This window comes from Ziziphus jujuba, chromosome 7, assembly GCF_031755915.1.
Source record: "Ziziphus jujuba cultivar Dongzao chromosome 7, ASM3175591v1".
Lineage (NCBI taxonomy): Eukaryota > Viridiplantae > Streptophyta > Magnoliopsida > Rosales > Rhamnaceae > Ziziphus > Ziziphus jujuba.
The window spans coordinates 16,567,922-16,711,794 of NC_083385.1; the positions used below are offsets into that span (position 1 = coordinate 16,567,922).

The 143,873-nt window shown below is 31.5% G+C and overlaps 16 protein-coding genes and 2 long non-coding RNA genes across 36 annotated transcripts in view; 8 read left to right on the forward strand and 10 right to left on the reverse strand.

The window, feature by feature from the left end:
* LOC107425281 (pentatricopeptide repeat-containing protein At4g39952, mitochondrial) overlaps nt 1–1,272 on the reverse strand; it is a 6,860-nt gene extending 5,588 nt beyond the window's left edge. For 3 of the 6 annotated variants that reach the window (XM_016035256.4, XM_025076581.3, XM_025076583.3), the window contains exons 1-2: nt 597–1,272; nt 200–338 (exon numbers count right to left, since the gene is read on the reverse strand). The gene's annotated coding sequence lies outside the window, so the exon portion shown is untranslated. Of the gene's footprint in view, nt 157–199; nt 436–596 lie in introns of those variants that run through there. The other 3 variants (XM_060819142.1, XM_060819144.1, XM_060819143.1) reach the window with 3 other exon arrangements.
* Nucleotides 1,273–9,886: 8,614 nt separating this feature from the next.
* LOC107425299 (uncharacterized) lies at nt 9,887–13,626 on the reverse strand. Its single transcript, XM_016035278.4, has 4 exons — nt 12,834–13,626; nt 10,858–10,950; nt 10,513–10,580; nt 9,887–10,261 (listed from the first exon to the last, which is right to left on the reverse strand). Exons 1-4 carry the CDS (start codon nt 13,458–13,460, stop codon nt 10,093–10,095), a joined length of 957 nt encoding a protein of 318 aa, XP_015890764.2. The 5' UTR covers nt 13,461–13,626; the 3' UTR covers nt 9,887–10,092.
* Nucleotides 13,627–18,280: 4,654 nt separating this feature from the next.
* LOC132804479 (uncharacterized) lies at nt 18,281–18,919 on the reverse strand. The gene is made up of 2 exons (XM_060818885.1): nt 18,817–18,919; nt 18,281–18,735 (listed from the first exon to the last, which is right to left on the reverse strand). Exons 1-2 carry the CDS (start codon nt 18,917–18,919, stop codon nt 18,281–18,283), a joined length of 558 nt encoding a protein of 185 aa, XP_060674868.1.
* Nucleotides 18,920–24,873: 5,954 nt separating this feature from the next.
* On the reverse strand, nt 24,874–26,828 carry LOC107425290 (anthocyanidin 3-O-glucosyltransferase 6). The gene has a single exon (XM_025076883.3). It carries the CDS (start codon nt 26,518–26,520, stop codon nt 25,048–25,050), a length of 1,473 nt encoding a protein of 490 aa, XP_024932651.2. The 5' UTR covers nt 26,521–26,828; the 3' UTR covers nt 24,874–25,047.
* A 9,940-nt stretch (nt 26,829–36,768) lies between these two features.
* Nucleotides 36,769–37,296, forward strand: LOC132804480 (amino-acid permease BAT1 homolog). Its single transcript, XM_060818886.1, has one exon. The coding sequence runs from the start codon at nt 36,769–36,771 to the stop codon at nt 37,294–37,296; it is 528 nt and encodes a 175-aa protein (XP_060674869.1).
* A 515-nt stretch (nt 37,297–37,811) lies between these two features.
* LOC107425298 (lipase-like PAD4) lies at nt 37,812–43,141 on the reverse strand. Its single transcript, XM_048480020.2, has 4 exons — nt 42,645–43,141; nt 42,137–42,473; nt 39,318–40,040; nt 37,812–38,727 (listed from the first exon to the last, which is right to left on the reverse strand). Exons 1-4 carry the CDS (start codon nt 42,662–42,664, stop codon nt 37,957–37,959), a joined length of 1,851 nt encoding a protein of 616 aa, XP_048335977.2. The 5' UTR covers nt 42,665–43,141; the 3' UTR covers nt 37,812–37,956.
* A 4,858-nt stretch (nt 43,142–47,999) lies between these two features.
* On the forward strand, nt 48,000–49,562 carry LOC132804559 (uncharacterized). Its single transcript, XR_009639772.1, has 4 exons — nt 48,000–48,164; nt 48,480–49,191; nt 49,267–49,410; nt 49,516–49,562. It is a non-coding gene; the product is annotated as an uncharacterized LOC132804559 (long non-coding RNA).
* A 966-nt stretch (nt 49,563–50,528) lies between these two features.
* On the forward strand, nt 50,529–51,415 carry LOC132804481 (uncharacterized). Its single transcript, XM_060818887.1, has 5 exons — nt 50,529–50,579; nt 50,691–50,786; nt 50,867–50,995; nt 51,076–51,275; nt 51,406–51,415. The coding sequence occupies exons 2-5, from the start codon at nt 50,745–50,747 to the stop codon at nt 51,413–51,415; spliced, it is 381 nt and encodes a 126-aa protein (XP_060674870.1). The 5' UTR covers nt 50,529–50,579; nt 50,691–50,744.
* Nucleotides 51,416–54,479: 3,064 nt separating this feature from the next.
* Nucleotides 54,480–56,408, reverse strand: LOC107424679 (uncharacterized). Its single transcript, XR_007237723.2, has 4 exons — nt 56,306–56,408; nt 56,126–56,230; nt 55,910–55,960; nt 54,480–55,167 (listed from the first exon to the last, which is right to left on the reverse strand). It is a non-coding gene; the product is annotated as an uncharacterized LOC107424679 (long non-coding RNA).
* Nucleotides 56,409–58,473: 2,065 nt separating this feature from the next.
* LOC125422840 (uncharacterized) lies at nt 58,474–63,065 on the forward strand. Of its 2 annotated transcripts, XR_009639726.1 has the most exons (5): nt 58,475–58,754; nt 58,990–59,030; nt 59,660–59,783; nt 60,659–61,340; nt 62,710–63,057. XR_009639726.1 is itself a non-coding variant. In XM_060819159.1 (4 exons), the coding sequence occupies exons 3-4, from the start codon at nt 60,678–60,680 to the stop codon at nt 62,728–62,730; spliced, it is 684 nt and encodes a 227-aa protein (XP_060675142.1). In that variant the 5' UTR covers nt 58,474–58,754; nt 59,660–59,783; nt 60,659–60,677; the 3' UTR covers nt 62,731–63,065. The 2 variants fall into 2 exon arrangements, 1 of the variants encoding a protein (XP_060675142.1); XM_060819159.1 differs by lacking the exon at nt 58,990–59,030 and having other exon boundaries at nt 58,474–58,754; nt 62,710–63,065.
* A 504-nt stretch (nt 63,066–63,569) lies between these two features.
* Nucleotides 63,570–64,154, reverse strand: LOC112489817 (uncharacterized). The gene has a single exon (XM_060818888.1). It carries the CDS (start codon nt 64,152–64,154, stop codon nt 63,570–63,572), a length of 585 nt encoding a protein of 194 aa, XP_060674871.1.
* A 16,385-nt stretch (nt 64,155–80,539) lies between these two features.
* Nucleotides 80,540–82,350, reverse strand: LOC107425295 (anthocyanidin 3-O-glucosyltransferase 2). The gene is given in 2 exon segments (XM_016035272.4): nt 80,540–81,008; nt 81,010–82,350. Coding segments are annotated over 2 exon segments (1,485 nt in total). The 5' UTR covers nt 82,176–82,350; the 3' UTR covers nt 80,540–80,689.
* A 1,496-nt stretch (nt 82,351–83,846) lies between these two features.
* LOC107404873 (NAD-dependent protein deacylase SRT2) lies at nt 83,847–90,159 on the forward strand. Of its 2 annotated transcripts, none has more exons than XR_003054087.3 (11): nt 83,847–84,036; nt 84,341–84,383; nt 84,485–84,725; nt 84,889–84,954; nt 85,696–85,741; nt 86,627–86,787; nt 86,880–87,009; nt 87,636–87,791; nt 88,866–88,993; nt 89,639–89,760; nt 89,851–90,159. XR_003054087.3 is itself a non-coding variant. In XM_016011868.4 (11 exons), exons 1-11 carry the CDS (start codon nt 83,992–83,994, stop codon nt 89,902–89,904), a joined length of 1,170 nt encoding a protein of 389 aa, XP_015867354.3. In that variant the 5' UTR covers nt 83,848–83,991; the 3' UTR covers nt 89,905–90,159. The 2 variants fall into 2 exon arrangements, 1 of the variants encoding a protein (XP_015867354.3); XM_016011868.4 differs by having other exon boundaries at nt 83,848–84,036; nt 89,661–89,760.
* A 1,375-nt stretch (nt 90,160–91,534) lies between these two features.
* Nucleotides 91,535–94,156, reverse strand: LOC107404875 (RNA polymerase II transcriptional coactivator KIWI). 4 transcript variants are annotated; one of them, XM_048479912.2, is made up of 4 exons: nt 93,834–94,156; nt 93,222–93,292; nt 91,955–91,977; nt 91,535–91,880 (listed from the first exon to the last, which is right to left on the reverse strand). In XM_048479912.2, exons 1-2 carry the CDS (start codon nt 94,066–94,068, stop codon nt 93,237–93,239), a joined length of 291 nt encoding a protein of 96 aa, XP_048335869.1. In that variant the 5' UTR covers nt 94,069–94,156; the 3' UTR covers nt 91,535–91,880; nt 91,955–91,977; nt 93,222–93,236. The 4 variants fall into 4 exon arrangements, 3 of the variants coding, with proteins under 3 accessions (XP_048335869.1, XP_024924615.2, XP_015867356.2); XM_025068847.3 differs by lacking the exon at nt 93,222–93,292 and having other exon boundaries at nt 91,955–92,011; XM_016011870.4 differs by lacking the exon at nt 93,222–93,292 and having other exon boundaries at nt 93,834–94,145.
* Nucleotides 94,157–97,798: 3,642 nt separating this feature from the next.
* Nucleotides 97,799–100,391, forward strand: LOC107404874 (psbP domain-containing protein 2, chloroplastic). The gene is made up of 4 exons (XM_016011869.4): nt 97,799–98,223; nt 98,362–98,517; nt 99,188–99,590; nt 100,047–100,391. The coding sequence occupies exons 1-3, from the start codon at nt 97,912–97,914 to the stop codon at nt 99,446–99,448; spliced, it is 729 nt and encodes a 242-aa protein (XP_015867355.2). The 5' UTR covers nt 97,799–97,911; the 3' UTR covers nt 99,449–99,590; nt 100,047–100,391.
* Nucleotides 100,392–101,103: 712 nt separating this feature from the next.
* On the forward strand, nt 101,104–105,506 carry LOC107404878 (amino-acid permease BAT1 homolog). Its single transcript, XM_016011873.4, has 7 exons — nt 101,104–101,757; nt 101,970–102,152; nt 102,745–102,864; nt 102,963–103,154; nt 103,391–103,696; nt 104,078–104,260; nt 104,816–105,506. The coding sequence occupies exons 1-7, from the start codon at nt 101,656–101,658 to the stop codon at nt 105,305–105,307; spliced, it is 1,578 nt and encodes a 525-aa protein (XP_015867359.2). The 5' UTR covers nt 101,104–101,655; the 3' UTR covers nt 105,308–105,506.
* Nucleotides 105,507–105,902: 396 nt separating this feature from the next.
* On the reverse strand, nt 105,903–114,018 carry LOC107404877 (lipase-like PAD4). Its single transcript, XM_016011872.4, has 4 exons — nt 113,853–114,018; nt 113,329–113,665; nt 107,400–108,122; nt 105,903–106,819 (listed from the first exon to the last, which is right to left on the reverse strand). Exons 1-4 carry the CDS (start codon nt 113,870–113,872, stop codon nt 106,013–106,015), a joined length of 1,887 nt encoding a protein of 628 aa, XP_015867358.2. The 5' UTR covers nt 113,873–114,018; the 3' UTR covers nt 105,903–106,012.
* Nucleotides 114,019–122,761: 8,743 nt separating this feature from the next.
* Nucleotides 122,762–135,659, forward strand: LOC125423810 (uncharacterized). 9 transcript variants are annotated; one of them, XM_048479212.2, is made up of 19 exons: nt 122,763–122,977; nt 123,700–124,057; nt 124,263–124,368; nt 124,871–124,978; nt 125,795–125,976; nt 126,634–126,829; nt 127,022–127,279; nt 128,095–128,241; nt 128,924–129,002; nt 130,226–130,339; nt 130,435–130,601; nt 130,868–130,986; nt 131,280–131,391; nt 131,488–131,559; nt 131,720–131,846; nt 132,087–132,201; nt 133,424–133,614; nt 133,704–133,816; nt 135,177–135,659. In XM_048479212.2, exons 2-19 carry the CDS (start codon nt 123,747–123,749, stop codon nt 135,438–135,440), a joined length of 2,781 nt encoding a protein of 926 aa, XP_048335169.2. In that variant the 5' UTR covers nt 122,763–122,977; nt 123,700–123,746; the 3' UTR covers nt 135,441–135,659. The 9 variants fall into 9 exon arrangements, with proteins under 9 accessions (XP_048335176.2, XP_048335178.2, XP_048335169.2 ...); XM_048479215.2 differs by having other exon boundaries at nt 124,268–124,368; XM_048479211.2 differs by having other exon boundaries at nt 123,722–124,057.
* The last annotated feature ends 8,214 nt before the right edge of the window (nt 135,660–143,873 follow it).

The window sequence follows — 143,873 nt, forward strand, 5'->3', positions numbered from 1 at the left end:
CTTAATATTATCCCACCAAGAATATGCATCCCTCATTCATAGTGGACCTGCTTGCAGCTAAACCAAACAAGCACAACCATGAAGGCATACAGAAAGCAATAGCAACAAATATTCAATATTTCTTTCGTTTAGCTACAATAATGTCTTTTTTTAACTCCCATTTATACAAATACGGCAGTAAATCGATAAAAATGCTCACCAGCATTGGGAGGTCAACAACTTATTAGTGGTACGGAACTTGATCATAGGCTGAGGACAAATGCCCCATTGATTAAACACCGCACTTCTGGTAGGTAACATTGCCATTAAATATATCTTCAGCGACGAGCTTTCTGCAACTAGAGATACATACAATAATCACCACCGACAAAGGGGAAAATGACATTTATCCGGAATACCTCCCAAATATTGTTGCATTCCCGGAAAATTTCAAAAAATAAAAATAAAAATTTTCTCAATATCCACGAATTCAGGCCAAAAATTTATTGACCAAAAACTTCGGAGATAAAATGGGCGATAATTTCCCCAAAGACCCCAAAAAAAAAAAAAAAAAAAAGGAAAAAAAAAAGATAGAGAGAGAGTGAATTAAAGCTTACAGTGAGAGCCTTACTGGATGAAGAATGGGCTGCCTGGTTGAGAGAATAGACAAAAGCAAGCTTTGAAGAAGAAGAAGAAGAAGAAGCTAAGGATTTAGCTTTGGCGCTGGTTCAGCTTAGTGCTGGGGAGGGTTGAGGGGTCTGAGAGCGCTCCGATTCCATACATACGCTAGTAACGTTACGTGGCCTTTCACCGTTTGATTTGAGAGGGACCATTGCCATCTCGAATGTGGGAGCACCAGTGTCAACTTTGTCAAATCAATGTATATCTATGTTCATGGTACCGTATAAATACACAAGCTTCATTTCCAAAAAAAACAAAACACGAGCTTCGGTGGGACTCAATCCGAAGCCGAACCTAATTCAGAAATCAGGAGCTTGATGGTAACGACCATTGGAGAAGATGGGAATTGATTATGGAGTTCCAAAGAAATGTATCCGCGTGGTGGACTGAAGAAAAACACTTGAGTTGAGGTTTGATTAGAGAGAAAGAGATCGAGGTGACAGTTAAAAGTAGTTAGAATCTGAATATGTGTAAAATGGAATAGAAGACGGAAATCTATTGAAGAGTTATGAGGTATTGATCGACAAGAACATGAACCTTCTCTATTGGCTGTAATTCTGCATCCGTGGCCTTCTCCTATAAAACCAGCAGAACAAAATTATAATTCAAATGATCAAAATAATTTTTATCCCCAAAAAAAAAAAAAAGAAGGCAAAATTATGAAAGGTCTTCAATCATATAAATCAGATTTTAATCCCATTCACTTTTTCTTACAGACTTGCAGTTACTAAAGGCCTACCAAATTGACTTTTTAAATTTAACTGTAAAAAGATAAACACATTCCAGTTAATCAAATTCAAGGAAATTTAACGGTTGTGGTAAGAAATATTAGTTTTGGTTGCAAAAAATAAATGGAAAAATACATTTGTGTATATATGTAGAATAACAATTGTAAACAAATACAGAAAAATATATAAAAATAAATTAAAAACCTGTATTTTAGTTTTGATATGCTCATTAAACAACTTGGTCCAAGTTTGTGGGACCACAATATTTTTAAGATTATTTTTATCTCATCAATCTAAATATAGATGTTTTCCAAAGATCATTTCCAAAATACAACGGATTCTCCAAAATACAACGGATTCTCAAGCTCTTGTACTCTGCACTTTTAAAGTTTTTTCTTCAAACTTTCAAAATATCTTTGTTTTACCACACTGCTGATAAAAAATGCAAGAAAAACTATTTTCTCTCTATTTCTCCAAACGCACCTGAGGGACTGGAAAAACTTACTCTATTTTCTTAATTCCACCTGTTGACACTTCTTTCAAAAATCCTAAATGGAAACAATTAAAGCAAGCCATTAATACCATTTACAGCCCACTAAAGCACTTTATGGCAAATTCTTTCAAAATCAATTAAGGAAAAACGTTATAAGTTTAGCATGATATTTTGGTCCTACGTATATATATATAGGATAATTTTATGATGTAAACTTTCTACATGCAAACCATATAAAAAATCGATATTTTTTAAAAAAACGTAAACCTTTCACATACGGACTACCCGAATCATATAATATCCTTTTATATATATATATATATATATATATATTTTTTTTTTTTCATTTTTCTTTTTTTCTTACGGGATGGGGACAGTTGATTTCAGTTAAACACAATACACGGTCCAAAGCTAAGATGGCTTTTACCAATTACTGCCATCTATATTGTTCCTCAATAACCACAATATTTTCAGTTTATTATCGTTTACAAATAATTACGGTAATACTACTATTGCAAACGCAACCTCAATTATGAACAACTACAAGAAATGTTCCACAGAGCAAGGTCAAGCTGTGATTCCACCAAAAAAAAAAAAAGGCAAGGTCAAGCTGCTGCTAAACTGGATTTTTCTGAAGATTTACCCTCCTTCTAAGGCCATGTAGTAAATATAATTAGAAAGGTTTCTTTCTCTAAGTCTATTTTATTTACTGGGATAAGGAGCGACGGAAAATGGCGGAGCCACCCTATGGCCAAGGGGACCGTGGCCCCCCAGCTTTTTGATTTTTTTTTTTTTATATATTTTTTAGTTTATTTATTGATTTTTAAAAGAATAAGTTAAAAATAACTAATTTAATTTATTTAAATGGACCCCTAACTTATCTACAGATATTTATATTTTTTGTAAAATTATAATTTAAATTTGAAATTTTATCAATTTAAATATATATATATATATATATATATATTAATTCATATTTGTAGTTTAATAATGTATTTAAATGACAATTATTCAAAAAAAAATGATAACTATTTCATGCTTAATATTTATATTAATTAGTATTTAAATTTTTTAAATTTTTTAAATTTAAATTTGTTTGTTTTAGATTTTTTTATTAGTTCATTTTTTTTAAAATTTGATTCGTATTTTTCTTTTGATATTTAACTTTGTTGGTACCTTCCATTTTCTAATACGCTAAATACATTTTTTTAAAATATTGCTTCTATTTGTATAATCAATCAAAAAATAAAAAGGCTTTCAACTAAGAATTTCACAAAATTATTTTAAAACTCAATCAACTTCTTGTATAATTATTATGCCATTAACTATGGTTATATAATGTTTTATAAGGTGCTAAAAATGGTTTGAACCTAAAATATTTTATGATGTGCATGTAATGACTTGCCCATTAACATACCTTTCTGGCTCCGCCCTTGGATGGAAGTGCCCTTCTATCTTATATTTATCCTAATCCACCCGATAAATCTTTCACACTAATGAAGTGACAAATTTAAATAGCTTATCAGTTAATGTAATGCCTCATACAGTTAAGAGGAATAGATCAAGGCTCCAGTTCCTGATACATGCAATAACAAGTTCCTGTAGTTTTGGTTTGCTCCAAAGTAGTTTTTAATTTGGAAATTTAGGACAGTTTGTGAATCATGAAAGATTAGTTTCTATCAAAACTGTTTAGCTTCAGCTTAGTTTTCTCATAATGTCGTCAATATGTACTGGTATTTTCAATAATCGGTACAATATTGGAAAATATTAGCCTAATGTTGCGTATGCCCAGAATAGCAATTAGTTGCTGGCTTTGGAAATGTTTTCTGGTAACAATTTTGTTACTCAGTAATAATCTCCTTCACTATTAGCATTTTATTCAATCAAGTAGTTTGCACAATTATCATTATAATTAGCTAAAAATCATAGTTGTCAAAATGTATACCATATTGTGCATCATTTTGTTTAAAATGTGTATTATGTTGTAACGTATTGTGTATCATAAAATAGGGTCATATTTTTATATAATATAATATACAAAGAGGCTAGCTTGAGGACCGACCGCATGGGTTATATGCGGACCAAACATGTGATGAAATTTCCTGCCCTTCGATTTGCACTGTTGGCATCTACGGCCCAACTTCAAAGCAACTCTCACATGAGAATGGCTGGCCAAATTTCCCCTGAGCCCTTCCCGCTCACATTCCCACTCTCACCAGCTCGAAAGGACTTTCCCAAAATTCCCAATCGCACCAGTAGCAACCAGCATTGCCATCATTGCAAACCCACCAGATCGCACCACCATTGCCACAGCATTGCCATCTTGCAAACGCACCAGCTTGCACCACGATTGCCGCCCTTCTCTGTACCCACCAGCTCATAATCTTCTACTCTGCATGTCTGTATTCTGGCTCTTCGTATCTGTGAGTGAGTAAGTTTATGTTTTGTAATTTTTTTTTTTCATTCTGTTTTTTATGTTGATGATTTTATGTAGTCTTACATAGTTGAAATTGTTAAATGTGGGATTGTGATTTGGGTTGAGAAATAAATTGAACGAAGGCCAATCTTCATGATCATTTTCGAAAATTTAGAAAATGATACTTTTCGCAGAAAAAGCATGAATGTATGCATATTGTTTTTCTTTCCTGGTGTATAAATACCACTATTCATACATACTGTTCACGTGTACTGTTCATTGTGTAATAATCAATTCACGTAGTCTATCATAATACTAACACGAAAGAGATATTTACACCACTTGTTTTTGGAGTATACGAATGGCCAATCCATGCATGCTATACAAGAGAAAATAAGTTTGTTATAATTAGAACATAAAGTAATTCTATTTTGTAATTCCTATATCTACACACACACACACACATAAAGACATATGTATATATATCCTATTGTGTTCCGTTCCAAAACTGCTTAGTTTAGTTTTGAATAAGAACTTTGAATAATTATAATCCCCTTAATATGCATGAAGCATAGAGTTAATAGATTAAATTGATATCATTGCTTTTTATTTTTATTCTTTTAATAGCCTTTGCGTAGATTGGTTAACCTCTCATTGATTAAAGAGTTATGTATCAATATATTTTTTTTTCCCTTTATCTAGCAAAGATGATATTATTTCATTGTTTTGCAACTTATATTTTTCATTTTTATATGTACTATTAACCTTTTTGAACCCCATGATTCAGATTTATTTATTTATTTATTTTTTCTGTTGATGCACGCATATTTGTTTCTTTCATTATATAGTGTGTTGGATCAGCAACCATAATGCAAACTCGACAGATTTTGGCTGAAGTGCCTTTATTTTTGCAACATTTTTCTCTTCTATTTAGAAACTAAACTTTCTTAAAATATATATTTAATGGTTGCTATTGCTATTGCTTTATAGTCATTGGTATTGCTAAGTTAGATTCATTCATTCATGTAGAAAGGTTGCTGGTGGTTTTTTATGTTTTTTATTTTTTATGTCTTTTGGTTTTTTATAGCGTATTAAATCCTGCCTTGTGTTCTTTAGAAGTCATAGCTGGAGATTAGTTGTGTCAGTATGTCAACAAGTACTAGTGATGTTCAACTGATTCGGATGTGCTCATGTGGGCAATATATGCATTTAAAACCATCAAGGACAGATAAGAATCCAAATCATCAATTCTGGAAATGCTTAGATGGAGAACAGGTTGTATAAAATTTTTTATGTGTTGAATTTTTATTTGTTTTTGTTTATAAAATAATTAGATTATATATGTTTACTTGCCACAGGAAAAAGGATGTGGTAAATTCATTTGGACAAAAGAAGGGGAAGCTAAACTAGAAAAAATAGATGTACTTATCGGTGAAGTTCGTCGTTTATCTTTGCAAATGGAGAAATCTAATAATATGCTTGAAGCAATTCAGAAAAATACTAAGAGGAGCGACCAATATGAAATTAAGACTGTCATATTTTTTGTACTTTTATTATTTATTTTCTTTAAAATGTTAGCCTAGTAATGTAGTCAAGCAATATATATGTTTTTTCGGTTGGTAAACTAATTATGTAGCACCATATGTATCCTATTAAGCTCGCTGTATGTTTTGTTTCTATTAAGTTGATATTCAGATTCCTATTTTGGTGAAGCTTTATCTGTACCTTTTGCCGTACAGCCATGCCTCCCTCTCTCTCTCTCTGTCTCTATAATTCATTACAGCTTACATGGATTTGGAAAAAGCAAATAATATTAGTTTAGTTTATTCATTGTTACAGCTTGCATGGCTGTTGCTGGTGCTGCCGAGTTTGTTGTTGCTACTTTTGAGCTTGCTGTATTGCTGCTGGTGCTGTTGCTGGTGCTCCTGTATTGCTACTGGTGCTGTTGCTGGTGCTGCCGAGTTTGTTGTTGCTGCTGCCGAGCTTGCTGTGTTGCTGCTGGTGCTGTTGCTGGTGCTGTTTTATTGCTGCTGCCGAGCTTGCTGTGCTTCTGCTAGTGCTGTTGCCGAGCTACTGTGTTGCTGCTGAGATACTATTCACATGCACTGTTTAGGTGCGCTGTTCACATGCACTGTTCACCAGTGTTTAAACATCCTCTTTTTTTTTAGATTTTTTTTTTGGCTAAAATACCTGTGTATAAACATCAATCTCCAGTTTCTCCTTCCTGCTAACTGAAGTAAACCACATTGGTAAATAAACGGCAAACTAGACTAAAAGCAAACTAGCATACATTTAGTCAAATAATCAAACAAGACTTCATGTTTCCAATACATGGCAATTTAAGGAGTCTATAATCATAACTCAACTCTCTTTTAGTAACTAAGCTGATAGTTATTGCATATGACAAAAAAAAAAAAATGTAAGAAAAAGAGGAATGTTTAAACACAGGTAAATAGTTCATGTGAACAGTACGTGTGAACAGTAATCGTGAAGCTTGCTTTCTTAAGTTTTCTGTACTAGTTTGTACTGTGGCTTTTTTATCCTAGTTAACAAATATACCAACCAATGACAGAATCCCATGAAAATAATCTAGTTTTCTACAAAACCAAAGAACAAAATATCAGCTTTTTTTTCTCTGGAGAATTTACCACAGCATTGAGCATCCTATTCCTTAGAGCACTTTCCTTTTTCGTTTCGATTATTAATGTCCCATAGGATATTTCTGTGTGCTTCATCTAGCTTAAGACTTTTTAGATCTTTTTTTGAGATGCCAATCTATCCATTGACAAACACACCTAAGTAGAGGCCAGAAAATTCCTAATAAGCATAAGTCCAATAAACAGACAGAGAAAAAACATGAGAAAGATGAAATATACAGGCCAAAAGTCTACTAACAAATAAACTAAGGTGGTGAAGTACAATGTGGCATTTTAGAAGTAAATCAATAACATGACAGATTAGAATATTGAAGTAGAGCAAAATGGCAGTGGTATGTGGAAGAACATAATCTGTTGCAAAAATGGCTGCTACGAATACTAAACCCCGCCTCTTTTGCATATTTAATGTAGAACTCATGTGCCCCATCTATCGATTCAAACTCTTGTCCAACCTTTGGTTTGCAGTTTTTGGCCACTTGGGGAATGTAAACATCATCCACGGATTTTGAATGTGATAGCAAGGATATCTCTTCAACTCGTCTACAATCTGAATTTGCTTCCAACTATTCTACACTCAAACCAGCTTCCTATTAATCAATTTGTAACCTGGTAGACGGTAAAAGAAAACCATCATGAGAGGTGGTAATATATTTTATTTTAAGAAAGTTTAGTTTCTAAATAGAAGAGAAAAATGTTGCAAAAATAAAGGGACTTCAGCCAAAATCTGCCGAGTTTGCATTATGGTTGCTAATCTAGCACACTCTATAATGAAAGAAACAACTATGCGTGCATCAACAGAAAAAATAAATAAATAAATAAATATGAATCATGGGGTTCAAAAAGGTTAATAGTACATATAAAAATGAAAAATATAAGTTGCAAAACAATGAAATAATTACATCTTTGCAAGATAAAGGGAAAAAAAAATATTGATACATAACTCTTTAATCAATGAGAGGTTAACCAATCTACGTAAAGGCTATTAAAAGAATAAAAATAAAAAGCAATGATATCAATTTAATCTATTAACTCTATGTTTCATGCATATTAAGGGGATTATAATTATTCAAAGTTCTTATTCAAGAATAAACTTTATGTGTGTGTGTGTGTAGATATAGGAATTACAAAATAGAATTACTTTATGTTCCAATTATAACAAACTTATTTTCTCTTGTATAGCATGCATGGATTGGCCATTTGTATACGCCAAAAACAAGTGGTGTAAATATCTCTTTCGTGTTAGTATTATGATAGACTAAGTGAATTGATTATTACACACTGAACAGTATGCGTGAACAGTGGTATTTATACACCAGGAAAGAAAAACAACATGCATACATTCATGCTTTTTCTGCGAAAAGTATCATTTTCTAAATTTTCGAAAATCATCATGAAGATTGGCCTTCGTTCAAGTTATTTCTCAATCCAAATCACAATCCCACATTTAACAATTTCAACTATGCAAGACTACATAAAATCACCAACATAAAAAACAGAATGAAAAAAAAATTACAAAACATAAACTCACTCATGGATACGAAGAGCCAGAATACAGACATGCAGAGTAGAAGATTATGAGCTGGTAGGTACAGAGAAGGGTGGCAATCGTGGTGCGAGCTGGTGCGTTTGCAAGATGGCAATGCTGTGGCAATGGTGGTGTGATCTGGTTGGTTTGCAAGGATGGCAATGCTGGTTGCTGCTGGTGCGATTGGGAATTTTGGTAAAGTCCTTTTGAGCTGGTGAGAGCGGGAATGTGAGCGGAAAGGGCTCAGGGGAAATTTGGCCAGCCATTCTCATGTGAGAGTTGCTTTGAAGTTGGGCCATAGATGCCAGCAGTGCAAATCGAAGGATAGAAAATTTCATCACATGTTCGTCCTCAGGCTAGCCTCTCTGATAATTTGGCCAGCCATTCTCACGTGAGAGTTGCTTCGAAGTTGGGCTGTAGATGCCAGCAATGCAAATCGAAGGGCAGGAAATTTCATCACATGTTTGGTCCGCATATAACCCATGCGGTCGATCCTTAAGCTAGCCTCTCTGATATAATATATATATATATATATATATTTCCTTACTATTCCACAAAAATCTATCATGAAGATGAAAAAAAGAGTGGAAAAAAAAATGTTAGTGGAGATGTGATAGTATAGTTATTGAACTGTTAAAATAAATGCGTATAATAAATATTAAATAACAATTGTTATTGGGGATGAAAGAGGATGAAAGAGGATAAGTTAAGAGGAATACTACGTAGTTAAATTACTGTCTTTATTTGCTTTTTTTGATAATAGAAATATGAATATGATATAGAGTGTCCCACTATGACAGACTTAATATGAATATGATATAGAGTGTCCCACTATAACAGACTTTGCACAGAAATTGCAAACAGAGAACATGTATACCTCAGGCTCCTATTGTAACACAAACTGCAAATAGAAAACATATGTACGAACTGAATAATAGAACAAGACACAAATACGAAGTTGAAGCGTTGTTTTCTTTTCCTACGACTTTTTCCTCTCTTTCCTTTTTCCTTGGCAAAGAAGAAGCTGTCTTATAATTCGTGTTTTGATCTACTCGTAACACACTCAGATAGTCTTTCTTGCTCAAGTACAGTGATTGAAACTTTTTCTATTTTGAATTAAAACTTCTGTGGGTTCAAAATCAAAAGACAAGAAGATTTTTTTGCAATGATTCTTTCATGGGATGGTCTATTTTAGTTTGCAGATTAATTTTGATCTGCTGAAAACAATTTAAAACTTAATTTCTTGGATCAGAAAGTCTTTTCTACTCTATTATAGATAGCACTCCATTATAGATAGTCTTTTCTATTCAATTATATCGTTTACAAATTATTTATTTTGAGATCAAAAGCTTATGTGGTCCAAAACTAGGATAACTTTAACCAATTATCATCTAAGTTGCTCCTCAATACCATAATATTTCCAGCATTACATGAACATTTTTATTATCCTTTACATGTAAGAACAGCTGTACAAGTATTAGAAAGGCAACCTAAATTACAAACAAAACCACCTAAAATCAAGAACACAAAAACAATAAGTATCCACAGAGCAAGGTGAACTGTAAAACAAGTAACTCATTTATTTTCCTTTAATCATCTTATTGTTAATAATTTCAGTCCATCTTGCGACCATTGCTATGGTTTTCTTGCTTATGAGGAGGTAGCCGAAGAGAATCGATGAGGAACGACTTAAAGTGCTTGTACATCTCCTTTGGCTTCTCTGCATTGATAGCATGCCCTGCGTTCTTAATGATCACTAGTTCAGCATTCTCACCCAAATGCCTGTAAGACACAAAAGATCAGCATAAACTTCAAACCACATATTTGACTCTTCAGGATGATAACATGGAACTAAGAATTCAAATTCTTTGATTTCCCCATCTGCTTAAGGAAATAAGTTTTGCATAACCATCCAGCAGAGCAGGGCCAATATATTTCTTAAAGATCTATTACATAAAATTCATTTTAAGACAAGGAAATACAAAAACTTAAATAAAGTTATTAAACTCATTATGAACTTAATGTGTAATTACCTTTTCAATCGGTGTGCCAGCTCCAGTGGGAATATCTGGTCATATTCTCCCCAAATAAGTAGTGTTGGCTGTAGCAAGAAAGAAATTCCTTAAAGAAAACTCTTTTAAGTACAGCTAGATTTGCGGTTAAATTAACTTGCTTGCTGGTTGAGATGAAGAGGAAAAGACAATTTTAGAACTGAAAAGGATAAATATGGGAGACTAACAAATTTACAAGCAAATTGTACAAGGATCAGGAACCCAAAAAAAGAAAAAGAAAAGAGAGAGAGAGAGAGAGAGAGAGAGAGAGAGAGAGAGAGAGAGAGAGAGAGAGATGCCTATTGTAGAATAAAATAGAAAAATAACCTGGGTTATCTTGGGAAGGTCAGATTGTTTTCTATCCTTATGCAATGCATGGATCAATTCTTTTCTCTCTTGAAGGTATTCTGTACACATCACCTGCCATCACAACCAAATTCATGAGTTTCATAGTTCAAAAATATGAATGATCCTGATTATTATATTTGGGGAAGAGAGATGTGAATATTAACATGTTCATTTCATTTGAAAATTCAAACTAGTAGCACAAATGGATAAAACAATGCTTTTTGTTTACAGCTAATGCTTTTTTATACAACAGCAAAGCAAACATCAGCCAATTAATTTGATTGGTTGAGTCATTCATTAAGTTTCTATCCATCTCAAAAGTTTAAACTGCTGGGAAAAAGACCAAATTGTATAAATCAATCTAACACAACATACATACTAACCTGATGTGCAGCGAATCCAATAGTTAAAAGCAGGGAGTCATAATACAAGAACAAATGAATCGTACAGAGCCATATTATCATGTCAATTTACCATCAATCCAAAAGCTTGTGTTATTAGGAAGCAGAACCAGCCATTTATCCAACATCAGCATAACAGGCGCAGTGGCATAGTCTTATACTTATCACTTCAAATTAGAAAACAAAAAAAAAACAAGAAAAAAAAAAAAAAAAAAAGATTTTGCCATCCTGAGATGATAGGTTTTTCCCCACCAATTCCTTGTATGCACCAGCACCAGCGCTCTCTTTCTTATCTGCATACCACATAGCTAGCCTTACACCAAGGACAACTGCTACACAAGTTTTTTTCAATGTCCTTATATGTAAAAATTCTCCCCGTCAGAATCACTAATACAGCATATTATATCACACAAGGACAGATGCACATGCTCACATTCTTTTCTAGATTCAATTTAATGTTAAGTTACAGGGGTTAGACACTCTATGCTTATGTTTTATGTCTATCTCCAAGCAAAAATGCCACTCAGCCAGTGTAGAGATGATGTTTTGCATATATATTTGATCCTAAAATAAGTTATGGATACTAGTATGAGGAAATTAGTATCCCTTGAAAGTTTGTATTACAGAATTCTGCTTTCTTGTTCTACACTCAAGGCTTTACCACTAAATCTCCATTTCTCCACCTCTTCTCTGTATCTTATTACCAGCTTATTCTTTAATTCCTCATTTTATAATCTGTCCCTTTTGACATCAACGTAAAAGAATTATGCCTCTCCATGAAATTCATGCATATAATTAGGCATTCTTTTGTTTCAAAGTAACAACTGAAGAATAGTCTTTATTCTCTGGTTGGTGAGTATATAGCCTCTTACTCAAATGGCACGCGCGGTTTTATAAAGCAGAAAAGAGGAGGACCCTGGTCTTTTTTATTTTCTTTGCTTTTGGTAAGTCTCGTATTTCTATAGAATTTCCCTATTATCTCCCCTCGCAGCAATCAAAACTACATCACTTTAATTTCAAACGAAGCATTATCAGAATGGGAAATTTCATGCCATCAGAATACACCAACAACAGTTTATTGACCACAAAACCAAAAGAGTGCATCCATAGTTTGCAGTGGAAGGCAAATATAAGATCACAAATATATTTTTACTAAAATGCATTCATTAAGTAAGAAGTAGATCCATAACAAGGCAGTTGCAACCAAAAAGTATCAAATTTCATGAGTAGGACGAACAAAAAAGAAAAAAAGTGACAAAAGATTTAACGACTGTGGTACAAAAAAGCCACACTAGTAAGATATATGTGTGTGTGTGTGTGTGTGTGTGTGTGTGTGTGTGTGAACAGGTACACCAAATGTCATATATATGAACATTGGTTAAACTAAACAAGCAAAAATGTTGAATTTAAACCAACCAACTTGAACCCAATTCCGGAATTGACCAACCACAATCGACCATCCAAACACCCATCCAACAGAGAAAATTTTAATAAATTGTAAATCATTTGGCTGTGGATTAAAAAATAATAATAATAAAAAAAGCACTAACTAACCTCAATAAAATCATTGAGAAAACACGAAGGCAAAACCTTGACGGGCTTGTAAAACGAGATGCGTATCAAATCCTTCATCTTCGCAGGGCTCTGCGGCAACAAAACGCTCGTGGCTTCATCCACGCTTTTCACCTGAAACATCCCTTCCTCCATATCCTTCTCTTCCATACACACCCCGGCGCAGCATAGCACCACCCGCTCCACTTTCTCCTCAAACAGCGCTGCCATACTGTAAGCCACAAACCCGCCGTAGCTGATCCCCACCACATTCATCCTCCGTACAACGCCGTGTGACTCCATCATAGCGACGACGCATCGGGCCTGGAACTCGACAGAGCGCTCCGGCCGGGATGTGTACGAATCGCCGAAGAAGAGCAGGTCCGGTACGTAGAGGTTGAAGTGGGCGACGAGCGGCGAAACGATGTCGTTCCATTGCCACATTGCGTTGGCGCCGAAACCATGTATGAGGACCAGCGTGGGCTTGGACTCCACGTGGGCTTGTGGAACCCAGCAGTGCATGATGGTCCCATCTCCGAGATCCGTGGTCGTGGATTTCAGGCCCGTCTTCCAGAACGAGTACCGTAAGAGCCAGTCCTTTGCCGCGATGAAGCTGAAGCACTTCGCCATTGACGAACAACAGACCAAGAAAATGCTGACAAAATATAAAATCAAATAATTAAATTAACTGAGAGAGGAAAAGAGATTCACAGAGATAAAGAGGTTAGGTATCAAAAATTTATTAGCTTTGACATATAATAAATGATTTTATGCGAAAACTATGTAGCCGGCGTGGACCGACATTCGTTAGAGAAAAGAAGGGTAAGAACCAATCAAATTGTGACTGTAAATTAGAGTCGTTAATGGTGGGCCATAATTTAGCAGATAAAACACACACACACACAAAAAAAAAAAAAAAATCATATTAAAATTATTCCAATTAGGAGTAAAATATGTTAAACTTTTATTTATATATGGTAGTTAATCGTCTTTTAAAATCATGTAAATAGCAAAGGAATACTTATAAGGTAATATAATATATTATTTAAAAAAAAAAGTAATAATATAACATTTTAGATCTTATTATATAAAAAAAACCGTTAATAAGGTAATAAATTAATTTTTATTCTGAAATGGTTCTTTGTTTTCTATAAAAATGGTCATTTTAATTATATATATGTTTAATAAAGATAAAAAGTCTAAATAGCTTTTTATAGAATGCAAATGTCGTTTAATCAGTTCAAACTTATCAAACCCAAACCCTGCATATTTGCGTGGATTATAAGCAAACGTGCCCGAATGGCCTTTATTCAAAAAAGGAAACAAAAAAAAAAAAAAAAATACTATTGAATGATCCAATAATTTTAATTAAATATTATATTTAACTACTAACTTTTACTAAGATAAAATCAAGTGAATCATCGAACATATTTTTTTATATGATTTTTCTACAAACTTTTTAACATCAATCGCATCAATCATTTTAAAATCATATCAATCAATTTTTATTATATATTAAAAACTCATGGGAAGACCATATAAAAAAGACAGGTGGTTCAAGATCTAGATTTTTTTTTGCCCTTTTTGCCAAACATTTAGCACTCAAAATTTTAGGATAAATATACTTAACATAGTGAACTATTACACATTTTGCATTTTAGCATTAAATTGTTACCCAGTAGTTGTTAGTATTTTAATCAGTGACTCACCTATTGTTGAAGAATCTTTCCGAAACCTTTATTTATTTATTTATTATTATTTTGTCATTTTAGACCAATTCTTTATTTTGTCTAACAAATTTGGTAAAAACTAGTCATATACTTTAGTTATAAATGAAATAAGAATAAACAAAATAGTTTTACAATAGAATTAAGTAACATTTGGAATATAAAATGAATATTCCTAACAAAATAGGAATAATTCCTAACAAAAAAAATCCTATTGATATGTTCGATTATAATTTTTAATTAAGTTCAATATTTAGTTTTTCAATTTGATAAAAATTAATTAAATATGTATTTTTAATTTTAATTTTAGTATATTTAAAATATAATAAGAATATTAAAGAATAACAATTTTAATTTTTTTAAAAATAAATAGTTATTTCTTCAAATGAGAGAATAAATATTGTTGTAAAATATATAATAATGTAAGCAAGGGTTTGCTTGGATATTAGAAAGGAAATAAATAAATAAAGGGATTTTAAAATCCCATATTTAGTTCTAAAATAAGTTTGGGAAAAAAAAATAAAAAAATAAAAAGAAAATTGAGACGAAAAGTTATAATTAAAATGTGAAACTTTATTTCCTTAAAAAAAAACATCAAATTAAATCGTGCAAAAAATTAGGTTGCAAGCCCTGACATTAATGGAAAAATCTCTTCTTCTTTTTTCTTCCCTTTTTAATCACTTTATTTGTAGCCAAACATGGAAATTTTCCTTCACTGTTTTTTTTCCTCTCATTTTTCCTCCAACATTATTTTCCTCACCTTTCTTCCAATTCCAAACATAGCCTAATTGTGTATAATCAATTTCATAAAATTTATCTATTGAAAAAGCATAATTAAACCAAAGGGATAAAAATTTAAAAAAAAAAAAAAAAAAACTTCATAGGTAATGTGACCTTTTTATAATTCGAGAGTAAAATGCAAAATGTGTAATAGTTCAAAAGAGTTAATTTTATTTAACCCAAAATTTTATGTATAAATTTGTTGGCCCTTGCTAAACTATTAGAACATTTTCAATAGTTTGTCCATTTTTCTGTCTATTGTTAAAAAAATTTACACGTCAATTGAAATGAACATTCTTTATAAAAAAAAAAAAATTTCAATAAAGATTGTGTAGAAGAACTCTATTAAACTGATATAAAAGAAACGAAAACAGAAATATTAAAATAACAATCTACTTATGGAGGGTTAAACAACTGAGTCAGTTATTTATTTAATTTAATTAATTTTTGTAAATGGAAGTTGGATGCCTTTTTTTGTTAGTGCTCAAATGTTTTCTTCTCCTTTGTTCTTTTGTGTTTCAACTGATTATATGACCTTCAAAATGGAATAAAGGGATACTGAAATAGTGAGAGCATATCAATACCTGACACACATAAGCTCTTGAAGATCTCCATGTCATGCTGATCCATAAGGATGCATTTGGTACGCAGGAAAGGATAGGATCGGACAAGACAGGTCTGAATCGGACAGGATGGAATAATAGAATCCTGTATTTAGTATAGTTTCAAACTAAATGGTAGACTAGATTGGAATATTTTATAATTTTTTTTACTGAAAAATTATAAATTCGATTTATAATTATAATAAAAAATAATGTACTTAATTAATATTGTAAATTGATATATTTGTATTTACATATAAAATTTCAATTTTTATTACATCCACAAACTATATTAATTTATACTTTTAAAAATAAATAAAAATTAAATTATAACATAATATTTTATAAATAATAATTAATAAAAAATAAACATAATTAATGAAATTTTGTAATTGTAATTTTTTATTTACATTGTAATTAAATTGTAATTTTTTTTTACACCCACAAATTACTTTTAATATATGGTTTTAAAAATCAATTAAATTGATATTATAATATGTTAAATCATATGTACAAATAAAAAAACATAACATCATATTTAATTAAAAACTTGTTAATAACTACGATTTCACATACTTGTTTGCATACAAATGTATATATTTGAGTTTACACCGATAACTGGTTATATGCCAAATAAATAAAAACACCTATTAATAATAATCCAAACAAATAGCCGATTATACAACCATTACGCCACTCATTGTTCAAGTTGGCACGTGTATGTGCGGTGATATGTTGTATTGGATATTGCCTCATTTAGATTCCTCATCATTTGTTCTACATATTCAGCATATGCTATTTCAGCTTCTTCGGTTGTATTATAGGCTGGACTTGTTGATGATATTCAGGCCAAAAATTATATATCCCTGGTTGTCTACCTTTAAATATAACATAAATTCTTCTCCTTGTCATTGAATATTCCTGCATATTATATTAAATTATAACATAATATAATAATATAATTAAACAAAATAACAATGCATTAAATCAATCAAGTGCATATTAATACACTAAAACGTAACATATGCTTTATCAAAGTGTCTTTACATGCATAATTAGATATCAACATCTATTACCATACCACATATGTCCATAAACAACCATACAACATATGTCCATAAAGTTCAAATATAAGTGTTCTTAATTATCATCCCCTCGTACATAGGCTTAAATATATGATCCACAACGATACTTAGTAATTTAAAAATTTCCTAGCAAATTCAATCTTGCCTGCATCCGTCCTAATAATCTTAAACACCTCAACGTTCGATGGATCCAATCTCATTACCTTAGAGATTTCGAGATTGTCATCAGCAGAGAAGCCTAATCTGTCAAGCTCCACAGCTAAGTATTGTGGATAATTGGCTTCAGATTTATCTAACTTTGCAGCCAATTTATCAAACAATTTCTCTGCTACATTGCCAAACCCGCTCATAATATCATCATCCTTCAATCCAAATTTTCTCTTACCTTTTGATTTGGGTCGAGTGGATGGTTCACTATGTATTTCATTCATAGACATTGGAAAACACACATCATTAAATTGTTATTTCCACTATCCAAATTAAAATCATTGACCACATCAATTGGAGTTTGTGCTCCATATCCTGTTGCCCGATCCTTTCCAAAAATAGTAGCAAACCTCTCATATATCGGAAACGGTTTACCTCTCCATGCCTTTGCACTTGGATTACTCTAAAATTAAAAAAAAAACAACCTTGTAATTATAAACAATAGAAAAACATACTTCATATATCAAGTTAAAAAATTCAATGAAAGAAGATGTCCAATGTTTCAAAACCTGCACATATGGTTTCCAAACTTCATCACTATCAACTTCCACACATTTAAGAGAGTTATTCCATCCGAACCTACTTTTGTTTAGCATATCGCATATTATACCGTATTACTTCTTCCACTTTTTCAATTTTGACTCAATGTGTGGATTTGCTCGCAACCCCAAATTAGGACATATCTCAGCCAATCGCCTCTCAATCATAGTACTTGTGCCAGGCTTGAATGATCCTATGTCACATCGCTGCCCACTAGCTACAACCTCAACTAAAATAAGCAGCAAAACATCTTCCTCCCTTTTACTCCACATTCGTCTAGATTCAACCCCTCAGATATCATGACTGCTACCTCCAACCTCCATTTCTATTGAAATTCACATTTTTATGATTTCAACAATACAATAATAGCAAGCAAATAAGCAATAAGCATTCACGGTTGACAACAATGGCACAGAATATATATTGGTTTTCATACAAATGATCCAAGATGTTTAACAAACAGTATAAAATAAAACAGTTAGAGAAGCATTAAAGACAACAATCGACCACTAATGACTACGACGACCTCTCCACTCATCAAACATTTGCTTAGCTAAATCATCTCTCCAGTGGGTCCATTGGTCCGATGAAGAAATCGATCCTATAAAGTCATCCTCGATACTAATGTCAACATCATCACTCCTATCAAACTCAACTTCCCCAGGATCAATTATCATTTCTCTTCTAATAAAATTATGTATAAGGCAACATGTGGTAATTATCTTGATTTGTGTTGCAATAAGATAGAAAGATGGACTTTTTAAAATTGCCAACTGCTTTTTAAGAACCCCAAAACATCTTTCAATGACATTCCTAGCAGATGCATGCTTCATGTTGAAATACTCTTCATGATTTATGGGTGCACAACCATTTCTCCACTCAGAAATGTGATATCTTGTTCCTCTATATGGTGCAAGAAACCCTTCATCATTAGTGTAATCAGCATCCACTAAGTAATAACAACCTAAAAAAAAGAAAAAACATATCTCCTATTAGTCTATGCAATGTTGACTACTACAATGTAAAACTTGGGAATTAGTTTTACCGGTTTGTACCCTTAACCCATTTGGCCTACTTAATGCATTTCGGAGTACTTTTGAATCTGCAGCATAACCTTCCCAACCAGGCAATACAAATATAAATTCCATATTTGGATTACATACACCTAAAACATTTGTGGTTATCTCACCCTTTCTTATTCGATATCTTAGTTTATCATTTTTTGAGACATTCACCTCAATATATGTTCCATCTAAAGCTCCCAAACAATTCTACGTCATTAACAAAGTTACTAACATCAGATAATGTTACAAATAATTGAACTATAATATAAATAACCAAACAATTCCACAAATGTACCTTAAATACTTTCCATCCATCATTCAAACAATTATCTGATACAGGTTCTGGTTGTCTCAACAAAGTCTTATGTAAGCACAGTACTCCATGCAACACAAAATTGAAATATCTACTAATCATCCCTCCCAATCTAAAAAATCTAGTGCAAAAAGAATGCAGCGACTTTTCTTCGATCCATATGTACTACAAAAAAAAAAAAAAAAAAAACAAATAAATCGAAAGCACATTATATTTAAGACACATAATTTATTTTGGATGAAATAGAAACAATTATTTCTGGAACTAAGAAAAGATAAAGGAAACATAATCATTCCCAAACTTTTTTGTTTAATTGATTATGGCAATGAGGTAGAGTTAAAGATTAACAAAAAAAAATATGAACTTTATATTTAATATTTATTTATATTTATGTTCTACTAATATTTTTCTTAACATTTGTTCATTTGTAATCAAATAATATATTTCATAATTGTTATATTTAATACGTATTTTATATATTTTTATTTGTTTATAACATGTTTTAAATAAATAAGGCGTCAATTTCATAATCTATTTCAATAAAGTTGATCAGCTCAATAGGGTGTGATTGATTTGTGTCAGAGAAGGGAATTTTTAGGTGACATGGAATTAGTTTTATTAGCCAATATATATAGATAATATATTAATATATAAGGAATTTCATAAGAGTGTTGTACAAGGTACAAATAACTAAATCCAATTTCAAATTAATGGCTCGGGTAGCATGCCAATGGAAAATTTCAACTGTAGCCAAACATCATCAATAGCAATCCAATGGAAAATACCAAATGAGCAAACATGAGAGATTTTTCCAAACATAAATTGTAGCCAAACATCATCAATGAAAAGTATCAAATTGAATTATTTTCCACATCCGAGGAACACGAGATAGATTTTCTTCAACAAAATACAAAGAAAAAAGACTAAGCAGGAAAACCAATGAAGAGAAAATTAAAACATTTGATCAACACCATTTTAAATATGCGCTTTTCGGCTAACCAAGCTTTTTTAGCTGACAGGGACCGAAGTTTCTCAACCACTCGTAAGCTGCACTGCCTTGTTGTCCAATCGATCCAAATCACAAGTTAAGTCTAAACTACAGAAAAAGAAAGGCATTATTAATAACAGATAAGCTCTAAAGTACACAAAAGAGAAATGTCGTATGCATAAAAGATAAGCTCAAAAATAATAACAATAATAAATGTACAAAAAAAAAATAAAAAATTTAAACTACAAAGGAAAAAAATATCCATCCTAGGATGTATATATAAGAATCCCAAAAAATTTCAATGACTATAAGAATCCCAAACACAATCATCTCAACATATCCTAAGCCGCCCACCCACTACAATAACAAATGTCCAGCACTTAAATAAAAGTGCCACCAAACAGTTAACTAAAGCCACTCAGACACCAAGGTAAACCCCAACTTCATCCTGTAATCCACGTGTCAGCTTAAGCATAATTTAGCATGCTAAAACTTAACAATAATGAAATGTCCTATATGTCACAGGCAGCAGTTTTATTTCAAGCATATTGCACATTTGCACTACAGCATATTATAAGTAATAGCTAGAGGCATGAAGTTTATGTGATTGCTCATGCCACGTTGATGTAATCTTAAATATATATATATATATATATATATATATCAACAGGGCAGGGCAAGGAAGTAAGAGAAGAGGATGAGGAGGGACGTTGGGAGAGAGTGTAGAAAAGAAATTAGACTAAAATAAAGATGGACAAATAATTGAAATTACGAACCTACTTAGACAAGTTTTTCCTTACAACATTATGACCAGAAAATTTGCCTAATGCAACAATTAAACTAGTTTTCCCAACACCTAGGCTACCTTCCAATAGAACTGGAATGCATGAGCAAAATTAAGGGAGTCAAATATTGAGATTCAAGAATATATAAGCAGCAAAATTTTGAGCCAATTGAAACCATAGTATATGTTTTATGAACTGAAATAATATAGTAGTTGACATGAACAAAGAAGTAAAATAAAATCAATGGTTTTCTACTTTTTTTTTTTTTTTCTTTTTCCTATCTTCTTTATTTAACTTGAAAATTTGCTCTAAAGGGTAAGAAAATTTGTGGGATCATATAATCTGTAAGGTTGAGATTGGACTTTTTTCTTTTGAGGAATGACCATGATCGGACTACAATGGCCAAAAAACATGTATACAGGTTGAGTAATAATAAACCATAAAGATATCCAAAGTGAACCATACTGCCATATCCATCTTCTAATCAAGATCAGATAATTCTTTTTTTTTTTTTTCCTTTTAAACTTCGGATTATCGGATAAAGTGAATTTAATAAACAAAGATTTTCGAACGAAAGAATTTGCAACCAACTCTATGTTAACAAAGATTAGGCTTGTGTGCAACGACTGCATACTTAAAACAAAATTCAACCCCAAATAAATGCAAAGACAAAAAAAGGAAGTAGAGCAAATGCATAAAAAGAGCAAGCCGATGAGAAATTTGCTTGCGGGAAAGCTCAAGCACGCGAACCCTTTTGGCCAGAGAATCATCAGAGCAACCAATAACGGCTAGTATTCCACACATTTTGGTGGTTCAAAAATGATTCCAATAAAATATGAAAATAATAGTTCCAAGTTGCAGAGCAGTGAGAAAAATAAATGGTTAGAGAAAGAAAGAAGGCATTTTTGAGGGTAATAAAAGAAAAAAAGAAAAAGAGATGGAGAGAAACATGCAGCAGAAAATTTGTTAAAATTTGTTCCATAGTAATACAAACTACAAAAATTGCCCAAACCGAAAGAACTAACATATTGTAAAAGAGCATATCAAACAAATTTTCCCATACCGTAATAAGCAAAAGATCCAAATGTTAGAGAAAAAGGACAGATCTAGTAAGATCATTTTTCATTTCAACAACAAGGACAAGAAGAAAGGTCAAGGAAGAAGAAGAATCTACAGATTCATATATGCAGAGAGGGAGGGTACTCACCGATCGTGTCTCTTTCTCTGAGAGATGCAGATGTTCGGCGAGCTCCTTCAACTTTCCACCGCGTTCCAACGAGGTCCTTCGTCTAGAGAATAGAGTTATTTTCCAGATCTAGTCAGATCTGCTTTCATTTCAACAAATGACAAGAAGAACAGACAAGGAAGAAGAAGACTCAACAAATACAAAGATGCGAGATGGAGGGAACTCACCGACTGTGTTTCTCTCTCCGAGAGATGCAGATGTCTGGGGAGCTCCTTCGATTTTCCACCAAGTTCCAGCGAGCTCCTTCGGGCGAGAGAATAGATTAGGCTTTCGTTTCTGTTTGGGACAAAAATGACCCCGCGGGGGGAGAGGGGACAGGTCAGATAAGTCCCAATCGTTTGGGATTAAATTACTGTTTGGGTTAAGTTGTCCCAAACTCAAAATTGCAAACCAAACACCATACTTGGGATACAATCCCATCCAGTCCTGACCGATCCCATGAACCAAATACACCCTAAAACTCTAGATCTAAAACTGGATTTAAAAATATATATATATATATATGTAAATATAATTTCTCAAGAAAATTTAGGGTTTTTTGAACTAGTGGAAATAAAAAAAGAAAAAAGAAAAAATTGCATTTGTTATTTCTTTTATATCATGAAGGAAATTTTGGCGATCCACCCACGCTACGGTGATTTTTGGTTCTAGAAGAATTAAGGAGAAAACAAAAAGAAGTTGTTTTTCTATCTTCGCATTGTGGAAGTCAATCAAATCAGGGATTTTGGTCCTTTTTAGGTGGGTGTTATTCATATGAAAAGGGTGGTTTTCTTCTTATTACTGTTTGTCGAGATAATTGGAATCTATGGGCAGCGATATGATTGTATTTCAATGGGAAGAGGAAAAACAAAATCCAAAAAATAAGGAATAAAATAAAATAAAAATATACCACTTGAAATATTACACTTCAATATTTAATTTAATTTTATTTTTTTCGATATAGAATCTTGAGAATTTTAAACTTCATTATGTATTAGATAGATATTATGCCACTAAGCATTAATAGCTTTTAAATTTCATAACATAGATTTCAATCGATAAAAACATGGAAGATGCTCTTAATTCCATAATAATTTAGAAAATATTAATTGGTCGCATTCAACATTGTTTATTTTTTAAAAGGGCAAATTTGAGATGGAAAAATGATTAAGTAAATATTTAATGATAATCTATTAAATTAACATGTGGAGCCCTTGGTAATGCCTTACTAGCTAACAGCGATGAATAACATTTTTTTCAAATAAATATATGAACAAATTTAAATTAGATTTTTAATATCAAAACTAACATTATAACTTTTTTTAAATTTTTGAATTATATCAAAAATTAAAATTTCTGGCTCACCTTATAAACCATAGACGTGTAAAAGAAATTTAAGGATGGTGATTAACATATGGAGTTGGAAATTAATGTCTAACTAGTCATCTTGTTCTTACTTACTGGTTTCATGATCGTCTTCTCCATCTTTGTTTTTCGAAGCTTTTATTTTTATTTTTACTTTATTTTATTTTATAATTTTAACAATAAATATATTCCACATGTGTGGTTGGATTTTCATTTACCAATCCGAATATAAAATATATATTGTTTTGACACATCGTGACCAGTCGGGCTTACATATGCTCGTTTCACATTAGATGCATGTTTGGATTGGCTTTGATTTAAGTCTGGAATCTTAAAAAGTGTAATTAAACCGACTTTCTTCATCCATTATTAATATATGAATTATGTTATTTGTGACCATCACACTAAGACATAAGATCATGTCTTACCGTAATGTATATGTTATTTAAGAGTTTATTAATTTCGTATATAGATTTTTTGTTTTTAAAAAAAATAAATTTAGTAAATTATTTAATAAGTGTACCACTAGCAATGGTGAATAACAATACTTGGACAATGCTTCTCTCCACATAACATATTATTTTGGATCAATTCAAATTTTATAACCAATTAAAATTAATTTGTAGATTCACAAATTCAATAACTATATTTAATTATAAATTAATTTGTAGAATACACATATTTAATAACTATATTTAATTATTGATCATTATATTTTATGTAATCCACAATATAATAGATAGACAAATACAACTTTTAACACATTATCAAAATTTGATCATGGTCATTGGGTAGGAATCATTCTATGCCAAGTTTTAATGCTCTCTACCCCTTCCCTTCTATTCAGCTGAATTTGTTCCCATCAAGCCGAGGCTCTCACTCATAGCTTATAATTTACCAATTTCACTTGTTGAAAATAGAAGTCTGTCTCTCTCATCGAAGAAAACAACCTTTTATACAAAGTAAAAAGATTTCTTACTACACCGTTTCAAGTAATGGTCAGTCACGAATAAAACAAAATTAACAAATTTGAATTATTTAATAAAATAAATTATTAAAGAAAATGGTGCGCATCCAGCCATCACAAGAACCTTCTCGGTCCAAATTAATTTGGAAGTAGCTAGGAATACGAGGTTTTAGATTTGATCAAGTTATCTTCTCCACCAATCGTAACTCTGTTCGACTAAAAGTTTGGATCATCCAAGTAAAAAACATTAAACATCATTTATTTTGTAAAGCAGGCTGATTATCAAGCACTTGTAAATAAATTTAATATATATATATATATATTTATATATTATAAAATTAAAATCGAAAAATAAATTATATTAAAAACAAAGCATGGAGTGCATGGCTTGCGTGCAGTTAAATACAAATCCAGCACAGAACCCCAATTCGATTGTTTATTAATTTCATTCTGTTACACAACACCACATGCATCACATACTAAGCAATTTTCAGGCATTTCGATAATAGGACCGCAAGATCATGTTCTCAAATCTCTGGTAGAGTACGGACATAACAGAGGCTTTACTTTTAAGCCAAATTGTCTCTGATGTTATTGATCAAACGCTCCAGAGAAGAGTGTGAAGATCCACCGTCGATCATCGTCTTCCTACACTTTTCACTTATCTCTTTTACTTTCTTTCTTATTATGCTGTCGTTTTCCATCACTTTTCTTATTCCCTTCTCAATCTCTACGCTACTAACTATCATTCCATCTTCATCGCTCATAAAATACTTCGAGTTATTCATTTTAATCTCAACCGCTAATCCCAACTCCTTTACCAACTCAAACGCATTCAACGGTTGATCTCCAAATAATGGCCACGTGGCAATTGGCACACCGAACCATAAGCTCTCCAGTATAGAATTCCACCCGCAATGTGATACGAACCCTCCGATCGCTGGATGGGAGAGGATGGCGATCTGTGGGGCCCACCCTATGATCTTCCCCATCTTAGCCGTCGGATTGGTGGACTTTTGAAGCATGAGGTGCACTGTATCTATAAACGTATTTGCTTCAACGGTCTGATCATGTTCTAAAGATGGCCGTTGACGTAGGGACCACAGGAATTGAATCCCACACTTTTGAAGTGCTTTTGCGATCTCTTTGACTTGATCCTCACTGAAGCCTCCTAAGTTCCCGAAGCACAGGAACACTACCGATGAAGAGGGTTGATCATCAAGCCACTTGATTATCTCGGACTCTGATGAGTCTCCATTGTTGAACCTCGCTTGGCCATGATCATCATCATCGCGTACCAGGTTTAAGATAGGTCCCACCGGATAAACAGGTGGCAATTCACCATTGGATAAAGAATTGAATGCATGGGGCTCTAACTCCGTGAACGTATTGACAATAATACCTTTGGCTTCCCTGAAACTTCTAAACTGATCCAGATACAAGGAGATTCCAACCTTGTCCAGCAACAAATCGGGCAGGATTTGACCCGGTACCGGATTGACAAAGCCGGGAAAGACCAACTCAGCATCCGGGTCAGTTTTTAACCCGGATAGGTCAATGTTACGTTGGTCACCAAGTGTTTGGAGGTGGAAAATAAGGCTAACGTATGCTGCACTTACCGTGCAGAATACGTAAGTGGGAACTTCAAATTCTTGAGCCACATCTATCATGGATGCGCACATCTGGTCGATAAAGAATCCGGCGAGTCGACAATTCTGAGATTGGATGAGTTTGGTGACGGCGTTTTTGACTCGGGGTTTCTGATGCTCCATGAATGAGTTCATGATGAGGTTGAGGTTGACATATGTAACCACATAATCATTTTGAAGGATGATGAAGTTTATACGCTCCAATTTCGGCGGGGATGCTTCAAGAGAATCGATGTAGGCTTCCAACTTGGTGTCTGGAAGAGGTGATTTCATGAGGAACATTGAAATGGAAAGGTTGCGATCAAATTTGACTAGGTTTTTTGCAATCTCTATCGCAGGTTTAAGGTGGCTCAAGAATGGAAGGGGGATGAATACCAACTCTGCTTTCTTCATTTTTGGTTTTACTGGTAATTACAATATAAGAGGTGCTTTATAAATTCAATGAGATGGATATATATGTATGTATATATATATATATATATTTGTATAAGGAATAATATAGTACGATCTGATTGTTAAAACGATGGTATAGTCAAAACCAGCTATATATAAATTGAGTATGGGGGAGGATAGCCTATAGCGTACTCTTTTTAATGGAAGACAATTATTAATAGAGAAAGCTAGTCTTCCGCCTTATGTATCTTGCTCTGCGAATCTCTTGCCAAGCACCAAACACGTTAGTATAAAAAAATGTTGTTACATGTTTTTTTTACGCACAAAATATGATTATATAACATTTTTTTTTTTTTTTTTTGGTAAGATACTAGATGCCGCATCAAATTTGTAATGCGAATCTCTTGATTTTTTGGGGCTTCCTTTTGATCCCTTTCCCATTAATCATTAATTGAGGTGGTAGCGTCCACATCAATTTGCATATAGAATACATTTCCAATACATATCATTATATTTTATTAATCTATTCTGCTCCCAGAATTGATGGAACGTGGGAGTATTTTATTTATTTGTTTTTTCACCAGAGATCTTGATTTATAATTAGGCAGATCTTTACTTACTTCAAAATGTAGATGATTTCCTGCCTCGAAAAATTAAAAGAAATATAAAAACATAATTAACTACAAAAGTCATGAGAATTAGAGTGGTGTATTCACCTAATCGACTGGCCACATGCATGTTTTTTTGTAAAATTATTATTTTTAATTTTTTTTCCCTGCGACGTTTTGTATAATTTTACTCGAGATATGTGCAAAATATTGGGAAAAATCAAAATAATATCTCATAGGATTTATTTATTTATTTATATATTTATTTTAAGAAAACATAGTTGGAGGGTTAGAGGTTCACGTAATCTTTTATATTCTTAGTCAAAGTTGAAACCGCTTACCATTGATGACCTAAATTAACATTGATGTCATAGAATTATTTAACTTGATTACATGTGTCTATGTACCATATGAGCAAGCCCATGAATGAGTTCATGATGAGGTTGCGGTTGATATATGTAACTACGTCATCATTTTGAAGGATGATGAAGCTGATATGCTCCAACATAGAGAGGGATGCTTCAAGAGAACCAATGTAGGCTTCCAACTAGGGGTCTGGAAGTGGTGGTTTTATGAGGAACACTGAAATGGGAAGGTTGTCATCAAATTTGACTAGGTTTTTTGCAATCTCTAAAGCAGGTTTAAGATGGCTCAAGAGTGGAAAGGGGATGAATACCAACTCTGCTTTCTTCATGAATTTTGGTATTAATGAGTGGTGATTATTACAATATAAAAGGTTGCTTTATAAAATCAATGGGATGGATATATATATATATATATATAATCAATTTTAATTAAGATTCATTTTATTTTATTAAATTAGGATCCACCTTAATGATCATTAAATCACATCAAGAGTTAGTATTTAAAATTTAAAAAATAATCAAATATGGATTTTGTGATATAATAAAAATCCTATTTAAGAAAAATAAATACTATCCAGATTGATAATTAATAAATATAATATTAAATTTCAGCTCTTGATATGATAAAAAAAGCTAAAAAATAAAGCCTTATATTAATCCTCATATGGATCATCTTATTTGATCTTAACTATATATATTATATACTTCCAAACTTAAATCAAATCCTTAATATCATGATAAAGTCAAAATTTACTTCTTCTTTTTTATCCTTTGGATTGCATTAAATGTTAAGATTAAGATTTAAAATCAATATCGATATTTAAAATTACATTTATTAATTATTGAGTTTCAACATAATTCATTTTTTTTCTAAGTATCATCAAATCCATATTTGATCAATTTTTAAATTTTAAATTCTAATCTTTAATATCATCGAAAGACTAATTTAAAAAAAAAATTGATATTAAAATCATCACATCATATCATTCTAATATTAACCTAACTATGTGTATATATATATATATATATATATGTAAGGCTCTGGGGAGGATGGCAATTATGGCAATTATTAATAGAGACGTATTTTGCTTTGCGAATCTCTTGCCATGATCCAAACACGTTCATATAAATTTTTTTTTTTGTAAGAGTGTAGTATAAAAAAAATGTTATGATTTTTTTAAGTGCAAAATTTAATTATATAGCTTACTAGCATCGATTTCAATGAGACACACAGCATATCTAACAGTAATAAATAATTTCAAAAATAATTTATAATAATTAATTATATTCAAATCTAATAATGACATGCTGAAAAATATTTTACAAACTATCTTACATTTATATATGATATATACATATATAATATCATAAAAAATAATTAAATAATAATATTTAAGTTTTAATGTTATTATATATTACATGCATTTTTACATATAAAATTTTAAATTATATTATATGTACTATTTGTCATAAAAAATATGTTAAAATAATATGAAACAACAAATTAAAAATAAATAGAAATTAGATAAACTAAAAATCTATATATTATATTATATAATATATAATGTTATATATATATATATACACATGCCGTGCATTTTAAACCCTAAACAAATAATAATAATAATAACAATTAAAAAAAAATATTACTAGTGTGTAATGACAATATTTAAAAAAAAAAAAAACTATTCATTCATTAACACCATTTCAATATTACTAATTTATAATTTATTATCAAAGATTGGGACCTCTCAAAATCTTAAAACTTAAACTTTAAACTTATTTAAAAGTTTATTGTAAATAAGTATATTTAAATTTTTTCTTTTTTCAATGTATATTATAAAAGTATATTAAGAACTAAAAATTTGATCTCTATATATAATACTATTCAATCAGGAAATTCAAATTAAAAAAATATTTACCTATCTAATTTTTTCCATCTATGGAATTTATATTTAAATTCAAATTTATTTATATAATTTAATTTAAATTCAAATATATTTAAATAATTTTTCTATATATGAAATTCAAATTCAAATATTTTTTTATGATTCCTTGTAAATAATTAATTTTTCTATGTTAAATACTCATTATGTAATTTAATTATTTATTATTATTATTATTATTATTATTATAAACACATTTTTATCTTATAAGGTAAATTATTTATGGAATTCAAATTCAAATGTATTTATATAATATTTTTTATTTATGAAATTCAAATTCAAATTTAGATATATTTATATAATTTAATTCAAATTCAAATGTATTTATATAATATTATTCATCTATGAAATTCAAATTCAAATGTATTTCAAAACAAAAACTGATTTATTTATTTATTTATTATTATTAAATATTTTTTTAAAAATATGTTTATTTAAAATTTATTTCAAAATAAAAATTGATTTATTATTGTTATTAAATATTTTTTTAAAAAAAGTATGTTTATTTAAAACTTATTTTAAAACAAAAATTGATTTATATATATATTTGGATACATAAAAATAAAAAATAAAAAATCTCAAATTTTTTTAGTCAATTATCTAAATATATATTTTTGAATATAATCAATAAAGATAAAAAAATTTCATGCTTTTAAATAGATATTCTATTTTATATTGATTAATATTTTAATAAGATCATAAATAATTAAAAAAAATAATCTTTTTTATAAATAAATTTGAAAAAAATTTAGAATAATAATATAATGATACATGGCATGCGAACTTTTTTACTTTTATATATTATATAGATTTTTCTTTTTTGTCACATACGAAATGCTGCATACTAAATAATAGTTCTCTCCGCCCGTCACGTTCGATTTTATATACCAAACTGAATATCTTTATGTCCACATTTTGTAGTATGAATCTCTTGGCGTGAAATCTGTCAAACATGTGAAGAGTTATGAATTGTTTTTTCATCCCTTTTTAATCATTAATTAATTTGCATAGAGAGTTAATATACTTCCAATAAGTCATAAATACTCTTACTAGCCAATTTTTATAGTCGATCAATCTTTTCTGTTCCCAGAACTGGTGGAACGTGGGAGTATATTATTTATTTGATATTTTGATACTAGATATCTTGATTTATAATTAGGTAGATCTTTGATTACTTCAAAATGTAGATGCTTTCCTCCCACTTTTCAGCACCAACCCCCCACCAAAAAAAAAAAAAAAAAAACCAATAAATGTAGATTCTTTCCAACCTCAAAGAATTAAAAGAAATAAATATAAAAACGTAATTAAATACAAAAATCATTGGAAATAGAATGATGTATTCACCTATTTTACTGATCACATGCATGGTTTTTTTTTATCGTTATTCTTTTTATTTTTTCCCTGCAAGTGCATAATTATTCTAGAGATATGTGCAAAATGTTGGAAAATATCAAAATAATATCTCTTGAGATTTACGTGGCTCTTTTCCTTCCATAGTAATTAAGAATACTTCAATAACTCTATTTATTATTAATTTTTTTTATCGGAAAATAAATCGTTTAAAAAAAATAATTTTTAATGAGTCAATGTAAAAATATTTTAAATGATAAAAGTGGATTGTAGCTTATGCATTATAAAAATTGATATTGCGTAAATTTGAATGGTATAATGTAAAATTCATTTTAAAATTGTTTTTCAATAATATTGTGGAAAATACTAATTATGGTTATTAATTAATTATATTTATTTTATGAATTTTTTTTTAAAAAAAATTAATTTTTTAATAAAATTTTACAATGTTTGACAAAATTTTCAGAAGTATAAAATCACTTTGATAGTATTTTTTTTTTTCTTATCACATCAATTTGACAAACTGTTTAAACATATCCATTGAAGAGATGTTTTTTTTTTTTTTTTTAGTACCTTTTAATTTTTTTGATATGGCAAAAGAAAATCTAATCATAGCCAAAGTAATTAGAGATGCTCTAAACATTCCGTAAAGTTGATGTGAAAAAAATAGAAAAAACATCGTTAAGATGACCATTTACTTTTGAAGATTTTGTTAGACAATGTAAAATTTCTTTAAAAACAAATCGTTTTAAAAAAAACTTAATAAAATATATGTGGTTAATTAATATTCATGAATAACCTTCTATACACATTACTATTGAAAACAATTTCGAAATTGACTGTACATTTAAATCATCTATATTTAAATAATATCAATTTCTATATTATATAACAACAAATCACATTTATTATTAAAAAAATCATTTAGATCCAAATAATATCAATTTCTATATCATATAACAGTAAATCACATTTATTATTGAAAATGCTTTGAGCAAAAACCCCTTCAAAATTATTATTTGTTCACAGTTTTCTGTTTTTCGAACTAAAATACCATATGCATAAGCTTGTGTTTAAAAAAAAAAAAAAAAAAAAAAAAAAGGCCGTAGAATATCGTGAACAATATGATCAAAACAAACCAACCCAGTTGATGAGCAGCTTCGTTTCTATCTAAATTGGAAAATGTATACCCTATACACACAGAAATATTCGCTACTTTCGTTACTCCTTTTATTGATAGATATATTAAATTTATTTTTTAATAATTTAAATTTTTATATCAATAATAATTTAATAATTTAATATGATATTGAAATTTAAAATTCTAAAAATCTATGTTCAAATTATATCATTAACATTTCCTACAGGTGATAGGAATTGATAAACTCAGTGCTTCCACTACAAAACTGTCTTCCACCATCGAACAGAGTATTACTTATGAAGTGTTGCAAATTTTTCCGTAACAAGGGTAACAATTGTACTTTTTGTCCAATATCTATGTGAATCCCAACTCATAAACAAACTAAATTGCTTCTAAAATCGCTTTACTTTACACCCAAGAGGGGTCATGTATTCGGCATAATTGGTTTTGGCAAGCATAGTCCACAAAAACTTACCTTCATCATTTTGTTATGGTTCTCTGACCACCATACAGAAGAAATACTCTCTTTGAAATAGAATATAAAAACAAAAACTTCTCTTTTGGATTCTCACGTGGAATCTCTCGCTATTCTATCAAACTTGCTATTCTATCAAACTTTCGCTAGAATTTGATCATTCTTCTTTCAAGCTATCTCTGAAGTCTTAAACACTCTCTTTCGGAGTTTATAAAATACTCTCAACACTCTTCACTTGGGATGATATTGAGATGGATTGGGATTGATGAATGCAAAGAGTAGAGTCTATTTATAAACTCACAAGGTCGGTTGCATGTCTTAGTTTTTCAATCGGTTCTAACATTCAACACCAACGTCTGACAGTTGCCCACAATTATTGAGCAAGTTTTACGCTAGTAATTACAGCAGCTATTTTCAACAATGGTGAGCTGTGGTAGTGCGGTTGGACTTCACACTGTAGGTGGTGTGGCTAGACTTCACACATTTTTCACCACCACTTCAAATACTAGCCTTCCGTTAGTTACCAATCTTCTCATACATAGATTTCGGCATTTCTTCTATTTCCACATACACCATCAACTAGAATTTTGCACTACATAAAAAGAAAACCCTATACGGCTTCCATTAAATCATTGTCCCAAATTACTCCTCTTCTTCTTCACAATTCTTGTTTCTTTCATCTTCTCTCTTTCTTCAGCACCTACCACCAGCAGCATAGGAACCTAAGATGCCATAGGCGTAGAGGTAAACTCAACAACAGCTGCTGTCAATCCTCTAGAAGCGATTACAGTTGGTTTTTCTTTTAGCTTTTTTTTTTTTTTTTTAATAAGAAAAAAGGAACTAAATATCTGTACTTTAAAAAAAAAAAAAAAAAAAAAAAAAACAACAACAACAGCAACTGGCGGCCAATCTACGTATCAAGTATGGGCACGAATATACAATTATGCTTTTACTGGCGGACATATTTTCTATGTGGGGTGGTTTATATACAAGAAAATAAACAAAATAAAATTTGCGAGTTATTTAAAAAAGAAAGCCAATGACTAGACATTAACTGTTGATGGAGGATGTGGCAGAGAACTGAGGTGGATGTTTGATTTCGTCGAAAACTGATGACTGGATATTGACAATTTGTTGCCGTCATAGAGCATTCCCAAAGGATTTTTTAAGATAAAAGAATATATTCTTTATAATAAAGAGTATCTTTTAAAATAACTAATAAATTTTGAAAATGTTTTCCAACAAATTTTCTATTTAGGCTCTTTATTTTTATTTTTTCTATAAATATTTATTGTTTTACTTACAGCATATCTCTTTTATATGAGTTACCTACTTTTTTAAATATTATAATAGTGGCATAGAAAAATATGTTACATTCAATTAAATAAATATAATATTAAAATAAAGAGTATTTTGGCTCTCTACATTTGAAAAGGTAAACGAACTTTTTATATTAAAAAGTCAAAATAAAAAGTTTATTGGAGCTCTTTTTTTAAATATTGTCTTTTTAAAATAATAAAAAAAAATTTCACATTTAAAGAATCCCTTGAGGATGCTTAAGTGGTTGGTAAGGAAGGACAAATAAGGGTTTCAACTTGTAAGTGTAAAATAAAATGGTATTTTGGTAAATATATTTAAATGGGATTGTCAAGCATACAACAATTTTACTGATATCTTTATATTTAACTTTTTGTTTTAGGGATATTGGCACATGTTGGATATTTTATCATTAAAATATCCCTTTATTTTATACAAACTACTTTGCTCAAATAAAATATTTAAAGCTATTTTATTATATCTATTAATTGAATTTAAATCATTTATTTATTTATTTATTATTTTTGGAAAAGTCCTTAAATTCTCACTTCATTTCAAATGAAAAGCGGTTCACTATATTGCTTTTAAGCATTTGAGAGAGCATCTTTAACGGTTTGATTATTATTTACATGGCATAAAGGTTAAAAAGGTTTTTAGTATATGTGACATAAATATATACTTTATAGATATTGAATTCAAAAATCATTTTATAATGATTCTGTTTAAATTTCAATTAATTAACTCTGTATATTTATATATATATTTGTGATAAATATATATACTATGTTGAAATATCATTAATTTTAAAATATTAAATTGATAAAAAATAAATTTTTATTTAATTTATATTTTGCTCAAATAGTCCTTGACGTAGAATTTACAAATGTCGATCATAATCCTCCCTTGAAAGTTCCTGACCTTGACTCTCCGATTCATCTTCTTGTTGTGCTTGTCACTCCCACAGTGCTGCTACGTGCAACGCTAAACACTGCCTCACTCAGAAGCCCAAGGGCCAATCTCAATATTGGGCCATTATTCGTTAGCCCAATGCCACTCTGTACCATATTCACATGATAATCAAATTACTTAAAGGCTTCAATCAAAAACCCCAAAAAAAAAAAAAAAAAAAAAGAAAAAAAAAAAGCGCTAAATGCTAAATAGTTATTTATTCTTTTGTTTTTGTAAAAAAAAATTATAAATTTAGGAGTATATTGACCCTCAGATGAGTCAAGTCGAACAAGCAACAATAGCAAACTGAGCTTGTCACCATTTTCAACTGTCACATCCTGAAAGGACAGGAGTTATTCCTTGTGGAAAGAAACTTTTTGAACCAAATGGAAAAAACCACGTGGCGTGTGTAAATGTCAGGCATCACAAATGCATCTTCTTTCCTCTTCTATAAGAAGGACAAGTTCATTCTTTCTCGGTGTCTTTTGGCTTTTCTCTCTCTCTCAATACTTCTATTTCTCTCCATAAAAACATGCTCGTTCTTTGTTGAATTGAGCGTTAGAGGGTTTGCACAGACACACTGCCTGCACCTTCTGACAGTTTTCTTTGGTTCTTAGCCCGTGGTAATGGCCTCAGCTTGTGTATGGAATTCGATGATGTTAGATCCAAAAATTAGGCTCAAGTCAGATCTGTTGCAAATCAGGTCAAGACAATGGAGCTTAAGGATAGATTAGTCAAGCAGCGTTCCAGCTCGTATCAAAGTTCAGCTACAACAGAAGCCATTGGAGTGGGAATAGGATCAATAGCAGCTCTAGGTGTAGGTTTAGCTTCAACATGTACCTCAGCCGCCTTCTATTCCATGGAATCAACTAGAACAAAAACCTAGAAGAGAGAGAAAGTACAACATAAACCCTTAGAACGAAGAGAGAACAGCCAAAATGAACGCTTTTATCCAAACCTTATGTACAGAACTAATAACGCTAACTTAACCAAAGAAAGAGAGAACCTAAAACCACCACATGAACAAACTAACCAATTTAATAACAGAAATAAATTATATTACCTCTTAATATTGTTAAGTTTTTTGGTTTCTAAAACATATTATAGTTGCGATTAACATGCTAGACAAGTAAAGGATCTGCTTTCTTTTAATCGTTTGCTCTTCTTTGTTCTTCTTTCTCATGCCTAGTAAGAAACTATGTGGTCGATTAGGTTAGAAGGGAAGGGTAGTTAGCATTGTTCTAAATGTAGAATCACTACACCAGCTTGAACTTATATTCTCTGTTCCATTCCCCTGTCTCTTCCTTTCTCTATTGCTTTTATGAAACCTTCACCCAACGACGAATATAGGAACTTGGGAGAAGAAAAGCAAAAAATCCATGTCATAATTGAGTTCGACTCTTTAGTAGTACGGTCTTGCATGCACGTGTGCTTGTATGTTTGTGTTTTCATATATATATATATATATATACAAATCATTTTATAGGAATGAACATATTTAGTCATTTGTAAAGATAAAGCTAACAACTAGTTAGACATATGAAATAAATAGCCATCACAGGATTTAAAGCTAAAGAAATATCTCCCCATCTCTTAAAGTTTGAAACTAAGACTTGATCTGCTGCACTTTGATTTCAGTTCTCTAAGATCTTTTACTTGAATTTTTTGCTACAACATCTCCAGAGACCTCCTTTCTCTCGACCAAATTACTTGCGTATCTTTCGAACTTATTGATATTTCTCCCATAGCAAATCCATCTTCCTAGAATCATTCACACTTTTGAGATTAGCATGCCACTCTCTGGCTTCCTCCACTATTGCCCAAAAGCTCGAGTCCCCAGTCAAACCTTCAAACTTTTGTTTCTCTTTTTATTTTCTTCCCTATTCACCGTTGTTTTCTCATTCCATCATTTATCGGAAATCTGATGCCTCCTTTCTCTTCCATGCTCCAAGTAATGGCCGTTAATTTTGTGCATACCTGACTGATAGTATTATGCAATGTCCAATGGCTCAACCATTGGCTCGTAGAATGGGAAGCATTGACCCATTATGCTCTCTCATGGAAATCATAAGGCAATTCGTTGTTTTCCAGCATGTTGATGACCTTGTTCCAAAAGCCTGCAAGCTTTTGTAATAATAACTCACTGCGATTTGGAATTCTTAAGGTATACGCTCTATCAAGAGACAAAGGCATTCCATTTTCATCTGTATGGCGAAACATGCACCCAAAATACAAAGTTCCAGCCAATGCAGTGTGGCTTTGTGCTGCCATCTGCATCCTTCTTGGACTTCCAATCTTGAAAGTCAATGTAGCCTTCACTGCTATAACTTCCATATGCACGATCGGATGGGTAGGTGGCTATGCAGTTCCAATCTTCGCAAGGCTGATAATGTCTGATGAATACTTCAAGGCTGGACCTTTTTATATGGGGAAAGCAAGAAGGCCAATTTGCTTGGTGGCCGTCCTATGGATTTCTTATACCTGCTCTGTCTTCCTTTTGCCAACTTACTATCCAGTCTCCTGGGATACATTCAATTATGCACCTGTTGCTGTTGGTGTTGGATTGGGTCTGATAATGCTTTGGTGGGTCTTGGATGCAAGGAAATGGTTCAAAGGGACCAGTTAGAAACATTCATATACAAAATGGAAAGGTATAATATTCTTCAACATGGAAAAAAAAATATTCCCATTTATTTGTTTGATTACCCGAGGAAATTTGTTAGAATTTTAATCACCTATTAATATACATAGAAGTTTTGTTAGGTTTCTTATACATATCATATTTGATGAGATTACATGTCAATGCCGCCCACCATGATTAGCACGAAACAATTCGCATTCTTTTACACGTCTTTTCTTCTCTGTCAATGCCTAGTAAGAACCTATGAAGTTGGTCAGAAGGCAAAGGTGATTAGCATTGTTTTAAATTAGAATAATTACAAAAACCCGAACTCAGACACTCTGTCCCACTCCCCTGTCTCCTTTCCTTCGCCTTATTGCTTAGGAACTTGATGGAAAGAAAGCAGAAAATCCATGCCTATATTTGAGTTCAGTTCTTTAGCAGTGCTCTTGCATGGCTTCTTGTGTGAGTGTGCGTGTGCTTGTAAGTTTGCTCTTTATATATATATATATATATATATATACACGCACACAAATTCATTTTCTAGAAATGAACATGTTCAGTCATTTGCAAAAATAAAGCAACAACTAGTTAAGACATACGGAATACATAACCATAACAGGTTCTGCACTAATGAAATATTTCCCCATCTCTAAAAGTAGGAAACTAAGGCCTGATCTGCTGCACCTGTGATTTCAGTTCTCTAAGATCTTCTACCCATAAAGTGTAGCTAGAATTTTTAGCTACAACATCTTTAGAGACCTCCATCCTTTCGACCAAATTACTCGCATACCTTTCGAAATTATTGATATTCTCCCATAGCAGCTCCTTCTTCCTAGGATCATTCTCACTTCTGAGATTAGCAAGCCATTCTCTTGCCTCCTCTACCCTTGCCCAAAAGCACGAGTCCTGAGTCCAACTCGCAAACTCGCTTCTCTTGTTATTTCCTTCCCCATTCAACGCTGTTTTCTCATTCCACCATTTATCGAAAATCTGATGCCTCCTTTCTCTTCCATGCTCCAAGTAATGGCCTTCGACCTTGTGTGTACCCCACCTATAGTACTCTGCAATGTCCAATGGCTCAACTAGCAGCTGGTAGAAATGGGCAGCATTAACCCATTTTCCTCTCTTATGAAAATCATAAGGCAATTCATTGTTTTCCAACATTCTGATCACCTTATTCCAAAAGATTGCAAGCTTGTGCCTGATCATGTTGACTTTGTGACCCTTTTTTGATGATCCACTTTGCTTGAAGGAATCATAGTACCCCATCTGATCATCGGATTCGTCACAAAATGTTTTGTACCACCCCAGTAGAGCTCTGTAAGGCATCATCTTTGATATAGTTACAGCAAGGTTAGCACAGTTCAGAATTGGTTTCCGGTCTGATCGCCTTGCCATCTTTAGGCATTCTTTGGCTGGTGTAGCAGCTGGTTCCTACATAGTTAATTCAAGAATACATTCAATGAAGAAACTAGTCCAACCTTATTATAGGATTGCCTTAAGTATATAGTACACTTTAGTCCAAAACTATATGACAAACTTTGAACTCTCCTTTGCTGTCCCTTTACTGTTTTTAATGTCAGATAAACATGAGCTCAAGTCTGTTCATTATATAACTAGTCCAATATACACTGGAAATATTAAAAAAACGTTGGATACGAGGAAACAGAGGATTTTTTTTTTTTTCTTTTTATTTGGACATATATTAACTGGGGAATTTTTAAGCCACGTGTGATCGAACTTTGGTTTGAGTGTTACAGAGGTCATTGTCATCTGGATTGTCATTGTCTCCGAAACAAAAGAAGACAAATGATTTTAATTTAGTAAGTGTTAAGAGTCACAATGCCGGGATGATGAACAAAATATATCTAGTTTCTTCCCTGTATCTGGCATGAAAACAGGAATGGGACAGTGTGATTTCGAGTCTTTTGAGTGAAAACCAATAAAAATATAGACAATGCTTGAAGTACTGAAGACCCAAAAAAATAAAATAAAATAAAATATTGTAGAGAAGAAATCACTACCTGCCAAGCTAGTCCTGAGGACTGCAATGCCAAGGCAAGCCCCGCTTCATAGCTTGAACAAGGACCTAATCCACCTTGCATGAAGTTCCTCCTCTTGAGGAACTGTGAAGAAAAATTCCCAATATAATCTCCATAATTAAGATGATCCATAATGCATTCATCAAGAGAAACAGTTGCAACCATCAAATGCATCATCTTTATCACAGATACTGCATTCTCCAAGCAAATTCCGCCTTCTTTGGAACAGAACAAGTAGCTCCCAAATGGCCAAAACATTTCCCTCCTTTCCCCTTCCACTGCCAACTGTGATGCCCTTTCCAAATAAGCCAACACGAACCTAAGGAACTCGGCTTTATCTTCGTCGGGGACTTGGAGAACTCCAGCGGGGTTTCCTATCTGTTGAGACGCCATGGAAAGATGCCAATGATTTAGAAGTAAATGCAGCTGATGAGTGAGCAGTGGAGCAAAAAGTAGCCTTGGCATTATGTCGTGCTTTGAGACAACATGGCAGAAATTTCCACCCCATCTTTCTCTTAGTATGGCCCGGGAAAAAGACTCGTTGCCTAGCAATGGCGAGCCGAAGGTGATGCAGAAAATTGGGATTGAAGAAGATGAGGAATGGAGGTAGCAGAGGAGCCAAAGAGCATACAGAGAAGCAATTGATCCTCCAAAGGAATGGCCTGTGAAGACCATCGATTTGCTTTTCTCCAATACCGCCAAAACCTGCATATTGTGCGTTTGTTTGATTATTTCCTTGTATCTACATTTTTTTATTATGAAATTATTTAATTAAAATAGTCATGTTTAAATTATATTTAACTCAAAAAGGATCTTAATTCATCACAAGTGTTTTTTTTTTTTTTTTTTCAATAATAAGAATTTTTCATTTTGAATATCTTGCAGTTAGTATGGTCAATGTACTTCTTGGCCTCTACTCTATCTACAGTGATGGTTGAGTGAGTACTAATAATAATTCTAGAACTACTAGTCATCCTTTGAATTTTTTATTTTTTTTTTAATTTTTGTTTTGGGATTTTTCCTGGTACTTGGGTCTGTTGTTTTCACTAGCCAAAATTCATATCATCATGGATGAGAGATTTACATATATCAAACCCAAATTTTAAATATTAATAAATAAATAAATAAGTGAAAAGAAAAGGTAATGATGAAGATGAAAATTATTGACATGCATCACCAAAAAGCAATAAATTAACAACCACCGATTTTCGTGGAAGTTCCCAAATTTTAAAAATAAATAAACAAATAAAGACAACCTTTAGTGGCAACACAACCAACCTTCATGGAAGCTCCCAAAATTAACAACCACCTTCCATTCAAAGAAGATTCAAACCCCACTAAAAGAAAAGCATCTTGGAGAATGTAGTCTTGAATTATGGACTTCAATAAATGAATCAAATATTTACTTCTTCTCCAAAGGATCGCTATGAAGTCCTTTTTCTATGAGCCTTTTTAAATGTGTGTGTATATATACGTGTATATATATATATATATATATACACCAAATCCTTTCACATATCAGACCCAAAGAGCTGGACATATTTTATCAACTAAAGACCACCTATTTTATTACAATAAATATTCTAATACCACCACCATATCTTTAGCAATTTTAAACTAATAGAAATTATTTTAATTCAGACTGAAAAATAACTTAGTAACAATTTTTCAAAAACCTTCATTTTTTTCCTTAATCAGCATACGGACGATCGGACTTTATATATATATATATATAGATATAATTTTGTTACAATGGTCTTGCATAATTTTTTATAATAACGGTGTCCAAATCATATAGGATAAAACATGAAACGTGGATTATAAAAGTACAAATTGATCATGTACTGTTGAAAACCACAAAACTTCAAGCTAATTAATTAATATTTGGACCATCAAAATTAACCAGGTTATTATTTTTCTGTCTGAATTAAAATAATTTCTACTTGGTTAAAATTGTTAAAGATATAGTGGTGGTATTAGAACATTTATGTAGAAAAATAGGTGGTCTTTAGTTGGTAAAATCTGTCCAGCTATTTGGGTATGATATGTGAAAGAATTTGATATATATATAGGATAATTATACCATCCGGACCGTCCGCATTTGCATTAAAAAAAAAAAAAACGACGGTTTTTAAAAAATTGTCGTTTTTTTCTGCTTTTTGTGTGAGAGAAAAGATGATAATTTTTCAAAAACCATTGTCTTTTTACTTGGTCTGTATGCGGATGATCTGGATGATTACCGAACCCTATATATATATATATATATAAAATCAAGCAAAAAGCCAGAGAAATGTATTTTTTATTTTTTATTTTTATTTTTTGTAAGTGCCAGAGAAATGTATGAGAAGCGATACTTGATGCCAGAGGAACTTATGAGAAGCTAAATGTCAAAAAAGAATCATCATAACTATATTTGGCCGGCAAGCCAAACTACTCGGGGATCTATGTATACCACCTCTTCCATCTCTGTCCACACACACACATATATATATATATATAGTTGTTTTATACACCAAGTCAAGCCTTTTATGTTAACCGAACCTCACTAGATCACATATAATCTATGAGATATTTCATTTAGGATCATATGTAATTAGGTGATGATCAAACAATATAAGTTGTCCGATCATTTAAAAAAATAAAATTTTATTTATATATAGTACATATACTATAAGTGTGTGTATATATATATATATATATATACACCAAATTATACCTCTCAATAAGAAAAACGGGAATTTACTAACCAAAAAGGAAAAAAAATTAAGGAAAAAAAATCTATCAGATGGATAAGAACTGACCTGATCTCGGAAATTTTGGCAACCAAAGAAGAGTTTTAGAAGCCCTCCCTGCAACATAAGTGGTTCTTCACCTTCGTTATGAGCACTCAACAATGGATGAAAAAGACCTCCGATTAGGCCGCTGGCACTTTCTAACGGCACCATCTCTCTGCAACTGGCTGGTTCCGAAACATCGACCATTTGGATACCGGAAAAAGCCACGTAACCCACATCTCCGATGAGCTCGGAAACGAACCTCATCGGAGCAGTTGTACTGGCTAAGCTGCATAGTCTCCATGCCTCGGATAGCAGTGGAGTCGATGCCAGAAATGTTGAAAGCATTTCGCCGATTTCAAACCTATAATAAGAACGGTAAGAATTTTCAACAGAAATGAAAAGAAGAAGGAAAATATATATATATATATTCTTGTAAAGTTTCCGAGAAAATACTTTCTATGTCAAATTTAATTTCTCGTTTGGAAGAAAAATTTTAAAAAAATAAAAGAAGATAAAGAGAAATGTAACTTACGATGAAGCTTGAGCTTCCATGGAGTGGACTGTAGACTGGTCCTTTCTTCTTCTTCTTGTTCCTCTTTTTTTTTTTTTTTTTTTTTTTTTTTTTTTTTTTCTCCTATCTTATCTTATAACACGCATGTCCCAAATTCAATCTCGAACCTTAGCTATGATATAATATACACATATATATATATATATATAATTTATAATTATAATAAATTAGATCCTAAGATATATGCAGCTTATAATTTTATCATATTATTTTTTCTCAAATAATACAAAATACTTATATAGATATACATAGATATGTATTCATATTGTAATTGTATTTAATCAGCGTAGCGCAGAGGAAGGAAGTTTGGTGCATTCATAATCCATAGGTCCCAAATTCAAACCTGCTTGTAGTTTGACTATATTACTTTTACTCAAATAATTGAAAATATATATATATATATATATATATCTATATATGTATATATGTAATTATAATTAATCAGGGTAGATTAATCAGGATAATGCAGAAAAATCATGGTTGGGCTCATAATTCATAGGTCCCAAGTTCGAACCTTGTCTATAATATATATAGCTTGTAATTTGACCTTATTATTTTTACTAAATAATGGGATAAATTATATATATATATATATACACATATATATTTATAATAAATCAGGATAGCGTAGAAGAAGCGTGGTAGACTCATAACAGTCCCAATTTTAAATAATGTCGTTCTCATGCTGTATGTATTTTAAACGAATTGAATACCTCTCAGAGTGTGAGTAAGAGTATAAAACGAAAAGGATATATCTATGGGTAGAGACAACTTCAAATAGAATGGATAAGAACGCCAATGTAAAGCAAAATCCTTAGGGAAAACGGATAAAATGGATATGATGAGTTTATTTGCTAAATTAGTTTCTTAGAAACCTCTGATACGTGAGCAACCAACAGATATGATAAATTCTACCGTGGAAAATCAATCATATATATGGCTTGTAATTTAGGCATATTATTTTTCTCAAATTAATAATGGAAAATATATATTATAATTATAATAAATCAGGAAAGCATAGAGGAAATGTAAACATTCAAGCCCCAAGTTCAAATCTTAGCTCTGATATACATGGATTGTAATTTAACCATATTATTTTTCCTATATATATTGTAATTATTATAAATTAAAGTTGCGCAGAAAAAGCGCGATGGACTCATTAGCACAGGTCCCAAGTTCAAATCTTAGCACTGATATTTGTAGCTTCTTATTTAACCATATTAGTTTTCCTTAAATAATAAGAAATACATATATATATATATATATATATAGATCCTAAGTTCGAATCTTACCTATGATATATATAGATTGTAATTTAGCCATATTATTTGTCATCCAATAATAGTAAATATATATACATTGTAATTATTCTAAATCAAAGTTGCGCAGAGAAAGCGTAGTGGATTCATTACTCATAGATCCCAAGTTCAAATCTTAGCACTGATATTGAATATATATATATATATATATATATGTCCTAAGTTCGAATCTTGTCTCTGATAAATATGGATTGTAATCCAGCCATATTACTTTTTCTCAAATAATAGTATATGTATATATATATATATATATATTGTGATTATTATAATCAAAGTTGTATAGAGAAAGCGTGGTTGGTTCATTACCCACAGGTCTCAAGTTTAAATTTTGACACTGATATATGTAGTTTTTATCTTTTTAATTTGGTCATATAATTTGGTCAAGTAATAGAAAATACATATATATCTATATATATATATAGATATATATTGTCATTGCAATAAATCAACTTCGAATTTTGTCTCTAATATATGTAGGCTTGTAATTTAACAATATTATTTTTGCTAAATAGTGAAAAATACATATGCATATTTATATTGTAATTATATACTATATTATAATTATTATATTATATTAAATTAGCGTAGAGCAGAGGAAGCGTGGTAAACTCATAACCCACAGGTTTCAAATTATAATAAATCAAGTACGAATCTTAGTTCTGATATATTTAGCTTGTAATTTAGCATTATTATTTTTCCTCAAATTATAGAGAATACATATACATATTTATATTGTAACATATATTCTATTATATTTATTATATTATTGTAAATTAAAGTAGCATAAAAAAAGCATGGTGAGCTTATAACCTACGGATCCTAAATTAGAATCTTGGCTCTCATATATGTGGTTTGTAATTTAATCATATTATTTTTCTTCAAATAATGCTCAAATAATAAAAAATACTTTTATATATATACATATATATATATATATATATATATATATATATATATAACTACAGTAAATCATAATAGTGGTGGGTCCATAATTCACAGGTCCCAAGTTTAAATCTTAATTCTGATATATGTGGTTTGTAATTTAGTCATACTCTTTCCAGCAAAAAATTTAGTCATACTATTGTTTCTCAAATAATTCTCAAATAAACAGTGGTGGACTCATAATCCACAGGTCTCAAATTTAAATCTTGACACTAACATATATGCCTTGTAATTTTGTTATATTTTTTTCCTCAAATAAAAGAAAATACTTATATATATTGTAATTATAGTAGATCAAGATAGCACAGAGGAAACGTGGTGAGCTTATGACACACAGGTCCTAAATTAGAATCTTGGTTATGATATATATGGGTTGTAATTTAGCTATATTATTTTTCTTCAAAAATAGAATATGTATATATATACATATATATATATTATAATTATAATAAATCAAAACAGCTCAAACTTGACTCGGAAAATACTTATATGGATATTGTAATTATAGAAAATTAGGCTCTGATATATGTGACTTCTAATTTAGCCGTATATTATTCTCATTCTCAGACAATAGAATGTATAATACGCGACTTGTAATTTGGCCATTTTTTCCAAATCTTGGCTTTGATATATATATAGTTTGTAATTTAACTATATTATTTTTGCTCAAATAATGGTATACGTATACATTATAATTATAATAAAAGGGGAAGCCCAATACCCCTGTAGGACCGAGCTTCATGAATTTTGCCCCCTCAATTCATTTCTTTTTTGATCTACCCTTTAATATCCCTTATAACCCTCAAACAAAAAACAATTACTTACATATCCTTTTATTTTTAAAACCAAACAAAAATCAACTATTCCTTTTCTAAACGTCTTTACACTTTCACAAATACAAAAATACAAAAAAAGCAAACAAACGACTTTATACACGAACACACAAATACAAACAACCAAACCGAAGCTGTCGTGGAAAAGGCAAACATTAGGATCTCATCTCAGCACAGGGAATAAGGTAATTGGTTGAATCTTTTTCTTTATTTGTTGCCGTGAGACCGGTGTGGGTTGTTTTTGTGTGGATTTGGCTTTATGTTTATTTCTTTCGTTGCCGTGGAGTGGGTTTTTATTTATAATTTTTGTGTTTATATTTTTTGAAGATTTAGGATAGATTGATATTGGGCATTAGTATGAAATGAAGAGAGGAAAAAAAGGGGACCGGTTTGGCCTTGATCAATGGCCGGAGGTGGAAGAAATAACCCGGTGAAGAATCGGGTCGATAGTGGTTTAGGCGGGTTTATTTTTTGAATATTTAGGATAGATTGATATTGGGCATTAGTAGGAAATGAAGAGAGGAAAAAAATGGGACCGGTTTGGCCTTGATCGGTGGCCGGAGGTAGAAGAAATAAACGGGTCAAGAATCGGGTCGGTGCTGGTTTAGGCGGGTTCGGGTCGACCCGGACAAGGGTTGAAGATGGATTGAACGACATGTCGTCTGGGATGAACGACACCCAGACGACACGTCGTTTTTTTTTTTTTTTTTTTTTAAATTTTTATAAAAAAATGTTTTTTTTTTGGGTATAGATATATATATAGAATTGAAGATAAGAGAAAGAGAGAAAGAGAGAGAGAGAGAGAGAGATAAATTAATTAGAGAAAAAATGAGAGAAATACTTTATGATTATTTTTTTTGGGTATTTTTTGGGAAAGAATGAGAGAGAGAGAGAGAAATTAATAGTAATTCATAAAGGAATGTAATACCGTCAAGAATTCCCTATTAGATTTTTTTCCTTGTATTCATATACAAAATAATGAAATATATTATGAATTTTGTGTCACAAATATGTATGAAAACTAGGATGGCGTTTATTTGATCCAAAAAGCATAAAAGCATCCTGTCTAGATAAAGGTAATATGTTTTAACGGTTGTTGACTAAGACCAAAAGGACCCTTACAAATAGCAACATCAACATACCCATCCTTTCCACAAATTCCAACACATGCTGAAACCCTTAAATTACCATAATATATATATATATATATATCAGAGAGAGAGAGAGAGAGAGAGAGAGAGAGAGAGAGAGAGAGAGAGAGAGAGCAAAAAGAAGTGAGGTCGCCGACTACTAGAAGACTGCACTTTGTTCTACAAATAAATAGAAAAGAAAAAATGCTTATACATGTCAAAACTCTCCAATGGGGAATAAACTGTATAGTATCAAAGTGCTCTTCCTCTGCTGGCTGATGCTATTGCTATGGATATGTTAAAACTAAAACCTCTCAAGTGTGCATATAATCACAAGAAGCACCCTTCTTGCAATGACCACTCTCATGATACTTGCAAACTCTCTGTCCCTTAAACGGAGGCCTTGAAGAACCTCCCCCTCCCCCTCCCCCTCCATTACCAAACGATGACTGCCTGTTCCAAGGTTTATTACCCCCACCATAACCAGAATCCCCACCGTGAGATCCTCTATCCCTTTGATTTGAGTATCTATCTGCATTATGATTCCGTTCGCTTCCCCATTTCCCTTGGTTCCCTGTTGGTGCGCCCCAACCCGGATTTGGATTTCCTGGTGGTGGCCCTTGACCAGGAGAAAAGAGAAAAATACTTTATGATTAATTAGAATTGAAGTTGAGAATTCCAGAGTTAGTACTTTCTAAAGGTATAGATATATATATATATATATAGAGAGAGAGAGAGAGAGAAAGAGAGAGAGAAGATCGATGCATAAAATTTTAGGTACATGGTTAGCTAGAAGCAAACACGCAAACACTTTATCCCCACAAAAGAAAAAAATAAAAAATTAAAGAAGAAGAAGAAAGAAATATTTAGATGGCATGCACACTGCTATACATTAAATGTTCAGTAAATGTTATGGCATGCACAATATCCTTAGGAAGAGAGCGTATGAAATTGAGGATTGCGGATATTTATACATGTATGTATACATAGTTGACAATATTGTTAAAGGTAGATAAAAGTTTATTAATGTTGTCAATGTACATTTGTAGGTTGTACTTTATAATGGCACCAAAGAGGAACTTGCAACGTCAACCGAAGAAGGGAGTTAAGAAGGTGGAAAGTAAGAGACGCGGTGGTAGCACAGCAGCAGCACCCGACTCTAAGCGTCAACGTACTACTAGGCAGAAATCCAAATCTGAGTCGGAAAGCACCAAACTTCGAGGGCACGTTCCACTTTCCTCTCCCCCATCTGATACGGTAAGTTTTATATTCATTTAGGTTGTTTTGTGCGGTAAATGATAAGACATGTGACAGTATTTATTCATGAATGTGAAAACTGAAGAAAAACTTCACCTGATGGCCATCGGTAATTGCCGATAGGCCATCGGGCTTTTTTTTTAGTTCATTGTAGGTTGATTACCGATGGTTTCATCGGTAATTACCACTTGTGCAAAAATGTGAACCCATATGTCTTAAGATTTAGTTGGAAATTATTATTATCAAGTTAGGGTGGAAAAATAGGGTATGATTAAATCGTTGATGTCAGTTCCATTTATGTAATTCATATTGCAGCCCATCGATGCTCCAAAGGAACGGATGTTGCAGGATGCCGATATAAATAAAGGTAGGGCACATTCATTCGGGAATCCAATAGGGGCGAACAAAGTAATTACAAGTGTCCTCACAAGTGAGCAGCTCGAAAAGTATAGACAAACATGTTTTGGACACTTACTTGACATGAAGAACCTCCGGTTCTCTGGTCAGTTAGTGCATCACCTGCTTTGCAGACAAGTTGAGTCCAACAATCCAGAAGTACTGGAGTTTAACTTCGGCGGATCTGCAGTGCGGTTTATGAAGTGGGAATTCGCACTCATTAGTGGGTTAAAGTTTTGTAGGTACCCTTCGATGTATGATATGCAAATTTCCAAAGGAAATGAGCTGCGCACGAGGTTGCTAGATGACAGGAGTGACTTGAAACCGCCCGAACTGGAACGACTATTCAAGGATACACTTTTTGTGGATGATTGGGATGCTGTTAGAATTGTGTTACTATATTTCTTAGTTCATGGTGTACTCGGAATGGATCCGAAGGTTCAAATAAAAAAAAAAATTCATTGATTTGGTTGCTGATCTCGACGTATTTAATTCCTACCCTTGGGGCATTCTGAGCTACAAGGAGACGATCAACTCATTCCACAATGCATTCCAGCTACGAGGACGAGGACGTGCAGTAAAGAATATATCACAGTATTATGACCTAAAAGGTTTTCCATTGGTGTTTCAGGTACGGTAATATATTTAATACATGTAGCGTTTACTTAAAATTTATATTTAATAACCTATAATTTGTATTTTGTAGGTGTGGGGGTTTGAAGCAATCCCTGATTTTGGTAACCAATTTGCCGACCGGTTGGAAACCCGTTGTCCGAGGATCCTTGGATGGCATACTCCAAGGCAACCGAACCATTTTGCTGTCCATAATTGGTTCTCCTCCAATAGCAATGTAAGGCAAATTTTGTTTAGACTACATGGTCCGACTACATTCAAGTTACATTACCATAGTCAGTTTCCAAATTTACTTTTTTTTTCCTTTCTTCATTGCATGTAGTATGTTGTGCACTGGACGTTAGATGCTACCGATGAGGAGAAGACTATGATTACTGGCGAACAATAGCAGTTGACATACATGAAGTTCGCTACACGTCACCTCCAATTGTAGCACCAATAGTTGGCGCTAAAGATGTTAGCGCTAAAGATGCGTCCAAAGCTGGGGACCATTCTAGTGGCCCTCCAGATTCTAATTTCAGGGTATGCAATTGTTACTTGCACGCAAATTTGTATTTCATATGTTGTACTAATATATGTTGACTTATGTTTTGGATATTGATATTGATTAGCTTGCTTGCTTGGAGGCAAAAGTTGATGAATTAAATAAAGAGATGGCAGCATTAAGGAAGATGCTTAGTTCTGTTATTGACCAACAAAAGCATCAGGTATCATTTAGACAACTTAGTATACTTTACTTTAGTGCTTCAGCATTATTAAATTACATATTGTAATTCAGCAATTATTTGTTGTTAGAGTTTGGGAACTGCAAAAATAATCATTGTGTTTTGTAGGCCGAGCATCATATGCATAGCCATTCACCGTCATCTTCGGTTAGACCATCATCCCCTGTGGCACCGTCTGTTGGAGAGCAAGCTGAAGAATTTGATGCACCCATAGACGGTTCCAATGGTAGGAAGGAGGATGATGATTGTACTACACCGTGAGCCTATCGTACCTGGAGGACCCTATGTGGAGGATTCCTGGGCTTTGGTGCCATATCGGCCTTTACATTTCGGGTGGGATATCGGTGCTTCAGCTGACAGTCCACATCATGACCAATCAATTGAGATTGAGGTGGAAGATCGGAAGCATAACGTTGGTGATACAAGCCGATTCGGTCGAGTTTACCACTAGTCACATCACGTCATCTCTCCTTACACCGACCCGTGTAAAAAGAAAGTCAAATTTAATCTTACTCGATCTATTGATGCATCAAAGGAGAGGGCGTTCGATGAGTGGTATAGGGTGGCATCGAAGGAAGCAACCGTGTGTACATCTTATATGACTGTGGGAAAGGAATTTTTTGCTGAGCTACTGACCGATGAAGGATGGTTGAATTCCGATGTAAGTTATATGTTTTATGTTCATGCAAAATCATTGTGGTCCTATGTTTGGAATGATGTTTTATTTATCACCTCGCACTTGTTACTTATTTCCTTTAATGTGGTTTTGCAGCATATTGACACTATTTTGTATTTCATACGAAAAAGACGGTTTGATAATGAGAAGATGTTCACCAACACCTGTGCCATATTAGACGTGTTATTTTGGGTAAGATGATGGGATGCTACTGCGTTGCTTAATGTTATATTGATGATATTTTATATTGTATATATTTCATTATTTGGCAGTCATCCATCAAAGGGCGTTATCCCATATGGAGCGCATCTCGTAGCACATATTCATGTGATGCGACCCTTTGTAACTATGTGCGTGGGAGGTCACCCAAACCTAGCGTGTCGTGGCAGATATGTGATTATGTAAGTCCATACATATATTGAAAAAAATTCTCACTAAGTTTCCCATTTTGTGGATAATGAGGTTATGTTCTAATTTGCAGGTGTACATCCCTGTCAACAATGGAGGCGCGCATTGGTTGGCAGCATGTGTGGACTTGAAGGCCCGGCATATTGATTTATACGATCCAAATATGGGAAATAAATATGTCCAGAATAGAGAGTTGAAGAATGCGGAATGCCTTACGTATATGCTGCCTTACCTATTGAGGGATGGGGGATATTACGGGAAGAATCCAGACGTGTCTCCCACTTTAGATCCATTCAAGATGACCATGATCAAAGATGCACCCCGCCAAGATAATGGGTATGAATGTGTTGTCATTTTAAACAACTTGTATTGCTGCTGTTTTTTATTGTGGTTACGTGTGAAGATACACGTAGTTGGTTTTCATTAATGCTAATCATTAATGCTATTCTGCAGGGGTGATTGTGGCGTCTACGCTCTGAAATTTATTGAGTACATGAGTAGTGAGGAGAACCTTTCATTTGGTCCGCAAGACATTATGTTTTTTAGAAAAAAATATGCTGTTGATTTGTACTTTAATAAACTTTCAATGTAGATCGTATGTTTAATGTTATGACGGTCTATACTAATGTTATACTAATGTTATCTTAATATGCTGAACCTATCTTTACTAATGACAACCGTTGAAAAAAAAAAGAAAAAAGATAAAAGATAAAAAAAAACCCTCGGTTGTAGTAAAAATTAAAGGAAAGATGATTATCGATGGTGCATCGATAATTCCCGATTCACCATCGGTAATTACAGAAACGCTTTTTCGTAACCAACAAATAAACCCTGGAAAAATTACCGACGGTTTCGTCAGTAATTTCCGAATGTGTACAGTCCATCAAGTTTTACCAATTTGTTGGGCCCCACAAGTTCCATAATGTGTGTTGAATGCAAAAACATGGCAAATAGGGATTCTAAAATTGTACTAAGGAGAGAAAATCCCAAAATTTCATAAAAGTATATCAAATTTTGCAAAAAAATTGATGACTGTTCACCCTCGATAATTCCCGAGGAAATCGTCGGTAACCACTAAATTCCTTCAGGAATAATTACCGACAGTTTCATCGGTAATTTCCCGAGGGTATACAGTACGGCACATTTTGCCAATTTTTTTTACCCCACAAGGCCCCTAAGGTGTGTTGAATGAAAAAACATGCAAAACATGGATTCTATAATTGTACTAAGGAGAGAAAATCCCAAAATTTCATAAAAGTGTATCAAAGTTTGCAAAAAATAAGTATACTGTTCACCCTCGGGAAATTACCGACGAAACTGTCGGGAAAATACAAATGCCCTCTGGAAAAAGTACCGACAGTTTCGTCGGTAATTTCCCGAGGGTGTACAGTACGGCACATTTTGCCAATTGTTTTTACCCCACAAGCCCCCTAAGGTGTGTTGAATGAAAAAACATGCAAAACATGGATTCTATAATTGTACTAAGGAGAGAAAATCAAAAAATTTCATAAAAGTGTATCAAAGTTTGCAAAAAATATGTACACTATTCACCCTCGGGAAATTACCGACGAAACTATCGGGAAACTACAAATGCCTTCAGGAAAAATTACCGACAGTTTCGTCGGTAATTTCCCGATGGAGTACAGTATGTATCTTTTGCCAATTTTTTTTAACCCACAAGGCCCCTAAGGTGTGTTGAATGAAAAAACATGCAAAACATGGATTCTATAATTGTACTAAGGGGAGAAAATCCCAAAATTTTATAAAAGTGTATCGAAGTTTGCAAAAAATAAGTATACTGTTCACCCTCGGGAAATTACCGACGAAACTGTCGGGAAAATACAAATGCCCTCTGGAAAATGTACCGACAGTTTCATCGGTAATTTCCCGAGGGTGTACAGTAAGCATCTTTTGCCAATTTTTTTTACCGCACAAGCCCCTTAAGGTGTGTTGAATGAAAAAACATGCAAAACATGGATTCTATAATTGTACTAAGGAGAGAAAATCCCAAAATTTCATAAAAGTGTATCGAAGTTTGCAAAAAATAAGTATATTGTTCACCCTCGGGAAATTACCGACGAAACTGTCGGGAAAATACAAATGCCCTCTGGAAAATGTACCGACAGTTTCGTCGGTAATTTCCCGAGGGTGTACAGTAAGCATCTTTTGCCAATTTTTTTTTACCCCACAAGCCCCTTAAGGTGTGTTGAATGAAAAAACATGCAAAACATGGATTCTATAATTGTACTAAGGAGAGAAAATCAAAAAATTTCATAAAAGTGTATCAAAGTTTGCAAAAAATATGTACACTATTTACCCTCGGGAAATTACCGACGAAACTGTCGGGAAACCACAAATGCCTTCTGGAAAAATTACCGACAGTTTCGTCGGTAATTTCTCGATGGAGTACAGTACGTATCTTTTGCCAATTTTTTTTACCCCACAAGGCCCCTAAGGTGTGTTGAATGCAGAAACATGCAAAATTTGGATTCTATAATTGTGATAAGGAGAGTAAATCTCAAAATTTCATAAAAGCATATCAAATTTTGAAAAAAAATAACAATTGTTCACCCTCGGTAATTCCCGAGGAAATCGTCGGTAATCCCAAAAAAAACCATCTGGAAAATTACCGATTGTTTCGTCGGTAATTACCGATGGTTTACAGTACATCAAATATTCCAGAGGTTATTACGGATGAATTATCATGCTTTGTAGACCCTCGGGAATTACCGATGAAATCGTCCGTAATTTTTCCAGCGGGCATTTGTAGTTTCCCGACAGTTTCGCCGGTAATCTCCCGAGGGTGAACAGTTAGCTTATTTTTTTGCAAACTTTGATACACGTTTATGAAATTTTTTGATTTTCTCTCCTTAGTACAATTATAGAATCCATGTTTTGCATGTTTTTTCATTCAACACACCTTAGGGGCCTTGTGGGGTAAAAAAAATTGGCAAAATATTACGCACTGTACACCCTCGGGAACGTACCGACGAAACTGTCGGTAATTTTTCCAGAGGGCATTTGTAGTTGCCTGACAGTTTCGTCGGTAATTTCCCGATGGTGAACAGTGTACTTATTTTTTGCAAACTTCGATACACTTTTATGAAATTTTTTGATTTTCTCTCCTTAGTACAATTATAGAATCCATGTTTTGCATGTTTTTTCATTCAACACACCTTAGGGGCCTTGTGGGGTAGAAAAAATTGGCAAAATATTCCGTACTGTACACCCTCGGGAATTACCGACGAAACTGTCGGTAATTTTCCAGAGGGTATTTGTAGTTTACCGACGATTTCCTCGGGAATTACCGATGGTGAACAGTTAGCTTATTTTTTGCAAACTTTGATACACTTTTATTAAATTTTGGGATTTTTTCTCCTAAGTACAATTATCATCCTTCCTTACACATCATATTGACATGAGAATCAAGTACAAAAACTAAAAACAAAATCTGAATATGGAAGAAATTGGATCCTTTCACAAATATGGAAGTTTCCTTTTTTTTTTTTTTCTTTTTTATTTATTACATTTTGGTATCTTTTTTTCTACGAAAATCCAGCTGAACACAACTCTATAATTCCTATGTTCCAAGATTATGTATAAGATTCGAAACATATTGGATACAAAGTCCTACAAGGTAGCAGACACGGCAAGACTTTGCTGGCATACCGCATGCTGAACCAGAATCCTGATATCCCAAACAAAAATATATAAAAGAAAGAAAAAATTTGTGAAAAATTAAGTGAAAATTCAAACTCCAATGCCTATTATCAACTGGCCCAGCATGAAGGATTCTTTTCACATATACCAGGTTAGGCCATCTGCCTCTGTGCTAATAAGCCTTTGCAATTCAAATTTTTTTATGATGCTGAAGAATGATGCCTAAAATTCACACAGCAGCATGCATCTCTAGCCGTCTTCGTGCTAAGATTTTCAAATTTGTTCAGAATGCTTTGAAGCAACCTGTGTGTCCACCGTTCTTGTGTCATGCTTTCTCTTGCTTCGTCTCTTTGATCTAGATGTGCGGGTCTTTGTAGGATGCTTTATAGCATGCTATTGGATGCCCAACACTACATTTTCATTGGTAAGGAGTTCAGGAGGGGCATCAGGCCATGGTGTGCATTTTGATGGTACATTGACATCCAGAGGAGGATCAATTATCCATCTGTAAAGAGACCACACTAATGTCAAATGCATGTGCATAGGAAGAGATTCTGCTAAATGAATTTTAATTAAATAGGCAATTGACTATCATGATTTTTGTGTGTCAATGATATATATTGAAATTTAGATGGCTTGATGAGGGGTGGGGGGAAAAAAGCATTTCCATATGACAAAATTATTGACTAAAGGTAAAGATTTGCTGAACCAAAGTAAAATAAAAAGAAGCATGCTACATAAAATCATAGTACAATTATATAAGTCAATTGTTTAAAGGATTGTAGTCAAATTGCAAGTAAGAAAGCCCTTGGGAATGAGGTAAGAGGACTGAACAGAAATACATTGAAATGCCACACTAATACCACTTGACCACTTGAAACAATGCAATGACATTCACTTGAAAAGAGAAGTTGAGCATCATTGTCACATTCACAGGTAGGTTACTAATTTTAAGTTCTACCCATGTGTGATATTCAAAATCACAATTTCACAGCCACAATTTTATACTTTGAAAATAAATTAGAGACGCATAGTACTTAGAAATTGAAGGATATAACAGCAGAAAGTTTAACATGACAAGATTATTACAAAACATTTCTACCAATTGTATATGATCATTGGCACTGTTGACTCCATCTATGCTTCAAATTTTTTAAACAACCATGATAGCTTTCAGAATGCAAAAACCATATGCACTATAAAATGGAAAATGGATTGGAGACACAATAGGAAAGAAGATATGGTACCTGTAGGGCCAAACCATAACCGCTATTCACATCTTGCTCGAAATAAAGTAACTGGAAAATAAAGCAATTAGATTATAAATTTAATGTCACACCAGCAACACAAAAGAAAATGCAGATGCAGAGAGAGAGAGAGAGAGAGAGAGAGAGAGAGAGAGTTCATAGTCATCAAACATGGTATATAAACAATTTAAATGCAAAAATATGAAATATACATACCTTAAATTTGCCTTGTGCATTTGAAGTAACTCTTTCTACAATACCACACTCGGCTTGTTGCTCGTTGATCGTAACACCAAAGAAATGAGCATTTTGCTTATCCACCTGCAACAAAACAAAATCAACCAAACGGAAAATTCCAGAAAGAATGAAAGTCCAGGATAACAAACATGAAAGCACCTTTCCACTAACTGATGACAGAATGGAATGTATCCCTAGTTGGCTGTACTCCATCCAGCATCATATCATCATACATATCTCTCAGCAAGAAATGCCTACCACCACCGTTATTAAAAAAAAAAAAAAACCAGAACACAACTTTCACAATTTTTCCCAAAAAAAAAAAAATTCCCAACACCACTAAAAGAAAATCAAAATTAGAGCTGTTGCCTACCTGTTGCTTCTGCTCCTAGGGCTCTCTAAAATCCTGCAGTTTTCTCTCTGAGTCGCCTCTTCACCATCTCCTTCAAAACGCGCAGTCTCCACGCTTACAATCCGGCCGATTCATGAAAGGAAACAGAGGGCTCCTAAGGTCTGGTTATGGATAAAGAGATGGAGGGGAAAAGTCGAAGAAAGGAAAGAAAAAAACATATAAAAAAAAAAAACACATAAAGGTATTTTGGGATTTTAAAAGATTGGAGGGATAGATCAAAAAAGAAATGAATTGAGGGGGCAAAATTCATGAAGCTCGGTCCTATGGGGGTATTGGGCCAAATTCCCCATAATAAAATCACAGAGAAATCGTGGGCTCATAACCCACAGGTCCTAAGTTTGAATTTTATCTCCGATATATTTAACTTATAATTTAGCTCTATTTTTTTCCTCACATAATAGAATATATATATATATATATATATTGTAATTATAAGAAATTAGGGCTTCTAATTTAGACATATTTTTTTCCTCATATATTTATAAATACATTTTTTTTTTTAATTATAAGAAATCAGAGTAGCGCAAAGAAAGCCTAGTGAACTCATAACCGATAGATCTTTAGTTTGAATCTTGGCTCTGATATATATGGCTCCTAATTTATGATAGTACAGAGAAAGAGTGTTGGGAGTATACTACAAATCCTAAATTCGAACGTTGACTCATATATATGTATCTAGTTGTTGCTATTATTATTATTGTTATTGAAAAAGTTAATTTTTAATTATTGATGCATTATCATGGTTGAATAATAGTAGCATATTACTTGGTATTAGGTGTCTACATTATAGAAAAGATAAATATTCGATGTAGCAAAATTATATATATATATATATATATATAAAGAGAGAGAGAGAGAGAGAGAGAGAGGGGGGGGGGGGCAGATTTAGTATGGAGAGGACCTCTCCATTCCATAGCAAGAACATCCAACCATAAATTATTTTTATAAAATTGTTAAGTGCTATTCAAATATATACATCAAAATTTATGAAAACGACGTAAAAATAAATAAATAAAAATAATTTTTATGATTGATTATTAACTCTATGTAGTGCACAGATCCTTTTTGTAATGAATATATATATATATATATATAATATCTACTGTGCTTTGCACGTATTAGTTGAAGCACCAGTAGCGTTTTTTATCTTTTATTGACCTTGGTAATGTTATATATATATATATATATATTAATGTGTATGACGTTGTTTGTTTATGTTTATGGTTGGAGAAGAAAACAAACACATAAAGCCTTAATTTTCATGAACCTTTATACATAACCCAAGGAATCACGGAACTCATGATGAAAAGCCAAAACAAACGGTGCATTTTTAAAATAAATTTGGAATTCATAGAATTGGAGAGCGAACTTGCAAGTCGGAAAGGGGGAGTATAGGATTTCAAATCACCAACAATTTCAAGAAATAAACGAAAAACAAAGATTTTGTTTAAAACGTGTTAAAGTTTACTACCAAATTGATTTCCGAAATATAATTTTTTAAAAATTGATTTTTTTTTGTTATATTTGTTAAGTAATAAAATAATAAATAATTAAATTTAATATAATATAATATGAACAATTAAAGATAAATTTGTATTCTAGAAATATATTAATATTATTTTTTGAAGTTTTTAAAATAACACATTTATAAATAAAAATAATTTTCTCATATAGTTTATTAGAGCATTTCCAATAGTTCTATATATTGATTCTTTCTATTTAGCCACATCAAATAAATAGATAGTGTTTTTAAAAAGTATTCTCCAATGGTTCTGTGGATTAATTTTGTTAAGCTGATATGGCAACTAGAGAAATAGACACTGTGAAGGACACTGTCTACATCTAGAAGTTATGTTAGACAGGATGAGTCAGCATTTTTATTGATTTATTTTTTTGTTAAAAAATAACTATGCACGGCGGGCTTTTGTTTTATTATTTTTCCTTTTGCGCTAATTTTTTAATCTTCTTCTTCGTTGCTTTTAATTCCTCCGTTTTTTTATTTATTTTTATTTTGTTCAACAAAATCCCAATTTTTCACAGAGAACGTTATCATCAACTTTGCCTTCCCTCTTCCCTTCCTTCACTAACTCGCTTGCCTTTGAAACTTGGGTTGGATCCTTCTCACTGTGCCATGGGTGATTAAAGCTTGATTGGATTTGTGTTTATGGTTGTTTTGGATCAAATTTTCACAAAGGGGTAAGTCAAATTTCCTTCACCTCTCACACTCTCTAACTTTATTAAAAAATTGCAGCAGAGCCATTACAAACAAAAAACAGAGAAGCAATTTTTTTTTTTTTTAAGCAAAGCATAAGAAAAAGAGGTATATAAGACAAAGATGATGTTTCTGGGAATTTTGTTATAATTATGCTTACGATTTAAATTTTAACACTTTATCTGGTTTTTTATTTTTTCTTTTTTTTTTTGGTTGCAGATCTTAAAACAATAGAAAAACTTGAAAAAAACCATATATTGGTAATCTCTGCTGCTGCTTTTGTTCTAGGAATAAGGCTTCCTTCCTTTTTTACTCTTTTGTTTCAAAATTATTAGTGGAATTTATGGATGATAGCCGACTATAATATATGTATGCATGGTAGTTCACCTTTCATAACTTTGTATATTGATTTAAAGCAAAATTACAAGATTTAAAGTTCGCCATAGATAAAGAAAGCCAGACTTACTTTCTATTTACTTTTAAGTGGCAACTACTTTTCTCTTACTTACTTACCAGAGAAAACCGTTGGTTCCCTTTTAACAAAGTAATAAACATGAAAAGATTTTAAGGAAAGTGTCTTAAGTTTGTGGTGGTGATATGTAATTGGGTCTTGAATGTGATGTTTGGCAAGAGAGAAAATGGAAAAGAGAAAAAAAAAAAAATTTCGTTCCAAGACATCCATATTGTATTTAGATCTTATGACCTCATTAGCTGTCCCCCAAACCTTATATATAATATGTTTTCATTAGTTGTCCCTCAAACCTTATATATAATATGTTTGATATTCTATAAATGGTGCACTTTTTTCTTTATTTCTTCTCTTTTTGTTTGGCGAATCTGTGCATTTTTTAACATTTGTATTAAAATGATTACTTGTATTGTTATGTAGGAAAAACTAATCAATCCTTCATTGGATGACTTGAAGAAGACACCAGATCCCACTAGCTTACATTTAGATGACCCATTGGTAGTGAAGTGGGTCAAAACCAATATCCAAGGGGAACAACCATAAGGTAAATTGACAGAATACTTTAATTCTTAGAAAACAAAAGCAATTAATCCGGATTTTGAGTGTCTAATTGTTTACTGTTTCTGGCTTCTTAATTTATTTTTTTCCCCTAGTTGTTTCATTACAAATTAGTACATATAGCTGTAAGCTTTCTCCTACTTTTTGGAATATGTGCCTGTGGAATTTATGAAGAACATGAGGAATTGTTGGAACAAAATGGTGGACAATTGAGGAAGTGAATATGTCATTGTATTTGAGCTGTTCAATGGCATGGGCATTTTGCTTAAAATTTCAATAATAAAGTGCTGCTGAAGATTCAAACCAAAAAAAAAATGCTTTAATATAATACATTTTAACTTATTATGTACTTCTATATGGATTGATGTATATGCTGAAAACTTCAATCCAATTTTTTTTTTTTTAAATTTATAGTTCAGCCACGTATTGATTAGGAACACTCGAGAGCAGAGAAACAAGATTTTAACATTTGTAGTTCAACCATGTATTGATTATGCATATGGTATAGGAAATGTTATATTTGACCCATAATATGTGGGTCAGGTTGGTCAAATATTGTTAAATTTTCTATTGGATATTACAATTTATCTAAAACTAATATGTCACTACCACTTCGCTTCTGTTCTCAAAATTTTGTACGACCAATAACGTTGTTTGATATCTTGGCCCTGCATAAGTTATATATGTATACGTGACATGTTTTTCTAGAAAGTATCATTCTCAATGGTAATATTTTAATATATTAGTGGTTCTTCTTTTCTACCATATATATATATATATATATATTATATCAAGCACATAACTAATTTTGTGCATTGATTTTATACTTTCGATATAATTATTTTGAGGTTATTTGTGTAGGCATATATATACTCTTTCTATGGATTCACAATATTCAAATAACCTCCCATGCTCTCAACAACTTTCCAATGATAATGAAGGCATAAACATGAGCAGCTCACTAAATACTCAACATGTCAATAACTCTTCTCAACTCCTTATACATAATTCTATGCCACAAGCTACCACAGCTCAATTTTCAAACCAATTTTCTCACTTCTCATTTCATCCCAGCTATCTTTTTAATTCAATGAATGCTTCATATTCTTCTCATGTTAGCCAACAATTTGGATCTGGATTCACCTACCAGGGTTTATTGAATGCTCCTACAATCCCATTTGACACTCGGAATGCTAATGCAACCAAAGAATCCAAACATAAGAGCAAGGCCACCCAAAAGTCTAACTCTCAAAGTTCTGTTTCTAATAAAAATTGGACTAAAGCTGAAGATGTTGCATTGACAAAGGCATGGCTTTACATCTCTGTTGATTCTGATATTGGTAGTAGCCCAAAAAATACAGCAATGTGGGATCGTATTTTACTTACTTGGAAGGACAATATGGGGGTGGAATATAGCAGTGTTCGAAACACCAATAGCTTACAATGTCGTTGGGTAAAAATACAAGGTGCAGTGAACAAATTTCATGGACTATATGAGAGATTGGAAAGAAATCCACAAAGTGGAACAACCCCAGAAGATATGGTAAATCCTTCTTTCCATTTTTATGCTTTTAAGCATTTTAATGTTATATATTTAGCATATTTATTCTTGATTATTATTATTATTATTTCTGTAGAAGAGAGAAGCAATGCGACTGTATGAGAATCTAATGATGGTAAATCTTTCAATTATGATCATTGTTGGGAGATTATGATAAAGAATCCAAAATGGTATTCAAAGGGACTTACCAAGACAAATGAATCGAGGAAACAAAAATCATATAATGGTATTGACAATCCACCTCTGTTAAAAGCAACACAAGGGTCTATTTCTAATGAAGAAAATGGTTATGTCATGGATACTAGTGTAGCTGAAGGTACTAATTATGATGGGGTTGTACATCCATAAGGAAGGAAAGGTTGTAAAGAGAAAAAAAGGAGGTTTAATGAAGAAAAGGGTGTGGTTTATGCATTAAATAAATTACAGTCTCTAGAAAAACAAATTGATGTTCATCGAGAAGAGCTGGAGTTGAAAAGAGAAAAAGATAAAAAAGAACTTGAATTACGAGAACAAATGATGAAAGAGGAAATAAAAATAAAGGAGAAAGCTCAGAAAATTAAGGAAGAAGCTCAAAAAATAAAGATAAAAGATCAAGAATTAAAGGAGAAAGCTCAAAAGAGAGAACAACAAAATCTTATTATAAATCAAGATCTCAACAAACTTTCACCAGCATTGCAAAAGACATATGAGATGTATTAAGCTCAAATATTAAAAGAATGGGAAAATGATGGGCTTTTTGCAAAATGATTGGCTGGGCTTTTTTTTTTGTAAGTGGTACTATTTGTTAATATCTAATGCCATTTTTTTATGTGCAATTTAATGGTGGTCAATTCTAGTATCATAGTATTATGTTGTTCTACTAATTTAATTAATTATGTTTGAGAGTTTCATGCTAGCTTGATGATAAATTGATCTTCATTTATTGATATTATGTATATTTTTGGTTTCCATTTTCATGTGTCTGCATGTTTTTTTTTTTTTTTTTTTATATATAGCTGGGTTGTATGAAATGTTCTTTTTTTGTTTTGCAACTAAAGATACTTTTAAAGAACATCGTGTATAAGGTTATATATATATATATATATATATATACGTTCTTTGTTCTTTGAAGACTTGTAGTAGTTTCGATCTAGGATATCCGGTTTTACATAATAAATTTAATTTTCTCTCATATATGAATGATTATAATCAGTTACTTTCATGTAATTTAACTATAAATTTTGTAAAATTTTGTCATATATTATTGACTTTTTTTATTAAATTAGTAAATTATAATATAGAAATTAGAACTTATATATGTAATACATTATCTTCCTAAGGATTTAACTTGGTTATTTTTTTTGTTCTCAAGGATAAAGTAAAATGGACTTGAAGCTGGATGGAATGGAGCTATAAATGGTAAATGATCTATATTGAGGATGGAAAAGGCTAACGGAAGGAAATGTTATGAAGGGATCGTGTATAATCTATAAGGATAATACACGTATATTTAAAATGTTTTGCATTCCTATTTTGATGTTCTCCATCTTTCTTATGGAATTTTAGAAGTTGCAGTTGTTAGAAATCTTTGACAAAGTTTTCGTAGAACTTGTAGGTTATTTGTTGTTTCATATCGTTCCCATTCTATCTCATGGTGGCTTAACATCCATGGTTTAAGGTTTCTTTGTCAATGTTCAAAAAACTTACTTTTCAATGTTCACTTAAACTGTTTGGTAAATATGTTCTAGTAGTTCCAAATTAAATTTTTAATGAGTGAAGTTTATGCATCATATTCATGTTTTTACTATTAAGATCAGATTAAATCATCCTTTTTATACTACCGCCATTTAATTTATACCAAATAATTATATATATATATATATATATATATATATATGTATATATATTGCATGTGTATGCCTATGTTATCTACTATTTAATTTTTGAAAGCTAAAATCACTCTAAGTTCGTTAAATATCAATAACATAAGCATTTTCAAATTCTTTAATTGAAAGCATAAAATAATAGAGAGACTTCAAAACATTATAAAGAGGAAAATAAATTGCAATTATCTTTTAAAAGATATAAATTATTTTAAAGGAGAAATATGTAAAAAAGTATTCAAATTGATAGAAAGCTAAGGTATCAAAATTACACTTGAACTCCAGAATTTACTAAAGACATATCACCACATGAAATATTACTATTGTTATCTGAAAGCTTGAGCTTAACCTAAATATCAAATAGCTTCTTGAGCCCTATATAAATCCCACAAGTGATGATAAGGTCGATCTTTAAATTTTTGTGCACTCTTTTGTCTTGAACTTGCTTCATTCGATTAATCATCGTTGAAACAAGAAAAGTATAATCATGCTCTAGATGAATATCTTCAACCCTTTCATCTCCATGAGGTTGCCAACTTTCAGGATTGATGCCTTGACCATGCTCACTCTCAATGATCATGTTGTGCAAGATAATGCATGTCTTCATTATCTTTCCAAGGTCCCTTGCATTCCAGATACGTGCTGGACCTTTGACAATTTTCCATCTACTTTGCAATACTCCAAATGCTCGTTCCACATCCTTTCTAACAGCTTCCTGGTATCTGGCAAATAATTTTTCCTTGATAGAAGATGGTTCAGAAATAGTTTGAATTAGAGTTGCATATTGTGGATAAATTCCATTAGAAAGATAATATCCCATATTATAGCGATGGCCTTGTAATACAAAATTGCAAGGTGGTGCAATATCTTTAATAAGATCATCAAATAATGGAGATCTATCCAAAACAGTAATATCGTTATTCGTACCAACCATGCCAAAAAATGCATGCCAGATCCATAAATTTTGTGAAACCATAATCTCTAAAATTAGAGTAGGAACTCTTTTAAAACCATTTGTATGTGTTCCATGCCAAGCTGTGGGACACTTTTTCCCAATTAATGTCTTCATCAAGTTTTGATTTGGTTATGAAATACTTAATGTCAAAGACATTGATTTGGTTATTATTTTTTTCCCAATTAACCATGTTTATGAAATACTTATTATTCAAAGAAAGTACATGAAAACAAAATGAGAAAGTACTGTATGTTATATTTGAAGCCAGTCAAAAAAGTGCTAAAACACAAAACGAAAAATGGGAAAAGAATTCCTCCCTATTATTTACATATCGATACTAGTCATGGTGAAGTTCTTGTAAAATAAGTTTGGTGAAATTATGATCTAGTATAAATAAAATAAGCAGCTTTGAGAACTGAAATCAGGACAATTCTGTAGCAACTCAACAAGGGCAAAACCTGACTACGCATGAATTCTGGCAACAGTAAAACTTAAATTTAAGTTTTTTTTTTTTAAAAAAGCACTTACTTTGCTTGGACTCTTTTGGTAGATGATGTGTTGGTTTCTTAATACGAATGAATCTTAGAAAACCTTTTCATGAGTTTAAAACATACATGTAAATACGAGTTTGTGAGCCTATTCATGGTGTGTTTTAGGCAAAAATCTGGTTCATTCCAAAATGAATTGGTTCCAATGTAAACAAAGCACTGCAAGAAATTAGCAATAAATGGTCACTGCTATTCCTACATTTTCTCTACTTTCCTTGTCCATTTTAGCTTTCACAATTCTAAGATATGTGAAAATCCTTATATCTATTTAGCATTTCCAGTGGAACTAAGCTTATTCATATTAATGTCTACCAAAAAAAAAATATAGAGCTTAATCATATTAGCTTGGCAACAGAGTATTTTCCTAAAAACTAGCATCTTCAATATATTTTCCTTATGTCCAATGATTCAACAATGACCACCACCTATTGTCAAAGCACATAATTAAGTAAGCGGGGGAAGGCAGGGAAGGAAGGGAAATTCTTGTCAACTAAATTTCCTCGGACCTTCTACCCAACCCATTTATACATAAACCTGAAAAATGGTAAAGCAATACCTCCTAATAATGACATGGGAAAAATCTACCATATACAATTGTTTCCTGTGAAAGTCAACCAACACTACCACATAATTTTCTACCAAACTATTCCATAAAGATGATTAATGTAGAATGCTATAGAATAAACCATATTGATAGTTTTAAAATCAAACAGGTGCCCTATCAGTGGCAAGTAAAACACTTTTGATGAGTGCTGTGACTCACATTATACATCACTAGTAACATGACTGCATTCTTATAATAATTTAATTGCCTAAAAGTATTGAATCCCACAAGCCCCAAATTTCCATGCATTTACATTTAAGACCACAGAAATAAATTAAAACGCAAGTTATATCTGCCGTAGTGCCAATTTGCAGAGGACAAGGACAGCCTTCCCTGTTAGTGGACAATAACTACTAAGATTACAAATAGAATGACTACCATAATCGTCAAAGACCTTCAATGGTTCATAAAATCATATATAAATATATATATATATATATATTTTTTAAAGTTAATTATAGATTTATTAAATTTAAGATTCAAGAAATCTCCATTCTCGTTGTATAAAAGGGCAGGGAAAAAAAAATTTACAAATAATCATAAAATAATAGAAAATATAGATAAAATCCACACCTGTAGAAACGTAAGGATAGAAAAAGTTCTGTTTGTATTGTTTACTTTCATCAATAGTGTTTTTCAATTTATTGTATTTTAATTAGGTTTACTTTTAATTAAATATAATTTTAAAATAAAATATATATGATACATCAACATTTTATAATATTTTATGCAGAATCCATTGGAGAGATATTGCTAGGAAACATTATTCATTCAATGATGAGAATGCCACATAAGCATTAACACTTTCTAAAATTCATTGCACATAGACTTAAATAAAAATAACCATTGGAGATGCTCTTATATAAGTGAGAATCTAATTTTTTGGGTTCACACTTTCTCACCTCAAAGTAAATATCAAAATAAAACAAAAATAATATTTTTTTCAAAAAAAATAGCTTTTCACTAACTTTATTATTATCTAAACGGATCCTAAGGCTAAAATTAAATTACTTCAATTTTACCATTTAGAGCGTTATATCATGATGAATTACTTTACTGCCTGAATTATCAAAAACAAAAAGGAACAACCATAATAAAATAACATACTCAAAACCATAATTTAGGAATAAAATCTAGTCAAATAAAATATTTACATCGAGGATGAAGATTTTAAAAAAGTTAATTTTTTGTCATTATAAGATTGTGAATGTTTTCATTATAAAATATATATATTTTACTTACAATTGAATGAATGGCCCTTGTAGTTATTAAAAGAAGCTTATCATCCGTAAGATTTTTGTCACTATGAGGTAATCCAAGTCCAACGTGGGTCCGCTAGTGCTGATAACCGCGAGATTTGGTTGAATGAACCTGATTATAGCATATTTAGCTTCTAATCTTATAATGAGTTTCAATTAAAAAATATGAATATTCCTCTCAAATAATATGACCAGTAGATTGTTCGAATATTGTTTTCATATATAATTATTTAATGAAGATAATTTTCATACAATTAAGAATATTACAGTGTATCACTCTTGCTTAATCCAAAAATAGTGATGATAATGATGAATGCAAGCTTAATATTAGCAACAAATAAAATAAAAAATTAATCATGCAGTTAAGGTTAGCACCTGGAAAGCAGTTAGAGGAGGTACCTAGAGAAGACAACATGATATGGTAGTTTGAGACAGTTGGATGAAAGTTTTGGTTATTCATTTCAAGGAGTAATATATGCCTAGTAAAATCTTACAATTTGGTTTTGTAAAAATATTCGACACTGACATGACATAGTTAGCCCAGATGGATCATGGATATGCAACTAAAATATAAAAAGGGTTTTTTCGATAAATAGTCACCTTACAACTCCATTATAGAAAAATAGCAAAACTTTTTTTTTTTTTAAAACTAGCCACCTTGGGACAAAAATACCCTTGATAAAATTGAAAATTATGCAAAAGATTTTTTTTTACTCTTTCCTTTCTTCCTCTACACAGCCGTTCGTGGGGTTTCTACACAGCTGTTCGTGAGGTTTCTCTAAGGTCACTCTTTGCATCTCATCGCCTCTCACTCTTATTTTTTTGTATTTTCTCATATCTCAAACTAAACTCAGGTACAAATTTTATCTTTTTTCTTATTAGATGAAAGTAAGGAAATATGTGTTTTTTTGTTTTTTCTCTTTCTCTTTTTTCTTGTATTTTTTATTAGTTTAGGGTTTTTTAAGCTTTTTATTTAATATGGGCATGCAAGAAATTAATTTATGAGCTGTTATATGTAATTTTAAAGATACTTAGGTGGCATATGGTTTGAAAATGGGAGAAATTTTATGTAAAACTAAAAAATTGTGAAAAACAGAGAAAATTTGGCGAAAAAGATGAACTTCCGCCAATTTCCTCTAGTTTGTCAGTTTTCGCAAAATTTTCGCCAATTTTTCGCCAATTTTCCACCATTTTCCGCCATTTTTCCCGCCAGTTTTCCGCCAATTTTTCTCCATTTTTCTGCCAGTTTTCCGCCAATTTTCCGCCAGTAGGAAAAAGCTATATTTGGCCTAAAAAAAAAAAAGAATCAACTTTTTTAATACAGTTAATATGTTTGTTTGGTATTATTCAAAATTTTATATATTTATTGATTTAGTTTAACGTTATTCATTTAATTTTATAGTAAAATGGAAGATGATGACATTGTAATTGCGGTTTTATACAATGGAACATTGGTACAAAATGATAGTGGTAATTGGGAATATCGAAAGGGTAAAAATATAATGGTTTCCGTCGGCAAGAAATGCACAAAATCAGAGTTAGAGGATGAGATTTTCAATTCTATTGAGATAGATCGAAATGAATATTTGCTAAAGCTAAAATGGATATATGGACGATGTACAGAAAAATTGGATCCTACAGAAATACGATGTGATAGGGATGTGAAATGCTTTCTTCAAGAAGTGAGGAATAGAGGGATGACAATGATGCGGCCTCCATTGTATGTTGAGGTGATTTCGAAAGTTGAACATGTATGTAGAAATATTCATCAAATAGCATTTGCTTCGGATAGTGGGAGTAATCTTCATTCTTTTTCTTGTCCTCCAATTGGCGCTCGTCTACCATAAGCTTCCGATACTGAACCTATTCAGGCTACATCTCAGGAAATTATGGTTCAAGAAACTCAATTTAGAGATCAAGTTGATGTTCGTGGGGCCTGGACATCATTTAACATCCACGAAGGAGTTGATGTTGGAGGTGACTATGCTGAACGGTTTCCTAACGATGAGGAGTATGAGCAGTTGCATCATATTGATCATGATGAGAATTACAATGCAGCAGGGGATGATGTTGATCATAATGATGTAGATTTTGATCATGAGTTGCCGGATAATGATAATGATATGCATCCTGAAATGAACAATGAAGGAGTTGATGATGTTAGGGTTCATCGTGCTACAAGTGACCACATATTATCGAGCAACAGAAGTGCTTCTATGGCCATATTTTCGTCAAAGTTCACTTGCTGTGAGAGCATAGTAGTTGGACAATTATTTCGCAACAAACGTGACCTACAGAATAAACTGAGTATCTATTGCATGCGAGAAAATAAGGAGTTCAAGGTGACACGGTCAACTACACAACGGTATGAGGTTGTATGCTTGGAAAATACTTGTAAATGGCGACTACATGCAACCACATTTAAAAATGGAGAAATATTTGTTGTGAGAATTTTTGATAATGTACACAGTTGCTCGTTAGATATCGTGCATCGAGAACATAAGCAGGCCAGTAGCTGGGTTATCGGGCAATGTATCAAATCTAAATATGAAGGTATTGCACGTGTTTACAAACCCAAAGAAATTCAACATGATTTTTTGCAGAAATATGGGGTGAATATAAGCTACAACAAAGCATGGAGAGGTAAAGAGTATGCACTTAACAGTGTTAGGGGATCTCCAGAGGAGAATTTTGCTAAGTTACCTGCCTACTGCTATGAGTCAGTGTCGAAGAACCCTGGGACTATTACACATATCAAAACAGACAATAATAACAATTTTGTATATTTCTTTATGGCGACTGGAGCAAGCATTAGGGGATTTAAATCCCACATAAGATCCGTGTTGGCTGTTGATGCAACTACATTGAAAGGGAAATACAAAGGGTACATGTATATTGCATCGGGCATGGATGGCAATAAGCAAATATATCCTTTGGCTTTCGGCATTAAAGATGGAGAGAATGAGCAAGCATATACATGGTTTTTCCAAAACCTCAAGGATGCCATCGGAGATTTTCTGGATTTGGTGTTTGTGAGTGATAGACACTCCGCTATTGAAAGGGCATTACGCAAAGTTTTTCCCAATGCATACCATGCGTTGTGCACGTACCATATAAGCAGAAATATTAAAGAAAATGGACATGCGAAAGATGAATCAATAATACAATGTTTCATGCTCGCAGCTAGTGCATATTTGGTTGAAGAGTTTGAGTTTTATATGGGGCAAATTGAGGCAAAAAATAGTAGGGCTACCCAGTACATTCGATCATGTGACCCTACAAGGTGGACATGTTCTCTTTGTCCATGTAGAAGGTACACTATCATGACCACCAATATTGCAGAAAGCTTGAATGGCGTTCTACTAGATGCTAGAAAGATGCCAATAGTAGCATTAATAGAGCACATACGGGATTTACTGCAAAGGTGGTTTTATGAGCGACGTACTGCAGGTTCAAAGTTGACAAAGCCTGTGATTGACCATATGGAAGAGCAACTCAAACTACGAAATTTGGAGTCCATCGGACTACGTGTGAAAGCCATTAATATGCATGAATTTCTTGTGGAAGGTGGGAGTTTGAGGGGTACAGTTAATCTCCAATCAAAAACATGCTCATGCAAAGTCTTCGATCTTGATCAATATCCTTGTGATCATTGTATTGCCGCTTGCAGAGACCGAAAAATTGCTCCTTATGGCATGTGTTCTCATTACTACACCGCGGATGCATATCGTGCTGCTTATGCTAAGTCCATTTATCCTTTGTTAGATGAAAAACAGTGGCATGTCCCGGATGACGTGGCAAGTTGCATTGTTCTTCCACCAAGATGGACACATAGGCGAGCCGGTAGACCGAGGATGCAACGCATACCATCCGAAGATGAAGATGTTATTGGACATAGATATAGCCGATGCAGTGGTGTTGGACATTATAGGCAGAGATGTATGAATCCATTGTTTTATGCTTTGAATTAGAAAGTTTTAATTTAGTGTTATGGTTTAATATGTTTTGATAATTATTTCATATATTGGATATAATATTTTCTACTCCACGGTGGAAGATTTATTAGCAATCTTTTTTTTTTTTTTGAATTTAATTCCAAATGAAAATAGGCTTTCTGGAATTGATTTTCAATCTTTAGTTTACATATCATTTTATGAAATGTCCAAATGATTTTGAAAAGAAAAACAAACATATATCATTTTTTCTTTTATTTAAAATGGTTATTGATTTTAAATGTCACTACATTTTTTGTTAATTCCATCTTCATCTTATATAATATTTGTCTCCACTCCCAATTTTTTTTACCCTACTATTAACTTATATAATCTATTAGAAATTGATTTTCCAAGTGGAGGAAATTAGTTTCTAATAGGAGTAAAAATTATTTAACAATTTCCGCTTGGAGGAAATTTTTTCCAACAGAAGGAAAACTATTTCCGCTTGGAGGAAAAATTTTCCACCTGGCGGAAATTTATCCAGAGGCTTCAATTTTTCTTCATATGGGATTTCCGACTGGAGGAAAATTTTTCCGCCTATAGGAAATATTTTCTGACAAGCGGAAAATTTTTTAAGATTTGCAATTGAGCTCTTAAGGCGTTTGTGCATAACGAATTCTAATAAATAAACATGGCACATTTCCTATAAGGTCAATTACTTATCTTTACATCAATACCACATTGTTATCTTTGTTAAATGAACATTATAAGCCACCATTATATTTACAATTAAAAGTCAAATATAATAAATAATATGCATCTATAAACATGACAAAAGGAAAGAAAAATGCATCACCACGCAGCTCATATGCTTAGTTCTTTGTTGTAAGCCTCGTATGCATACTTCTTCCTAAAGAACTCCATGTCATCTTGTGTGAATGTCATTGGTAATCTAGCATGTAAAAATTCGATGGTCTTGAGTGTAAACATGCCACAGTCACCACTACAAAAACAAACAATTATTATAACATATAATAGTATTATTAGAACCATATTCAATAGTTAATATTTATTCAACAAACATGTAAGTATTAAGGGGTTTTACCCGTTACTTTGCTGAGGGGTATTTTATGCCAATTCACATGTAAACTCATCAACGCAGTCTACAAGATCTGGCCGCTGCTCATAAAAGGATGCAGACCGCAGTAAATACGGTAACATTATGCATAATTTCTGGAAATAAATTTGTCCCTTGTTTCGGTTACCAGCTTTATCTGAGTCATATACAGTCATACGATGCTCTTTCAAGTCCACATGCCCTATCACCCAATGTATGTTGCGCTTGTTTAGTGGAATCAACAACTGTCAATACATCACAGGATTTCAGTTAGCACAACAAATAAAGGAAGGCACATGAATAAATGAATAGTTAACATTACACAATTTGGACATGTATATTTTACATGATTTACGTATTTCCATGGCTTGGACTCCTTCATTCGAATCTCGAGCACATATTCTTGCATTGCGTATGAGAATTGGAACTTAGATGGATTGGCGAGGAACTTTCCATAACATTGCTCAATGTATACCTACAACAAAATAATTTATTAGTTATCCAAAATCACAATAGCCACATATAGGACACCTGGCCGTTACTTACACAAAATCCTCCATCTATCACCTCAAAACTAGGATAAAAAATATCAGGAAATCGATTGGCACGTACATGAAATAAGTAAGGCAGGACTTCCATATGCTGCATTGAAAGACGAGTTAATTTTAAATTACATCCATGCAGTTGAACAACTATCTATGGAATTTATCAAATTATAAAATAAAAATCTTGATTGAAAAATACTTACATCGTGATTCAGCCACTTCTCACTAGTTATAAGCAACTGGAAAAAGTCCTTACCCGCAGTCAAAATGTCCATATCAACCTTTGCTGCCCAACCAGACTTCATAAATTGGTCAAAAAATTTTACAAGTCGGGTGGGTACTGGTTTGTATGGGTCAAACTTCAAAGTAGAAGATGCACCGAGTAAAGTGCGCTGTAGTTTTTCCGCAAGCCTCCAACACTATAAGGAGTTGTAATAGCTGCTGCCGCCTTCCTATCCCTCCTCCCAATATCTATACTTTGCTTAGTAGCTGCTACCTTTCTTGCACGTCTCCCGGCAGGAAACTTTGATGGAGACACTTTCTCGATAATCGTAACACTTGGTCCTGCATCGTCTACAACATATGGATGTGACTGTCTATCAATGGGGGTCGCATCGGGACCAAACTCTACTTTATTTTCATCCCCTTCAACGTCCACGTCCATCCCATCTCCCAACCCGTCAGCACTAACTCCCACTTCTTGGTACTTCATTAACTTATCAAGCTTGGTGTCCAAACTTACAAACTCTCTAAGCATGACGATTCTTAAATCCTTAACGTCTTGCCGTACACTAGCCACTTCGCCTTCAAGGATTGTTAATCTCTCTCTCAAAGGTACCTAAAAGAAATAATAATTATTAATACTTGCAATAATAAAAAAGATAAACATTCATACAATTTATTCAAACCTCATCATGGGATGGAGTCGTTGGAGGTTGGGATGGAGTCGATGGTTCAACATGAACATGAGCAACAACTCCTGCAGTCGATGAAGAAGGCTGGTCTGTCGGCTTATGTCCCATTCGTCGCCTCCCTCCTTTTCCCATAATTTTCCTAGACGCCTCTTTCCGTTTCTTACTTATTCCACTTCTTGTAAGTGGAAGACCTTCATCTTTTTCATCATGACTTGCCTGTGGTGGCTTGTCTCGAACAGCAGGTGCAACATTATATGGAGTATTGTCATGACGTACATCCCATGCCAAGTTGCCGATATATGCATGCTCAAATTCAGTCACATTCATTAAGCCATGAACGGGATACTGCAAAAGACAAAAGGGATTATCCTCAAGTGATTAGTAAGTAATACTAATATTCGTACAAATACTACAAAAGTGTATAAATAATATTACTATGTTGGAATGTATATTTATATATATATATATATAAATATATATATTTGTACATATAAGTGGAAGAACTCATATACTTACATCACGATGATCGAAGAGTTCAGTGTCCTTCTAAAATCTTGGCAATTGTGAAATATGCCAATTAAGAATTCGAGGGAATGCCATGTCCGGCAACTTCTTTCCGAATGCTTGACCCAACGAAGGAATTGTCTCAAAACCCCAAATCTGTCAAACAATTAATTAATAATGAATAAGTAAAGAAATACACACCATAAATACAAGTGTAACAAACTTTAAATAATAGTGTAACAAACTTACCATGAAAGCCAAAGGAAACCCACAAAGACTATAACTCTTTGACTTGTTTAAAGCCATGGACTCTCTATGCTTAAAAGCACTTTTCAACGATCTAATGGTGGTAGTATATGATAAAGTACCCCATGGATAGTTATTGAAGTACTCTAAATCGTCCACCATCTCCAAGTGATTATGAGGTGCGGTGGCCATGCTTTCTTTGCCTAGAAGAACTGTCTCTAGTAAATATAGTAAAGCCAACTTCAATCTATCATCGTCGGCTTCATCATCGTCTTGACACTGTACAGTCATGAAAGCTTCGGTTATCTCCAGTTAGTGACATTTCGCTTTCCACCAAAATACGTGTCACTAATACGAGTAGAGATGTTAACTCGCCTATTGGGTTCGTAACCAAACCGTAGACCTGTAATTATGGTGAAGTCTCTCTGTGTAAATCTAGCACCACGCCCTCCAAAATTGAATACCATAGAATCCTTGTCGTCACAAACACACTGCCTATACAGCATGCTGTTGACGATGTGACCACTAAATTGTATCTCGTTGGCCTTTAAAAAGTGGCCAAAACAGCTATCCTCAAACTTCTTTATTTGTGCTGGAGTCAGCTTGAACTTAATATCCGACACGGCTTTCCAGAAGTTCGATCTACAATTAACCTTTGCCCTCGATATCTCCGAGTCCCAAAACCTTCGTTGGTAATCTGAATCTATTTATCTGCAAATCAAATACAACAAAGCATAACAGATGGAGGAAACATTTTTTCCGACACGAGGAAAGCCTGGAGGAAAAGGTTTCCGCCTGGAGGAAAATTTTTCCTCCAGTTTTCCTCCTTGAGGAAAATGTTTTCCGCCAAGAGTAAAAAAATTTCCTCCAGGAGGAAAAAAAGAGGAAATATTTTCCTCCGGGTGGAAAATTTTCCAGAACCTAAATAACATACACCTAATGGGATTTGTGCAATAATATAATGAAAATGGCTAAAGAATCTTTTCGAACCAGCACATAATACATTATACATTAGTAGTGTACATTATACATTGCTTCCTAAGGATAACCTATAGATATATTATGGTTTCACATTCAAACCTCCCATTAAATTCAAACAAAAACACAACTTCACAATAGTTTTAATTTCACATTTCACATTCTAACCATGCAACACAAACATTTCTGTCACACCAAATAACACAATATTATAAGCACAGCGCATAATGACTAAGGTTCAAAATTGAGCAATTTATAAAGGATGACTTATCATCTCTAAAATAATCCATCATGGAAATTATCAACAATTGTAAAACTCATTCAATACAGCACAACTAAAGGTTTTCAGATAAGTTCGTTACATTAAAGCGAAATTAGTTTGCAAAATATTTTCTATGTTGTACAGAGAAGCAACTTACATTAATGGGGGACAAACCACCACCAATGCTTCTCTATCTATTTATATATCTCTCTCTCTCTTTCTCTGTCTCTGTGAGTGTATGTGTAATTTTATCAGCTTGCACTTGTAACTCTACGATCGCAAATTTTGTGCTTCAATTTTATGCTTAGTCCATCACTTGCTCCTCCAATGCTGAAAGAAATAGAAAATCAATATTAGTAACCATGCAGCAATCAAACTTAGCATATTATATGTGTAAGATGTGCATATGAAAGGGCACAGAATACTGCTTACCTAGCTAATGATAAGATGGAGCCTGGAGGTTCAAATAGATAAATGTCTCCTTGTATATTCTTTCTTTGATTTCTATTCAAATGAACAAGAGCATATGAGAAATTTGGAAATTTTCCACCAACAGAAAAAAACCACAAGAACTACTAAGAACTAAATAACTACAAAAATATACAAAATCATTGCATAAAATTTCCAAATTTCCTCACTTTTTATATATTTCAAAGGGCAATATAAAAGGTTTTATTTTGTTTCTTGGATCAAGAAGTAGGAATACTGAAGTAGGAATATTAAACCATAACACCAATCCCCATTGCCATTTCTCTCTATTTCTTTTTTATGCAGCCATAATAACACTCACTCACTAGCATAGCATAAAAAAAATTATTTGCAATATTTTAATTTTGCTGTTTTGGACCTGACAATCTGTCCCCTTGTTATATTTATAGAAATAAATTAAGGATTGCAAGCTGACCATCATCATCTCCAATTACATGAATAAAATAAAGGTGAATTATTTACAAATGACATTTGCACGGTGGAATTCCATATTAGTAAGAAAACTATTATGACAACAATAATCTGAGAAATTGGAAGCTTAGGATGCCTAACATTTTTTAGGAAATGAGGATTACCATTTGCAGCACAAACTTGAAAAAATAAAAATAAAAAAAAAACGTTTATGCCTGTGTCTTAAATACATTTTCAAAACAGGTAGGAGGGATATTAGATTATAACTAAATCCTTAGCCCCATTTTTTAGTTCTATTTTATACGTGATAAGGAGTTATTTATTTGGAGGGCTGCAGTATATTCTACAGCAAATTTCGGACGACTCCAGGAAGGGGCATTTTTACCATCAATGTCAAGCCGGGTAGATCCATAATCAAAATACCACTGAAAGCCTACTCAGGTAAAGAAATATTTCTATTATTGCTCCTAGAGAATCAAACCAGTGATGAATTATTTGACGACAGCATTTAGGAGGTGTTTATAACTTTTAACATTAATTGGAAAACATTTATCTCTGTTCAGCGTGGAGGAAGGTAGAGGTAAGCTTATCTACAGGTATTGTACTTTTTATTGTTAGAAAATGTTATTAGGTTGTATTACATCATGTTACGACCTCATGTTCTTTGCCCACACGATTTTATTTTCCATTTCAATTTCATATTATTATATGAAAGAAGAAGAAGAAGAAGAAGAAAAAAAAAGGGAAAATTTTTGGAACGCCAAATCGAACATTGGCAGAAAGATTAGGCTACCCTTCTCAAGTTGTGAATCTTGATAACTCTATATTTACAAAGATTATATATCCACTAAAAATCCCTTATAGACTAAAAATAATTTAGAACTCTTACATAATGCATTAAAAATTCACTGTTACAATTTGACAAGGTTCAAAAATGATGCACCCTAAACTTAGGCAGCAGATCAAGACATGTCCAATTCAAGAGCTCACGCAGATGTATATTATATATGAAATTATATGCTAGAGATAAAAGTAAGATATAACAAGCAACAAAATTATAGCAGAAGGCATGGATGATACAAAAACTAAATATATCATGCTTTCTAGAATAATAATTTTCTTTGTAAATGCTACTAGTAAAACTAATTGATCAGAAAAGAAGAATTATCCATGCATACCATGCAATACACATAATACCATATGAGATGCACTGACAATGAAACTAACAGCATTATGGACAGTCATAATAAAATTGGCAAAGCAGTAACAACATTCAAAGATAAAAGCATTGGTATATTAGCAAGCAAAAACTACCAGAAATAATTGCATAAAATAAAATTTAAACACAAGGAAAAGATCAGGTATATAATATTAACAAGTAAAATACTTACAGAAATATCAATGACAATGCAGAAGCATATTCAAATCTACACCAGGGTGGAGAACTAACCAGTCAAAAAATGGTAATTTTTAAATAAAAACAAAAGGAAAACTCTGTAAACTTATCTATCTAGTTCCCTATCGCAAGTAAATGAACCAATAGCTTATCCAAGATACACTCTGTAGACTGCTCCCCATCCATGGGTTATATGAATCTTCTAAACAATTCACTTTACTAGACTTTTATTCATCACTCATCACTACCAAATACTCCAAACCCTGATACCGACTGATAAGTGGGCATTGAAAAGAATCTAAAAATAGCCTTAAACATACTACGTCAAACTATAGACATAATTTAAGCCATTGAGAATTGCAGGGGTCCATAAATGAATATTTGAAACAATAGAAGTAACGGCAATCAAAAAATAAAGTTCACAAGCTACAAATAATCAAATACATCCCTGCTGACAATCTATAGCTCAATTCTTCAAAACATTTTAATCAAAGGCAAACCATTTCTATTTTAAAACTATAAAAAAGTTCTTCATCTAAGTCTGCAGACATAATAAATCCTGGAATTGTGACTACGACCTCTGCTAATTATTTAGTATTGGTAAAGTTTCCATAAAAACCCATACAAAATTCCAACAATCTGTCCAATGAAATGGAGGTTAACTGTACAATAAACGTGTTTTAACAGCTGTACAAGCCTTAAAGAATCTAAATTTAAAAATAACTAAGGATATTTCATATTACTTAAAATATTGAAGAAGCAACTAAATTATAAGGACACAGGGAGATGTGGTGAAGAATAGAGCATTAGTGTTCTTGTGAGAGTGATAGAAGCTAGCAAATGCAGAGAGAAAAAGAAAGAGAAAGAGACAGTACGTAGAAGAAAATCGGCTTCATGTGGCTCCTACATTCCACAATCTGATTTTCAGCCCAAATTTTTTGTTGAAAAAAAAGTTCTTGAAACTCTTACCTCTTTTAGCTATTCCTTCAGCGATTCCTTCACTTTCTTCTTTCACGATTCCTTCACTTTCTTCTTCGGCAAACCAACTGATGAAAATGTGGACCTTCTATAGAAATTTGCAAGCTAATTTTGATTTTCTAGAAACTTGTCTCTCTGCTCAAAGATGAAAATCAAACAACATCGCATGGGCATGGGGAGGGAGAACAATTTTCCAAAAACTGGTTCTTCTATGACACCGGCGAATGGGAGGACAATTTTGCTTGAAGTGAAAATGGCACTAGTGTGTTTCTAAAGGGAAAGGGAAAGCTTAGCTTTGTTTTTATGCCCTAGTTCTGTTTCGAAAGGAAAAGGGAATGGAGGAAAAAAAAAAAACCAAAAACAACAAACTAAAAGAAAGTTGCATTTCGGTAGAGAAAATAGACCAAAAAAAAAAAAGTATAAAGGGTATTTTGGTCCTGTTGTATTAAAAGTTGGCTTTTTTAAAAAAAAAAAAATTTGCTATTTTTCTAAAATGGAGTTGTAATGTGGTTATTTTTCGAAAAAACCCATATAAAAATGCACAAATCCTGATTAATTTTTCCTAGAGTAACTATTTAAAGAGTCATCTAACTTGATCATGCCAAAAATATGTATTTTAAATGCTTAAGTGAAATTACAGTTATCTTTCCCAATATGATCTACCCTACCCCGCTCCGTCTCTCTCTCCTCTCTCATTTCTCATTGCCCAAACAGCAGGAAAATCCGTAAGTTTAAATGATTGATATCTTTCAAAATGTTTTTTTTTTTTTTTTCAAATAAAGAATAAGGAAGGACATATAAAGCTTAACCAACATTTTTTAATAGCTTTTCCTAGTTTTCTAATCTTTTAAAGCCAACATTTATAAATGGAAACAACAAAACCAGCCAACTTGTAATTTGGTGTTTCAGGGAGAAATGTAAAACAGAGTATTCATCACATTGATATAGCTATGAATATACACAGATATTTTTGATACCCAAAATTAGGAGATTCTAAAGGACCAAGAAGAACCACAAAAATAAAACTCGTTCTTAATCGCTAATCCAATATTCTATAAAACCATAAATGAATTTATTCATCATGAAAGAAAATTGATACGAAACAATAAAGCAAATAACATACAAATTTTCATCTAATACTCATTTAATAATTGCAAACAACAATATCCAAAATCAATACTCTCAAAGAAAGCAAAGCAAATAACAGGGAAACACATGATTGGTTGCAACAAAAATTAGATCAAATATAATTAAAACAAAAACGAAATAAAAATATGAAAAAACATACCAGCAAACTCTTCAGTGCAGTCGGCATCGGCTAAAAAAGGGGGAAATAAGGCCAAACTTGATTGAAAAAATGGTAATTCGTATCGAGTAAGTATTGATAATTCCTGACGGTAAAAAAATAAAAAATAAAAAAAAATAAAAAATAAAAAAAATTGGTGAAATAAGACAATCATTCATATTCAAGTTTGGTAGCAATAATAAAAAAGGTATTAAAAATGACCCAAAAAAAAAGCGTAAAAAAATTTGAAAGTGTGAAAAAAAAAAAAAAAAAAAAAAAAACAACAACAACAACAACAATGTAAATGTAAAGTAATATATTTTTGTATTCTTTTATTTTAAAAAACATATATTCTGATTTTTTTTTTAAAGGAAATAACAATTTTTTTAATTTTATTTTGGGTTTTGATAAACATAGATAAGTCTAATTTTAAATATCTAATTATAATCATATTAAAGAGTATCAAATTTTTTAAAATACTTATTTTATTCCACAGTCTAATCAATAAATCAGATTATCCTAAACAAAACGATGACATATATATATATATATATATATTTTATTGAATGGAGGTGGAGATTGAAGATGAATCTTCAATTATAAGATGAGCATAAACACCTACTAAAACCTTTGCAAACCATTAAAGCCCTAAATGACATCTATCCATATACCTTCTATTGAACTGCCATCCATCCAAATGCCTACTAGCTAAATGACACCTATCAAAATGTATATGCACTAACCTCAAAACTAAGTTAATTTTTACACAAATGCCATAAAAAGTTGCAATTGTATGTAACATTCTCTCTTTTATTATAGATATAGATTATTTAGAAATGCCAAAATAAAAGTTATAGAAAATTCTCTTGCGTAATGATAAGAGAAACGTTTCTTATTATCTTTATTGAACAACAAGAAATCAAATGGAGCATTACAGATCATAGTACGTTTCCATACAATACATTCTCTAATTTTCAACTATAAGGAAAAAAAAAAAAAAAACTGTCGTCCAAACAAAGATAAAATAAATTAATGCAGATGGTTCATGGAGTATTGTTGATTACATCATTAATCAAACGACCCAAGGAAGAGTAAGAAGATCCTCCGTCCATCACTGCCTTTCTACTCTTTTCCCTAAACTCTTTTGCTCTCTTCCTTAAATCACTATCCTGCTCCATCAACCTTCTTATTTTTACCTCTATCTCTTGGGCGCTCACAACCACCTGATCCTTCTCACTATTGAAAACCATGGCATAGTCCAGTTTAATATCCACAGCCAATCCCAGCTCCTTTACCAACTCAAACGCATTCAATTGTTGCTCGGCGTACAGCGGCCACGTGGCAATTGGAATTCCACCATAAGCTCTCCAGTATAGAATTCCACCCGCAATGTGATACGAATCCTCCTACAGCCGGGTGGGACAAGATTGCCACCTGTGGGGCCCATTTTATGATCTTCCCCTTCCCAGCCGTCCGATCAAGAAACTCTTTGACAAAGACTTCCATGGACTCGGTGTACTCGCCATTTGGCCTACTATCCGTGGCACTTGATGGTCGCTGACGTAGGGACCACAGGAACCGTGTTCCGCTGTTCTCGAGCGCATAACCAATCTCTTTCACCTGACGCTCATCAAAGCTTCCCACGTTCCCAAAGCACAAGAACAATACAGATGAATGGGGTTGATCATCGAGCCACCTGATTACATCTGAGCCGTTGCCATCCCCTGCTGACGCCACGTGGCTATTATAACCAGTCAGGTTTATGGAAGGACCCACCGAATACACAGGAGGGAATTGGTCATGATCGGATAGAAAATTAATAGTCTTAGGTTCCAACTCCAAGAATGTATTTACGATAATACCCTTGGCTTTTCTTATCCTTCTATGATGATTCAGGAAAAATGTACACGCAGCTTTGTCCAGCACCGGTTCGGGGAAAGTCCGAACAGGAACCGGGTTGACAAAACTCGGCAAGACTAACTTAGCATCCGGGTCATTGTTCAACTCGGCTGGGTTTATGCTTTCCTCATAACGAAGTGCTTGGAGATGGAACATAAGTCCTGTGAAACCCGCACTCACAGTGAAAAAGACGTAGCTAGGGACCCTAAATTCATTCGCCACGTCTATCATGCATGAGCAAAGCTGATCGATGACAAAACCCGCGAGTCGAGGCGGCGAGTCATCATCGTCGTCGTTATCGGCTTCATTGGACTGGATAAGTTTGGAGACAGCATTTTTGACTTGTGGTTTTTGGTGTTCCATGAATAGACTGAACATCACGTTATGGTTGGTTTCTGTAAATGCGTGGTCGGATTGGAGAGCGATGAAGTTGATACGCTCGGATACTGGTGAGGCAGCGACGAGGGATTCGACGTAGTCTCCGAACTTGGGGTCGAATTGCGGCTTCGTGACGAGCATGGTGATGGAAATACGATCATCTTGAGAGATGAGGAGTTTTGCAAACTCAATTGTTGGTGTAAGGTGGCTCCAGAAGGGAAAAGGGATGAACACCAATTCTGCTTTCTTCATTTTTTTTTTTTTTTTTTTAAAGAATTTGATATTGACCGGAGATAACAATATTGAAGTTGTGCCTGGTACTAGTATCAGTTATTAGTTACATTTATGTATATACATATATATAATATAGTTGATATTTAATTAGTGTCCAATTAATAATTGCTTGTGTACATATTGTTTTCTTGAAAATTAAGTCCCAACAAAATACTTGCCGTATATCTGGTGCTGTTATTTGGTCAACGTGCCAATTCACTAACTTTGTTAATGTGATTAAAATTTTCCCCGAGGTATGCCAAATTGACCAAGAAAAAATAAGGATGTTTTGATAAATATATTATATATAAAGCCGGCAACAACTATGGCCGGCCCAGCCAGCCGAAATTGCAGTTTTACTTATTAATATGCTCTTCAATGTGCCTGCGAGGCTTCTTGGATTAAGTTTGTTATGTTTTGAATTTAAGAGAAATTTCCAACCACTATTTAGTCATAAGTACTTTTCAGTCTCAATATAAAAAAAATCTAATATACTTCTGAATAATATTTGAAACGTACTTGGGTAAAAGAGAAAACTCTCTATGACTCTGTGGTAGAATTGTTTTATTCAAACAGGCGCATGCAAGATGAAATTAGCTCATCATTTGGCCACAGCACAAGACCTATACAGATTAAGGAATAATCTAATATGGTAACAAGGTAGTATGCAAATTTTTCCCCGAATGAAGGGGCTTGATCATCAAGCCACTTGCAAATGAGATGTCATCATACACATATAAACAGTAGTTAGAGATGGAGATTGAAAAAAAGAAAAAAGAAAAAGGACAAACTAATTATTGAGTCGTTGTGCAGCAGTACAAACATTAATATATCATTTTTTTTTATTGAATAAAATATCATACTATTACATAATATGTTTATTAAATTTATTATTTAATAATATATATCAAAATATTATTAATTAAAACATTTATATAATCTATATAAAAATAAAATAAAATTTTAAATGGATATTGAATTAAAAAAAATTAAATCAACTAAATATTATTTTATTATTTATTATATTATTTGAATAAATAAATTTAATAAATATTTTTATAATTTTAACAGCTAAAATATTTTTCAAATTTATTTATTAATTAACATAAAACTAAATAAATATATTAAAATATAAACTAAATAATATTATAATATAAATATTTTAGTGATTCTAATTTTATTGGCTTATCAAATATCAAATATGATAATTACTATTTAGAGAATAACTTTAAACCACAGCGAGCGATCCGTACTTCCTATCGTGCAAAGTTTACTTTTTTTTTTTTTTTTTTTTTTTTTTTTTGGGGTGAATGAGTTCAAGGTTTGTTAACTTACCTATGATCAAAGAAAAAAAAGCTGTTAACTTTGTATGCTATAAAAATTAATGATAATTTGATAATTAATTAGTAATAAAATATCAAAAATAAGGAGAGGAGATTCCACTTTTTTATGTTATTGGTAGATTCCACTCTCTTCTCCTCCTTCCTTGTTTAGAAAATTTTGCCTAATTTTTTTTTGTTATTTCAAAAAAAGATTTTTTTTTTCTTTGGAGAACAGTTTAGAATGTTATTAAGAGACAGATATATATATATATATATATAAATTTTTTTTTTTTAAATTTATAATTTCCAAAAATTTAAAAGAGGAAAAAAAAAAAAAAAAAAAAAAAAAAGAACAAATGGTTGAGAAGTGATCAACGTCTCTCAAGGGTGGGACGAAAACACCAACCGCCAAACGTCGATATTACAGAACAAAAAGAGCCGACGCGCGTCGAAGAAATGTTCAGACCAGAGAGATGGCAATGTTCATGCGCTTGCCTTCCCGCCAACCCTTCGTCTTGGTCAGTTCCCAATTCTCATTTTCCCTTCCCACTTTCTGATTTCTCAATATTATCTATTGCTCTCTCCTTGCTCTGCTATTTTCTTTCTTTCTTCTCTGAAATATATGTATGATATATGCATTGAAATTGTCTTAACACGTTATGGAATTTTTCTGATTGGGTTCGAGTATTTTGTTAGGATTATGAGTGGAGTTGAAGTGGGTACTAGTTGGAAAGTTATCCCAAATTTTGCTTTCCTTTTATTTTTATTTTTTTCCTCAGTTGGAAAGTTTTTGATGCCAAAATTGTTTCTTTGAATTTGCAGACTTCCAGAAATGGAGGGGGATTTCTGGGGAGTATCATGAAAGGCAAGTTTGGTTATGCTTATGCTGTGTGTTAATTGCTTCAGTATCGAAGAATGCCTTTCTTTTCTACTTTTGCAGCTAAATTACCATTTTGTGGACTGTAGATTTTATCATCCACTCAGGTGGATTGAATTGGCAATTATGGAGCTGCAGGAAAAGGGTCATTTCTTTTCCTGGTTGTGTGAAATCTATGCAGACATCTTGTCGAATTTCGTTCCCGACTAACTCATCAGGAAAGGAAGGGAAGGTTGCTTCTAACTTTTTGAGGGACAAGAAGTTGGTCCCTGATGCAAAAGCTCCTAGCTTGCAAGATGTTAACCTTTTGTATCAATTTTTCGATCAAAGGTTAATTTCATAATATCCATATTTATCTTGTATTGTAGTAATTTACATGTTCAATGTCACTTATGAAATTGTCTTCTACTATGAAAATTTGCTCATTCCATGAGATTATTATGTCTGAATTTTTGACTATGTTACTTTTTTGTATCTGTTTTTTGTTGTGCAGTACCAAGCTCGTGGTATTGACTGGGGCTGGAATGAGCACAGAATGTGGAATTCCTGATTATAGAAGGTGCTGTCTCCTCTTTCTTTTGTCCATTAAGCTTGTGAGATTTACAATTATTTTCTGCGTTTTACAATATTTTTTTAATGTGCCATATATATATATATATATATATTTGTGTAGCTAGAAGAATAAGACTTTGGATAATAATTCTACTGAAGTTGCTTTCACAATGTGGTTGCAAATTTTCGAAAAAGACTGAAAATAGTTGTTTGTTTCTTGTTTAGTAAATTATCTAATTCTCCAGTCTAACGCTATGTAATTTAAGTTTGTGTTGTGCAGAGGCTTTTTAAATCATATGAACTTTTTTTTGTTGTACTGCACATTTATTCTTTGCTGTCTTAAGTCTTATCTGGCTATATTGAATTTTTGGCCATTTAGTTATATGTCAAGAATTACCATTTTCTTATGCAGGAAATACATTATATGCTTGATAGTTTCTCATATCCAGTTATATTATTAAGGCTGAATAAGGTGCCAAATATACTGATAGGTTGTTTTGAAGTTCGGTTTTATGTTCAATTAAGTATCATGCACTCAATTGGTCAGACAATTAGACCATATGTAAAAATGATTGATGTTATCTCAGTTAACTCATACTGATACTTCCTTCAAAATTTTGGAAGAATTTCTGGATTTATATATTTAAAACAATAGAGTGCTCATGTGGCATAATATGTTGTGTTGATATCTATTTTCTTTTTCTTTTTCCTCTCTTCTGAGTATTAGTTTTGTTTATCCATGTTGCAGCCCAAATGGAGCTTATAGTTCTGGCTTCAAACCGATTACCCATCAGGTGATTTGAAGGCATGTGCTATAATAACTAGCTCCAATCATTTTTTGTTTTACACGAGAAGGCTTAAGTTTAATATTTGAGGTTCTATGGAGAGGGGTAAGACTAAAGGAGTGTAACCTAGGTTCAAAATATAGGACCCAACAATGGTTAAATTCTAGTAAATTGAGATATTTACCAAGTTAACCATATTATGGGCTAAGTCAACACGAGTAGGAGCTAAATTTGGCAGCTGATATTATCTTTTTAAACCAGTGGCTTAGTAAAACAGGATATATTAATCTATTCTTAGTGACATAGTATATATTGATAAATGTCTGAAACTGCTTTTGTTTATTCGCTTGGAAAATGCCTGCAATTGTTTTATTTGTTTGAATAGGAGAAAGCGAAGTTAACAGTTAGATCGTAGATCGAGATGGATGATTGTGTCTTTGATATCAGGCTGGCATTAGACAATTATCTTCTATAGTATGCTCAATATGTACATTCTTTAGTTGTTTTACCTTCTCACAAATAATAGGGAGCTATTTTCCTTTTGCAATTCGGCTTTTTCCTAAACCTAAAGTAAGTGCCAAGTACAGTATGGTGGAGATAATTTTGTTCAGGATATGATCTAGGAATACTACACATCATGCTTGCCCCCATGCTTTTGAATATAGGAGCAGGAACATCATTATCTCGTAGGCCTTCTATCATTCCTTCTTTTTATATTAAATTTATTGCATTATCAATCTCTGTTAGAAATGAGAAAGTTCAATCCTTACATGTTTCTTTTCTATTTTCTGTTAGTTTGCCAAGCTAAATCCATCGTACATAAGCAATTACTCTATATTTGTTTTCAAATCTAAATGTCCATTTCAAAGTTATATTGTGGGATTCCATGTACAGGAGTTTCTCCGTTCAAGTCGAGCTCGTAGGCGGTATTGGGCAAGAAGTTATGCTGGCTGGAGACGATTCACTGCAGCAAAGCCTAGTGCTGCTCACACTGCTTTAGCATCTCTTGAAAAGGCTGGTCGGATTAAGTTTATGATTACACAGAACGTTGATAGGTTAGTAGTAAGCCTCTGTTGTCACTCATTTGGACAATCTGCATCTGTAAAACTAGAGCAGTAGAATTATATTTCTGACTATCTTGTTTCAGGCTTCATCATCGTGCTGGTAGCAATCCACTTGAATTACATGGGACTGTTTACTCTGTGGTTTGTTTGGATTGTGGTTTTTCTGTATGCCGGAATCTGTTTCAGGACCAAGTGAAGGCTCTTAATCCAAAGGTTGCTCTTAAGATGTGTATTCTTCAAAGAGAACTGTCAAATTTTCTTATTTGGTTTTATTGGTTATTTTAACATTATTAATTTGTCAATGCTTAAGAAGTCAGATTTTGAACTCACCTTTGATTCACAGTCTTGAATAGAATAGATCTTTCTATTGCTGTTTGGTTGTAGGAAAGAAAAGATTTTGAGGATAGAAAGGTCATGTAAGTGAAATCAGGGCAGCAAGGTGGAACAGAGTGGCTAATGTTTGAGGTTTAAAGTAAACAAGGAAACAACTTGGATTTTACTGCAATTTAAGACATTTTTCTTATTCTTTCTATATGGAATGGGAGCTTGTGAGACATATTGTGGCCTCTTAAGCTTTATTGGTTAGATCATGCAAACTCATATACGATAGTGGAAGAGGGATCGGATAATTTCTCAGCATAACATTTGGGCAAGTGCATAAAGTTTGTTTGTGGGTTTGAATTCCAATCTACTTGCTGATAGAGACCACATGCATTATTTAAGTTATTCCATGAGCAATAGCAACTGAAGTTTATTGTCTATTCGATCATTTTTTCATTCTTAATTGCGTAGTTGTAATTGTTGCCTTATTAAGTAATTAAGAAATGGTTTCACTGCAGTGGGCAGCAGCAATTGAAAGTTTGGACTACGGCAATCCTGGATCAGACAAGAGCTTTGGCATGAAACAAAGGCCTGATGGTGACATTGAGATTGATTGGGAAGAGGATTTTCACATACCTACTTGTCAAAAGTGCAATGGAGTACTTAAACCAGACGTAAGATATCCAGCCTCATGAGTTAGAAAGTTTTGGATTATAATTTGAGGATGCTCATTTATCCCAAGTCCTTATCAAAGTTGTTGCTTCCTCATGCTAGTAGCTGATAGTGACGCTGAAAAGTGAAAAAAGATAATCAGTAGCCCTGCATTCTTTAGATTTCTTTGTTATGAGAATAGCAGAAGTTGAGCTCTTACTTTTGTTTAGGCACAATGAATAGATTGCAATCTTCTGTCACTACAGTGACCTTATCATATTGTCTGTTTAACTCTTTGATGCATATGGTTATTAGAAGCTCCCAAAGGTGGCATGACATTGTGTTGGGGAATACATTTTACGTGCTTCTATATTTGTATGCCTTTCTGTTTCACTGTGTGTGTTTTCTGACAGCGCCGTAGATCCGACACTCAAGGTTCATGAATTCTGTATGCTGTAATGATGAGCTTTTAATACACTTGTATGAGATGACTATTACACTATTTTTTGCACATGGATTCATGAGCACCTATGACTATATATTTTGAAATTGCATGTTCTCTTTGAAAACAATAGCATGGAAGAGAAATTAGGGGGTTCTCAAATCAGGATTAAGGCACATACTGTTACTCGGTGGTATCCACCAAAAGAAAATTGTATGGATGCTTGTAATGATCATATAGATGTTAGAAATATATGTGTTAATTTATCGAAAAAGTTATTATATTTTTTCATTTCAGTATGGTTTTTATATATTTGAATATTGCATTTTAATTTTTTATTTATCTGTCTCATAGGACTCCATTGTAAGATATGGAAATGCGAACTTTTCAGAAGCATTATTGGTTATTGAGTTTCTAACTTTTTTGAACTTAACTGTTAATCTAATTGAGACACTTGATACATTGCTTGGTTGTTATCGAGATGAGGGTGTCTGTATCAATCAACTCATCTATGTGGGTCTCACTTTTTCCTCTAATTGTTGGTTGTTTTCCATTGGCATCCATCTTCACTCAACAATATTGGAACTTATCTGATATATATGTAAGTTGGAAATGTATTTCTAATGCAGTTTTCTTGTACATGATGGCTATGAAGGTTGTCTTCTTTGGCGATAATGTCCCCAAGGATAGAGCTGATAAATCAGTTGCAGCTGCCAAGGAGTGTGATGCTTTTCTTGTGCTAGGATCATCTGTAATGACCATGTCTGCATATCGGCTTGTCAGGTGCATACCCTGTTTCCTATGTATCTTCCACAAGTGAGATAAAAGTCTTAAAATTTTCAATCAACACAGTAAACTGAATAAGTATAACTGAACACCTTGCACAGACAACATCCTTTTCTATTCTCCATTGAACTTGTTTTGTTAGCCAAGTAAATAGATTACACATAAATAGTAGTCAAGTGACAATTTCTTGTGGTTTACCTGTCTGATGGATCATACTTGCTCTTAGCTTGATTGTATCGCTAAGGAAATGATCAGTTTTTAAGTTTTAACTGGTTAGTTCTGTAGATTTTTGAAATTGTATAAATTTTGTTGTAGTTATAACGGTTTGAATATTGTGCGACTACAAATCTATATTCCTTACCACCATCACATTTTATTGGAGTGTGAAAATGGTGTCTTGGGATTTTCTTTCAGCTTTAGACGATAGTAGGGGTGAATATGGGGTTTCTTATAAAGTGAACTAGATCAAGTTACGGCAGATAAGAATCTAGATGTGATTGAAGGCTTGTTCTCCAACCAAAACTAAAGATGGCGGGCAAAGCAGCAAAAAGCCTTTTTTCTTTATCGATATATAAATATATATATTTATATATGTATATATATAGGAATGCTAATATATTTTCCCAATGTTGAGTTGTTTAGGCTTTTGATCTCGGTCTTACAGGGCTGCGCATGAAGCGGGTGCTGCAACTGCAATTGTGAATGTTGGTGTGACACGAGCAGATGATTTTGTGCCTCTGAAAATCAATGCTCGATTAGGAGAGGTATAGGCATTTTGCTAATAGAAGCTCAAGTTTGCAAAATTTGGTGTTGGCTTTGCATATTTTAATGCAATGCTTTTGTGTTTGTTACAGATCCTACCAAGAGTGCTTCACTCTGGATCCCTCAGCATACCTGCTGTCCACTGAAATATATACAACTCTCAGGTTGACCTAACCTGGAACTAATGTCAATTATTTCATTGACAAGTAATTTTTTTATTTTTTATTTTTCAATGAAAACCAATGATTTTATTTCCTTTCTGTTATAAATTCTTAGATTTTTTTTTAATTTTGTTTATTTTTTATTGCTTATCAATTATTAAACATTAGATTGCTTCAAGTGTAATTCAAGGGAGAACATTTTTGGATATTACAACTCGTGAGGAAAAATTATTGTCTTTTTGCTTATGAGTCTGACCAATCAATGCTTGTCTCTTTGCTCCTGAATTCTCGTGAGTTGTGACATGAACCAATTTTATTTATTTATTTATTTTTTTTTATATTGGAGTCGGGAAATTCGTGGACTTTGCTTCCTTTAAAGGGTGGGGTTTTTCTTTTTTACAAGAAAACCGATCAGTACCATTACCCAAATTATTGTTGGCCCAAAAATAAACTAAATTGTTATTTTTGTTATTATTTTTGGGTTAGCTATCCAAACCAATTCAAACGGGTTGGACACCAAGGGATGGAGCAAGTAGTAGGAAGGTTCTATCATATCTGTTTGTGGGAGTTGAATCCCAATAGCCTCGCATTGCACCTTGATGTAGATCCCGTATGCCGTCATACACTGTGGGGGAGGGAGATTGGGGCAGCCGTGCAATGATGGGTTGGATGTGATATGGTTCCCATGAAGATTGTGAACAGCCATGGATGCTAATGGTCGATAGTCCCTAAATCTTTTGGACCGATGATATTTACCAAAAAGTTTATTTTTTATTCATAAAAAAAAATAAAAAAAATAAAAAAATCAAACGGTTGGTTTTAACATGGCCTGTGTAATATATGCATCTAAATAGCATTGCAATTACGAGAGAAGTTATTTATTAAGTGATAGATTAATCATAGTCCATAATATGTCGTGGAACATAAAATAATAAAGAGTATTTTTGCATGTTCCATAATATACTGTGGAATATGTTTCACCAAATATTCGGTAGGCAATTTCTTTCACAAATAGCACTCCTCTATAAATGAAAAATTTTATGTCTGAAAATCAGTTTAAAATTTTGACAAACAAAATGATTTGGGTTTGGTTAAGCGGCTGGCTAAAATTCTCTTGGATAAAAATTTAGGCTCATTAAATAATCATTTTGAAAGCGATATCCAAAGAAAAAGTTTCTGACAACTCGAGTATTTCTAGAAATTTAAACCTCCTTAACTCATTTGTAACGTTAACAACGATTTCTAAATTAAAATTCATCCGCTAGCTCGAAAAGTTTTCTTATAAAATAACAATTGGTTTATAAAATAAATCCACTTTTTATAAATTGTTCGCACCTAAAAATTTTATATTTTGAACAAAACTTTTTTTTACTTATTTTGAATATGAAAAATAAGACACTTTGTAAGGACATCAATTTAATTATTTAACAAGTATAAACAAAAGCCTCGGTGGTGTTTCAAGACAAGTGAAAATAAAAAAGCTCAATTACAAAGTACATGAGGACTGGCATGGCGTTAAGTAACTGTAGGAGATGATGGTGCTACTACCAGGTAAAAACAGCAGCCAAAAAATGTAAATCTAACATTTCCAACAAACTATGGCGTTAAGTAACTGTGAGCATGGATCATGTATGGATTACTGCATTATAGACTAGCAGAGATAAAAAAAACATCCTACAAATTATGTTAAGAAACTGCTTAGTTTAGTGATGCAAGCTCTGAAGCACAAAAGGAAAAGCCCTATTAATAAAGTTTTGGACCCTATAAGCATATATATAATATATCAACAAAAAGTTTCAATTCTAAACATTAAAAACACCATAACCATGGATCAAGAGTATTTAGCAGCCTTAAAAAACACCCCAGAGGCTAACATATTCTCCATATCCATTGACTCTGATTTCCTAGGATTCATTAACCACCTGGTCAATTTCTTCTATATTATCCCGCAGAATGTTCCACTGCAAAACAAAATGCTAGATGAGTAAAACACTCCCAACAAGTGTGGACAAAGTAAAAGTGTCAAGGAACATACCTGATCCATGGTTAGTGAGATTCCTGAGAAAGAAGGCAAACATAGTTAATCCAGGTCCTAATTATAAACAGGATCAAAAACATAATTGGAGAGCCCTAAGCTTGTCAACGACATGCATAATGAGCTAATTCCCTCTATGTCAAGGAACAATATTAAATGTGCGATCAACCAAAAGCCAAACCATAGTACAAATTATTGCGTGCAGTAGGTGATGCTTGATAAAACTAAAACTCAATTATAAATGCTGAATGATGAACATTTACCAGAGACACATATCCTTACATTTTCAGATATACATGCCAAACAAACTTTTACTATTTGCCTGAGTTTCCCACAACTTTTAATTCTATAGCAGGGCATTTTTTGTTTTTAAATTTCAATTCATCAGCATACCATATATATATATATATATATTTTCCTGAATTTAGTGAAAAATATGAACATTATTTTCGGATCACAAACCAATGTAGCCTGAGCTTTTCATGTTGAAGTAACTAATAACATAAATACAAATTAACTAATAACTAAAGTTCAGGTTGTAAAATTCACCGCTGCAATAAAGATTTATATTTGTAAGCAAAAGGTGAATAAATTCGAATTCTTTGATAATTGATAATATTTGATGACCAAAATTAAAATACTGATAATTTATTTTGAGGTGGCTATTGGTGGTCCAAGACTAGTAGCAACAAGAACTATAGTTGATGAACAATATATGAAACAATGATGCAGCACTAATAACCAAAGGAATGGTATTTTCTTATGGTGGTAAGTTTTGTTGCTAGTAGAGGTTGTAGCAAAAGTAACAGATAATGATAGATAAAAACTATTAAACAATCAAAAAATAATAAAAACTAGGATGGTTTCCTACTCTTCACCAATCCAACCTACATTTATCTGTCACTCTCCAATGGAATGTCAAGGAAACTTTATTTCTCAAAGCAGCTTTAGCAATTACACATACAAATCACACCCTGACATTAGAGCTAAAGCCCACAACCACAGAGTCCTCTAACAATGTCTCTATGATGAGAAGCAACACAAAATTGTACGTTGATCTAACAATGGTTTCTGTTGAAAGGTATACATGCCCTGTAAACTTTGAAAGTCTAAATTCTAATAGTTCTTCCGGATGAACAGGCAGAAGCACTAACGCGAAAATGCAAAAAGAGCAACCCAATCAAAAGATTTGGAAGCTGCATATAATTTACTAATGCTCTACATAAGAAATGTACACGGAATGCTCGTGTTTATTTCCATCTTTTACCTTTCCGTTAGCCAATCACCAAACTATATCAGAAACATGAACCCTCAAGCACCAATCCAGACCCAAGCATACTACGAAAAGTAAACAGCTCCAATCACAGTTTCGAAATATCAGTAAATTCAGGCTCCCAATTAAGCATGATATATGAAAACAATTAGTTCAATTCTGTTTGTGAAGATGGATTTTTTGAGAAATTAAGAGAATTAAGCAAAACTAAACAGCGAATAGGAAAGTTTTGCCTAATTCCCATACAGTTTCCTAACCTTCTCCAAGACCTTTCTTCTCTGCCGTGAGCAACTATCTATATCTCCATAGAAAGCAATGTTTGGGGATTAGAAACGACAACTATCCGACCCCAACAAACAGGTCTCACTACTTCCTATGAGTCAAGCTCTGCTTCCATAAATAAACACCATTTCTACAAATGATAGTTTGCTTCAACTACAGCACTCATCTTCTTCTTCAAACAAGCAAAACAAGAAATCATAGAAAAATAGAATAAAATAAAACAAAATTTTGCAAGTAAACCCTAAACCTCCAAAGCAAAGATAAAGGTGGAGAAGCACAGTAAAGAAGCAGAAAAAGAAGTAGAAGTAGAAGAAGAAGAAGAACCTTTCTTTCCAGGCAATTCCTTGCCGTCCTTGACGTAGAATTCGCGAATGTCGATCATAATCCTCCCTTGGAAGTTCCTGACCTTGACTCTCCGATTTTTTGAAAGGTCGCAGACAATGATTTCGTCGGAATCTTCATCGGAGCTCCTCTTCAGGTTTTTCTTGGGAGGCGCGTGGCCCTCCGAGTCGCCGTCCGACGCGCCTTCCTCGTCTTTTCTCTTTTCCCTCCCCGACATTTCGTTTTCTTTACTTTTTATTTTTATTTTTATTTTTCTTATTTTTTGAAATTCTTTCTTCTTCCTCTTCTTCTTCTTTCTTATAAGCTGTGTCATTCCCACAGAGCTGCTATGTGCAACGCTAAACAATGCCTTACTCAGAAGCCCAAGCGCGAGTCTCAATATTGGGCCTTTATTCGTTAGCCCAATGATGGTACTACTCCATATGTATACACCTCTCATACATATAAATACCATGTGTGTAATATAATATATATATATATATATACACACAACACTATACCATATTCACCCGCACCACAAAACCAAATTACTTGTAATTAAATAAATAAATAACCAAATTAATTAAATGCTTCAATCAAAAAACCAAAAAAAAAAAAAAAAAAGAAAAAGAAGCTAAATGCTAAATAGTCATTTACTCTTTTTTTTTTAAATAAAATAAAATTAGGATTATATAGATCTTTAGATTAGTCAAATCCAACAATCAAAACAGGAACAAGAGAGATCCATTGAAGAAGATCTTCTTCTTCCTTTTTTAGAATAAAATGAGGATTTAGACAAAATCAATGAAACAGAAGAGATATGAGTGAATAGAAAAAAAATAAATAAATAAAGGATAAATTCAGAATAGATAGAGTGAATGAAAAAAAAAAAAAAAAAGAATGAATTCCACTTTAAAAAAATACGCTATAAAAATAGATCTGTTTATGAATATTATAAATATAGATATAAATGAAAATAAAAAAAATTTAAAGTTATAAATATTTTTTTAAAAAAAATCCTCCTTTAGATTGAAAAGCTTTTTAGTTAATAATTTTTTAACTATAAGTTTGATTTTATTTAATTTTAATTTATAAATTAAATAATTGATTAAGTTAAGTTAAATTTTTTTATTATTTTCAACTAGAACAAAAACCAGAGAAGAATACAGCATAGACCCTTGATGTAGAACAGAGAAAACAAATAGAAATAAAGAACACAAAACTTGTATTTTCATTCTGTTTTGCAAAAATGAACTCTATTATCTAAACCTTATATACAAAACTAATACCTCTAACTTAACCAAACAAAAGAGAACCTGAACCCACCACATAACCAATTTAATAACTGAAACAAATTATATTACCTCTTAATATAAGTTTTTTGGTTTCTTAAAACATATTATAGTTGCTGAGATTAACATGCCAGACAAGGAAAGGATCTGCTTTCTTTTAATCGTTTGTTCTTCTTTTTAATCTTTGTTCTTCTCTGTCATGCCTAGTAAAAACTATGAGTCGATTTGATTAGAAGGCAAGGTGATTAGCAGCATTGTTCTAAATTAGAATCACTACGCAAACTTGAACTTAGATCCTCTGTCCCATTCCCCTGTCTCTTTCCTTTCCTTATTTCTTTTTACAAAACCTTCATCCAATGATGAATATAGGAAACTGGGGGAAGAAAAGCACAAAATACATGTACATAATTAAGTTCGGCTCTTAGCAGTGCTCTTGCATGCACGTGTGCTTGTATGTTAGTGTTTTCATATATATATATATATATATTATACTATACAAATCATTTTATAGGTATGAACATATTCAATCATTTGTAAATATACAAATTATTTTATAGGAACGAACATAATCAGTCATTTGTAAAAATAAAGCAACAACTAGTAAGACACATGAAATAAATAACCATCACAGGATTTAATTAACGTTGTTTTTGTAACTCCAAATTCTTGTTTAAGAAACTTGGAAATAATTATGATTATGAGGAGTTGATAGGATGATATTTGGTGATGAAGTGAAGAGGAAGGAAGCGAGGAAAACAAAAAAAGCAGCAAACCCGGTTAGAGATTTTTTCTTATATTTGATCGGTGAAATTACTATTTGATTCTTTTTTAATGATATGTAAGTCTAGAAGTTCATGCCAAACAGTAAAAAAAGGGTTTTCATCTGGTTTTAGAGACCGAAATAGTGGATTCTTCAAAATTTCCATTAATGGTGCCATGCTTTTGCTAATTAAGTTTGTAATTTCTTCAAATTAATAAAAATCATCATCTCTTTATTTGTCTATGGATGTAGATAATCTTGATCGAACCATGTAAAATTTTTGTATGTTTTTCTCTCTCTCTCCTCTTATATTTATGTGTTTGTCTTTTTCTTTCTAGTTTTTTTATTGGGTTTATTATGAAATCATTTATTGCATCTATATTTATTTATTTGTGGACTGATTGTGGATTGTTTGCTACTTGTGGATATATATATTGTTTGCTTTACACAGATTAAATCTCTACAATTAAGCTAAAGAAATATTTCCCCATATCTCTCTGTGAATTCAGTTCTCTAAGATCTTTTTACTTGAATTTTTTGCTACAACATCTCTAGAGACCTCCTTCCTCTTCGACCAAATTACTTGCATGTCTTTCGAACTTATTGATAATTCTCCCCATAGCAAATCCATCTTCGTAGAACAATCATTCACACTTTTGAGATTAGCAAGCCACTCTCTGGCTTCCTCGGCCCTTGCCCAAAACCACGAGTCCCGTGTCAAAACTCTCAAACTTGTTTCTCTTTTTATTTTCTTCACCGTTTACGGTTGTTTTCTCATTCCATCATTTATCAAAAATCTGATGCCTCCCTTCTCTTCCATGCTCCAAGTAATGGCCGTTGATTTTGTGCACACCTGAACCATAGTACAATGCAATGTCCAATGGCTCAACCAGTGGCTTGTAGAAATGGGAAGCATTAATCCATTATGCTCTCTTATGGAAATTTAAGGCAATTCGTTGTGTTCCAACATGTTGATCACCTTGTTCCAACAGGCTGCAAGCTTGTGCCTGTTCATGTTGAACTATGTGACCTCATTTTTGATGACCCACTTTGCTTGAAGGAACAATAGTACCCCATCTGATCATTGGATTCATCGCAGGATGCTTTAAACCACTCCAATTCGGCTCTGTAGGCCGTAATCTTTGATAAACTAATGGCATGGTTAACACTATTCAGGTTTGGTGTATGACCCAATCGCCTTGCCATCTTTAAGCATTCTTTTGCTGGAGTGGCAGCTGGATCCTACATGGTTGCAACAAACAAACTAGTCGACCATTATTATGTACGATTTCCTTTCGAGAAGGAAATATTAGGGGGTTTGGAATTTTATATAATATTTTTTTTTTTCCCTCTTAGGACAGTTTAAAAATAAAACAAGAATGTGAATAAACGGTAAAATGTCCTATATTTATGATATTATGGCATATTTGGAAATGCCTTTAGTGCTCTAATAAATGCTTAAAATTTTTTGATTATATTTGGTTAAAAAAAATTAAAAAGTACTTCTTTTTTATTTTTCATAAAAATTAGGCACTAAAGATACTTTTAATGAAAGCACTAAGATTGGAAAAAAAATAATTATTACTTTTCTGAATAAATGTTTCAGGTAGAAAAAAAAAATTAGTCATTCAATGCATTAACTAAAATATTAAAAATATCAAAAATAAATTTAAATATGTTTTATATTATATATAGTTAAGTATTCGATGATTTATTTTATAAAGCATTTACCACATCTACAAAACACATCTTATTATTTTAGATATTAAAAACGATTCGGTAAAAAAAAAAATTGATTTGAACTGTAATTTATAAATTTTATTTTCTAAAATAATTTTAATTTTGAAAATTATGTGTTCGATTGTATACGAGTTATAAATGACTGGCCTCATACTTGCATTTAAGAGGCCAAAAAAAATTATTTGTTTTTAAATAATAAAAACAATAATAATGAGGAGCGGTTGACGATGAAAGGCTAGTGAAGGAGGTCATCCTTCTTCCTCTTCTGGGCTTCCCTCCTCTGTAAACAATGGCCTTGCAAACGTGCTATTCACTCTCACACATCAATCTCTTCAAACCCACATTCTCTTCGCCCACAACCCTCTTCTCAAATTCACTGCCCAAACCTTTTGTGTATCAGAGATTCAGCGAACCTCAAAGAGAAACACTCCCATCAATTTGTTTGAGCAAGAGGGAGCTTGGCCTCTCTGCTTTATCACTTTTCTTGCATGGGTTTTTGCCAAATTTGCCTAGCGCAATTTCAGCTGAAAAATTGGAGCTCGAGAGGTACACTGATTCCAAGGAGGGTTTTACCCTCCTCAGGCCCTCCTCTTGGATTAAGGTTAAGTTTTTCAAGATTGTTATCTTCTTTTTTCTTTTTCTTTTTCTGTGTATGTGATTATATCAAGATTGTAGCTTTTCAGGTGTTGTTGGAGGATTTTTATGTGTAAATTTGGTTGGTTATTGGATGAATTTTTAGGTTGATAAAGCAGGGGCAACTGTTCTGTTTGAAGAAGAAAACAAGGGGAGTAACAATGTTGGGGTTGTGGTGAACCCAGTTCGTCTTAAGACCCTTGGAGAGTTTGGCAGTCCTCAATTCGTTGCTGATAAACTTATACAAGCCGAAAGGCGCAAGGTAATGTTATGCTTAAATGATGCTCTTGATGGGTATTGCCTAACTCTCCCATGAATTGAATGAATGTGAAAAGAAACATGTAATAACATTCTGTGTCAGTTTTATGCCCTCTTGAGTCTTTGTAAAACAAAATAATAAGAAGGAAATTCACACAATAAAGTAGTTTTGTGTGAGAAAGTTATAGAATGCCTTTCTAGTACTTTCTTCATGTATAGTAAATTCATATCTAAGCAGGAAAAACAGGAAATTTCCCCTTTAATTAGGCATGTATTAGGTATACTATATCCTTTTTCAGTTTGATTTTCTAATAACATTCTGGCTTTGCATATTGATTGCTTAGGAATAATATAAATGCTTCATACCAATTGAGTGAAAAGTTGAAGGAATTTATCTAGATGATTATGGCAGAGAATGCATTTCTATTTTCGTTGACTTTTCTGATTGTTTGGGAAGTTAGTAAGGATGGGGATGCTTTAGAAGTTGATGGCTATCCTTTTAGGATAAAATTCACAATGGTGTCCAAGAACTAGGGCAACTCACATACAGTTTTGATTGATAAGCTGCAATTGCTGTTCTCCTTAAGGCCATGAAGATGTATCAAATACATACTACATGCTTTTGTTTTTATGGAAAGTTGAAAGATATATTCATGACTTTGCTCAATATCCAGGAAAGTACAAAAGAGGCTGAGGTGATTGGAGTCACTGAGAGATTAGGTCAGGGAGGCTTGCAAGTGTATGAGTTTGAATACAAGGTTGATAGCACTAGAGGAGGGATGAAGAAGATATTTTCAGCAGCATTTGTTGCCTCGAAGAAGCTTTACATCCTAAATATTTCTCACTCAGACAAACCAGAAAGTCCACTTGACACCCATACAAGATCAGTGTTGGAGCAAGTTCTTCATTCATTTGACTCGGCACCAGTAATATAATATGAAAACCAATTCTTCTATTGCAATGATCATTTCTATCATTCTGCTTGACACATCAAAGCCTAAATACCATATGAATGCAACTCATTTGTTTTGTGCCAATCCATACTGAAGCAAGGATATAAGAAGGTTGCTGGTGAAGGTAAGGGGCATTAGAAACCACAATAAAAATGAATTATTTCCGGATTTATTTCCGCGTTTTTTCTGGTGTTGAAACAGCAGTCGTTAATTGGTCATTTGAGACCCAAATGTGCGGATCTTCATCTTATGATTTTGCATTTTAGTGCATCCATGTGTGTGTCTGTGATACCATATATACCTACTTGACCTCTTTATTTATTTATTTATTTTTTTTATAAACCTATACCTACTCGACCTTGTTTGACCTTACCAAATCATTTTGTATGCAGATCCATTTTGCTTGATTAGTGATTAGTCCATGAGGATAGAGGCTCTGAATCATGACAAGAAATCACTTTTGACCTTACCAAAGCATTTTATATTTTGATCCACTTTGCTCCATTAGTGATTAATCCATAAAAGGGTCTAATGATGACAAATAATCATATTTGACCATACCAAATTATTTTGTATGCAGATCCACTTTGCTCCATTAGTGATTATCCATATGAGGGTCTGAATCACGACAAGAAATCATTTTGCAAGGCCTAATCATCCTTTCGAGTTAGGTGAATAGCATGATCAGGAGCCTCAACAACTCTCAGTTTGTATACATCTTTTTTATTTTTTCAATATAAATTCTGAAGAAGTTTCATGATTATGCTCTTCAGCAGATGCTTGCATGCTGCTTCTAAGTTGAACAATGTAAAGCTAGGTTTACAGGCATTTATTTCTCCTTCCAAATACCAAAGCATTGTGATTTTTCATATTGACATTGCATTTGTTTTAGTTGAGATTATTATCAACTCGCAATATCCAGATATGTATCCCTGCCATTTGATTACAGCGAATATACTAGAAATGGATAAAATAAAATAATAATTTGGCTCAGCTTGTGGAAACTGTTGGGATGCTAAAGTTCATTCCTTTTGCCTAAAGTACTAGCATGGTCAGGAGATATTGTACTCAGCTGTCTAAACTCTAAATTGATGATTTCTGAGCTTTTTGCTTTTTTGGATCCGTCTTTTTGTTGGCCGATTGACCATTAATCAGGGGAAAAATATTAAATTATAGAAATATGATAAGCTGCAGTTGACGACTTTATTATACAAGTGCAACAGGTTATTGCTGTTTGACTAGTATTATATGGATCCTCCTAAACCCTTTTTATTCAGTTTTTCAAATTGCTTTTTTTCTTTTTTATTATATTATTATCAAAATTTGAAGACTATGAGAGGAGGGGGAGCAAAAAAAAAAAGACTACTTTTCTTTCCTTAAGGTCGCAGAGAAAACAAGGTAACTTAAAAATAAAAGAGCGAATTTTTTTTGTTTTAAAAAAAAAAAAAAAAAAGGAAATCTGAGTTCAAAAATGCCCTTTTTGTATTCTTCCTTATGTCTGCTTCCGAGGATAAGAAGCAACCTTTATGTATTTTCTTTTCTTTCTTTTTTTCTTTTTTTTTAATGGTATAATTAATCCAAGTTGCTAAGATGGTTTTTACGTGGATGAATATGCAACAAGTACACTATTAGTCTATTAGAGAAATACTTCAAATATTCTATGATAGACAGAGTCCAACCCTGAGATAGCTATACAGTCTCCTTCTTTGACGGGAAATCTCTTATTCAAAATCAAGGAAATCTTTAAAATACTAAAGAAAAGTCAAAACTGTTGAAAAACGGGTGTGCAATTGTATCATGTTCACATGGAAGTCGGCTCTCTTTGTAAAACATTGCCTACTGAAAAAAAAATAATAATAATGAAGGAGGCAACTATGTGCTTGTCTGGGATGCAAACTGGTGTGAAATTGGAAAGCTTGAGATGACTTCAGATAAATAGTTTTGTTGGAGGCAACCAATAACGAAAATTCAAACTTTGCAAGGGGGGTGTGAACTTTGAAATGCATCATCAACTTGGTTTTCCCGAAAAGCAGGACTTTCTGAAAAACTTGAAAAGAAAGTGATATAAAAGCATTCTGTGTGCTTGGTCAACTCCACCACCTCTTCCTCCTCATCCTCTCCACTTTTGAGTTGTTTATGGAAAAACACAGTTTGAGCTAAATTAGTGATTTAAACCCCTGCTGATTTTAATGGGGCAAAACCAACCGGAGATATTGGAAATCCCAGAAATGGATGCTGGGGAGAAGCGGCTCAATGAGTTGGGATACAAACAAGAGCTCAGAAGAGAAATGGTATCATTCTTGATTTGAATTCTCTGTCATATGTTTCCTTTTCCTTCCTATTTTTCGGTATTCTATATTGGTCTGCTGTAATTATGTTCCTTGTTCTTTGATTAAGTAGTAGATACTATTGATAGTTTTTCTTTAGTGGGAGGTGTTTGATATTTCCATATTTTCCTTTTTGAATATTACTGATTGGGTATTTTTTATTTGATGTGTTGCAGACCCTCTTTAAAACTCTTGCAATATCATTTTCAACGATGACACTTTTTACTGGGATTACACCCCTATATGGTTCAAGCCTTTTATATGCAGGTCCTGCAAGTCTTGTGTGGGGATGGGTTGTAGTATCATTCTTCACCTGGTTTGTTGGTATTGCTATGGCCGAGATCTGTTCCTCTTTCCCGGTTAGTCTTTACCCTATGTCTGCTTGTTATTATATTTTTGTATACTTGTACGCTTAAGATATATATCTGGATCACAATTCTGAATTGTTTTTACCTACAGGTTAATTTTCTTACATACAAGTTAAGTAATGTGCTGAATATTTCATTCATCTAATTTTTTAAGTAATGTGCTGAATATTTCATTCATCTAATTTTTTACTTGTATTTTAATATTTGTTCATTATCCAAAAGCATAGTTATTAAAGCATAAATGAATTCTAAAAGAAAGGAAATATAGTGTTATGGATGCTTGAGAAAGTATTGAAATTTCACTTCCTTTAAACAATGCACATACTGATTTGCAGCTGGAGTTTACTCGGGCACATAGTAAATAGCCCTCATGAAACCTACTCTTAAGATATGTAATTGATGTAATTTTGCTATTTGTTGTTAAAACAGTTAAAGGAAATTTTAATATGTACTCTTTAACCCAGCAGTTCAACGAAACATCTTTACAGAATTGATCTCTAAAAGAAAGTTACATTTATGTAAATGCTATGCATGTTACTGGCTTTGAGTTTGCTTAACTTTCATGTAATTGTAATTTAAACAGACTACTGGTTCTCTTTACTTCTGGGCTGCCCATTTAGCCGGCCCCAAATGGGGTCCATTTGCATCATGGTGCTGTGCTTGGCTTGAGACCATAGGGCTAATTGCTGGGATCGGCACTCAGGTATCAGTTTTTTTCTGTTTTTTTTCTCGAAGAGAGAAAAGAATACATGAATTAATGACATCTAAAATGGATTTAAACTTCTTTTACTGGTTCTGAAGGCATATGCAGGATCACAAACACTGCAGAGCATCATTTTATTATGCACTGGCACCAACAAAGATGGGGGGTATTTTGCTCCAAAATGGTTGTTCTTATGCATGTATGCCGGCCTCACTATCATATGGGCTTTTCTCAACACATTTGCATTGGAAGTGATTGCCTTAATCGATGTAATCTCCATATGGTGGCAGGTATAAACTGAACTTTACAACTTAGTCCTCTTGATTGCCTTCTCTTTGAGAAAATGCTATATTTAGTGCAACCACATATTCATTTATATCTCATGGGTATCATCATCACGTACAAAGTAAGAATAAAACTAGGAATGTTAAGTACTGCAATTATATAGATGATATAAAAATAGAAATAATGGTGAAATTCCATTAGAAGTGCATGTAAAATGATGGCAGTTTTTATTCTTTGGCAGGTAATTGGAGGGTTAGTTATTGTCATAATGCTCCCCCTTGTAGCAATGACTACTAAGTCTGCTTCTTACGTGTTCACACAATTTCATATGTCACCAGAGTCAACTGGAGTATCAAGCAAACCATATGCAGTTATTCTATCCTTTCTTGTCAGTCAGTATTCACTGTATGGATATGATGCTGCAGCACATCTAACTGAAGAAACCAGAGGTGCTGATAAGAATGGTCCTATAGCAATTCTGGCCAGCATCGGGATCATTTCAGTTTTCGGGTGGGCTTATATCTTGGCCCTTACTTTCAGCATTCAGGTTTGTTATTCTCATGCTCGAATTTGTAATTTAGGGTGTTTTGAAGCCGAGAGAAGACATATAATACAGCATTATATAATAAACCTATGCCTATATACTCCCTGTCATCAATTCAAAAAGTTATAATGGTTGCTTAGTAAATTTGAAATCTTTTTCACTTCCACAAATCGTTTTGATAAAAACTCTGCATTTGAATGTTTTAGTAGTGGTCATTTGGAGCTTTTTCTAGTTTGGAAAATTTATATTTCTATGATGAAAGTTTTTTGGTTTTATATGTTTTCATCCTTGGGATATAACTCAGGCTTTAGGGAGTGAGGTAGATTTGGGATAGATCTTACAATCAAACATAAACTAATCTAATATGTTTTGCCTTTCATTCAGGATTTTAGCTACCTGTATGATCCAACAAATGAGACTGCGGGAGCATTTGTGCCAGCACAAATTATCTACGATGCATTTCATGGGAGATATCATAGCGCTACTGGAGCAATCATTTTGCTGTTCATTATATGGGGTTCATTCTTCTTTGGAGGTCTTTCAATCACTACTAGTGCGGCCAGAGTGGTGAGTATCCTTTTTCTTCTTTTTCACATCATCCAAATCCTTTTCTATCATTTTGTTATCTTCAGATGATTAGGTTGATCATCAACTTACTTTATGACTAACTATTTGCTGGTGGAGGCAAATTACATTCATCTTCACTGATCAAAACCTTCTAAGAACAATGAGTTTACAATACAATTTCCTGAAAGGTTTTGCACTTCACAAAATGCTGGAGTTCATTGATTTTTAGAATGTTATATAGTATATTTCAAATATCTATGATGAAATGCATAGACAGAATACGATACTTCTAAGATGAAGTTTTGTTTAATCCAATATGGTTAGAATGCCTTAGAGGTCTTAAACAGTTCAAATATTTCTTATTTTCTTTTTAAAATTAGTTTTAATTTGTCAAAATACAATGTTGTGTGTCTCAATGTGTATGTTCATATGCATGCATGACTCCGAGGCTTTCATTCATTTTCATAATATATTTTTCTAGTTATATTTTCTTTGGGCATAACTTTACATTTACTATTTTGTAATATCAACTCACTGTGATTTGGAATGCTTAAGGTATACGCTCTATCAAGAGACAAAGGCATTCCATTTTCGTCTGTATGGCAAAAATTGCACCCAAGATACAAAGTTCCATCCAATGCAGTGTGGCTTTGTGCTGCCATCTGCATCCTGCTTGGACTTCCAATCTTGAAAGTCAATGTAGTCTTCACTGCCATAACTTCCATATGCACAATCGGATGGGTAGGTGGCTATGCAGTTCCAATCTTCGCAAGACTGATAATGTCTGATGAAAATTTCAAGGCTGGACCTTTTTATCTGGGGAAAGCAAGAAGGCCAATTTGCTTGGTGGCCTTCCTATGGATTTGTTATACCTGCTCTGTCTTCCTTTTGCCAACCTATTATCCAATCTCTTGGGATACATTCAATTATGCACCTGTTGCTTTAGGTGTTGGATTGGGTCTGATAATGCTTTGGTGGGTGTTGGATGCAAGGAAATGGTTCAAGGGACCAGTTAGAAACATTGATATACAAAATGGAAAGGTATAATATTCTTCAACATGGAATAAAAAAAACAAAGATCCCATTTATTTGTTTGATTACCTGAGGAAATTTGTCAGAATTTTAATTACCTATCAATATACATAGAAGTTTTTTTTTGGTTTCTTATACATATTCTATTTGTGAGGAAATTTGTCAGAATTTTAATTACCTATTAATATACATAGAAGTTTTTTTTTTTTGGTTTCTTATACATATTATATTTGATGAGATTACCATGTCAATGCTGCCTACTATGATTAGCACGAAACAATTCGCATTCTTTTAACCGTCTGCTCTTCTCTGTCAATGTCTAGCAAGAACCTATGAAGTTGGTCAGAAGGCAAAGGTGATTAGCATTGTTTTAAATTAGAATAATTACAAAAACCTGAATTCAGATACTCTGTCCCACTCCCCTGTCTCCCTTCCTTTCCCTTATTGCTTTCACAATGAACAAAATTAATCATCCACTGATAAATATAGGAACTTGGTAGAAGGAAAGCAGAAAGTCCATGCCTATATTTGAGTTCAGTTCTTGAGCAGTGCTTTTGCATGGCTTCTTGTGTGAGTGTGCGTGTGCTTGTAAGTTTGCTATATATATATATATATATATATACAAATTCATTTTATAGAAATGAACATTTTTAGTCATTTGCAAAAATAAAGCAACAACTAGTTAGACATATGGATTACATATCCATAACAGATTCTACACTAGGGAAATATTTCCCCATCTCTGAAAGTAGGAAACTGAGGCCTGATCTGCTCCACCTGTGATTTCAGTTCTCTAAGATCTTCTACCCATAAAGTGTAGCTAGAATTTTTCGCTACAACATCTTTAGAGACTTCCATCCTTTCGACCAAATTACTCGCATACCTTTCGAACTTATTGATATTCTCCCATAGCAGCTCCTTCTTCCTAGGATCATTCTCACTTCTGAGACTAGTAAGCCATTCTCTTGCCTCCTCTACCCTTGCCCAAAAGCATGAGTCCTGAGTCAAACTCGCAAACTTGCTTCTCTTGTTATTTCCTTCCCCATTCACCACTGTTTTCTCATTCCACCATTTATCGAAAATCTGATACCTCCTTTCTCTTCCATGCTCCAAGTAATGGCCCTTGACCTTGTGTGTACCCCACCTATAGTACTCTGCAATGTCCAATGGCTCAACCAGCAGCTTGTAGAAATGGGAAGCATTAACCCATTTTGCTCTCTTATGAAAATCATAGGGCAATTCATTGTTTTCCAACATGCTAATCACCTTATTCCAAAAGCTGGCAAGCTTGTGCCTGTTCATGTTGACTCTGTGACCCCTTTTTGATGATCTACTTTGCTTGAAGGAATCATAGTACCCCATCTGATCATCGGATTCGTCACAAGTTGCTTTGTACCACTCCAGTTCAGCTCTGTAAGGTGTAATCTTTGATAAACTTACAGCAAGGTTAGCACCATTCAGATTTGGTTTCTGGCCTGATCGCCTTGCCATCTTTAGGCATTCTTTGGCTGGTGTAGCAGCTGGTTCCTACATGGTTAATTCACGAATACATTCAATGAAGAAACTAGTCCAACCTTATTATAGGATTGCCTTAAGTAAATAGTATACTTTAGTCCAAAACTATATGACAAACTTTGAACTCTCCTTTGCTGTCCCTTTACTGTTTTTAATGTCAGCTAAACATGACCTTGATTCTGTTCATTATATAACTAGTCCAATATACACTGGAAATAGAAAAGAAAAACATTGGATACGAGGAAACAGAGGATTTTTTTTTCTTTTCTTTTTATTTGGACATATATTAACTTGGGAGTTTTTTAGTCACGAGTGTGATCGAACTTTGGTTTGATTATTACAGAGGTCATTGTCATCTGGATTGTCATTGTCTCTGAAATAAAAGAAGACAAATGATTTGAATTTAGTAAGTGTTAAGAGTCGCAACGCTGGGATGATGAACAAAATATATCTAGTTTCTTTCCCTGTATCTGGCATGAAAACAGGAATGGGACAGTGTGACTTCGAGTCTTTTGTGCGAAAACCAATAAAGATATAGACAATGCTTGAAGTACTTAAAACCCAAAAAAAAATGTAGAGAAGAAATCACTACCTGCCAAGCTATTCCTGAGGACTGCAATGCCAAGGCAAGCCCTGCTTCATAGCTTGAACAAGGACCTAATCCACCTTGCATGAAGTTCCTCCTCTTGAGGAACTGTGAAGAAAAATTCCCAATATAATCTCCATAATTAAGATGATCCATAATGCATTCATCAAGAGAAACAGTTGCAACCATCAAATGCATCATCTTTATCACAGATACTGCATTCTCCAAGCAAATTCCGCCTTCTTTGGAACAGAACAAGTAGCTCCCAAATGGCCAAAACATTTCCCTCCTTTCCCCTTCCACTGCCAACTGTGATGACCTTTCCAAATAAGCCAACACGAACCTAAGGAACCTGGCTTTATCTTCGTCGGGGACTTGGAGTACTCCAGCGGGGTTTCCTATCTGTTGAGACGCCATGGCAAGATGCCAATGATTTAGAAGTAAATGCAGCTGATGAGTGAGCAGTGGAGCAAAAAGTAGCCTTGGCATTATGTCGTGCTTTGAGACAACATGGCAGAAATTTCCACCCCATCTTTCTCTTAGTATGGCCCGGGAAAAAGACTCGTTGCCTAGCAATGGCGAACCGAAGGTGATGCAGAAGATTGGGATTGAAGAAGATGAGGAATGGAGGTAGCAGAGGAGCCAAAGAGCATACAGAGAAGCAATTGATCCTCCTAAGGAATGGCCAGTGAAGACCATCGATTTGCTTTTCTGCAGTACCGCCAAAACCTGCATGTTGTGCATATGTTTGATTATTTCCTTGTATCTACATGTGTTGACTATGAAATTATTTAATTAAAATAATCATGTTTAAATTTTATTTAACTCAAAAAGTATCTTAATTCACCAAAAGTCTTTTTTGTTTTTTAACAATAAGAATTTTTCATTTTGAATATCTTGCACTTAGTAGGGTCAAGGTACTTCTAATTTTCTTCTTGGCCTCTACTTTATCTGCAGCGATGGCTAAGTGAGTACTAAGAATAACTGTAGAACTAATAGTCATCCTTTGAATTTTTCATTTTTTATTTTTTAAAAAAAATTTCTTTTAGGATTTTGCCTGGTAGTTGGGTTTTGTTGTTTTCACTAGCCAAAATTCATATCATCGTGGATGAGAGCTCTACATATATCACACCCAAATTTTCAAAATAAATACATAAGTGAAAAGAAAAGGTAATGATGAAGATGAAAATTATTGACAATGCATCACGAAAAAGCAATAAATTGCATGTACATTCAAGCATATATGTAGAATTTTTGCATATATATATATATATATATATATTCCTGGAGAGGGTCTAATTAGAACAAAGTAATATGGTATATGAAAGTGAAATAACATAGTTAATTTGGTCTATTTGTCTCGGCAGCCCTTCCTTTAATCGTTTTCATCCTTTTCGTCTCTTTTTCCTTTTTGTACTCATTTCTTTTCAAGGGTTTTATCAATAATAATAAAGCCAAACTTCAGTGTAGGCAAAAGAAACAAATAAATGAAAGACAACCTTTAGTGGCCACGCAACCAACCTTCATGGAAGCTCTCAAAATTGACCACCACCATCTATTCAAAGAACATTCAAACTAAAAGAAAAGCATCTTGGGAATATTATAGTACTTGTGCTTTTGGATACGAAAAATATTAAATAGATACTTTTTTTTTTTTGGTCTTTATAGATTGTTTTCTAGTTTAAAAACTTTTAAGGGTGGTGTTTTGTTAAAGAACAAATATCTAAACCCCTTTAAAAAGAAAAAAAAAATAGCTAACTAAGATTATTAACATTATTAATCAAATTTAGACAGTAATAAAAAAAGGATAGCCTTCAAAATTAATGTTCATAACTTACATATAAACAAAATTAACCCACTTTTGTGTTGTGTGAAAATGGGGACCTATATATTCTTTTCCGAATTAGGTATTTTTTTTTTTTAATATATAGGAAAAGGCTAAATCACGACTCGACTTGAGTCAAACAATGCCTTACAACCTAACAACAACAAAAAGCAATTGAGCATGAAAGGCCCCCCCCCAAAAAAAAAAAAAAAAAAAAAAAAGATAATATTATTAATATTGCGTGTCGGTTTTCTACTTTGTATGTCGTTTTCCGTCCTATGCAATCACATCAAAAAAGAGATTTTTGCGTCATTCACCACATAAAGTGTGTGAATCCCCACAACGAACGAAAATGATAATCCATCAATTATTTAATCAAATAGTTATAAGTTTATGATATTGGTGGTAAGTCTCACTATGGTTGAATTCATAAACGTTTAATCAGAACATATATCGTTTTACTTTTTACCTGAGTTAATTTTTCTTTAGAATGGACTCGGTTTTGTTTCAAACTTTCAACATTAATTTGAAGAAGAAAAAAAAAATACACACACACACACACATATATATATATATATAGAAGTAGTCAACACGCATACAAATAAAGCATAACATCAGAGATAGAACGAGTGAAAAGGAAAGCAAACCTAATAATAAAGTAAGGAATAATTGGTTGGAGAAAGCTAGCTACAGCTACAACTCAAACGTGTCGAACGGATTATGGATTATATACCCTATTGCATGTATATGGTAATTTTGCAGTCATTCCCTTTACCTTTTTGTCATGTATGTAGAAGCTAAAGATGGCAATTTGTCTTTCAAGACTAAACAACTCATTCTGGTGCATGCACAACTTTATAGATGCTATCTGAATTTTTATAAGATCAAAAAGCAAATATCTTTTGAGGTGCCATTGGAAGTGAATGAGAAAGAAACCCACTGCAAATTTCATCTAACAGTCTTCATTGGCAATATGTATAGTTAGGTACCACATGTCTTGGTAGGTAAAGCTGGGCTAGTTTTCTAAATGTTTTATTTTCATTGTGAGGGCTATTCTATACCTAAGAATTCTTCTGCAAAGTGATCATGGAATAAATAGATTCTTCTATTCTCTGTTCCTTTCTTTTAACTTTTCTGAGGTGGGGGCTGAATTTTTAAAATTCAATAGGAATTGAATTGAAAAATTGAAACCACCCTTTCTCATTGATTCATAGAAAAGAACTTTTGCTACCTAATATACTTATAGGATTTTGATACATCAAAAATATAAATATAATTGTCTTTGTAAGTTGAGATTCTGCTAACATAATCAATAGCAAAAGATAATTGAAATGACATTTTTAGTATTTGATATATCAACTAATTTACTTTACATTGAAAACATATCTTTCCTGACTTTAAATATAAACATCAACTTTACATAACAAGCAAAGTTCAAAAGAAAAAGAAAAATAAATAAATAAACAAAGGTAATTTTTATTTGCACCCATTTTCCTGTTTTGCTTTATTTTCCACTTATATCTATAGACACAAATAGCAAAAATACTCTTTTAACTGTCGAAAAGGCAAAAAAAAATAAACTTTATGCATATATGTAAAATCCAAAATCATGGATAAGAGCCTCTTCTGTGTGTATATATATATATCTTTTTCTCTTTTTTCCATTAAAAAAAAAAACAAAACAAAATATGTTTGTTTCACCTTTTTTAATGGCTCTTTCACTTTCTACCAATCATCAACTTATAAAGCTATTTTAAGATTTTTATGATTAAATAATATCTCTAACAACTTAACTTCTACCAGATTTTTCACATGATGAATATTTCACATGCTTCAGATCTATTAACAGATAAGGATATGGAGTTCAAAAAGGTAAAATTAATGTGGCGGCGGGATTTCTTTCTTAGTATCATATAATGGCATCACTTGGTTGATCATATATAATACTAATAAAATATAAGTATATATGTAAAAGAAAAAGATAAAGACTTCTATATGTGTGTTTCACAGAAGTGTCGACCCCAGCACCCATTATTCAGGTCCAATCATTTTATTCTCCCATACTACATTATTTGAATCTAAAATATCTACCTACATTTCACACTATACATGTATAATATAAATGTATGTATCAAACTCAAATTATTAGGTGCTTACATCCCAAAATAAAAATGAGCTTATAATATATACCATATGAGTAATGGTAGAGGCACAGTCTATTTTGTCAAACACTTTATTGAACATATACTTATTTTTATTTTTAATTAATTGGTTAATATATTAATATAACTTTGATAATGATAAATAATTTTTTAAAAATTAAATACAATTAAATATAAACTAATCAAATAATAATATTTAAATATTTAAATAATTTTTTTTAAAAAAATAATATTTCTCTGGCATTATTCATAATAGATACAAAGGGATGCATATACAATCCCAGTCAAATATCTCATGCGCATTATTTATGCAACTAATCTAATGCATAGACCACAAAGTTGCTAGTTTCGTATATATTATTTTATTCAAACTTCAAAACTGAGGTACGGAAATTATTAAAATCTCTCCGGCCTCCTAGACCGGGTCATCAAGCCAGCAGTGTAAATATTGGACCAGGGATTTATTTCTATATAATAAAATTATAACAATTTTTTTCTGATATTAAAATTATTACAAAGTTAATTTCTTATACATGTGCTCAATATTTATTTTATTCTAATATTAGGTTGCTGTATAATCACTTCAAAAAGAGAAAGAGTTCTTAAATTTGTATCTTAGACAGGCACAAGATTTAACTTTTACTTTTATCACATTCTAGATTTATATACGATTATTTCTCAAGGGTTTTAATTTGAACATCTAAATAAAAGCTATTTGAAATTAATATGTATACTTTATAGAAATTGTTAATATATGTAAAAATATATATAAGAATATAAAAAAAAATCTTAAAACTGCATTAAGATTAGAATTCCCATTTTTGTTTCAAAAAATAAAGAAGGATTCCCAGTTTAATTAATGTTGACGGTTTCTTACTATAACTTTCTAGTCTTGAATTATAGGCTTCAATAAATAAACCAAATATTTATTTCACCTCCTTAGGATCGCTATGAAGTTCTTTTCCTATAAACCTTTCAAATGTGTGTATATATGTAAAGATAAACATCAAACCAAAAAGCTGGGCATATTTTGTCAACTAAAGACCACCTATTTTTACTACAATAAATGTTCTAATACCACCATCACATCTTTAACAATTTTAACCTAGTAGAAATTATTTTAATTCGGACCTAAAAATAATAACCTAGTTAATTTTTTATGGTCCAAATATTAATTATTTAGCTTGAAGTTTTGTGGTGTTTAATACTATGTATACCTGATCAGATTGTACTTTTATAATCCAAGTCTCATGTTTTACCTAATATGATTTGAACATCTTTACTGTAAAAAAAAAAAAAAAATGTACAAAACTACTGTAACAAAATTATATACATACATAGTTATTCTATATTGAATCACGGTGGACTCATTATATAATATTGTATAATATGACTATCATTTGATTAATAATCTACATAATATTTTTAGTCGGATAATATATACTGTTCTATATCACCCAATAAAATAAAGGTATATATATATAAAATCAAGCAAAACGCCAGAGATGTACGAGAAGATATGCTTAATGCCAGAGCAATGTATGAGAGGCTAAATGTCAGAAAAGAATCATCATAACCATATTTGGCCGGCAAGACAAACTATACGCGGAATTATGTATACCACCTATTCCATCTTTGTCCATATATATATATATATATGGTTGTTTGGTACACCAAGTCAAGCTTTTTATGTTGCCCGAACCGCATTAGATCACGTAGAACCTAATCTACCAGATATCCATTTAGAACTCTATGTAATTAGGTGACGGTCAAACAACATAAGATGTGCAATCCGTTTAATAAAGTAAAATTTTAGTATACATAGTACATATACTATTAATATATATACCAAATTATACCTCCCAAGAAGAAAAACATGAATTTATTGGCCAAAAAGGAAATAAAATAAAGGGAAAAAAAAAAACTGTCAGATGGATAAGAAACTGACCTGATCACGGAAATTTTGGCAACCAAAGAAGAGTTTTAGAAGCCCTCCATGCACCATGAGTGGTTCTTCATCTTCGTTACGAGCACTCAACAATGGATGAAAAGGATTTTCGATTAGGCCGCCGGCACTTTCTAACGGCACCATCTCTCTGCAACTGGCTGGTTCCGAAACATCGACCATTTGGATACCGGAAAAAGCCACGTAACCCACATCTCCGATGAGCTCGGTAACGAAGCTCATCGGAGCGGTTGTATTGGCTAAGCTGCATAGTCTCCATGCCTCGGATAGCAGTGGAGTCGATGCCAGAAATGTTGAAAGCATTTCGCTGGTTTCAAACCTATAATAAAAACGGTAAGAATTTTCAACATAAATGAAAAGAAGAAGGAAAAAATATATATATATTCTTGTTAAGTTTCCGAGAAAATAGTGTCCGAGTCAAATTTAATTTCTTGTTTGGAAGAAAAATTATTTTAAAAAAAGAAAAGAAAAGAAAAAAGAAGATAAAGATGAGAAATGTAACTTACGGTGAAGCTTCAGCTTCCATGGAGTGGATTGTAGACTTGTTCTTTCTTCTTCTTTTTCTTCTTCTTCTTCTTCTTCCTCTCTTTTTCTTCTATTTTATTTTTTCTTTTTTGTTCCTTGAGAGTGATGGATTTTTGGGTGGTGTTAAAACTATAAGCCAGGCTGAGTTGAAGTGTATATATAAATAAAATGTTTTTGTTTTTTTGTTTTCTTTTATTAAAAACAAAAAAAAAAAAAGTGGGATTTGTAAATTAAAATAATTGGCTTAATCAGTGGTTGTTAACTTGCAGTAAAATTAATGATTAGATTAATGGGATTGATTTGAAAATGTTGTTGTTATTGTTGGTATAGTCGTTTTATCGGATTGACCCATCTGATATGGCATGAACATGGTTGATAAATCGGTCCCACCATAGCAGGGGACCAAATTGGACTTGAAATATAAACGCGTTTGGGATTGGGATATAGACGTGGCCTTTAATGGGTCTTCGTATATATATGTATATTTATATGAACATTTTGTTTTTTATAGGCAAATTCTTAGAGACGCGGTTGCGTTCAAGTTGGGCAGTGATGTATTCTATGAGATCATAAAGATATTGAGTCAACGTCGGCATTTTTTTTATTTTTGTTTTTATTTTTTTTTAATTTTCTCATAATTGTTGAAATCAGAAAGGTTTTTTGGAATTAAATCAGGGGTGCCTCGCTTTTTTGAGGATTCTCACTTGCCTTTTGCCTTTATTGCCCCAGGAGGATTACTTTTGGCCATCTGTGTCTTACAATCACAAATATTATAAATATTTTTTTTATTTTTTATTTTATGTTATTTAGTTTAAATATTTAATGGTGAATAGGTTAATTCTTCTATTTTTTTTTTTTTTAAGTCATTCATACTATTTGTTTAGGTCACAAAGGCTACTTATTTGAATGTTTATGTTTGGTTTTTAGGAATAGATTAATGTAATTTTTCTTATTTAAGATAGCTAAATAAATATAAAATGTAGATATTATTCTGATTAAAATGTTTAAATCGTTACTTTGATATTTTGAAAGTTGGATTCGAAGAATCTATGCTATTTTTCATCTTCTTTTTATTTCTATGCTGTTTTAATAATTTGCAAACATATGAATTTGTAATACTATGCCATATTTTTTTTTTTTTTTTTTTGGTGACCCTTTTGCCTTAAAATCTCTTCCGAGACGCCGTAAAAGTGAAATTACTTGGTATCAGTGGGGCTGAAGGATTTAAAAGAGTAGTGCAATTCATTTACTAGCTCATATGATAATCTGTAAATCTTCTTCTCCCCATTTTACATTCCTTTTCATGATCATCATAAGTAGTATTTTTGAAAGAAAATTGAAACAATTGGTCATTGTCCGTTAAAAAATTTGGAATAGTTTTGAGTCAGAAATAAGTGGACCATTAACATACATAAATGGCAAAGGCTTTTAGATTGAAAAATATTTGTGTGAAAGTTGGATAATGCTTTGGAAGAAAATTGCCAAAGCCATCAACGACTTTGGAATTGATTGATGATATTGGTACGGATGGGTTGCTTCCAAATTTGCCTTGGCTGGAGTAGTGGAGCAATATCTCATGGATTAGTTAAAATTTTTTTTTACTATTTATCAACTATTTTTGATTGATAATAAAGTTTTATTAAAATATTTTAAACAAGTTAAATAATATATAAATTTTATTGATAATTATCATCAATAAAGATAAAAAATATTTTTTTAATTAAATTCACGAATGTAGTAAAAATAAAAAAATACGCTTGAAATGATTAGTTCTTATCTATGAATGACCGAATTGATACCTCATTTTGAAGAAGTTTCTTCGTTAATGGGTATTGTGCAAGTTTTTTATTTCCTTACCGAATTGTTCTAAAATGGGTATTATTCGAGAACTACGCAAATGTTAAAACTCTACAATATTTAACAAATAATCAATTCATTATCAAAATATATGGTTGGATTGTTAAAAATCGTTCCTCCATGAAGGTTTGGAGTGCTGTACTCTTTCTATTCCTTTGAACTCTGCTTTTATTCCATAAAATTTTTGAAAGGATAAAAATAGGAAAAAAAAACAATTTTTATTGTGGCAAAAATCAATTAACCTGTGGCGTGGTAATAACGCACTCTTACTTTTGCTGATTGGGTGTTTGTGAAATTAATTAGGATATTTTTAAGTAAAGTTAGATTGGACGGTCAAAATTATTATAAAAAAAAAAAAACTATTAAATTTTGACCCATGTATTTGACCAAAAAATGTTGACCATTGAAACTCGACTTATTAAATACATAGCATACGTGTTCAGCAAAAAATAAAATAAAATAAAAAAATACATAACATACGTAATATTGAAACGGTCTTTTTTTTTTTCTTTTTTTTTTTTTAAAGTCTACTATGGGGATTGAATTCTCCTTTAAGCCTAATTTTTTATATCAACATATATTCATTAATTAAACAAATAAGGAAAAAAAAATTGAAATTGTATCATTCCAATAGATTCTGCTTTTTGATGCAATTTTTGTTTTTATAATTTCCATATTAAAATATATATTATCCAATTTAGAACAAAATGAGTTTTTTTTTTCTTTTTTAATTAGTGTATACACGATAAGAATTTCAATTTAAAAAAAAAACCAAATCTATTATTTAAAATTACAAGATCTTTGTTTAAGTATTATTTTACCTAAACAATAATTTTGATTATTAGATCATAAATTTGCAAAAGAATAAAACTCGAAAGAAGTAAAATTTACAAAATTTATAGTTCAAAAATTATGTTAATAATAATTTTCAGTTTATATTCACAAAAAAAAAAAGTTTCCATTTATTTATCATAATATATTAATTTTCCACCTAATTAACATAAAAAATTAAATAAAATTAATATAGAATTATAAGTTGAGTTTTTTAAAATAACAAAAAAAATTATAATTCTAATAGAGAGTTTAACATAATGTAATTTTTTTTATTTAAATTATATATATATATATATATATATTTGGACCAAATGCATGACCTAGGCGCATTTGCCGAACTGTCTGTGCCTTAAGCCACGATAATGCAAGTGGATTGGGTAGTTCCCAATGAGCTGACCAAGTGGCCCTAGCATAAGCCATTTTGGTCAAGTACTATTTTATATGGACATGATTTATCTATTAGAAAATATATTAGTGAAAGTATTGGTTGACGTGGTTCAGTGGTTTCCACTGAAAATATATTTTTAGATATTGAGTGAAAATCCTCATCTCCTTTTAATTTAGAGCATATGGTAATCCTTAAAATAAAAAATGTATTAGTGAAAGAACCGTGCCAACTATGTTGATTATACTTTATATATATATATATATATATATATATTTTTTTTTTGGGGACTAGAGGATTCAAAATTGGGTTATTTTCTAGAGCAAGGATTGTCAAACAATGGAAGCCAAAAATAATGAAAACATAATATTGTAAAAATTAATAAACTAATTATCAACATGTATTATATTGATGATAAAATGTAACACAACATAATATGACAAATATATATGAAATAAACAAACTATATATTAGTTGCTAAGATGTGTAATTTAACTCAAGAAATGGAAGCTAAAACGCAAATAAGACAATCATCTAGCATTCTAGCTTAAACAGATAAAAAAAATAAAAATAAAAAAAGAAGCAAAAAACAAATGAAAAATATGATAAAGAAATAAGAGATAAATATGAAACCCTACCTAGCTTTGGCTTTTGGTTTTGGGTATCAAGTTGTATTATTTGCTTTTATTTTACCAATTGATGATGAAAAAAATGAACGAAAATTAACAAAAAAAAATTATTTTTCTTTTTTATATATATAATTTTATTGTAAATGATAAAAATAATTATTAAATAAAATTAGCTTATTGTTATTCCACTTACATAAAAAGATTATAAATTGACAACATTGAAACAAGAAAAACTATGAAATTAATACAAATCTTTGTTTAACTGAAAAAAATCAAATAATCTTTAAATTATCTCTTTCTACATAATTTTTTTATAAATTTTTTACACGAAACAACAAAAAAAATTTAATTAATATAATTTAATATTTTAATTTTTTATTTTATTTTTACAACTTGTTAAAAAATTTAAACCTGCTTTTTTTTTTTTTTTTTTTTCTGTTTAGCTGGATGTCACGTTTGCCAAGCCGCCTTAAAGAAATATGGGCCCACCATTTTCTTGCGCAATCTCCAGCATTATATGACCTGTTGGGGTGGGGGTCGTGCTGGACTAAATCTCTTATTGCACGGTTTTTACTTTTCTTAAAAAAAAAAAAAAAAAAAAAAAAAAACTGCTTTTTTATTTTTATATTTTTGTTTTCTTTTATATTTATTTTTATATTTTTTCTTGCTTAATATAAAACAATTAATACGATCCACAGAACTATTATATATTTAAAAAATGAAAATATATGTGAAAATATTGAAAATTATTCAACATGAATATAAATTTATAAAAAATAAGAAAAATTTATTAAAAAATTAAAATTTTTATTGGAATTTTAAATTTAATTTATTGAATCAAATAGTTATGAGTTTGCCTATAAAAATTACAAAAATATTAAATATATATATATATATCATATTTTTTCTATTAATAAAATTATAATAGACGCTAACAAATATAAATATAATATTATTGATATAAAAATATAAAAAAATAATTAAATATGACAAAAATACATCTATAATAAATTTATTTATTAATTAAAATATATAATATAAATGCTATAATTACATTTTGATTTATGAACATTGTTTGAATACTATATAAAGTTCTTTGGTGGTCAGAAACTATCATTTTCTTTTTCATTTTTATTTGTAGATGTGTAATATAAAAAGTAATAATTAAGATACTATATTGTTTAATAATTAATTTAGGTTAAAATACAACATTCTACCTTATGAACTTAAGTAATATCAATAATGTTTTAAAAACTTTTGCCAAAAATATTAAATTTAATAGATATTTTTAAAAATTTGGATAAAAATTTCAAAAATATCTATGAATAATATTGTGGAAATCTTGACGAAAATATGAAAGAATTGATATGAATATACATGAACAGAAAGTTTTACAGAAATATCAAAAATTTGGAGGAAAATTATGAAAATTTTACTTGTTTGGTTTGAAACTTAAATTTCATATTGATCTATTGGAAAAATAAAAATTTCAAAAAAATATTGAGGAAATTATGGATTTTAAACTATGCATGCAATGACTATAAAAAAAAAAAATATATATATATATATATTTAAATATTGTTAATTTTTTAATGTTAAGCTTTCCAATAACTATTATTATTATTTAACTTTAAATAATGTAAATACTGTTATTAATGATATTAAATAACTCAGTGTAATATATCATGAGTGATGTAGTAATTTTAAAAGATAATCATGATAATAAAAAAAAATCAATTTAATCTATTTTCAACGATGTAATTATTTTAAAAAATTAGGTGGATAAAGATGAAATATAATTGTTTTTATATTTTCAATAGTGTAATTATTTAAGAAAATTATATAAATAATAATAAAAATCAAATTTATTTAATCAAATTTAATTTTTTTAACAAAAATTTATAGTATAATACAATCTTGTATCAAACAATCTACAATATTAACCTAGTCCAATTTAATACAATAAAATTCAATTCAATTCCATACATAAAATTAATATAGTATAATCATGCATACCAAACACATATTAGTGCGACCATTGCACCACCTCAACTCTTACAATCAGTCAACTGCAAAATGGCCATGTGTCATACGGGTTAAATTTTTTTTTTTTTTTTTTTTTTTGTTTTGCCCTTTTAACCCCTCTCTCTACTTTTTTTGTGTTTCATACTCTTACTTCTCTCTCTTCTATTTTTTAGTGTGTAAGTCTTAAAGGTTTAGTCAAATTTTTGATTTCTTTATTTTTATTTTCTTTCTGTTCCAACAATAATCTCTTCTAAATTTATTTTTAAAACCCAAATCCAAAACTTAAAACATGTGAGAATTTACAAATACAAATTAAATAAAAGAAGGAAGAATAAACTCTACATACAGAGTTTAAAAAGGGGGAAAAAAGGGAAAAAAGAAAAGAAAAAAAAAGAAAAGAGAGAAACTATAAACCCTTCAACTCTTTCTTTTCTATTTCGATTTGCGAATGAAAACATAAAAGTTTTTGGGTATATGGGTTTTCTAAATTTCAATAGGAAGTAAGCAAAAAATTTTAGATTTTGATGTAAGAAATAAAAATTATATATAAAGAAGAAAATCAGAAGAGAAGATTGGGAGAGATAACACTATGGTTGTCTAGGTAGAATAATAAAATGAGTTTTTTTGAAAAATAGTCATCCCACAAATTGATATGTGAAAAATGGCAATTTTTTTTTTTTTTTTGGGTAAAATTTGGCCACCTGTGGACAACCGTTTAGCTAAAAAAAAAAAAATATTCTCACTAGTGAGCTTGTTTTCCTTGGTATCTTATCTGCTTTCACTCTTTTTTTCTCGTATTTTCTCATTTTTGAAGCTAAACTCAAATAAAATTTTTTTCTTTTTTCTTATTAGGTGAAACATTTAGATGTGAAATTGTCCAACAACTCTCTTATTCTTGTATTTTTTCACTTTTGTATTTTTGAAAAGTTTTTTAATATGGATATGTAATTAATTAATTTATCAACTGTTATATTTGAGTTTAAAGATACTTAGGTGACAAATGGTGTGAAAATTGAAGAAAAATTATGCAGAACTAAAAAATTGCGAAAACCAGTAAAATTAGTGAAAAATATTAACTTTTGCCATTTTCCACCAGTTTGTTAGTTTTAACTTATTTTTAGCTAAATTTCTAGCAGTAGGAAAACGTTATATTTAGCGGAAAAAAAAAACAAAATCGGTTTTTTTGAGACAGTTAATATGCTTGTTCAGTATTATTCATATTTTTATATATTTATTAATCACTTTCTTCTTCAACGAACTAACACAGGGAGGGAGAACAATTTTCCAGAAATTGATTCTTCTACAACACCAACGAATGAGAGGACAATTTTGGTTGAAGTGGCAATGGTGATGATGTGTTTCAAAAGGGAAAGGAAAAGGGAAAGTAGAGAAAAAAAAAAAAAACAAAAACCAAAAACAAGAAAAGAAAAGAAGCTACATTTTGGTAGAGAAAAAAGATTAAAAAAAAAATTCACTTTCTTCTTCAACGAACTAACATGGGGAGGGAGAGCAATTTTCCAAAAATTGATTATTCTAAGACATCCGCAAATGGGAGGACAATTTTGGTTGAAGTGGCAACAGCAATGGTGTGTTTCGAAAGGAAAAACTCTAGCTGTGTTTTGAAAACCAAAGGGAAAATAGAGAAAAAAAAAAAAACAAAAAACAAGTTGCGTTTTGGTAGAGAAAAAAAAAAAGAAAAAAAATCACTTTCTTCTTTAGCGAATTGACAAGGGGAGGGAGAATAAATTTTCAAAAATTGGTTCTTCTACAACCCCAACAAAGCTATGTGTAAAAAGGAAAGGGAAAGGGAAAGGGAAAGTAAAAAGAAGAAAAAAAAAAAAGAAAAGAAAAGAAAAGGAGCTGTGTTTCGGCAGAGAAAAAAGACAAAAAAAAATAATAATAAAAGATATTTTGATCTGGATGTGGATGTGTTAAAAATTGGCTAATTTTTTTTTTTAATTTTTTTTTATTATTTTTCAAATTTGAATTTATACGCAATTAGTTTTAAAAAAACCCACAGTAAAATGGGGAGAGGGAGAAAAGTAGGGAGAAAGAGTAAAACAATAAAAAATTATATTTTGACAAACATAACACATGGCCATTTGTGGTTGGCTAGATTGTAGAAGCTGAGTTAGTGCGACAGTCGCATTTTAGAGTTTCTCTTCACATTTTGTTGTCGCTACCTTTTGCATTGCACTGTCCTCGTAAATGAAGACAGCGTTTATCACAATCGTCAACCAGGCTTTAATTTTCATTGCTTCAACCATAATTTTATGAATGCTATAATGTAGGACAATAATTATACAATAAATATATATTTACTAATTTAAAAAAAATATCAATTTTATTTATTAAATCAATTTTTGATATTTTATTTATTTTTTAAATCTTTTTTTTTGCAATAATTTATTTATGAAATCTTAAGTATTAAGATGTTTATATTATTTATATATATTTCTATCAAGTTTTTGTAGTATTATTCTTTAATAACAATTCACCCTAAGGCAAATTTTCCAACGTTAGTTTGAAATTGGGTCACTTTGGGTCCAATATCGTTTAAAAGGTCCACCGATTGAAATACATCAACGTTTTCAAATAACTATTAATATTTTATTCATATTTGTAAAAAAAAAAAAAATAAAATAAATAGTGCTAAAGTACCAAATAAATGCATTTAAATGTTCATAAAATGTTATGTATAAGTTCATATTTAATTATATATATATATATATATTTTTTTTTTATGCTTGAAAAAAAAAACCAAATTTGTTTGAACTTTAACTTTTAAATTCGCAGATGTAAAAAATTGAGTGATTTTTTTCTACTAAGCTATCAACTTCTTGATTATTTTTTCAAAATATTATTGAATAATAACAATATATAAATTAATAAAATATTTATATATGGTATTTGATATATATTGTAATACTTTTATTTTATATTTTTAACATTATTAAAAAAAATTTCAACCAGTATTCAATAAATAAAATAAATTAAAATTAAATATTTGATTTTTTTTATTTATTTATTTTTTTTTCTGTGACAATGGGGACAGGGAAAATCCGGATGACAAAAATCCGGATTGGTTATTTGTCGGGTCGAGTTTACCCGAGCCCGGATATACCGATGCCATTCCCAATCTTTGTCGTCATTTTTTTTTTTTGTTTTTTTGTTTGGGTCGCTCAGTTCTTTCATTCCCACCTCTGCAACTACAAACGGTCTCTTCCATTCCTAACCCTCTATAACTACAAACGAACTCAAAGGTTACGAGTATAACCACAAACTCCTCTCTCTCTCTCTCTGTCTCTCTCTCTCTCTTCCTTGTTGCTTCGGAGATATTCGCCATTCCCCCATTGCCGAATCTTCGCCATCGAAGGTAAGGTCATTCAAACTTTGATCCTTGAACTCGTCCATTTTTGATGATTTTTATGAACAAATTGCTGTTTTATTGAACGAATTTGGAGGGGGAAAAATAGCTGAAACTTGCTGCACTCCGGTGGCAGCCCTGCGCCGTCTGTGGCTGGTGGTAGATAGAGGTTAGAGAATTTGTAAAGAAAAAAATAAAAAATAAAAAATAAAAAATAGGGTTTCATGGAAGAAGGTTATTTTGGAAAATATAAGTTAGTGGAGAACTGTATAGAGTTGTATATATAACAGACATATTGGCCGGCTGGCAGATTTCTTTACTCATATACAACCACTTAGTTGAAACATGTTATTTTGCATGTATATTTTAGTTCTTGGTTGCTTTTTTCTGGATTTTTTCCGACAAGGACAAGCTAGGAATGTAGATTTTAGGTTGTAGAAAATAAATTTTGTAATGCTAGATTTAAGGGCGAGTCTATGAAACATGTTCTGGATTGGGTTGAATTTTAGTTTCCGACATTATCAAAATCAAAGAGGATAAGCTAAATGAATAAAACCAAAAAAAAAAAAAAAAAAAAAAAAAAGCAGAAAATGGAGAAGAAAAATATTGAGTATGAATGGAAAGAAAGTGGGATGTGGTGAGGATATAGTTTTAACGATTAAATGTTGGAGTTTTTATTGAATTTTGATCGAAAAATCAACCTGGCCCATTGTTTTCTTCTTGTTTTTAAGGGTTTCTTATTCGAACTTTCAGTGCTGACCTTGAACCGTGAATTGTAATGGCGGAAAGCAATGACAAACTCAGTGACTGTAAAGAGGCTCCAGAAGAACACAGAGAGCATGAAGAAGAAGAAGAAGAAGAAGAGGGAGAAGAAGAAGAAGAGGAACAGGAGCAGGAAGAAGGAGAAGAAGGGGAAGAAGATGATGTTGAGGATGAGGGGGTTTATACCTTCAAATTCAAAGACGGAGTTAATCCTTTGGATTTTGTGGAAGACAATGCTTTTAGTGTTCAACCTTATAAGCAATTCGAGCGCCTTGAATATGAAGCTCTTGCTGAGAAGAAAAGGAAAGCACTTGCAGATAGCCAGCGGTAAATTGCATATCTTCGTTGGAAGTTGTTTGTTTTTGTTTGTTCTGTTCCTTATAATTTTCATTCAGGAAATGCAATTGGAGGTGTTATTTTTATTTTTATTTTTTTTTATCAATATCTTAATGTTTGATATTGCTCCTAATTTATTTTCTAGATATGTTAATTTTTCTATCTTCTTAAAGCTTTATGGATCACTTTGAAATAGTGAAGGATCAGCGAAGAAGGCCAGACTAGAGGATGTTTCTGGAGCAGCATGCATGGATGAGATAATGAAAGCCATGAATTATGGTCGTAGGAGGAAATCAAAAGAGGTATGTTATCTGCATATATTGCTCAGGAACTGAATCTTATATGACTTGTTTTACATGGTTTGAAGTATCAAGTTTATGAACAAGCGCTTCTGGCTAATTGCTAAATATTGCTAAGGATATTTGTTTAATCTTTTACTGTCTAGTACACTTGGATTTTAGATCTTTTAGATGTGGAAATTGCAGTGCAACAATGTAAGTCAGTACATTTTTTGACAGCAGAGGAAAGAGTCATTTTCTAGAGTTAGTTGATTGCAGAAGTTGGACAAAAAAGTTCTGAGGGATGGGAGAGAGATTTTAGAGTTTTTCGTATAAGTATACCTTGAAAATTATTTTATTTCAGAGTGAATAAAAATTTTGCTTATCAATGCACTACTTCGTGAGACAATTGCAATATATTTCTGCTTATTTTTTTAGTGATTTTAAAATTTTAATTTTCTGCTTATGTATATGTGAATTTGTTTAACCTATGCTGCATACCATTCTTAAAGTGTACCTCATGCAGCCTAAAAAAAGAGGAAGGCAGAAAGGGTCAAAAAATAAACTCAGCCGTGATGTTGCACGGATGCTAGGTGAAGCTACTCTTTATTATGCACATTGCCGTTATGAAGAGGTACGGTTTTTGGTGAAAATTTTTTCCATCGACTATATAAATTTGTAGTTAAGATTAAAATTATGGTTTATCCCCAGAAGTTGCTATATGGTTCTTAGTGTTATCTCTGCTCAGAAAATGTGGTTGCTATTGCAACGAGCCATGCCATTCAATTTTCATTTATGAACTTTGTTTCATTTCTCCTTTCTTATGCAGCTGTACCTCTTGAACCTAATTTGTCGGTGATTCTTTTGTTGGCATTGTGTTTGGACAGTATATGATAATACTAGCCTAGTTGCATTTCTGTTCTCTATTCTTCAATTGCTCATATATATATATCTTCTTGTTCTTCTTGTTCTTGTTCTTGTTCTTGTTCTTCTTCTTCCTTTTTATTTTTATTTTTTATTTTTAATGATTTTTTTGTAGTAAGGATGGGAAAAACTTGTGTGATATGCTAATTATTGTCTTTGCAATTTGGACCTTACTCATCCACCATTCCCTTTCCCTCATTTTATTTAAAGGTTCTTTTTACTTTATTTAAATTCAAACAAAGTTGAAAAGTAACTCAAAACCCAAAATCTAGACTACGCCATGTTCTCCATGTTAAGGTTTTTTTTATTTTTTTAAATTTTTATTTTTTGTTTTTTATTCTTGTCTTTATCTTTGGCTTTGGAGTTAATTTTTATTTCTTAACTAGCCATGCCCCATATTTAAAGTGTGGGCTCTGGGGCATGTACTTGTGGCATTATGGTCTTGAAGTTCTATCCCAACCCAAAAGTATAATTGTTGTATTTACTCTCCTGACCCATCTGTTATATTGTGTTTGCACTTTTGTAGGCCATATCTGTGCTGCATCAGATTGTTTTACAAGCGCCAGATTTGCCTGATTCATATCATACACTTGGACTTGTCTATACTGCGATGGGTGATAAGAAGCGAGCGTTAGGTTTCTACATGCTTGCTGCACATCTGAAGCCCAAAGATGCATCTCTCTGGAAGCTGTTAATGTCTTGGTCAATGTAAGCATCTTTGTTGTGGATATTGTTGTTTCATGCAATTGATTGTATGCAAGTACATTCACGTGTTCCCTTAAAATCAGATGACTCATTAAATTGAGTTCTGCTAATACATTTTTTACCATGGTAAAACCCATGCAGAACATTGCAAATTTTGAAATAAATCATCATTAGAAAAGATTTAAAGAGATTCTGCAAAAAAAATTACCTCTGAAAACATCAAAAGAGATTTCTTTAAGCAATGTTACGGAAGACTGCCAGGGGTTTGCCTACTTCTTATCCACCATTCTTTCTATATTTTTTATTCCCTTCTCTTTTTATTTTATTCCTTTGTTTTATAAATACAATTAGACATAAAGGGTGCAGGTCTTTCTGTGCTCAAAGAGGAAGGTAGGAAGCACATTGATGGTCTCACATGCTTTATTTATTTTTGATGGACGTAGAGATATAGCTGGGGATATTTATTCTTATATTTGGCACATAACAATAAAATCTAAATTCTACTTTAAAACTACCCAAATGCTGGGGATTGGAACCAAGGACGAGAGCGATATTGTTCTATGTTCATTCAGTTCTCTTAAGTATGAGATAATAAATTTATTAATGAAGTACTTGATATAAACAATTGACTAATGGATTAGTTACATTTATCGAGTGCAGTGAACAGGGAGACATTGGTCAAGCCAATTATTGCCTTTCTAAAGCAATAACATCAGATCCTGAAGACATTCAGTTAAGATTCCATCGGGCAGCACTCTATCTTGAACTTGGAGATTATCAAAAAGCCGCTGAATCATATGAGCAGATACATCAACTGTGTCTTGAAAATATTGAAGCACTGAAGACAGGAGCAAAGGTTTACCATTTTTCTATACAATTAAGTGCCTTCTTGAATATTTTACATGTGTTATACTACAGACTGGCAAAAGAGAAAAAATTGCTTGGGATGTGCTCTTCTTATTTTCTTGGTTCATAGATTTATCTAATTGATTTTCTTGTGGAACTTTCATTTTGTGGTAGTTGATTTCTGTTTTGCTATCTGTTTTAGTTGTACAAACGATGTGGTCAGCTTGAACGTTCTATCGCTATGCTTGAAGACTATCTTAAGGGCTGTCCAACTGAAGCTGATTTAAGTGTGGTTGATCTACTGGCTGTCATATTGATGGATAATAATGAGCATATCAAAGCTCTTCAACATATTGAACGTGCAAAACTGATCTATTGTTCAGGAAGAGAGCTTCCCATAAATTTGATGATTAAAGCTGGAATCTGCCACATTCATTTGGGGGATATGGAAAAGGCAGAGGTATGTTGCCCTCAGATTTTAGCATAGGTACCTTGTATTTTATCAGATATTAGAAAGTATGGTAAATTACTTGTGCTTAGAGTAACAACACTGTTGCCTGCATATTTAATCGTAAATACCTTTGTCTTTCATCATATACTAGATGAAAAGTATTAGCAATTGAATAATGCTAATTGCAATAACAGTTTTATAATTGTAGTGAACAATATTTTAATTATCATGTAAGATTAGATTTAGTGGGGACTATTTTTTGTCCCTATTGTATATTTTTCATCACGATTAGGGAATTTATTTAACAAAGAACACTAGCTGCAGAAGATGCCACAACAACACAAAGGCTAGGCAACAGTAGACCTGTAACAATATACCAAATAAAAATGTAATACAATAGTATAACTAGGGAAAAAGGATGCTACACAACTTTAACTTTGTAATATGTAGTGAAACTTGTTTCAGTTTGGGTATCTATAATTTCAAAATATTGGAAATATTAAGTTACTATTAATCCCAAAAGCTAAATCTAATAAAAAGTGGGTTAAACTATGTGTATTACCTGAAAAATCGCAAGTAAGATTTGAACACTAGGATCAGATAAACAACCTGGCTTTGTTGCTTTGTTTAAGTTACCATCAGTCACCAAACAAATACCCAAATATTTAAAATCAAGTCAACACCACGAGATTATTTTTAACATAAACAATATTTATCATAAATTATTCTAGGGCGGGCAGGCGACCATGGTATGATAATTAATCTGACCTTATTTAGCTTTAAAGAAGTTATGCTCATTGCTTGGTATTCTCATGTGATACTAGATTCAGTTTTGTGTTCTAGAGCGGGAAAGAGCATATCATCATACTGATTTGGTCTTTGAAGTTGCGGACTCATTAAAGGATCTTGGTCATTATAATTTGGCATTGAAGTATTATAAGATGTTGGAAGGAGTTGGCAGCAGTCATGTGGTAATAAATCAAACTTCATTTCTTTTATTTTCTCTTTATTGATTTGATGTTGCAGAATAAGTCCTTATATTACATCTTAGTTCTTTGCTGCATCTTCTGTTCTTGGATAATAACTTTGAATTCCATTTTATTGTTCTGTTCATTTAATGTAGCGTTTAAGGTCATTAGAAATTGATATGTAATTTATGTGTCTTCAATATTTATAGCAAATCTCAAAGATATATACCTGATTGACGACTTGTTTTAGGATAAAAATTTATATCTTTACTTGAAGGTGCTTGGTTGTTGTGAAATAACATCCTTTTTGCAATTGTCAATAGTTAGTTACTTCAACTATCTTTGTAACCAACAAATTTTGTGTTTATTGAGAAAATAACAAAGAAATAAAAGTGAGCTATTATCTCTGGCGTTTATGTTAGCCTACATAATAAAATTCTATAGTTAAGAAGTTATTATCTCCAGTGATTGTGTTGCTTGATGTCCAACATGCTGTTTGCTTCCACATTGGAGCTTCTTAACTACATTTTCTTTTAATGAAAGATAATCTCTTATTGATTATTTCCTACGAAATGGTTAGAAGGCCCTCTAATGATCTTCTCCACTCCTCTGTTACTTTTTTTGGGAGAAGCTATATGTAGTACCTGAGCATATATCTATATGCTGACTTTTATTCTTCCTGCAGGGGTCTTTACATCTGAAAATTGCTCATTGTTACTTATCCTTGGAAGAAAGATTACAAGCGATTATCTTCTTTGACAAAGGTAAGTGAGACCCCTTGATGATGGGATGTTTGAGAGAATTTAGTTTTTCTTACAAGTATATATGTAAAGATAAGTAATGAGACTTTTGTGAAAAAAAAGAAAAAGAAAAAAATTAGTGCTTATAGCTAGGATGTGCCTCTGCTTTGCGTTCCTTCATATGTTCAATCCACTGTCATTGTTCTTCAGCATTCTTTATTTATTTCTCTATTTTTCATTAATAGTATGGATCACTGTGTATCCATACAGTAAAAAACTATATATCCTTGCAACATATTTAAAGTTACCATAAGGGCAACATAAATTTCCCCTCCATTTCTCTTCTGTCTTCAATTCCAAATTGTTTCATTTTGTTTTTTATTTTTCATTCTTCTTAAAAAAGCTCTCCTGAAAATTTTTCTACCTAAGTCCATTGGCAACCAGATGGAGAGCCTGCCACCATCCCTCTTGAGGGTTGCGGCCTTTGTGGGTGATCCTCCTGCTGGCAGCTGGCTAGTTTTTCTTTTTTTACTATTTTTTCTTCCATTAAAACTTTTGAATTTTTTGTGCTGAAATAAAGAGAGAGAAAATGAAAAGATAATGAGTGTGATATTGACGGGAAAAAAGAATTTCACTGAAGTAGAGAGTTATACTCAAAACTATATTAATAATATTAAATGCTAAGTCCAAAAGACACCCATAAATTTAAACTTCTAATATTTTAATTTTTTTCAAAAGTAAAAAGAAAAAAAGAAAGCCTCTGGCTAGCAGGTGGCCTACCAGTATGATTCACTCTGTACCTAACTTTTGCCATGTCACATGTATGAGTAAATGTTTAGTAATGGTAAAATATTTATGCAGCAACAGCCTTGGATTTTCAAGTTCCTAAAGAAAAGATTTCCATAGTTTCACCTTACTAAAAATTGGACTGCACTGCTGGCAAATTTTATATCGAATTGGAATCTGGACTTTCTTCATAAATCTATATTTCATGAGGTCATTGAACTATTCTTGCTTGCTTAGAGGATCCGTTTGCCCCCCAAAATGGAATGTCTTTGCACTGGTCAGTTTTGTAATCTCATTTTTAATTGGTATTCTATATGTATATTTTATTTGTCCAAGAAAGGTTGTAAATTATCTTTTATTTTTTATGATAGAATCATATGCATTCATATCATAAATAGAGATATTATTTTCCTTTCTGTGAACTTGCATTGTAAAATGTTTTACTTGTTTCTTCGTTTCAGCTATACAAACGTTTGCTGACAATGTTGATGCCCGATTAACCTTGGCTTCCCTCCTCCTTGAAGAAAGTAAAGATGATGAAGCCATTTCGTTGCTGTCTCCTCCAAGTAATTTAGGTATCTTTATTTTTGGATATTTTTATAACTTACTATTATTTTTTGTTTAAACTGTTAATTTTCTATTCATATGTACCCGTGGATTATATATGCAGACTCCAGCGACCCACATTCTGATCAGTCTAAACCATGGTGGCTTGATGAAAAAATAAAACTGAAGCTTTGCCACATATACAGAGCTAAAGGGATGCTTGAGAACTTTGTGGATGCAATCTTTCCTTTGGTCCGTGAGTCATTATATTGTGAAACTCTTAGACAAAAGGTAATTGATAAATTCTTAAGATTTGGAAACTTATCTCCTATGTTAGTTCTCGATTGGATTGAAACTTATTAAGTAAACTAGAAAGCTTGTTTTTATTATGTCTTGGGGTCAATAATCTTTAGTTCTAAATTTGCTTTAAAGGTACTTTTATCATTTACATCCAGCTTTTGTCAGGACTGGTTGGGGTTATAATCCTTGTCCTATTTCTTGATTCTCATATTTGATGCAGTTATGGATATTTTTAACTTTAGCTTTGGTCAATTCAGGTTAGAGTGAAAAAGAGACTGTCCAGAAGAGATCTGCTTGAAAGAATCAAAGTGCTGGATAATTGTGGAACAGATAACCTATTTGGAGGATTTAGACCTGTAGCTTCTTCTTCTGATCTGTGAGTAGTGAATTTCTCCATTTTTGATCTCAAGTATCATTATCTATGCACCATATTGATCTCTGTCATTCTCTTGAAATTTTTATTCCAAATGTTTTGGTCTAACTACAAAAATCACCTCTGTATTTCAATTTGGCTTCTAGACTTCTGTTTTCTAATCACTACATAACGTCCACTTGGTCATTTTGTTACTTTTCCTTGAAGTTTTGACAAAATTGGCTAGATGATATATGATTAGACAAGGCACCTGGAGCTGCCTCTAGTTAATCTCCATTTAATTGTTGAAAAATTAGGTTGAAAGCTTCCAGAGCAAAGAAGTTGCTTCGAAAGAAAGAAGAAAAGAAAGCCAAGGCACTTGCAGCTGGAGATGACTGGCAATCTGATAGTTCAGATGATGAGCCTCTGGTAAAGTGATTCATTCGTGAATTTTAATACTGCTTTGAGTAACAAAATTGTTTGATTTGGGCTTAATGAACAGTACAATTTGTGTGATATTTTCAGCTACAAATACAAAGAGAAGCTCCATTGCCCAATCTTCTGAAAGAGGAGGAGCTTCATCATCTTATTGTCGATGTTAGTACTATTCTATTCTTTCATCCCATTTAATTGACATAGATTCATGTTATCTTGTATGGTTTTAGAAAGTTGGAGTTTTGTTATGTTTCACATACATAAGTACATAGGTTCCTATTGAAATTGTCATTTCTTTGACATCGTTCTTGTGTGATTATAGTTGTGTCAGGCATTGGCCACCTTGCGAAGATACTCAGATGCGTTAGAGACTATAAGTCTCAGTTTGAGATTGGCTAGTAACATGATGTCTGCTGAGAAGAAGGAGGAGCTTCGAACCCTTGGAGCTCGTAAGTTTTCTACTCTTCTTTTGTTTTTATAAAGTTTATTTTTGTGTTCCAATTTTTTTCTTGATCACAACTGGACTAGCCAGATCTTGACAATATGGTCCCATCCTCATGCAGTCATGCTAGATGTATTTTCCCTTTACCCGAGTTTCAAATTCCTTATATAAGAGTGACACTGCTATATGACACTTTGAATTTTTGCATCTTGCTGAAGCAGGCTTTTTGACCTTTTGTTTTTAACAGAACTAGCATACACCACCACAGAACCTAAGCATGGGTTTGACTATGTAAAATACGTTGTTCAACAGAATCCATACAGCTTTGCTGCCTGGAACTGCTATTACAAAGTAATTTCAAGGTATTGAACACTTTATATGTGCATATCATGTCATTATCATTTTCTTTGCCATAATGGATCTTGCTTCACTGTACAATACAGGATGTCCCATTTTTCCTAGTAACAACTATTTTTTTAGGTTATTCAACCAACCAAAAAAAAAAAAAAAAAAAAAAAAAAAACTATTGTTTTAGATTTTTAATTTTGTACTTTGCGTAGTTCTTATAAGGTTCTAGATTTTCCTAAAGTAGACTGTAATCTTTTTTGTACTCTGTTGTGTATAATGTGTAAGGCTGCTGAGAAAGGTGTCATCATTTGTGTCCTCTGTTATGCAGGTTGGTATTTTGTGTGCAACTCCTTGTTATTCTGTTTCTTTGTTGGTTGAAAATCTTAGTTCTTTTTAAACAGGAATGTAGTTAGTGCATCTTTGGGAGCGTGCTACCTATTATGGGTTGCATGGTCAGAAAGAGTAAGCTGATTTTATGATATGTGTTTGAATGAACTTAATGGGACAAGAATCATTTTTGCCATTTGAAGCAAAGGAGTTAGAGGGAGTTACTTTTTTTTTTTTTTCTTTTTTTTCTTTTTTAAATATTTATTCCAGATTGGTGAGCATTTTTCTTCTGTAGATTTGGTTTTGATAGCCCATTATGATCATATCTGTTGAATCTTTTTTGGTTTTACTTTCTATGGCAAGACCTTTGGTCCTCCATTATACTTCATAACATATCTCTTTGTTTCCTATATAAGGTGGTATAGAAGCATTTTTCTTTGATATAATGTTTATTGTAAATTTTGAAATACATTTTCGTTAAGTTATTATCAATACAGATTTAAATTGTTAGAAAATAGACTAAAGTATGTTATCAATACAGATTTAAATTGTTAGAAAATAGACTAAAGTATGCATATCAAGCGAAAGATATTATTTGACAAAAGATTGTAAAGGGAAAGCACTGGATAATTCATATCGCTCCTTGTTTAGTTCAAAACAGTCCATTATCAGAATGAAGCTAAATGTTTATTCAACATCTCCTTCATTTTCATTTCAATCTTCATTGAGAATCTGCTATATGAATTCATCACCATCACAAAAATGATTAGAACCATGGGGGAGAGGGGTGGGAGAGGTGCAATTCTAATTATGTTTTCGTGATTAGTTTGTAATCCTCTACTCTATTCCATTCATATTTCTATATTTATAAAATATAAATTATTGAAGCGTTTCCTTGATCTATTCCAGATTAGAGAATCGCGATTCAAGGCACTCTAAGTTTCTACATCATATGCAAGGAAAACTCAAAGATTGTATTCCTCCTATGCTCATTTCTGGGCATCAATTTACCATGGGCTGCCATCACCAAGATGCTGCAAGGAAATACCTGGAAGCATATAAGCTGTTACCAGAGAGTCCTTTGGTTAATCTCTGTGTTGGTATGGTTTTTACGTTCAAATTTGAGTTGCTGTAGGTTGAAGGAGCTTCTTTGTTTCCCAAACAAATTAATCTTATGTTTACCGTGCAGGAACTGCTTTAATCAACTTAGCACTTGGATTCAGACTTCAAAACAAGCATCAATGTCTTGCACAAGGCTTAGCATTCCTCTACAACAATTTGAGGCTTTCCAAAAAGAGCCAGGTTTGCTTTTTACAATCATGTGTTTCTTTTCTAAGTGTATGAAATGCAAGCTTCCCTTGTAGGTTCTGAAGGCTTATGATTTGGAAGTGACATTTTTTTTTCTTTTTTTTTTGAAAAAATACATACTATTTGTCCCTTGCAACTGTAATATCAATGTCTTCTACGATTGAAGTGCATTGTTGTCATTCAATTCAAAATTAGCAGAACTTGTATTAGTGTTTCATTGTGCTTCAAGACTTGCTTGTAGAGAAGCAAAAGCTTGCCAAATTGGTGGGCTTCCCTTTTTTTTCTTTTTTTCTTTTTTTTTTCCCTTTGTTTTTTTGTTGGTGGGGGGGTATGTTTAATGTCCAAATTTCTAAAGGCCATTAAGACATATTACCCTCTCTTTAGAAACTTCAAGATCTAATGAAAGATGTTGGTGGACAAAATTGCTACTTTTTACACAACGAAAAAGGAAAACTTAAGAAACTAAGAAACCAACCCCTGGTGGCTCCACCTACCTATTGTCCAGCAACTTTACCGTTTAGTCCCTCTTCCGTAGCAGCCCCCCTTCATCTTATGCCCTGCAGACAATATACATGTTCCTTAAACTGGATTTTGCAAACAAATGAAAGAATAAATTTAAAGTGATAAAAAAAAAAAAAAAAAAAAGGGTTAGACTATGAGAGACCCGAACACTTTCATCTTGTGTCTTTTTTTTTTCTTTTTTTTGTTTTTTTTTGTGGGTTTCCATCTTGGTTGATGGTTTAACTGCGAAAGACTGGAGTAACATCTGTCTCAGGTGATGGATTGACTTTGTGGAATATGAAAGGTCTTGTGCACATCTTCATCTCCTTCATTTGTTTTAGCTTTTTGTCATTTTAGGGGTATATTAGTCTTTACATACTGGTTAGTTTTGGATTTTCTGGGAATAGGAAATTAGATGTCTTTGAGCATTAGATTTTGGTCAGTTTGCTCAAAATAAAACCTGCAAAATGTGGAAAGGCTTTTTAAGTTGAAGACTCCAGTAGTGCTCTTTTTCAATTCATGTGTACGTTAGTTTTATAACAGACGTACGTAAAGACTGATATTTATAGTCAATAATTGCTCATCTACCATTTCTAAAGGATGTTTTGTCCTGTCTACACATGCCACATGCATGCATAGATAATTATTACTCACATGCAGCTAAAATACTCTTTATCTGCCATAATTACACTGCTCCTAAACTTGTGATCTCACTTGCCTAAACTTATCTGAGTTGACGTTCGTGAGATTCATTGACAATCTGCTTAAACTTCTGTCATACTTTCTTTTTAGATTCTATTTTAGTTGCTTAACAGAATTTTTTTTATGCAAACTCATATGTATATGTTATCAGGAAGCGTTATACAACATAGCTCGAGCATGTCATCATGTTGGACTTGTATCTCTAGCGGCTACATATTATGAAAAAGTACTTGCAATTCATGAGAAGGATTACCCTATTCCAAAGCTTCCCAGTGAGAAACCAGACATGGAACATCTGAAACCCGGTTACTGCGACCTTCGCAGAGAAGCGGCTTACAATCTGCATCTAATCTACAAAAAGAGTGGAGCATTAGATCTGGCTAGGCAAGTCCTAAAAGATCATTGTAGCTTTTGAGTCTGTATGCTGATAAAAAAAAGTTTTGTGCAAATTGAATTCTATTCTTCTTTATGTGCATATAAACCTGTAAATAAATTAAATTTTTTGTTCTCTGTGGAAGTAGAGGAAGGTTTTGACTTTATGTATTGGTGGTTATTTTTATAGTAACTTGTACAGTACCTAATTTATTCGTGGAAATGTGAAACCAAAAAGAAAAACATTGGATATCCAATTAGATATTTAGAAGCACAGTGTAGCTCAAAACACGAGCAGATTGCATGTATGTGAGAAATTATTTTGTCGGCCTGGCTCCATCTGGCCCCCTTTCTATCTGGTATACAGGATCCACGTGTCGACTACTTAGGTGTTTGTTTGTCAGTGAGCGGGTCTATACTAGGCCAGTCCTATTAAACAATTGCAACTTTAGATATCATTCCTTTCTTTTCTTCCAATAATCCAATCCCCTGATTTTTTATAATTTATGGTGTTACATGTCTTAAATGGTTTAAAATGTGTTACATGTGTAAGTAGTTTAAAATGTCTATAAGTAGTTTAAAATATCGATTTTTTCTTTTTTCTTTTTTTTTTTTTTTTTTTTTGTGTAAAGCTTCAGTAAAATTTTTATTTTTCAAACACATTTAGAAAGGATATCGAGATTTCAAATGATAATGGATATAATTTTATAATATTTTATAAAATTTTTAATATTTTTTTTATAAGTTTTATAAAAATTTATCATAATATTCATATTGAATTATTTACAATTTGATTAAAAAAATTTATAATTTCCGTAGAAATTTTCATAAAATTTTTAAAAATATCTATTTTTATAAAAAAATTATCAATTTTTTTATAAATATTAGGGATGTTTAGTAATTGTTTTTGCTAAATTAACATTATTGATAGATTTTTTTATTTTTTAATTGCCTTCTAATAATTAAGTAAATAAAAATAATAATATTTAAAATTACTCTAAACAAGTCTATCCATCATATTTTAAAAGAAAATTAGTATTACAAATTATAATTTACCTATCTATCATATATATATATATTACAGTAATAATTTTTAAAATTTAATATTTGTATAAATATTTTAAAGTAAATAAAAATTAGAATGTAGATAAAAATTGACATATATATAGGGAATATATTATTTGCAAACTCAGCTATCAAGTATTCATATCAATCGAACAGTTATAATTAAATGTAAAATTATCAAAGAGATATATATTTTAATAATTACTTACTACATTTTATATTTTAAAATGAGAATAAAAAAGATGTCAACAATCTTCAACCATCTAAGAGTTTTTTATGGTATTAAAATGACATTTATAAAATATAATATAATTATAATAATTATTTCATATATCTTAATTAACATATAATTTTATTAAATATGTATTTTTTACATATTTGTTTATTAATAATAGGATATTTATAACAATTAATACTTGCTATAAATCAATTAATTAAAAGAAATATAATATACATTTGATATTTTAGTAATTTTTATGGTCAATTTGATAATTAATTAATTAAATATATAAATCTTATAGTTTTAATAAAAATTTCTATTTTTTTAAATAAACTTCCTTCAATTTTCATAATTTTTATAAATTTTTATCAATAATCGATAATTTTTGATATTTCTATAAATATTTTCATATTTTAAATTTTTAATATTTTCGTTGATATACCAATTGTTTATCAACTTTATTAAGTAATGTTCACAATCCTGAAAAAATGATTCACTAGATAGAGGGATAAGTAACTCTACTCATTCACATCTAGATCATAAATATTTAGAATCAATACTTTAATAAATGATGTGGTAAAGATTATAATATAGGTGTTATTATTTTATTGATTGGTATATTAATATAAATTAAATATAGATTGTCAAGTGAATTTTTTTTTTTTGGCTATAAAAAAAAAAAAAAAAAGATGCCTAACTTAGTAGAAACAGATAAAATAATTATATGTTATTTTGCCACGTAGCATAATAAAATAATTAATACCATTTTCTAGTAGGTGTTTTCCTTTCAGTAACCTAACCGCATTAATTTGGTAACGAGCCCCCATTTAAAAAAAGAGGATAAATAACAATTTCTTTTTCATCCACTTCTGTAAATCAGAAAGCAATATATGTATTTTATATGTAATTTCATTGTGTTTCTTTTAAATTAATTTGTATCTTCATTAAGTTTAGATCATTTTTATTGAAATCTAAAAATTCAGTAATAATCTAAACATAAACCTTTATATATTGATCTATGTAAATTATCCATCTTTTAGGAAGATATACACAACAAATATTAATAAAGATTGTCATATAGTAGTTAGATAATTTATTTTAAATTATTAATTGAGATACCTATATTTATTATACATAACAGGACTGAATTGCAGTGTTGTTTTCCTGCACTAGAATAAGAGAAAATTTAGACATAATGCTGACCAGAAATTAAATGCATGCACAGTATTCGAAAGGAGTCATTGTCGGCAGCAAAATTTTGATTGTAAAATTAATGTGAGCACCAAATTGTACATGCTTTATGACACAACTGCAACAATTTACATTTGTTAGATAGGAACGATTATATGAGGGTGGGCCGGTCACAAATCAACTCCAAATGCCTACGTTGCTACATGATTATATCCGCAACTAAGCTTATTAATTAATTTTTTTCCACATTAATTTCATCGAAATAATATAATTTAATCAATATTGACAAGAAATTTTTTTGAAATTTTTATCTTTTTAAAAGTTGAAAAGAAATTTAAATTTGGAATAAAAATGAATAGAATTTTTATAATATATATCAAAATTTTTAAAATTTTACTGATTTTTTTATAGAAATTTTCATTAAAATATCCACTTTAAATTTTTTATAATTTTATTAAAAAATCCATAATATTCGTCGAAATTTTGAAAATTTCCATAAAAATTTAAAAAATATCTATAAAAAAATTCAAAAATATTATTGATATTTAATAAATTATTTTACCAAATTAACTTTAATGATGATTTTTTTTTTGTTTTTAACTTTTTGATTGTCTTTTAAATGTTTAATGATATAAATAAAACAGAGTGCACTAAATTGAATAATCTTGATAAGTTATAGTCATTGATAAAGTATATATATATATATATATATATTTACTATACATTTCGTATAAGATGGATTCATTAGAATTCAATAATTATAAGTTAATAATTGATTATATAAAAATGAAAAATAATAATATGAAAATACAATATTAGTAGAATTGGTATTAATAACATTGAACAAATAAAAATAAAAAGGTAATAGAATATATTATACTAAACATAAAAAATAATTATATTTAATACAATATCTTTATGATTGATATATTAATAATTATATGAAAAATTATTAAAGAGATACATATCTTAATAATTACTTTTCATATTTCACATCTCAAAATGAGAACAAAAAAAAGACCAACAATTTTAAATGACCAAAAAGTTCTATGAATATTGAGATGGTATTTATGAATATAATATAATTGTAATAATTATTTTATCTTAATTAATAAACAATTTTATTAAATATTTTTTTTTACATATTTTTATCAATAATAATTTATTTATAATCATTATTGCTTATCATAAATTAAATTGATCGAGAGAAATATGATATCTATTTAATATTTTTAAAATTTTTATAATTAATTGATAATTGATTGATTAAATAAACTAATACTAAAATTTCAACAAAAATTTCTATTTTTTAAAATAAATTTTCAATAATTTTCATCATTTTTATAAACTTTTATCGATAATTAATATTTTTTAATATTTTTATAAAAAATTTTACATTTTTAATCTTTAATATTTCCATCAACATCAAAATTTTGAACCATATTTATGCGTGATTGGTTTATCCCTTCTACGTGACAACCTTTTTTGGTCTTGTTGAAGTCGAACTGCAGGTAAAACATTAATGTCTTCTCATAGTAAATAAAGTCGTACAGATTATAGGTTAGGTAGTAGACTTTTAAGATAATCCATCTTTTATACTTTATTGGATTAAAAAAGTAAAAAAGAACGTTGGTATAGTTAAATAGAGTTGTGAGAATTAATCTTTTTATACATTATTGGATCAAACAAGTTGGAATAAAAATTCATCTAGTTTTTATCTAACTATGAAAAAAAAAATGGACGACCATAAGGGCTTCCAGAAATTCTCAATTGTACTATTCTGGTTTAAAAATGTTTAAATATTTTTGGTCGTGGGTTTTAAAGGGTCTTGAAATTGTAGTTGGTAATGCTTTTAAAACTTTAATTAATTGAGAGTTAAGATATTTACATTTACTGATTTAGGTGCAAGACCTTCAAACTTGGGTACTATCGTTGGCTTCAATCAAGTCGCACAAATTTCTCTTTTCATGGCCTGCTTGCATGTAAGCTGCAATTTATATAAATTTAAAATAAAAGAGGTAAAAATTCTAAAAAAATTAAAAAATGAAAACATCTGACATTTAGTACTCTTAATCCCTAATTATCATAAATTTTTTATCCTCTAATTTGCATAAATAAGTTATCAGTTGTATTACCCAAAAAAGAAAAAAAAAATTATTAATTGGGTACATACTTCCTGATGAGCAGGTGGCTTTCATGATTAGCCAAGGACAATTATTAACAAAACCCTAATTTGCAACCGATTGTCAAAGTTTAAGGAACGTGATTCACCAAATAAAGGAAAATGTATACCAAAAGAGGAGGAATTTCTTTCTTTTGGTAAACAAGAGGAGGAATTATTAGAGCATTCATAATCAAAACGTAAATTGTGAAATATGTCCCATAAATCGTATGGATATAATTTTAAAGAAATTGACCTTCAACAGTAATATTTGAAAATGAATATTAAGCCTATATAGTTTAGATATTATCTATTTTTAAAAAGTTTGTTAAATATTTAAAACGTTTCTTAAAAAGTAAAATGTTTATTAAAAAGTTAATTTTTTTTTAAGGGTTTAGGGTTTAATAGATTAGTTAATTTTTTTTTTAAGGGTTTAGAGTTTAATAGATTAGTTATATCATTGTCCTTTCTTATAAACACGTGTATCCATGTAGACAAAGAGAATTAGAACCTAATAAGGTGCACTTTACTTTTTTAAAATGAGGTCCATCATTTAACCTTAGGATCCTATGTAATTAGGTCAATTACATGGATATCTGACCTAATTATATGACTTTAATGGTCATGATCGAAGGATCTAACCTTAAAAAAAATAAAATAAAATAAAATATTTGTCCATTTGAGCATCAGATCTTTATCAACTATTATATATTTTCAAAAATACATTTATGGTTTACTAAATCCCTACATGGTTAATTTTTTTTAATCAAGTATTTAATATATTTCTAAATTCATATTAAACTATCAATTAATTTTTAAATCTCAATTTTGAAGGGATCCAAAGATTAAGAATATGTTTGAAAATGCATTTTTATAAACACTTATCTTATATAGCACTTTTATTAACACGTGCTTCATAAAATAAATTGTAAAATGTTTGTCTATCATATAATAATTATCAACCAGGACAATTACATTTAATATAATATTTGAATGATTGATATATTAATATTTACTTACAAATTATCAAGGATATATAATTTTTAATAATTATTTCTCATATTTTATTTTTTTAAATGAGAATAAAGAAGATACTAATAATTTTTAATTGTTCGCGAGTTTCACATGATATTGTAATGATATTTTATGAAATATAATGTAATTATAATAATTGTTGTATATATTTTAATTAATAAATATTTTTATCAAATATATAATTTTTTTGCATATTTTGATTGATAATAATTATTTATGACTATAATGCTTACTATATATTGATTGATTAAGAGAAATATAAAACTCATTCAATATTTTTACAAATTTTATAATCAATTTAATAATTAATTGTTTAAATAAGTTATTCTTAAAGCTTCAAAAAATTTCATTTTTATAAAATAAGTTTCCATCATTTTTATGAGTTTTTATCAAAATTTGATAATTGTTTATATTTTCATAAATATTTTTGTATTTTGAATTTTTAATATTTCTATTGATATCAATTTTTTAATTCTTGCTTTAATCATACTTAAAAATTTAAAATATTTGTTATCAACAAAAATATAATATCAAAAAGTTAAATAAAATAAATATTGAAATTTCATACCTGAGTAGGATTATACCGACTATTTTGAAATTGAGAATCATATATATGGAACTGCATAGTGCTTATTCCAATGTCTTAACAGCCAACTTTATTTTTAATTTTTTGCTCATAATTTATTTCTTTATTTAATTATAAATATTATTAAAAAGTAATTATCAAGGAAATATATTATATAGTATTTTGTTTTGTTTCCTTAAGAGTAATCAATTAGAATTAAATTTTGAATAGATATCTTTTATTGATTAATATTCTAATTCTAAATCATATAAGAAAATTAGTGTCAATCAATGCCTAATGTGATTGGTTCAATATCAATAGCATTTAAATCTAAAATGCTGACGAGGCACAATTTTATTAAGTCAAATTAAGATCTTCATTTTGAAGGGCACGGAGAGAATCTTTGTCCCCAATATATAGCATTTTTCTCACCGGCATTGATAATTTTTTCCCCTATGAGTTTAATATAACATATATAAACAAATAAACTAATATAAAGTCGATCTTATTGCTTTAGTATTAGATTTTCCTATATTATGACATGTTTGCAAATGCTTTTCGAGTTGAAATAAGTGCTACAGAAATAGAAAAAGCACTTTGTTACAAGTTTGGTATAACATCATGAAGTGCTTTTTGTATAAAAAAAAAAAAACTTTAAGTGTTTCTCTAAATAAGTGCTTCTAAACCCAAAAAAATAAGTATGTAGTGAATTACTACTTGATAATATTTTTATAAACATCCACCTATACATCTTTATAATATTTATAATATAAAATTTATTATTTATTGTATTTGTATTTTTGTTTATATTATAATTTATATCTATTTTTTAATATATATAAAAATATTAAATTTATTATAGTTAAAAATAATGGATAAATAGATGATTAGTCATTAATAATATTTATTAATATTTTGATAAAAAATTTAAAAAAATTAAATTTAATAGACATATTGCACAGAAATTTCAAAAATTTCATAAAAATTTTGATAAAAATTGTGGATTTTTTAATAAAACTATAAAAAAAATTAATATGAATATTTAACAGAAATTTCGATTAAAATTTCTTACAAATATCAGAAATTTTAATGAAATTTTTTTTCATTTGCATTTGGAATCAAGATTTCCTGTCCATTCTTAAAAATATAGAAATTTCATCAGAAAATATTTATATTTCTATAAGATCTAAACTCACATGACTATGAAGTACGAATGAATTCTCAAAATTTCGAAACTATAATATTTCTTACATTTACTCAAATGTTACATAGTTAATGTAAACATGATACAAATTTAGGAAGTGACTGATTATGGTGTAATGATGATGAGATATCATTTTTTTTTTTTTAATAAATATTTTTGGATTATTTATATGGTGTAATGATGATGAGATATCATTTGTTTTTATTTTTTTAAATATTTTTGGATTATTTATCTATGTTTATTATATACTGAAGAACTTGAGTTAGGATTATGATTGAGTAATATGTTTTGTTTTAACAAACAACTTTGTTTTTTATTTCTTTTCCTTTAATTTATTTTATTATTTAATTATAAATATTATTCAAAGGTAATTATCATGGAAATATATTATATAAATTTTTTTGCTTAAGAATAATAAGTTAGAACTCAATTTTGGATAGACATATTTTATTAGTTAATTTTTAATTTTAAATTATATAAGAAAATTAGTATCAATCAATGACTAATGTAATTGTTTTCAAATTAATAATGACAACATGAAATAATAATAGACTTTAAATGTGAAAAACTGATGCAATATAATTTTCTTAAGCCAAATTAAAACCCTTCATTTCCCATGAAATGAAAAGATCCTTATCTATATATTTGGCACATTTTTTTTTTTCATTTTTTTCATTTGTTTTTTAAATTTTGATATGAATTCCTTATAATGTTCAAATCTGGCTGCCAAATAACCCCAAGTGAAAGGCATATTTTCAAGCTCTGTAGTCTCGTGTCCATCTAGGGTACGGATGATTCATATATGGACCGTGAGTATTGATAACGGTTTCTAAAAAAATTGTCGTCAATACTATTACACAAAAAAAATATTAACGATGATTTTTTCAAAAATCATTGTCAATATTTATGACCCACATGCGGATCATCCATACTGTAAAATTTCCCTTTTAGTTTCCATTTTGAATGACTACTGATTGATTGATCATGTGCGCACCATAATGCATTTTGACTCTATAATTTGCTTAATTAATCAAG

Coding starts and splice junctions, on each gene's coding strand:
- LOC107425299 (XM_016035278.4), bottom strand. CDS start 13,460: ATGGCGAAGTGCTTCAGCTTCATCGCGGCAAAGGACTGGCTCTTACGG. Junction 10,581..10,857: donor ACCTTCCCAAGATAACCCAG/GTTATTTTTCTA, acceptor TTCTTGCTACAG/CCAACACTACTTATTTGGGG. Junction 10,262..10,512: donor CTGGCACACCGATTGAAAAG/GTAATTACACAT, acceptor TGTGTCTTACAG/GCATTTGGGTGAGAATGCTG.
- LOC132804479 (XM_060818885.1), bottom strand. CDS start 18,919: ATGGAATTTATATTTGTATTGCCTGGTTGGGAAGGTTATGCTGCAGAT. Junction 18,736..18,816: donor TGGGTTAAGGGTACAAACCG/GTAAAACTAATT, acceptor TCTTTTTTTTAG/GTTGTTATTACTTAGTGGAT.
- LOC107425290 (XM_025076883.3), bottom strand. CDS start 26,520: ATGAAGAAAGCAGAGTTGGTATTCATCCCCCTTCCATTCTTGAGCCAC.
- LOC132804480 (XM_060818886.1), top strand. CDS start 36,769: ATGACCTTGTTCCAAAAGCCTGCAAGCTTTTGTAATAATAACTCACTG.
- LOC107425298 (XM_048480020.2), bottom strand. CDS start 42,664: ATGGAAGCTCAAGCTTCATC. Junction 40,041..42,136: donor GCCAAAATTTCCGAGATCAG/GTCAGTTCTTAT, acceptor CACAATATGCAG/GTTTTGGCGGTATTGGAGAA. Junction 38,728..39,317: donor CCTCAGGACTAGCTTGGCAG/GTAGTGATTTCT, acceptor TTAACTATGTAG/GAACCAGCTGCTACACCAGC.
- LOC132804481 (XM_060818887.1), top strand. CDS start 50,745: ATGTTCACCAACACCTGTGCCATATTAGACGTGTTATTTTGG. Junction 50,787..50,866: donor TATTAGACGTGTTATTTTGG/GTAAGATGATGG, acceptor ATTATTTGGCAG/TCATCCATCAAAGGGCGTTA. Junction 50,996..51,075: donor CGTGGCAGATATGTGATTAT/GTAAGTCCATAC, acceptor TCTAATTTGCAG/GTGTACATCCCTGTCAACAA.
- LOC125422840 (XM_060819159.1), top strand. CDS start 60,678: ATGGATTCACAATATTCAAATAACCTCCCATGCTCTCAACAACTTTCC. Junction 61,341..62,709: donor GAACAACCCCAGAAGATATG/GTAAATCCTTCT, acceptor TTTGTTCTCAAG/GATAAAGTAAAATGGACTTG.
- LOC112489817 (XM_060818888.1), bottom strand. CDS start 64,154: ATGGTTGGTACGAATAACGATATTACTGTTTTGGATAGATCTCCATTA.
- LOC107404873 (XM_016011868.4), top strand. CDS start 83,992: ATGGCAATGTTCATGCGCTTGCCTTCCCGCCAACCCTTCGTCTTG. Junction 85,742..86,626: donor TCAAACCGATTACCCATCAG/GTGATTTGAAGG, acceptor TTCCATGTACAG/GAGTTTCTCCGTTCAAGTCG. Junction 88,994..89,660: donor TCTGCATATCGGCTTGTCAG/GTGCATACCCTG, acceptor TCGGTCTTACAG/GGCTGCGCATGAAGCGGGTG.
- LOC107404875 (XM_016011870.4), bottom strand. CDS start 94,068: ATGTCGGGGAGGGAAAAGAGAAAAGACGAGGAAGGCGCGTCGGACGGC. Junction 91,978..93,833: donor GGAATTGCCTGGAAAGAAAG/GTTCTTCTTCTT, acceptor CTTCTTTCTCAG/GAATCTCACTAACCATGGAT. Junction 91,881..91,954: donor TCTCACTAACCATGGATCAG/GTATGTTCCTTG, acceptor TTTGTTTTGCAG/TGGAACATTCTGCGGGATAA.
- LOC107404874 (XM_016011869.4), top strand. CDS start 97,912: ATGGCCTTGCAAACGTGCTATTCACTCTCACACATCAATCTCTTCAAA. Junction 98,224..98,361: donor GGCCCTCCTCTTGGATTAAG/GTTAAGTTTTTC, acceptor ATGAATTTTTAG/GTTGATAAAGCAGGGGCAAC. Junction 98,518..99,187: donor TACAAGCCGAAAGGCGCAAG/GTAATGTTATGC, acceptor CTCAATATCCAG/GAAAGTACAAAAGAGGCTGA.
- LOC107404878 (XM_016011873.4), top strand. CDS start 101,656: ATGGGGCAAAACCAACCGGAGATATTGGAAATCCCAGAAATGGATGCT. Junction 101,758..101,969: donor AAGAGCTCAGAAGAGAAATG/GTATCATTCTTG, acceptor GATGTGTTGCAG/ACCCTCTTTAAAACTCTTGC. Junction 102,865..102,962: donor TTGCTGGGATCGGCACTCAG/GTATCAGTTTTT, acceptor CTGGTTCTGAAG/GCATATGCAGGATCACAAAC.
- LOC107404877 (XM_016011872.4), bottom strand. CDS start 113,872: ATGGAAGCTGAAGCTTCACC. Junction 108,123..113,328: donor GCCAAAATTTCCGTGATCAG/GTCAGTTTCTTA, acceptor CACAACATGCAG/GTTTTGGCGGTACTGCAGAA. Junction 106,820..107,399: donor CCTCAGGAATAGCTTGGCAG/GTAGTGATTTCT, acceptor TTAACCATGTAG/GAACCAGCTGCTACACCAGC.
- LOC125423810 (XM_048479212.2), top strand. CDS start 123,747: ATGGCGGAAAGCAATGACAAACTCAGTGACTGTAAAGAGGCTCCAGAA. Junction 124,979..125,794: donor CACATTGCCGTTATGAAGAG/GTACGGTTTTTG, acceptor GCACTTTTGTAG/GCCATATCTGTGCTGCATCA. Junction 131,847..132,086: donor GCTTCGAACCCTTGGAGCTC/GTAAGTTTTCTA, acceptor TGTTTTTAACAG/AACTAGCATACACCACCACA.